General features: G+C 41.5%; 1 protein-coding gene and 1 long non-coding RNA gene across 4 annotated transcripts; one reads left to right on the top strand and one right to left on the bottom strand.

The window, feature by feature from the left end:
- Positions 1-73,957: 73,957 nt before the first annotated feature.
- Positions 73,958-137,971, bottom strand: HECTD2 (HECT domain E3 ubiquitin protein ligase 2). 3 transcript variants are annotated; one of them, XM_031460743.2, is made up of 21 exons: positions 137,783-137,971; positions 123,675-123,804; positions 107,294-107,432; positions 106,484-106,586; positions 105,382-105,471; positions 101,976-102,040; positions 99,586-99,631; positions 97,754-97,863; positions 96,178-96,326; positions 95,505-95,628; positions 93,023-93,119; positions 89,599-89,706; positions 88,585-88,717; positions 87,597-87,685; positions 84,035-84,193; positions 80,736-80,810; positions 79,952-80,039; positions 79,757-79,863; positions 78,336-78,451; positions 77,687-77,830; positions 73,958-76,399 (listed from the first exon to the last, which is right to left on the bottom strand). In XM_031460743.2, exons 1-21 carry the CDS (start codon positions 137,930-137,932, stop codon positions 76,279-76,281), a joined length of 2,343 nt encoding a protein of 780 aa, XP_031316603.2. In that variant the 5' UTR covers positions 137,933-137,971; the 3' UTR covers positions 73,958-76,278. The 3 variants fall into 3 exon arrangements, 2 of the variants coding, with proteins under 2 accessions (XP_031316603.2, XP_064344286.1); XM_064488216.1 differs by lacking the exons at positions 73,958-76,399; positions 77,687-77,830; positions 78,336-78,451; ... (1 more) ...; positions 79,952-80,039; positions 80,736-80,810 and having other exon boundaries at positions 84,063-84,202; XR_010381954.1 differs by lacking the exons at positions 73,958-76,399; positions 77,687-77,830; positions 78,336-78,451; ... (4 more) ...; positions 87,597-87,685; positions 93,023-93,119 and having other exon boundaries at positions 88,593-88,717.
- A 211-nt stretch (positions 137,972-138,182) lies between these two features.
- On the top strand, positions 138,183-143,543 carry LOC135321867 (uncharacterized). The gene is made up of 3 exons (XR_010382051.1): positions 138,183-138,313; positions 139,672-139,734; positions 142,999-143,543. It is a non-coding gene; the product is annotated as an uncharacterized LOC135321867 (long non-coding RNA).
- The last annotated feature ends 636 nt before the right edge of the window (positions 143,544-144,179 follow it).

Here is a 144,179-nt window from a genome sequence, read left to right as displayed (position 1 = left end):
GTTTTCCATAAGCACAAGCAGCCCTGAATCTATGACCTTGAACTAAGCAACACAAGCAAAGCACGTCTCTGCTTTTTAGGGCAAGGAGACGTTTTGTAGCAGATTCCTGCTAGCAAAGCAGCTTCAAGGCAATTAAACTGAGTTCTGTAGATAAGGTGGTGACTGGTATTGAGAGTTTAGTCTTTGGTGCTTTTGGACATTTTGCATTGAAGTAGCAGTGTAATGACAAATATAGAAAGCATTGGTTTTGATTATACATTTCTTATGTGTTTACATAAAGGTGAGAATATGATTTGGTAAAAGCAATTACTACAGTATCAAAGTTTGTTAACCCAAGTTTGTGCTCCCACAGTGCTCCATGTCCAAGTGCATGAAATCACCCTCAGCCCCTCTGCTCTCAGCCCGTCTGCTCTCAACCCCCTGCACCTTAGAGGGCCCTTCTGTGATCCTCTTCTAGCTGCACCCCTTCCCACAGAGTGAGAAGTCCATAAGGCCAAGGGGGTGTGCCCACCTGGAGCCTCTGCACATCCTCCCTTCTAGATGATGCCCCTGGTACCCCGGGTTCTGAAATTGCTTCTCCAACTGAGCCCACGTCCAGGGCCCGTGCCGGCATCTGCTCTGTGTGTCTTCCTGAGTGTGGACTACACCACCAGTGGCTGCACCCTTGGTCGTGAGAGGTTGCTGTACACTTGGTCCTGAGAGGTGGCTGTTTGGAGGATGAAGTGGAGGATTTCATGTGGACAAGGCTTGAACACATGGCCCAGAGTGTCCACTGCATAGAAGGTGAGATTCCCCATTGGTTCAGGATGAAGTCAGAGTGGGAAGAGAAAGGGACTGGTGAGGCTGGGGCCTCCAATCACATTCTTGCCCTGGGCCCTGTGAATCTTGGAAGCTTTTACTCTTTGACATCTCGGCCCTTTAGTTCCTTGAGGATCATCAGCATCCTTCTTGAGGATTTTCAGCATCCTTCGTTTGAGTTTATCACTGCTCTTTTCCTGCATGCCAGCTGTGGAGAAGAGCTCTCAGCTGGTGTACCCTGGTGTTAGAGCAGCAGATAGCTAGACATGAGCAGAGAAAGGGGGACACAGACCAAATGACAGGAATTGGGCAAAAAGGAGGGGCACAAGCCAAATGCAGGAAACATACATATGCACCAGGTGTTGCTGGCCAGAGAAAGAAAAGTAGGAATCTTTGGGCTGATAAGGGGCCACAGCTTTGGCTTGGAGACCAACAAGGAAAGGTCAGAAAAGGCAGGAATTTCCAGTATCCGAATGTAACCTTTTGCTCATTATGCCCTCATTTCAAAAAATTAGCCTTGCAGATCAGAAGTACCCATCATGCACCAACGCCATGACACTTCTGATCCAGACAAAATAAAGACAAAAATCCCTCCTCGCTTTGGGAAGGTGGAGTTGGGATGATAATCAGGAAATATGACCCCAAGCCCTTCCCTCCTCAATGAATATTCCGCTCATTCATTTTACACCCTACGTAACTACCTTGCCAAAGAAACTCAGAGCAGCTGCTCACCTGAGCCTGCCCGCTCTCCCCTTGAGATGTACTATCCATCTGTTAATAAATCCTCATTTTACTCTTTTTAACCTCTAAGTCTTGTCTCTGAATTCTTTCTGGGATGGGACAAGAACCTGGAAAACCAGTTGGATCCACCGGCAACACTGGGACAGGGCAAACCCAGCCATGTCTTTGCCACCCGTCTTTGCCTCCATGGCCTTCCTCACCCTTGCTGCCCTCCTACTCATCTCTTAGAAGGTGGGGTGGGCAGGATGCTGTCAGCTACAAGGGGGGTCACAGAAAGGAGGTCATGGGGCAGTGGATCAAGGCCAACCCCCATACTTTACAGACAGGGACTCTGTCCTTAGGTGATATTGCACAGAAAGTGGAGAGCTTTGGTCTCGAAATCTTTCGCAGACGAGCAGTGTGTCTTGGAGAAGCTGGGACTCCTCAAAGACTCCTGACTACACACAAACCGAGGAAATGGTGGCACTGCTGACAGCACTGTTAGAGCCACTGTGATGGGGACAGAGCCCCTGAACAACTTTAGTTCCTGGAAGTTAACGACAACCTTTGATCTCGAGGGAATTAACATCTTATAACTCTGTATTTACGCATTGTATTAAATGTCTAAGGCAACATGTCTATGGTCTATGATGTAATTTGACACAACTACAATCTGCCTAAATTGGACTTGGGAGACATTTTACCATCAGGAGGATAAAGTAACCAATCCCATTGTTCCTCTTGCCTTCCTTTGGCTGAGGGCTCCCTCATCCTTTGTGTCAGTACTTAGGGGTCACCTCCTCAGAGTGGTCTTCTCTGACTACCGTATCTCCCACAGGTATTCCTGGATATTCTCCCACATTCGTTATTTCATCAGCCACTGCTGAATCCGTGTGAAGTGCCCGGATCCCTCGATCCACGTCCTCATGGAACTTAATGTTAATACACATTTAGTAATGTACCAGGCATTGTGTTAAGAGTGTTACTTACATTTTATCTAATCCTATGAGGTACGTACTGTTATCATCACCACTTTACCTGTAAGGAAGTTGAGGCACAGAGCGGTTAAGTAGTGGGCCTAAGGACACATAATTAGTAAGGGGCGGAACTGGAATTCGAACCTAGTAAGTCTGATTCCAGCACAGAGACATTTCCCCTCCCAGCACCATGTTCTTTTCCTTCATCACATGTATCACAATTACAATGTATCTGCAATAGGATGTTGAGTGAGACCTTTTCTGTTGTCTTGGAATGGCTGTCACGATCCACAAGTGACACAAAAGGTCCTAAACTCTCTCTGTTTCTAAAGAGAGCTCCCAACCCGTCTTCAGCAACTGAAATGGCAGACTTGGCCCCAAACTGTCCCCTCGGCCTGGGTCCCAGGTCTAGGAGGAGAAGGCTGAGCCGGAGGGGGTGGGGATCCTCAGAGTCAGCCTGGAGGAGGAGCAGAGCCCCTGGTGAGAATGTTTCCCGCTGGGGCAGGGAAAGGGGCTCCTCCTCCCTCCTCCAAGCCAAGGTCTCGGGTGCACTTTGGGAATCACAAGTGTCCTATTTCCTGGCTGGACATCTGCTTGGGCAGCAGAACTGCTTTCTGCACTGTGTCTGTTTGTGTGCCAGGGGAGGAAAACCTTGAAGAGAGAAGGTGCAGCTGAAAGAAAGGATGGCAGTGGGGCAGGGTCTCTCCCAAGCCGGGGAGATCTGGCAGGCTGCTTGAATTTCCCATGGGTCAGAAAGGCACAAGGAAGGTACTGGCCCCCAGCCATGATGGCCACTCTTCGGGTGAGGGCACCTCCAGCAACAAGCGTCTGTGAGGTGGGCTGTAGGTGGCAAGGGCCAGGGGTGGAGAGAAAGAGCTCAGGGTCTCCTGCACCTCCACGCCAAGCCCTCTGCCCCCATCGCCCCCAGCAGCAAGTTCTGGCCACTGTGGGTGGAGGGCAGAGGGCTTTAGATCAGATATGAGATGGGAGTTTCAATTGGCTCAGACTAAATTTCAATAACTGAAAGTGACAGGAAGTAATGGGGTCTGTCTGAGATGCTTTAACGGGGGCACAGAGGGAGGGAGATCATTTGACCTAGCAGAGTTGAGAACAGCGTTTGGAAAAAATTAAAACTATGTCCTGGTTATTCTCTGTTGATTTGGAACTTTTTGGTGAACTGGTGTATGTATTTAATTGTATGTTCCTTTGTGGATCGTCTGCCCTAACCTGATTGTAAGCTCTGTGAGGACAGGACCTGTCTGTCTTAATTACTGCTCTATTCACAATACCTGGTCCAGAGTCTGGCAAAGTAAATGTGCATTGAAGTGAAGAGTAAAGGATGTCATGGCTGGTCTGGAGAAGTTTAACTGGTTATGAATCCTGGCATTCCTGATGACTGACTAGACCCCCCCAAATAGATGCTCTGGAATCTTAGATGCTCAAGGACTCTTAGAAGACCTCAGGGTGGGGGTTGAGAGCGTGTGCGTTATAGTCACAAAGATCTGAGTTCAGAACTCAGCACCTACACTCTTCACTTAGGATCTCAGTCAAGTAACATAGCATCAGAGCTTCCCTTCCCTCAGCCACTAAATGCCTCTGTCATAGAGACAACTCTGGATTCTTAAGGAATTTTAATGAGATCATGCACATCAAGCACTTAGCAGTGCCTGCAACAGAGCAAAGGTTTAATAGATCATGGCTCTGTTTATCAGGGGTGTGCAAAAAAGTGTTTTAAGGTATACGTGGCCTGACCTGTAGGTGATTCTTTTGAGTAGCATGACCTGAACTTGTAGTATTAAGGCTCAGACCTTGGAGAGTGTGAGTGTGGGGGACACCGTGATTCTGTGCATGGGACTTGCGGGACCCTTCAACGTGTATGGTGCAGGAATCAGGGGAAGATCACCTGTGGGACCGGGCTTTGCAAACCACGAAGTGAGGAAGAGTGTGAGGATTTCTATGTATGCAGGTATGTATGCATGTATGAATGGAAGTGTAGTTGATATGCAGTGTTAGTTTCAGGTGTACAGCAAAACGATTCAGTTATACGTATACATACATATATGTCTATTTTCTTTTCAGATTCTTTTCCATTACAGCTTATTACAAGAAATTGAATTTGTGCTATCCAGTAGGTCTTCGGCATGAGGATTTATACACTTACAGCCTGAACACTGCAAGAGTTAATAATGGGCCACAGGCAGGCTCAGGGTTTTATTGTTTATTTATAGAAATGCCTTGGAGAGTTAGAGAAGGGGAGGGAAAGCAAAGAATGTGTTTCTGTGTAGGAGTGAGTGTGTGTGTGTGTGTGTGTGAGAGAGAGGGAGGGAGGGAGAGAGGAGGGCAAGCTTTCGGGCTTCCATTAACATGCACACCCTGCCTTCGCCCTTGTCCCCTTCTGCAAGCCCTTATCTCCCAGCTGTCTTAATGCCACCTCCTCTGGCCAGTCCTCTCTGGACACCTCATCTGACCTTGGGCTGTCACTCAATCCTTCCGAGTGTTGCCTCAGCCAGCCAGGGAGAGCCTGGTGCTGGCAGAGGCCGCACTGAAAACAATTCACTCTGAAAGCTGGGCTTGTTGGCTTCCAAGGGTGAAGCCGGCTAAAGAGAAGGGATGAGGGAGTCCCCCCACCCCCTCCACTCCCTCCTGCACAAGCCTTCTCTTGGAAACTACCCTGCCCCTCCCCGGGATGACCTCCGTCCTTAATGAAATGGGAGAAACAGAATGTCACAACTTGTTTCCTCTCCAGTTGAAAAGATGAACACCCTGGAGTGCATTTTAAATGCTGCCTGGCCAGTGTGGAGTGGTTGGGGGAGGGGTGGAGGCTGACTTGCCCTTTCTTTGCCAGACATCTGGGAGCCTAGCCCATGCGCACTTTGCCAGTGAAACTTGAAGGGCAACGAGTCATTGTGGGAGAGAGACTGCAGTTCCTCCAGATAGAAACCCACCCCTTCTTAGGGTCTTCATTTACAAGGTCAGTGTGTTCATTGACCATGTTAGTGTTTAGAGAGATGGAAATTGATCAGGAGCCACCAAACAAGTTTTAGGTTAAGAATTTGGCTCTGCTTCAGGGCCTATGCCCCTGACAGCCGGTAAAGAAAAGGAAGGCTTAAAACATTGGGAACTGTAAGGAGTCGAGTGAGAGTTGACTGAATCCCTGACGGAGTTGAGAGTTTGTGATACAACTCGCGCGAGAGAAATGGGGCAAGAGAAGATGGCTGTGCTCCAGGCGTCGGGCGGGTCCCTGGTTGGTGCCTCATCAAATGAGGGTCCTTGGCTTCGTGCAGGAAAGAATTCAAGAGTGAGCCATAGTAGAGTGAAGGCAGATTTATTCGAAAAATACATATTCCATAGACAGAGTACCGACCATCTTAAAGGCAAGAGAGTGATGGAGGCCTAGGAGATACACATTCCATAGGCCATCTGGACAGGCGAGAGGTGCCCCCTGAGCAAAGGGTCATTTAGGAAAGTGAGATCTGCCACGGGGTGTGGTGGTTCTAGTTTTTATGGGTTTAGTAACTTCATATGCTAACTTCATATGCTAACAAGTGGGAGGATTATTCCAATTACTTTGGGGAAGGGGCTAGGATTTCCAGGAACTGGGCCACAGCCCACTTTTTGACCTTTTATGGCCCACCTTGGAACTGTTCTGACCCCTGTGGGAGTGTCATTTAGCATGCTAGTGTATTACAAAGAGCCTATAATGAAGCTCAAAACCTACCAGGAGTTGAATCTTCCCATCTTGGTGCTAATTGCTGTGTCATTCTTTCAGTGGCTGTGCCCTGCCCCCTTCCCTCCTGTCTCAGTTGGGAATGGCTTCTTGAGTAGAGAGAGCTGTAATTAACATGAATTGCAGCCCTCTTCTGTGCTTCATGCACACAGTTGGCCAGGCCTTTCCAACAGAGATTCACAACAGTGGGGCGGAGGCCCCAGCACCAGCATTTTTTAAGCTCTCCAAATGATTCTCAAGGGCAGCCAGGGTTGGGAACCACTGGTCTACAGGGCTGCAAAGGTTGTTAAGGTGCCCTACGGGTGGGTGACTAAAGAGTAAGAGAGAAAGACCAGAGCGTCAAGGGAACCCTGGTTTGCTCTCCTAGGAAGGCAGGGCCCAGCAGAGAGGCACTTCCAATTGTCCCAGTCTCCGTTTTCCTCGGGGAGGGAGAGGACTCCCAGGCATGCTGGATACAGCCACCACGAGCAGCTGCAAAGTGCAAGAGTGGAGAACCGAGACGGTGGAGGCCAGAACTGATTTATAACCTGCAGTTAGCCAGGAGCACAGAGGATCTGGACTCCGAAGTGCTGGGCTGAACCTTGAAATGCCTCATTTGGCCTCTGAAGAGCTCACCTATGATGTCAGCTGCTTCTAATCTGGTGTCATAATAATGATGTACTATTAATTTTATCTTTCACTCGAAGTCACCTCTCAAACTTCTTGTAATGAGTTGGATTTGAGTAAGCTCAGTTTAGAAAACCTGCATACGGTTTGTATTTGAGGATTTCCTCATGGTGGAGGAGACAGGGTGTCCAAGGGAATTGAAGTTTAGAGAGGGGGGAGTATTTTCCCAAAGTCACACAGCGTGTCACAAGTCCACTGCTGTCTTCACTGAGCCACAGTGTTTCTCGGCGATATCATTCCAAAGGGGTTTCCAGGCTGGGGAGTTGTATTTATCATGCATGTAACTGCTCATTGGGGTTTTTCATACTTTACTCTAGAACCCACAAAGGTCAATTTGTTCATCTATTTCTTTAGTAGAGAGTGGGCCTTATTAATATATAACAGTCACAGGTCAACTTTTCTTTGGCCTCTCAGATAGATAGAACTCAGCTGGTCGATTTGGTTTTCCTGTGCCCTCGTCCTAAGTAAAGGATAAAGAAAACCAAAATGCAATAAAAATGAATAATGAGTAAGAAGTTGTTAATAACTGTAGTTTTGAGAGAATCCTCATGGCTTTTTTCTTTTCCAATTCAAGTTTCTTTCCTTTTTCTGGGACTTCATACAACATAGCAGGGGTGGGGAAGGGGTTTGCTGTGGGGTTGAGGCAGAACCCAACCCCCACCATGACTCCCACCTGCACTGTCTCTCTTCTCCTCTCTCCCCTCTCTTCTTTCCTTGGTCTGTCTTCCTGCACCGGTGGAACTGGTCTGTCTTGGGGTGGGGGGGCAGGAAAAGAGACTGTGGGTTCGGCTGAGTATTTTTGTCTGTCATCTGGATGATGGAATCAAAAGGGCTTCAACATGAGGGTTTTTCCTAGGTGAGATGAATGACCCTTTAGAAGAGGGGAATCGAAACCCCAGTAATCATTCGTCATGTGCCCCCAGTTTTCGGGAGCCTTGACGTGCCGTGTAGGCTCTGGAGATAAACAGGGAACAAGGGATGCAGGGCTTGTAATCTGCTCCGGGGGTCAGCCACGGCCAGCCCTGAGAGGGTGGAGACTAGGGGACAAGCCTGGATGAAGGAAGAGGAGTGGGGGGGTTGTGGGGAAGGAAAAGTACCCTGGGGGCAGACCCAAGGCACTCACCCGAGGCCAGCGGGAAGCAACGCAGAGTTGGCGAGGCAAACCAGCTGAGGGCAGAAGTCAGATAGATTAGTATCTAAGTGTGAGCCTGTCTTTACAAGCTGTGTGAACTGGGTAAGCCATTTTCCCTTTTGAGCCCCATTTTCCCTTTTGAGCCCCATTTTCCTCATCTATAAAATGAAGACGATATGTGTACTTGCCTTCTTAGGCCGTTGTGAAAATGAATGGTGTATCGCTTATCTCAGCTCCTGACCCTCAGTAATCAATATTCGGCCAGACAATGTCTAGCAGAGAAAAGTCAACCTTTCTGTCTTCCTTAATGCATTAGGCTAGAAAACAGAAGATTGAGCCGTGGCAGAAGTGAATCATGTCTCTTTAGATGTCTTAGCAGGGAAACTGACAATCAGCATTGAAGAAATTCCTCCCCTCATTTCTTAAAACTGATGTCTTCTTGTGAACAAAGAAGCAAGCAAAACTCAGCTGTCTCAAAGGGCAGCTGTAAACATGATCATTCCTTTGTCCAGAGAAATCTTTCCTTTTGAAATCAATTATTTCAACCCACATGACTGCGCTGGGCTATTGGATATCTCTGCTTCAAATTATATTTGCTTTGGGCAATTCGGAATTATAGGAGAATCAAATGTCTCTTAGCAGATTCTTTGCTGTATTTGGAGAGTAAGAGAAACCTCTGCCAGTAGACCTCACAGCTACATTTATGATTTGTTTTCACTGTCACTGGTCCCAAAAGTTTGGCTTCTTGATGGTTTTCAAGTGAGTTTATTTTCACAAAATCAGTATGTGTGTGATGAGATCCGATAAGGCCTTTCTACAAAAAAGAACAACATTCTGCAGTCTGACTTGCTCTTAAAAAATCCGTGGCCCTAAACCCTAAATCAAAGTTGGAGACATATTTATGTTGGGGTTTAAAGGACTAACTGAGACTTGGTAAACAAGCAAATGAACATGGAACTGGACTGTAAGGAGAAGAATTGGATCTTTGATAAATGGCAACCTGATTTGGAAAAGAGATGCCTTTATTTAAATACCATCGAAGCCAAGTAGTCTGGGATGAAGGTTTTGCGATAGGTTCCCGAGTGGACCACACGAAGGGCTCTGAACTGCAGTGGAGTTCAAAACTGTGCCAGCTTCTGAAAGAAGGTTTTCATACTGAAAAGAGAATTTAATCGCAAGAACTTGTTGAATCTCTTATATAATTCTGCAGAACTTGCCGCTGTAGGTCAACCTGACTGGTGTTTGAACTAACCTCGCAGCACCTTAAATATAGAACAGTTCAACTTTGTCTTATTCCTTTTTGATCTGGAATTTTGGGGAAGCCAGAGTGTTGCTGGACCGTGTTCCCCATTTTCAATTTAAACACATGATTTATCTTCTATGCTTTGGAGGTAACAGTGCAACCTTGTACGAGTAGCAGCCATTAGAATTATAAGCAGTTATTTGTCTTTGCTCATTGTGGCTCCAAAGAAGGAATGAGTTGAAATGGATAAACCCAGAGTATGCAGGCTTGGCAGCCTTCTTGCTTGTCATGTATTAATGGAGGGGAGGGCGGTTTCCTGCTTTGGATTGCAGCCCATTCTCCACCTTCTGTGCAGGGGGAGGAGAAGGCTGGTGGTGATTGAAAGCCGCAGAGGATTCTCTGCTGTGCATCTGTTACTGAGTGCTGTGTGTCAGGCACTGGGCTAGATCCTAGAGATTCACCAGTAAAAAGAAACAGGTACAGTACTATAGAGAGCCCAGAAGTAAGTCCACACATATAAGGTCAACTAATATTTTTTGTTGAGATAAAACTGACATATAACATTAGATTAGTCTCCAGTGTGCAACATAATAATTTGATATTTGTGTATACTGTGAAGTTTAGTCACCATCCATATGGTCAACTAATCTTTTGACAAGTGCGCCAAGGGTGCACAATGTGAAAAAGATAGTCTCTTCAATAAACGGTGTTGGGAAAATTGGATATTTACATGCAAAAGAATGAAATTGGACCCTGTCTTATACCATACTTAAAAATTAACTCAAAATGGATTAAAGACTTAAATTAAAGACCTGAAACCATAAAACTCCTAGACGAAAGCAGAGGAAAAACATCTCCTTGACATTGGTCTTGGAAATGATTTAGATATGACACCAAAGAGACAGGCAACAAAAGCAAGAATATACAAATGGGACTACATCAAGGTAAAAAGCTTCTGAATAGCAAAAGAAACAACAAAATGAAAAGGCAACCTCTAGAATGGGAGAAAATATTTGCAAAGCATATATCTGATTAAGAGTTTAATATCCAAAATATATAAGGAGTTCATACAACTCAATAGCAAACAAAAACAAAAACAAAAAACGAACAAACAAAAAACCCCAAACCACAAATAACCCAACTGAAAAATGGGCAAAGGACCTGAATAGACAATTTCCCAAAGAAGACATACAAATGGCCAATAAGTACATGATAGGTGTTCAACATCATTAATCATCAGGGCAATGCAATCAAAATCACAATGTGATATCACTTCACACCTGTCACAATGGCTACTGTCATAAAGACAAGAGGCAAGTGTTGGTGAGGGTGTGAGGAAGAAGAAACTTTTGTGCACTGTTAGAATGTAAATTGGTGCAGGCACTATGGAAAACAATATGGAGACTCCTCAAAACATTAAAAATAGAGCTACTCTACAATCCACTAATCTCACTACTGGGTATCTTATCTCAAACAAAAGTATGGTAACTATGTGAGGTGATGGATGTGCTAAGTAGCTTTGTGTGGTAGTCATCTCACAGTGTATACATATATCAAATCATCATGTGGTACACCCTGAAAAAGAAAAAGGACTAGATACAGAAGCTCACAGTCCAGCTGGAGAATCCCACATTAATCAGACACTCTCTCACATTAACTCTTTTATTTTTAATTGAAATATAATCAGTTTACAATGTGTCAATTTCTGGCACAGACATAGTAAACTCTTATTTATAAGCTGGTGTGTTATGAAGGAAAAGCAATTGGTATTAGAAGAGTTTTAATAGGAAGCCTGACCTATTTTGGGGGTTTTGAGGGGCTGAGAGCTGAAGGCTGAAACTCAACAGGTAAAACCAGGTTATCAGGTAAAAGGGGGTAAGGTGATGATGGGATGTTCTACGCAGAGGGAATAGCATGGAAACAGTTCCTGGCTGCATGGAAACTCCATCTGGGTTACAGGAACAGCCTTCTTACCCATGGAAGTCACCCAGTATGTAACTCCTACTGAACTCCTACCTGTCACTCAAAGACCATTACAAAAGTTGCCTCATTTTAAAATTTATTTTTCTTTACTTAATTCTTACTGAAGTATAGTTGATTTACAATGTTGTGTTAACTTTAGTTATACATATATATTCTTTTTCATTATAGGTTATTACAAGCTATTGAATATCATTCCCTGTGCTATACCATAGGACCTTGCTGTTTATCTGTTTTATATATAGTAGTGTGTACCTGCTATGATGCTAACCTCAAACCCTGAAGTCAGCAAAAATTAGTCCCAGACTGGAACTTCTCTTATCCACCTGATAGAACACCATGAAGACCCTTTGCTTTGAATCTGAGAGGCAGTATATGGCTATGGAGCCAGGCTTTCTGAGTTTAAACCTGACTCAACTATTAACTTTCTGTGTGACCTTGGACAAGCTGCTTAGCATCCCTGTATTTCAGTTTTGCCATCTGTAAAATGGACATAGTGATAGTACCTTTCTCGTAGGCTTGACAGGAGGGTTGGGAGAGCTCACACACGCAAGGTGCCTAGTTCAGTGCCTGGCACGTAGTGAAACCCCACCAACTGTAACCTATTCTAATTAGTTCTGAGCATGTCTGAATCCTTCTGAGTTTTGCCTAAGTGCTCAGAGCAGGCTAGAGTCCAATCAGGAAGTCTACTCATATCTCTTAACACCTGGTCCAGTGTTCATCCTGGAATTTCAAACTGCGACCATCACAGTGCCCCTTGAACTTTACTCATATTTGAATGACCAAGGAATCTTATTAAAATGAAGGGTTGATTCAGTTAGTCTGAGGTGGGACCTAAGGGTTTGTATTTCTAATAAGCTCCCAGGTGATACCCCTAGAGCTGATCTGTGGGGCACACTGTGAATAGTGAGGGTCTATGACAACCTCAGTGAATTCTCTGAGGCTACCTGAATCTTTAGGAGAGAGACAGGAGCCTATGCAAGGAGGAGGGATTCGCTCTAAAACACGTGCCCCTGGGTACCATATGGCACAGTCTGCTGCCCTCTCTTCGTCTGGCCCAGGGCCCCACCTGGGGTAGTTGGTCAGTGTGAGGGAAATGTCATCAGGCCACCATTAGTGGTCCAGTTGGTAAGGACTGTTATCTGTCAGGGGAAGGGGCAGAGAGAGGGAGAGACAGAATTTCGGCTAGCAAGCTGGAAGCTTATAGGAGCTGATATTGAACTGAACTCTTGAGCCTGAAATCTGTAGAGCAGGCCAGCAGGCTGGAAACTCTGGTAGGATTTCTTGCATCAGAATCCCTCCTTCTCCCTGGAAAACTGTAGTTTTTGCTTTTAAGGCCTTCAGTTGATTGGATGAATCTCTCCTGCATTAATGAGGATAGTCTGCTTTACTTAAAGTCAACTGATTGTAAATGTTCATCAAACCTGGAAAGTAGCATCCCTGCAAAACCTAGACTAGCATTTGACAGACAGCTGGGCACCAGCAGAGCCGCCACCAGATTCCAACGAGGGCGGCCTGTTGCATGTCTTCAGACCCTCCCCACCATCTCACAGTGTGAAACCCACTTCTATTCTGGGGTAAAACCTCTGTGGTTTGAGGGGCGGCATCACAGTTGAGAGTTGCCTGTGACTATGGTTTGTGCTCTGTTATACCCGACTGGGACTTGGTCGACCAACTTTTTGGCACTGGAGCCCGAGTTTCTTAGTGAAAAACAGGAAAGTCACTCCAATTCAAATAGCACTTGTCTCACATTGCCAAGCTCTGGGTTGAGAATTCAGATCCTGTTTACGTGGAGCCATACCACCAGGTTGTAAGCAGTGGGCAGTTCCTTCCAGGGGGTCCTGGAGAGCTGCTGAGACCCCTGCTGTGGCCGTGACCAATTGTGGCCACAGAGCAGAGATGAACAAATGCCCTGCAGTCCTCAGGCACATTCCCGGCGAGTAAACACCATGCTGGGGGAAGGCTGTAGCAGGCTTAGAACACAGGAAACTTATTGTTCCACAGTTCTGGAGGCTGGAAGTCTGCAGTCAAAGTGTTGGCAAGGTCGCGCTCCCTCTAAAACCTGTAGGAGAAGGATCTTTCCCTGCCTCTTCAGAGCTTTTTGGAGCCTCGATGTTCCTTGACTTGTGCCAAAGCCCCCTGGCCTGTGGCACTTCGTTATGGCAGCCCTAGGAAATTAATACAGAGGCTTTTAATTTTTTAGTTTTTAAATATCAACTAGTCATCACTTCATTCCTCTGCGTTGCTCTGTCTGCTCTCCTGGGTGTGCAATAAAGATCCCGTAAGCCAGGGCGTAGCCTCTGGGAGCACCCTTGTGACTGGGGTGGGGCAGGGCGTTTAGAGAGTAAATCCTCCTTCCTTTCAGGAATGTGACAGTGCCCCATGAAGTCACAGAGAAGCTAAAATCTTAATGTAGAAAAGGCAGGTTGCTTGTCCCCTTTCCTAACCCTTATGAATCTGACCAGGCATTTTCAGTGGCCAACCATATATTAACAAATGCTGATTCTCTAAATTTGGAGTTTGTGATTGTAGGTAGGGGAGGCGCTCTTCATATTCACGTCCAGGTAAATTCATAGCATGGAGGTGAGCAGCAGGGCTCTGGGGCCAAACTGCTGGAATTTGGATCCTGCAGGCTGCGTGGTTTGGGGTAGGTCGCCTGGTCCAGGGGGCCTCCACCTGTTGGTGTGCATGGGAATCACCCACAGGCCTTGTTGCAATTCCTTGCTGGCCCTGCCCCGAGGGCTTCTGACTCAGTAGGTCTGGGATGGGGCCTGAGAATGTTCTCTTCTTACAAGTTCCCAGGTGATGTTAACGCTGCTGGGCCAGCAACCACACTCTGAGAACTACGAGCCTAGTTTCTCTAAGCCTCTGTTTTCCCATCACTAAAATGGGGTCCATGATGTTCCTAAATTATAGAGTTCTTGTGAGGATTGAGGTGATGGATGATAAGCACTTAGCACACGCAAGGCACAGAGCTCGGTAAATTTCAGTGCTCACTTGCTGTAATTAACACAAATTGAAGCCCTCTTCTGTGCTTGGCTGACTAAGTCACCCTGAGATGAAGGGAAAACGTACACGAGAAGGAAGAATATGAGGATGTTTCAGAGTCAGGGAACACGCAAAGATAATTCCAGATGGGTTACCTCCTCTTGGGGCTTTCAGAGGGGTTCATTATCCTCCTGAAACTAAGGCATACCTGTTGCTATGCCGAGGATGCTTCTCCTAAACTTTGGGCCCTCGATGAGGCCTTTGGTAGAGTTGGGAATAGAAAAGAGGTTGGGTCTCACCTCCAGGCTCATGGAGCAGAGACCCCAGACTGTCGTGCTTGGGAGCTGGGGAGCACGGCGCTGCCCAGGCCTGCAGCTGGCAGCCTCTGCTTCTCCACACGCGGCCTTGCCCATCCGTTCAGAAAGCATGCCATGTTCTGCGCCCTTTCCCACACTCCCAGCCGAAGACAGTGATTGTCTTGGTGTTCAAGCGTCAAATGCTGTAGCCTTTCAGAAGCCTCTGCGTGTTTGCCCTGTGTCTCCTCCAGTCTGGGCTGAGCACAGAGAAATGGACTGTTCATGGGTTGGCCTTCCTAACTCAATATGACATCCTGGCACTGAGTCTTCTCATTAGCTTGGTTCTGGGGATTCCAGCTTCAGAAGCAAGACAGTTTATGCCGATAAATAAGGCTTTGTCTCTGGTATTCTGGCCCCGTCAGAAGGCTGGGAGCTCTGGTTGGGAGGTGCTGGCTAAGGTGCTTGGAGCGTATCCAAATTCACATTTTCCAGGATGGTGGAGAATAGTTAATGATTACAGAGCTCTGAAAATGTATATGCTGGTTTCTTTCCAACACCACTTAAAAACACTAAATTACCGAGAGGAGGTAATTTCTGGTTTTGTTTGGCTTTTGTGGTAGTTGAACTTTGAGGGTAGAACTGGAGTCCTCTTTCTGCGTGTGTATTGGTGAAAGCTCCCTCTGTCAACACAGTGAGCTCTTCTCGAGCAATTACTCGTGCAAAGTAAAAATGGGAGGGGCAGGAAGAAAAGGTAAGACTCTTCCAGTTTCTTTGGAGAGCGATGTACCCGACTGAAGAGGTTGTGACATAAAGGTACTGAGAAAGGCAGCTGACATTGGAGGGAGAACGTGTCAAGACATCTTGGTTTCTGTTTCTGTGATTTAAAGTTTTTCTTTGCTCCGAACATGAATCTTTCCCCTTAACTACTACCTGCCATAGGTCTGCCTGAATATCTTGGAAAATATTTCAAGAAAGCTCCTAGTGGTATCTTTTTGAAGCAAATTGTCTCTGAGTTACCCACTCTCCCTACCCGCCTACTCCCCTAGATCCTCGTTTCGCTGCACAAACAGATTCACCATGTAAGTTAATGGGGAGACATTCGTTTTCTTGCCTGCTTATTTGTGGATTTTTCCTCTCTGGTACTTCCACCCGAATGGGTTTTAGCTGAATAGTTACTTGTTGTCTCTCCCACTAGAATGTGCAACTCTTGTGGGTCAGGATTTTTTCAGATAGTCGGGCTTGGCAGCCAAATTGAAAAAGGCCAAAATGAAATCATGGGGGCCATTGTATGGCATATCAATCACTAAGTCCTAATAGACTAGAACTTGGGTTTGCATTCTGAAGCGAAACGTTTTGTTTAGTGCAAATAAAAAGCAGGCCTGTTTTTTAGCTGTACGCTGTGGGAAGTCATCTCATAACTTTTCTTCTCTGCTGTTTTATGAGATAATGCTGGCTAGAAATATCTTTCTAAATACCAGGCTTACCAAATCGAAACACAGTATTTGCCATACAACCCAGCAATCGTGTTCTTAGGTATTTACCAAAATGGGTTGAAAACTTGTTGAAGACACACATGCAAACATTTACAGCAGCCCTATTTATTACTGCCTCAAATTGGAAGCAACCAAGATGCCCTTCAATAGATGAATGGATAAACAGTCAAACAGATCTCCCTACGCCTCAGTTAGAGGAGAAATCCAGCATCAGTCACTAGCGGGGCTCCCCCTCATCCTGTCCATTGGATTGTACAAGATTCCTAGTTCTGGGACAATGTGGGAGGCACTGGGCTGTAACCCATGGCGGTTCCATTGCTGCACTGTTTGCTTCCCAGTGCTGCTGCTGTCTGGTCCCATGATCTTCATTTGCCCAAGCTGACTTCTTGGAATGGACTGCCAACTGTTCTGGTCTTACTCCAACTTGCAAATCTTAAGCCTTCCACTGACCACAGGGGCCCTATCCACAGCTTAAGGCCAAGGTGCTTAGTGTTCAGCCTCCAGAGCCATCTGGCTGTCACCTCCCATCCAAGGTCAGGCCTCTTTGGGACCCTACATGGGAACAGTGTATACAACCCTGCCTTTCAGATACTGCCCACTCCTCTTTCTACCATTCTCTTTCTCCAGGAAATTTCCTTGCCTTTCCCTCAAGAGTCTGCCACCATCTTGTTTCAGCCTGGTCTGTATCTCAATAGAGCTGGGCTTTAGAAAACAAAAACCCCTAAGCTCTCCCTTGGAGAACCTCAGATCTCCCGGAGTAAAGGGAGACTGGAGACTGCAATAAGGGAAAAATGCTTTTCTTTCTTTCCTGGAGAACCTCTGTGAGACATTTCCCAGGGCGGCTGTCCTGCCGCACCATAAGTGGTACCACTAAGGAATTTAGCTCTTTTTATTTTGAAAACAAAGCCACTTCTCATGAACTAAATATCAGTTCCTTTCAGACCGCAGGCCCTGGGTAAGGTGACATGCCTCACCATACCACGCCTCCATTGACAGCGGGGTCTCATCCACCGGGGGGTAATTCCAAAGACAGTACAAAAGATTAAAAGCTTACATGGCTAAAATTCCCCAAGACTCTGCATTAGGAAAGTAGCCCTTTGCAGAATTTCACTTAGGCTGCCTTAGAGGTCTTATTTTCTGGTTTGGGTACATCACTCTTTCTCTGGATGAGCACCAGATGAGTTGGTTGGTCTGCTTTTGGAGCTCATCATGCAGGAAAACACCTACCTTTAAACACAGCAACCACTCAGTGTCATCTGAGGCTCCCTCTAAGAGAGAGGGGACCTAGTCTCCGGAGGGACAGACGACCTGCCACCTCTATTGATAAGTAGGGGCATGTGCTCCAGGAGTTCAATGACTGATGGAGCCAATGGCACCACTGAAGGGTTCTCTCTCTTCTTCTTTCGTCCTCCTTTTCTCTGTCTCCATCTCCACTCTCCCAAGTGCGTTTAGCTGGCTTGGGATGTGAAAGGACTCCACTGTGCTATAAACTCTCGCCTGCTCTGCGCCGGGCCCTGGGCGGGTCAGACAAGCCTCGCTTATCAGTCTCCCTCCCTCTCTCTGACCTTCCTGTTGGCTGCTATCTTGGATTGTCCTTTGGTGGCTCTTGCTGGGCTTTTTTGAATCCAGAACTTGACTGTCTACTTTTCACTCAGCCTACAATGGGCTTGGTGATCAGTTCTGACTTTGGGTAACCTGACTTTGGCCCAGGCCCTGTTTGGGGCCATGACAACAGCCGGAAAGACTGCACTCTGCAGTTATGTAACAGATCTGTCTGTCCCAGTCTCCTGGCCCATTCTCACCAGCCTTTTTAATCTTTTTTTAATTTAAATTTTAATTTTTTCTGAGGTACTATTTGACTTATTAAAGGAAAATCAGCTGCTATTTTCATATTAAATGATTTTATTTTATCCCATTCTCAAGGCCTTGGACGGCCAAGAACTGTCAGATAACTTTCATTGCTGGGTTTGTATAGGCAGTGCGGGATAAACTGTGAACTATTTGTACAAATCCTAGCAATTTTCTGTCTATAACTAGATGTTTAGAAATTGTTTTGCAAGTGGGGTGATTGACCATAAAGCCAGAAAGGCCTGACTCAGTTATTAACATATGATGTGGTCTAAGGGTTTAAGCTAAACTCACTTTTTACAAAGGTATTAGGACTTAAGTCCCTTGCCTCTTGCTTCCTTCTCCTTTCTCCCTCACTTGGGAATCCACAACCACGGTCACATCTGGTTACATCCACCTGTCTGCCTGGGGCGGGTTCCTATTCCTGTGAGTGGAGGAGAGCCCAGGAGCCTGCTCACACACAGGTCATTCTCCTCCGCAGGTGGGTCCTCGTGCTGCCTGGGATCGTATTTCCCTCCTTCGTTCTCTCTCCCATCCGCCTACAGCTAGTGCAGACTTTATGTTCCTCCACCGACAACCTTCCTCCTTCATCCTTGTTCAGCCTAGAACTTGGCTTCTGACTTCACTGCAGGAAATGAAGTGATCTCTGCATCTCTGTCTGTGCACCCTGCCTTCTCTCTCGTTGCTGTGAATAAAGAGCTCACGCACCCGGCAGAGGCCAGCAGCCATCCCCTCACACCTGCTGGAAGGGACTGCTCTGGTGACTCTCCCCGCCTCACCCTGTCATCATTAATCATTTACTGTAGGCTAGCTACCCCCACCGCTGCTCCATGTCTTTCCTTTATGGGCCAGACTCCTTGAAAGGGCTGCCTGGACTTGCTGTCTGCCCTCCCTCCCCTCCCATTCCCCTTAAGCTCACTCCAATCACCCTCCCCACTCCACAAAATAGCTTTCCCTTTTCAGAGATAGAACCACCTTCCATATATTTCCTACAAGATCCTGCCTCAGGATGAGCCCTTCTCAGCTGAGCACAATTTCTGAGGTCCTTTCTCAGTGATCTTCCCAGAGTTGTAAGCAGTACACTGACTGGTGAGATGCTCATCGCTTCTAAGGTGATGACAGTGGGGAAAAAAAGACTGCATCAAGACAGAGAAATATTGGCTCTGCCTCTAACTGTGTGACCCAGCACAAATTCTTTAGCTTCTCTGAACATCTCTTAAGACCCCACTATAAAATGGAATTGTATTGCCTTCCTTGGAGGTTACTGTGAGGAACAGAGTTATACAAAAGCTGGTGGTACACATGGATGGAGCAACTGTTAGCTCTTCCAAAACCTTAGGATGACTTCATTCAGTTGGGCTAAGGGCTCTGTGGGACCGCTCCTCCTACCTGGTACTCTTGAAGCAATTTCTTCTCTTCCTTTGTTAGAGCTGAACCTGCTCTGCTCTAGACTGAGGTCAAGCATACACCTGGGCTCAGCCCCTACTCTGCCACCCACTTGATGTGAGACTTGGGGGAGCCTTTGGTCTCTCTCAGCTGCAGTTTTCTCATTTGTGCAATGAGAGAAACAATACCTACCCGTCATCATCATTGGGAGAGTAAGAAGTGAAGTATGTAAAGTGAGGCTTGGGTCAAATCTTTTCACCTGCTATCCAGGGCACACCTCTCTCCTCTCAGATCATAAGTTCTTTGTGGGCAGAGACATGGCTGAGTCACTCCTGGCCCAGCAGCCAGTGATGAGAAAACAAACAATTCTTCTCTCTCTGGTTCTCAGGAGACTTGGCTTGAAGTTTAGCAATTTAAAAGAAAAACAATTTAAAAGAGAAACAATCTCAGAATAGGCTCCTACAGCATTAAATACAGCAACTTTCAAATGGGTCACGATGGAAAAAATAAAAATCTCAACTACGTTATATAAAGGAAGGCTCATAGGACTTGGTTCGCATAAGGAAAATCCTCTGGCAAGTTGTACCAGGAATTTCAAACTGAAGACAAATACATTCACAGTGAAACTATTACATATGATTTGCCAAAGGAATTTTTTAAACAAAAACCCCAGAGTTTTAAAGAAAACCACCATGATCATAGCATCCCTGTAAATGTCATGCTGGGACTCAGTTTCCCTTTTTCCAAAGTCTGAGGGCTGGGTTAGTCCATGGGGCCTCATAAGCTTTGGTAACATATTTGAATTTTCCTCTAACCATAGGGAGAAACCACCAGTGTTTTAAGCAGGGGTAGGCCATGATCTGATTTATGTTTTTCAAAGCGCAGACTTTTCCTCGCTTTTCCCCTGCTGCCCTCCACCCCTTCTCTGTGCTGCCTTTTGTGCTTTAGCTCACATCACCTTTTCCTTCCGCAGGGTCCCTTCCCCCTCCAGCCTTCGGCAATTGCTCTTTTCTCCGCGCCCACAGCACTTGCTGGGAGGCTACTCACACTCTGCCCCGTGACCCGCATGCTATTATTACCTTCCACATATGTTAGTCAATTAATTCATTCAGCAAGCATGTTCTGAACAGCTGCTGCATGTTAGGCACTGTGCTAAGTGCCAGGGGCGGGGAGGTGATTAGGACAGGTCTCTGCTCCCCAGTAGCCCAGAGTCTAGGGGACGTGGGGACAGCTATATAAACAAATCACTGGAGGCTTAGGTGGTAAGCCCAGTGATATGCGTGGCAGGGTTTTACTCGATCCAAGATAAGGGGCTTCTAACCAGTGGGGTGGGGGACTCGGGTAGGCTGGGGAGGGCTAGGGTGAGACTTCCTGCATGAGAAGAGGTTAGACTGGCACTGAGGGTGAAGGGATAGGGTGCAGGGGCTGGGGTAAGCCAAGGACGGGGAAGAAACAGAATGGTGAGAAACTGCAGCATCTAGTTAATGGAAGGCTGAGAAGAGTTGGGGACGAGGCCAGAAAAACATGACATGAAGCCAACAACACAATGCCCAGGACGCCTGTCTTCTGCTGGGGAGTTCCTGCAGCAGAACTGGCAAATGCCTATGTGGGCTTCACTTACTTCTTCACTGAAATGCCCGGCTAGGGGGTAGCACAGGGAGCCAAACTGACAAGGTCTTTGCCCTCAGAGGCTGTAGAAGACCAGCTGGTGACCAAGCCAGTAATACAGGGGGATAAGTACTACATACTGTAGGAAAGAGCCCTGGCCCAACCTCAGGGCCCAGGGAAGGCTTCCTGGAGGTGGTGTCTTGGTCAGTACCTCTGGAAGTTGGGCTTTACAGGGTTGAAGGTGTAGGGAGTGAGGAAGGAGTGTGCAGAGGGAGGCCATGATGGCCCGCTTTCCCCTGCGCCCCTCAGGCTTCTAGGCCCAGGAAACCAAGCTGCGGGCCCAGGCTGGGGCAAGGGGATGGAAAGGAGGCTGGAAATGGCCTGCGGAGAATTGCTGGCTGTTCTGTGGTCTTCCTGGCTGTCTCCTGGCACATAGGCCTGTTTTGCAAATGCAGCAAGTTAGGTCAAATATGTGGGATTTGGCCCTGGCTCAGCCAACCCAACTCACTGAGCAAATAGCAAAATATTTTTTTGTCTTTTCTTCCTAAACGAGATCTTTTCTGGGTGCATAATTTATAGAACTCCAGCGAACTGCAGTTTGGCTTGCTTCCCAAGACAGGAAGACATCTCCTCAGATTTTCCACGCACCCTCCCCATACTGCTGGCCGCAGACCAAGACTTCCCAGCCAGGCGGGGGCAGGGATGCTGCTGTTCTGGAGAAACAGATGTCCCACCGCCCAGAGGCAGCGTGGGCCGTGATTTTAAAGGTAGCTACAGCAGTGGTGCAGGGGGGTCTTCCATTCAGGAGTGGGAGGGTGGAAATCGGTGTGTGGTGGGGGCAGGGCAGGAAACCGTGCGGACAGCGGGGTTGCTGGGTATACGCTGGGACCAGCAGACCCAGGAATAGTACATCAGTGTTTACAAACCACCTTCTCATCCAGTTTGAGTCTCCCAACAACTACATGAGGGCAGACACATATAATTCCTATTCCCGTATCGCTGATGAATTGCTCAGAGAGTGAACAGGGAACTTGTAATTAGCCTGACCAAGTTAGAATCCCACCTCTGCCACTGAGTGACCTTGGGAAAGTGGCAAAACCTCTTGCAGCCTCATCTGTCTGGTAGGGACAACGGTAGCCCTTCCTCTGAGGGGTTGTGCTGAGGGTTAAATGAGATACTGCAGGTGAGGAGCCCATGCCATGCCTGGCCCCAGCAGATGCTCTCTTGTTTTAATTCTAATGGCTGGAGAGGTTACCTGACTCCTGTGAGCACTTCTGGGACTGTGGTCCAGGTGTTCTGATCCCCAGCATGGCCCTTTATGTTGCCTGTCACCCGTGTGCCCTCCAGGCCAGCCCATCCCAGAGCAGACGCTGCAGGCTTTCCCTGAGCGGTCCCCGCTCAGAGATCTTGGCTGAGAGCTGAGTGGTCCTTAAGCCCAGTAGATCAGTTCTGAAGTCCAAATGCCTGCTGTGCTCTGTGGGAGCAAATAGCTCTAGAAACTGCATAGCTCATGAAACTTAAGCCTCGGAACATGAGCCCTAGCTCACAATCAGCCTGTTTCCTCTTATAGTCAAGGGAGAGCATCCAAACCCACGGCTTCATTTATCATTGTCATTGCTGCTCGGAAAGGTCAGCAAGCATTCCTCTCAGTCGCTTGCGGCCCCTTGGCTCTGAGCCGTGATTCCGACTTACAGGCGTTGAGCCTTGCACGCAGTAGGCATTCATGAACGTTTGCAGGTCAGGTCGTGCCCCTTACTAGGGGCTGGAGGTCTGTGTCATCACAGCATAGGTGAAAACAGCATTTTGTCGTCCAGGCCAGCTCGATGGCTCCTGAAATACAGACCTGGGTTGTTTCCCCAAGGAAAATTTTACTATGTTTTGTAACTGTACTCTCTGCCTGGCACCCTCTTCCCCCAAGGCTGGCTCCTTGTTCAATTCTCAGACTAAACGTGGCTTTCAAAAGGGCCTTGTCTGACCATCCCAACAAAGGCTACCCTCTCTGCCCCACCCAAGGCCCTGTCAATCTCTTCATCTCTCTTAATTTCTTTCATGGTATTCCTCACTGCCCAGACTGATTTGTTTATTGTCTCTGTGACTAGAATGGCTCCATTGAGAGCAGGACCAAGTCTGTCTTGTTCATTGTGGTGTCTCCAGCGCTTGGCTCTCCAGGAGCTCGATAGTTACTTCTGTAACGGGTAAATGAAACAAGCTGCAGCTTGTGGGGTCCAATGTCTTCATCTTGCAGAAAAGAAAAGTGAGGCCAAGCAGGGTAAAGATGCCTGATGTCAGTTCGCTTGCTTCAGACATCCCTGCCGTGAGCTTTCCCCCAGTAATTTCTTCCTTATTTCTCAAAGATCTCTAGAACCAACCTATGATAATGGTCTGCCTTTCTATCTAGGAAGGAGGACCATTTCCTGTTTCTGAAAAAATATCTGATGTGCACTCCAATAAACTAAAGGACAGGACACATAAATGCCTCATATTTATGGATGTCAGAGGAGACATTTCCCCCTAGAGGGGATTGTGAAGGAAGAATAGGAGGCTCATGAATGGTCCACGTGGACGGCTGGCAGCTTCCTCACTGAGTAATTCTAGGATTAATTCTGAAGAGGCAGGTAAAAAGTCCAGCTCAACACTGCTCAGTCAGGGGTAGTTCTGTTATCATCCCTGAAAATGGATCATTCTAGCTGAGAACTCACTTGCTTCTGCATTTCACTGACTCCCGCTGGTTTTCTCATATTTATCCCAGGGGAGATGAGGAGATGACTCACACTAAGCAGCAAAATGAGCCAGTGTGCTAGCTCAGGTAAAAGGTTATGCACAGCGGTAAGGAACTAATAATAATGATTATTATAACAGCCACTACTTCATTTATGTTATGCTTTCTGTGTCCCAGGCAATGTGCTAAGAGCTTAGTTGTATTATCTCATTCAATCATATAAGGTTGGAGCCATTTTTGTCCTGCTTAACACATAGGAAACAACCACTCAATCCTAGGAGGAAGAACTATTTTTATTCCTATTTTGGAAATGGAAAAAAAAAAAAAAGACACTTGGAGAGGTCGAGTGGCTTGCCCAAGTTTCAGGTGGTAAGGGACACAGCAAGAATTCCAACTGTGGCATATGGTCTGAGAGCAAAAGTGATATAAAGTGCAAAAAGTGATATGGTTGGGGAGAGGCAAGATAGGGGGAGGGGATTAAGAGGTACAAACTATGTATAAAGTAAATAAGCTACAAGGATATATTGTACAACACAGGGAAAATAGCCAATATTTTACAATAACTATAAATGGACTATAATCTTTACAAATTGTGAATCACTATGTTGTCCACCTGAAACATATATTGTACATCAACTATACCTCAGTTAAAAAAAATGATCTAGCGATATAGGAGGCTGGAAGTGATGGCTAAGGTAAATTAGAGGTGGTAGGGTTTTGGTAACTGGCAGTTGCTCATGGTGTCTCTGTCCTCTTGCTTTTAGTGATTGACTATAACACATATCTACCAAGAATTCCCAGGGTGCATTGTTATAAATTAAGGAAAGTGGGTTTTAAAAGAAAACACTGGAAGTGGAGTAAATGACTCTCATAGTCATGACAATCCAATGAAGTAAATTTCCAAGCACTGAGCATCCTGTGCCCTCAGCACACCACCTTGCCCCTAAAACACTCAGATTGCATTTTATTTGTCTTTAAGTGAGAAATTATATGTTAAAGCACCAGGCTGAGACCTTGCCCAGTGCCTGGTACAAAGTAGGCACTTGATTGATGGATATTCTCTTCTTATCTTTATTTCCCTACTGCTTCTCACAGTACTTGGCACATAGTAGGTGCTTAAAACACATTTTGTTTTGACTAGCAAGCACATATTACTTAATAAAAACTAATATTTATTGAGGCTCCATACTAAGCATTTTCAGGCACTATCACTTCTGGCCCTTACACTCATTCAAAGAGGTCAGAGAGGTTAACCCCTCCATTTAAAAATAAGGTTCTTTTAAGAGATGAGAAAACAGACTTCCAGAGTTTAAATACTTTCTGAAGGACACTGAGCTATTAAGCAGGTAAGTGGCAGAGCCAGGGGTTTGAATGAATGGGGACTCAGACTCTCCTCTCCTGGTTCCCACAGTGACCAAGGAGGATGAATATCTGTCACTCTCTAAGTGTGAGCCATAGCTCAAAGCTTGACATTCTTAGAAATCTTATCTCTTTCAAAAAATCCATACCATCCTCCCTTTCTAATATACCCATTGTTAATTCAACCTCAGTTAATGTTTTAAACTATTGACCACTTTCATTACTTAACTCGCCTTCTTCCCCAACCTTCATATTATCTGATGCTTCAGAAAGAGGCATCATGTTTGCTTTGTGACTTCATTCTCCTGGCAGGTAAGAATGTGTCTCCAAGGGTACAACATGCTCCGGGTTGAGAAGAATTCTGGAGGAATCTGTTAAGTTTCCTGGGAGAAGTGATTTGTGAATTAGAATTTAATGGGCTGGCAGAGGGAGTCTGGTACCTGGATTTTAAAGCCCTTCTTCCACCCATTCCCCCCACCCAAATCCTTCTTCAATTTATCCCTAAATCCTTCTTCACTTTATCCTCCAGTAGAGTGGAGGCTCGATATAAGAGTTCAGAATATATAGTAGGTCCAAAGTGGGAAATGAATGAATGACTGGGTGGATGGGTGAGGTCTGGTTAGTGATGGGCATCAGCATTCGCTTAGAAAGGCCAATGACTTGAGAGAGGCGAAGGGGGACATTTATGTTATAAAGGGCTCCCTGGAGAAGGAGGCTACAGTCACAAAAGACACCACAGCCTTATCACCTTCATGAATCCTTTCTAGCCCTTCTTAGGCTATTTTGATGCTGCTGTGACTCTAAATGCCAGTCAGTTTGGGAGCATCTTCTGCCACTACCACTAGACACTCATAATCAGTTGGGATGTTAACTTGGAGTGCTTCATAGATCTTCTGGTGCATTCTTCCCATTTTACAGAGAAGGAAAGTAAGGCCCAGAGAGGGAAACTTAATAACCAAGATTACATGGTTTGGTAGAACTTTTCATTGCCTATCCAACAGCGATTTCCTGCTTTGTTCCTTCCTAGCAGAACCCCAGTTTTGTTTGATATTGGGTAGCCATGGTTCCAGGGATGACCTTACCTATCCTTCTGTCCCCAGAGAATGAATCTTGATTAGTTTGAGCCAATCATAAGAATTCTACCCTCTTTGTCAGTGACTGGTTTGAGGATGAGTGTGTGGTGCAGTTCTAACCAACATGAGGGAAGCCTGTTGAGGGGGATTTTGGGAAAGTTTTCCTCCATCTTAAAGAGCAATGATAGTAAAGGCTATAGTCTTAGTCTCTATGGCTTTGGAGTTTGTTGGATGAGGACAGGATGCTTGGACTAATTGCAACCAAGAAGGCTCATATTATGGGAGAAAATATTTGCAAATGATGAGACTGACAAGAGCTTAATTTCCAGAATATATAAATAGCTCATACAACTTAATAACAAAGAAATTAACAGCCCAATCCAAAAATGGGAAGACCTAAACAATCAATTCTCCAATGAAGATATACAAATACCCAATAAGCACATGAAAAAAAATGCTCAATATCACTAATTATCAGAGAAATGCAAATCAAAACTGCAATGAGGTATCACCTCATACCAGTCAGAATAGCCATCATCCACAAACGATAAATGCTGGGGAGGCTGTGGAGAAAAGGGAACCCTCCTACAATGTTGGTGGGAATGTAGTTTGGTGCAGCCATTGTGGGAAATAGCATGGAGATTCCTCAAAAAACTAAAAACAGACTATGTGATCCAGCAATCCCACTGCTGGGCATATAACCGAAGGGAAATCTAATTCAAAAAGATACATGCACCCCAGTGTTCAGAGCAGCACTCTATGGAAGTTTGAGATTTGCAGATACTAACAACTATATATAAAATACAAAAACAACAAAGTCCTATTGTATAGCACAGGGAACTATACTCAATATCTTGTAGTAACTTAAAATGGAAAAGAATATGAAAAGGAATATATGTATGTATATGTATGACTGAAACATTATGCTGCACACCAGAAACTGACACAACATTGTAAACTGACTACACTTCAATAAAAAAAACAAGAAGGGTCATACTGAGGACGAACACTGATGTAATGTGGGCGGCAACGTGGAATGCTGTAAAAAGTCTGAGCCCATAATGGTGTTGCTGAGCCACTGGATTAACCAGCCCTGAAACTGCTCTCTACCTCTGAACTTCTGGTCAGGTGAGACAACAAATGTTCTTATTGGTTAAGATAGTTGACTTGGACTTTTTGTTATCCATTGCCCAAAGCATCCTCATTGACACATATAGACAGGTAGGATCCAATCCCCAGTTCCATGTTTCAGTGGCCCCTTGGAGTGGCTGGGGCGATCCCTGACTCCCAGGAGGTAAAGGCTGGGGGTAAGGAAGTACTTGGGATTGTCAACTGAGTAGCAGCTGGACTGGAGTCTTGTAGAAAACTGGGGGTCCCAGGAAGATCTCACAGGCAGACCTGGGATTTGGACTTGAACCTTGTAGTCAGTAGGATTAAGGTTGACTTTATGAGACAGGAAACACAAAACAATGGTTTCCACCCCAAAGTTTCATTCTCTCACATAATACTGGTTGTGACAGTTGCAGGAAGTCATCGGGTACTCATACTCCTTCCACACTTCTGACTCATCATTCCTAAGATGCAGCCCTCACCCTGAAGCTCAAGATGGATGCTAGAGGTCCACCATCACATCTGTGTCCCACACGGCCAAATAGATAAAAGCAGGAAGAAGTGTTTCCTCCCCACTTTAAAGGATGAAATTGGATTTTGTTGTTCTTTGTACGGCTCCTCATCTCTTCTTCCCTCTTTTCTTTCTCTCTCTTCCCAAATACCAACACAGAGGCTCAAAGAAGATCTGAGAGCCTACTGTATCTCAAATTTAGTCTTCTGATACATATGTGCTCAACCAATGTTTATTTCTGATGATGGTGGGGACCTATGATCCCCTTTGCATTCCATCTTCTAGGACAGAGGTCACATCCACAATGCCCTACAGGGCCAGGTGGGAGATGATGGAATGGATGAAGTAGTTTGGTGCAAAGAGAATGAGTGGTGACAATTGTCACAAGCTGGAGGACACAGCCCCCTTGCAAGGAGGCACTGTTACTCAGCTCCAACAAATTATTGTCAGGTGGGAATACAAGTTCTGTGTTGCCAACTCTTCCATAATTCAATAGAAGCTGAAAAATCTGTATTTTAATGTTAAATATGGTTTTTAGACATTAGGTCAATATTGTGTGTTTGCTGAGTTGGGAGCATCTAGAGGTCAAATTTTGGATCTGATTTAATTCAGCAGAATCTGGAATGTAATGGATACTCAAGGTTTGTTGAATGAAAAAGTTTTTCCAAATTTTTTCTTCTTCCCAGAAGACTGAATGAAACATCCAGAAGAACTGGTGAAAGACAAAAGCATGTATATCCTTGTCATTTTTAGGCTAATTATTTCTCTCTCTCAAACTGGCAACTTGAAGGCAGAGATTGTGTTACCCATCACATCAGCCTTTCCTTTATAAGGAGAGTTTCCCAAAGTCCCACATGACACGGCCCCTTATATCTTACTGGATAGAACGCAGTTATGTTGCTGGGAACCTGGGAAATTGAGTCTTTTTGCTGAGCGGCAATTGCACAGCTTAAATCTGGGATTCGGTTACTAAGGAAGAAGAGGGAAAGGATATTGGGAAGTCACCAGCAATCTCTTCCACATGACCCTAAAGAGAAAACTAAGGGGCACTGTGGCTGGCAGTCACTGAATTCTGTGCTATAGTAAACAGCATGACTTCTAGGATGTCAGAGCTAGATGTGGTCATAAAGTTTCTGGTCCAACTCACTCATTTTACAGGTAGGACGTTTGAGGACGGGAGTAGCGAAGGGATTTACCCAGGGTCACATGATAAAAGAAGCTGTCATTCCAGTTCTCTCTTTTACCCAGTGTCTTCACTGGCTCTTACTAATGTTCAAATCGCAGCATTCAGCCCTCGTGATTCATCCCTGCCACTGTGATGCACCCACACGCCCTCGCCTCATCGCACCATCTCACCCTCTTAATCAAATCTCCACCATTGTCTTTCTCATTCCCTCCCACCCAAGGACGGCTCCTGGTTTTCACCATAGGGAGGGATTGGTGTTCATTGGTAGAGGCTTCCAGGGATGGTCTCCCATGGGAATTTTGAGGGCTCCATGGAAAAGATCACTGGGATTGATCGACGACGTCTGCTGTAGTTGTTGCTCAAGAAATGGAGACTTTGGGGGCAAGGATTTATTATCTAATCCCTGATCTCCTTTCCTTCTGGAATGAGGAAAAAGCCTTCTTCGTGGGCTTATTGGTCAGGTGCCCAGCACTCACACGTGAGAGCCCCGTTCCTGCAAGCTGGGTGAAACTCCAAGCACGCCGCAGCCATCGGGGAGGAGAGCAGGTGGTGGTGTGACTTCTCACGTATCAGAAGCTCAAGGCCATTTATCAGCTGGTGCCCAGACTGCAAAAGGCCACTGGGCAGGTCCATCTGACTGTGTCTTGCATCAGAAAGATAACGTTTATCACTGCTCTACAAACTGAGCTTACAAAAATAGACAGGATTAGGTTGTGACCAGTGCCCCGGAGTAACCAAGGCAGTGAGGTTCTACTGACAGCTCTGGCACAGGCCAGATGCTAAATATATCTTGCCCACGGTGACAAGGACAGTGTCAGGGTGCACACCGGCCACATGATCCTTCCCAGTCACAAGGGGAGAAGCCCCAAGCACTCCGCTCTCAGAGTCTATTCCTGAACCAGGCTCAGGCCCAGATTGAGAATCCTGGCTCCTGGCCAGCTGTCCTACTTGTGGTCCCCAGATAAGGTGTCCCATGTCACACCCTGACAAGCATGTGTGCAGCCATGGAGGAAGTGGCCGGACTCCTGGGCATGGCTGGAGAGAATCCTTTGGATCAGGGAGGGCACACCTTCTACCTGCCTCATAGGCTGTGGGGGAAGGGAAGCCCGGGGCTGGAGGGACTAGAGCCGGAAGGGAGCTGGGAGTCCTCCCCCACCTGCGATTCCACAGAAGGTGCCAATCTGAGTCACTCCTAAGCAGATCCATCGTTGCTGACTTGTGTGTGGTCAGATGTGCCCATTCTTTCCCTAACATTTCATTTCTTTGAAAGGAATACATCTGTTACCAGCTCAGTTAAAATTTTAATTACACAAATATTACATTAATATACTTTGTTGTAAAAAACTTTAATACACAGAAGTTAGTTGAGAAAAAATGAGAATGTTCCTTTTCCCTTCTTTCTCTCCAGTTCTGCCTTTGTCCCCAGGAGTAACTGTGGTCAACACTTTGATATGTATCTTCCATACTGTTTCTATGCCCACACCACACAACACCCCAGAACACCTGCAACACACACACAGTACAGTATATGAGATTACAAGTAGTCACTCTAAGATTGCCTGGGTTCAATTTGCCATACATCCCTGCGCAGATTACTCTGCTTCTCTGCCTTGGTTTCTTCCTTTGTAAAATAAGGGTAACGTTGGGCTCTATAGGGTTGTTGGGGGAATTAAATGTCAGTACTTTAAAAATGGTGATTAACACAGAATAAGGGCTTAAGTCTTATTATTTATGCAAATAAGGAGGTCATATTAGTTATCCATCACTGCACCAAAATTGCACCAAAACTTAGTGTCTGATAACAGCAAATATTTGTTATCTCCCAGTTCCTGTGGGTCAGTTATTTAAGAGTAGTTTAGCCGGGTGGTTCTAAGTCAGGTCCTCACATGGTTGGATGTCGGCAGGGGCTGCAATCATCTGAAGGCTAGACTGGACGTGTAGAACCTTCTTTCAAGATGGCTCACTCATGGCTGTTGGCAAGAGGCTTCAGTTTCTTGTCACTTGAATGTCTCCATAGGCTGCTTGGGTGTCCTTGTGACTGGCAACTAACTTCCCCCAAAGTGAGCACTGTAAGAGCATGAGTGAGGTCGAAGCCACAGCACTTTTTATGATTTTGTCTCTGAAGTCACATACCAGATTTTACTTAGTTCTATTCATTAGAAGTGGATCTTTGAACCCAGCCCACATTCACGGGGAGAAGGGTTGAAGGGAGTTGTATCACAGCATTTATGGACATGTTTACAATCTCCACAGACATTCTCTTAGATGTACGTGGTGTCATGCTCTATGTGTTGTCTCACAATTTGACTTTTTTCATCTAACAAAACACCTTGGAGATTTTTCCATGTCAGCACATATAGAATTGCATCATTCTCTCTAATTGCCATACGGTATTTCATTGTAAAGATATACTACAGTTTCTTTAACTATCCCCCATTTGGTGGGAATTTAGGCTGGTATTTCTTTCTTTGCAGAGAGCGAGTACCTAAGTAAAGAAAGGGGGCACTTAGAGATCTACGGTCCAGGGAGAAGCTTGGTAGGTGCCTAATTCCAAGGAATTAGCTGTAATAGCAGAGAAGACACTTCTAGTGTCTCCAAGTAATCAGACAGGTTATAAGCCCAGGACACATGTAGACAATTGAACATTAACACACAACATTGTCACCACTGATGCCACAGCAGTGGTTGCTGCTTCTGGCCCTGGTTCCACATTCCCCACTGAGCGAAGCATGCCTGGGGACCCAAGGTATGTCCTCAGCCAGATGTGCAGCTGGGATGGCCAGGTGTTTACAGCCTTAGACAGTAAACTCCAGTGGGGTCTCCCCATGTTGGTTTGAATCTCACTCACTGTGACAGACAGTTTTAGTCAGCTACCTGCCATCCCTCCCTGCTCCCTGCATGCCAGGACTTTGTTTAGCTCTTCTGATTACCCTGGTTTTGTTTGGGATGACAATGGCCTAGTCTCAGAGGCTGAGTTATGCCTAGTCATTCACTGTAATTCCATTCACCAGCTACTTATATTTCCAGCCTCCCTTGCACAGCTAGGGCTGATTCCTGTGACCACTTTGGCCAATGGAATCGAAGCAAAGATTAGCTGAGGGACTTCTTGGGAAGTCTTTGCATTTTGAATAAAATAATCAGATCTGGTTGACTCTACCATCTCTTTTTGCCTTAAACATAGATATAATATCTAGAGCTGTGGCTGCCATCTTGGGACATGGCAATAAACAAAACTGAAGAGCTACCATGCTGGAGATTTGGGGTGAACAGAAGGAAACACACAGGGACTTTGGTGATACTGTTGAGCTGCTAAAGCAGCCATGGACTCTCTACCCGCAGACTTATTGTGATGGAGAAAAATTTTTCTACTTTTTAGAAAGATACTGCTTGCTGGATTTTCTGTTACTTGTAGCTGAGAACATTCCTGATGCATTCCTGTTTCTCTCTAAGCTCTGTAAGTGTAGAGACTCTGGCTAATATGCTTCCCATTGAATTATCAGTGCCAAGAACCATGCCTGGACTACAGAAGGCACTTGATGGATGAGTAAGCATCTTCTTAGATACTTAGATAAGAATTTTAAACTTTGGGAGACACTATTCTCCTGATCCCCAGACAATTCCTACATTTCTGGCCCAGCAGAGATGAGGGTTCCCTGGACATGCAGTTTTGTTCATGTTACCTATGCCACTGCAGACATGTTTCTGCTATATAATGTCTTAATTCACTTAGTCACAGCTTCATCACTGGGAAAAATAAGCCATCAAATCACACTACAAAAGCTGAGAAATTAAGTTTCTTTGCATCCTTTTCTAACCAAATACTCTGGGATAGAGTAGAAGTAGACCAGTCATGTATCAAATTCTGCTCATCAGCAAATAGCGTCCTAGCAGGGGAGAGACCAGGGAAAACCTCCCACTTGGTGAAGCCGAATCCAGGAATGCTGGCTGGTACATTATGCAGGCGGAAGAGTGATCTCTCCTGAAAAGTGAAGTGGAGAGAAAATATTTTGGGAGTCTCATTAACTACTGACGTCAGAAGAGATTGAATTTTTTAAAAAAGCATCCTGAGTTTGTTGAATGTAATTGGACTATTGTGGACAATTTTAGGACCAACTTAAATATAACTGGGGCTGGTAGCATTTTCATTTTTAGGTGTGTTACAGTAGAAAGGATATCTGGGGTTTGCAAACCTAGACGGAATCCAGCTTCCAGCCCCTACTCACTAGGTGACTCTGGGCCAGTGACTTTCTCTGAGACTTGGTTTCCTCCTTCATAACCTCCAAACTCACAGGGTTGCTATGAAGATTTAAATAAAACCATAGAGGCGAAATCCCTGGCATACGTTAGCGCTCCAACCTCTACTACCACTACCGCGACGGCTACTATCACCACCACTGCTATTCTTTATAACGGAAAAGACAAAGCAGGCTTCCCACCATTGTGAGTTCTCTTCTGTTCCAGATGGAGTGATTTTAAATGAGGAAGACAAACCTATCTTTTGTGAATGACAAATATTGCCGGCCATATCAGCAAACAAAGGGTGTTGCCGTCATCAAGCTGTCACATTGCAGCCACCCCCAGCAGTGCCCCACAGGGAGACTCAGGATGGGAAAGAACCCGATCCTGGCCCCAAATAGCTAAGGTACATATCAAAGGAATGATTTCAGTGAGCCCAGAAGTTTACATCTTCCCCTACATAGAAAAGTGCTAAATTCCTTAACTTGGGCTATCTGGTAATCTTTTGATGTTCCCACTACCTGGTCTTTGCAAAAACTTCTTTTAAGAGCAGTCCCTTAGACTGATCTGAGAGGCTGCCTTCTGGGCTTGATGCCCTCAGAAAGTCTGCCGAGTGAAACATAACTCTCAGCTATTAGGATGTGAAATTTTTTTTCCAGTTGACACTTTCAATGAACTAGAGGGAAAGAATCATAGGATCAAATTCATCTTCCCTCTTGAAAACAAACCACCTTCCTTGGGGTTTTGGAAGGAGCATCTTGCAAGTGAATTGTCCTCATTGCTTTCAACTGAAGGAGACAGGACAGATGCTATCTGCTCGCCCCGGCCCGGCTTTGGACTAGAGCTCTGGATTGATGGCCTTGCAGGAGGCACACATCCACCTCAGTTACCTTCTCTCTGCGGGGCTGTGAGTTTCCATTTTGGTCCTTCAGGGAGAATTTATGATTTCCTCCCTCGTTCCCCGTCTCTTCTGAGTCCCTGAATGCAAGAGATGGCTCCCCTCACCCACTGTAGATGCTTTGGGGGGTCATTTAAAGTCTGCTCACGTGGCGGGTGTGAGGACAGCCACGTGGCCAACATGGAATCCCATCCTTTGGGCCCCACTCCCCCAGCCACAGGGGGCTTTCTCCACGGGTGAGTACAATAATGATGAAAGCAGTTCTTCTGGTGTGTAAGGAATGCTGTGTCTTTCTTTCTAAAGAAATGCTTTTTCCTTTTGAGAATTGTAATGTGCCTTCACTATGGAAAATACAAATAAGCAAAACGAGGACCATAAACCCACCCTTAGTCAGAGTTACCAGAATTCACAGTGTGTGTGCTTTCAGCCTTTTTCCTATGCATATTCGTATACTTCTATTTTCAAACTGAAATGTAATCGCACTCTGTACTGCAGTCTTCGACGTGTCTTCATTCATCAGTGAGAGATCACCAACAGCTCCCCACATCTTTCCTACATACTTTCTTTACATACATACTTTCCCACATCCTTGTCTTCAGTAGTGTTTTTCACATCTCATGGAATTCTGTTCTGGGCGTACCGCCATTTACTAGTTTAACTAGTCCCCTGCCATTGGGCATTTGGGTCCCTTACAATTTTCCACTATTACTCACATGCTATGGTGACTAACAGCCCTTGCACTCATACAGGATTCTCTCCCCAGGGTCTATGCCTAGCAGATGATTTGCTGGGAGGGGTGAGTGTATATTAAAGGGTTAAAAACTTGCAGTGTATGTGGCAGCCCCTCATGCTTTCAAAGCGCTGTTTCAGCAGATCCTCACTCCAGCCCTATGTGATAGGATTATTCATATTTTGGAAGCGGAGAGAACTTCCAATCGAATGCAAAGGGGTTACAGAAAGTACCCCCAGGTAACCAAGTGAATTGCCACAGAGAGACATTGCATATAATACAACAATGAAATGCTGAGCGACAGTTAATAAAACAGAAGGACTCGGGTAGCTGCTCGGAAGCTCTTCTTTTTGGCAGTAATTAGATCTTGGGCACAATTTTCTGGTAAGGATTTGGCAATGAAACCTTGTCATCAGCCTACAGGAGAGAGCTTATCTTTCTGTTTTCTGTCCTCAGAGCAGCTCTTGGACAGTCAGGAGTCCAGCTCGCCCCAAATTCCAGAGTGGGTAAGTGACTTGGCCAGGGACTCCTGGAGAGATAGTGACCAAGTCAGAACCGGAAGCCAGGTGTCCCAGGTCTGGGACCAGTCTCTGTGACACACAGTGTGCCTCTTCAAGACAGCTGGGAGCTCACCATTGACCAAGCTGCTCATATGTTGACAGTTGCCTAGACTAGATTAGTGACCTGGGGATCTTGTTAGAATGTGAGTTTTGATCCAGTAGGTCTGAGGTAGGGCCTGAGGTTCTAAATTGCTAGCAAGTTCCCAGGTGATGCCTATGGGTCCTGACCACTCTTTGAGAGGCAAGCGCCTAGAGGATGGCTCAGCTGAACACAAAGCAAATGACCTGGCTAAAGACGGGGCTGGTTGGCCAGTAATACAGCATTTTACACACTGACTGTAAAGGGTGTTCTCGTTGTTATGAGTCTTAAAGGTCTTGTGCTTCGTCCACCAGAAACACCCTCATGTGAGATCAACCAGCAGGTCAAGGGAAGGCCTGGGGCCATGGTGGCCAAGGGATGCTCAGACACACTCACAGCCAGACCTTCAGGGTGCAGCAGATCAGCCAGAATAAAAGCCACTTTGTTTAACATTCCAAAGGCGTTCTTGGTGTCTCCCAAGTCCTCATTAACGACCTGGAGAACTACCAAGGGTGCCATGACAGCCTCCTTCCACTACGATTTGCCAACCCTTGTGACACAGGGATGATGAAAAAGCCACCCTTGATGAGGAGAGAAGAGGAGACAGAGCCCGGGTGCAGAAACGGAGGGGTTGGGCTGGTGAGATTTCTCAGTCACAGGCGTGGCTTGCCCTCTTACGAGCAGAGGCAAAAGATGTCAGCATTGTCGGCCGTTCTGGGCATAAAGCTTTGGGTTGCAATCATGATAGTTTTCACGGCCTGGAGAGGAGGCGAGGGAGGGCCGCTTGGTGCAGGGAGGAGTGAGGGGTGGGTGCCAGGCTGGCCCAAGCCCGGGGCCGGGGAAGGAGGTTGTGAGTGACGGTTGTTTCTTTAGATTTGGGACCAGGAAGTGCTGGCATTAAAGCTGGAACAGAATCCCAGGAAAGGATCTTAGAGGTTACATAACTGTGACATTTTAATGTCATGTCCCCTGAAGCTCTAAAGGTTCTATGTGTAGAAGTTTGGGGGACCGCTGTTTGCTGTGAGGCATAAGGGGATGTGGGGCTAGTCCTTCACCCCTACTTTTGTACCACACTTTGTATCCATTTTATACTTTGGGGTTCTGACTATGATTTATTTCTGCAAAGGGTTTTGTACTAAAAAATGATTGCTGTCCAACCTCTTCATTTGCCAGCTCAGAAAAGGAAGGTAACTCTGAGCCTTAGAGCCAGTTCATGACCTGACCCAGTGGTGTTCACCTCCCCTAGGTGTGGTGGTACTTACGGTGGCTGTGGGTCAAACAGGACCCAAAACAGCAGGCTGGATTCTTTCCCCTCAGAGAGGCCCATTTATTTTGCCCCATTTCCCCAGTACTAACCTCACCAAAGCCCAAACTAGTGGCCAGATTTACAATATTCCATTTACACATGGTCTGGAAGTAAGACTGGCCTGAGGTTTGGTGGGCACGGTTGCCTGTGTGGTGGGATATGTTGGGCCTCAGTCAGCATCCAATAACTTCCCACCTAACCAGAATTCCCACAGTGGGTTAGGCCAGCAGTTTTTAAGTAAACCCAGGCACCAGTGCACCTGTGGACACTGAATGATTGACTTAATTCCTTCATACAAATGAGTAGCAACTTTACCAGCAGAACATCTAGCTGTATTATGAGCACACAGGATAAGGTACAGGGAACAAACTAGTGGGGACCAGTGGTGGAGGGAGGAGCAATATAGGGGTGAGGGAGTGGGAGGGACCAACTATGGGGTGTAAGGCTCAAGGATGACTGCAACACGGAGAATATAGGCAATATTTTGTAATAGCTGTAAACAGAAGTAACCTTTAAAAGTTGCATAAAAATTAAAAAAATTTTTAAGAGTAAATTTTAAGAGTCCTCATTACAAGGAAAAATTTTTTTCTTCCTTCATTTTGTGTCTATATGGGATGAAGAACGTTCACTAAACTTAGTGCGATGATCATTTCATGATGTAAGTCAAATCATTACGCTGTGCACCCTCCCTAAACTTATACAGTGCTGTATGTCAATTATCTCTCAACAAAACTGGAATGAAAAAAATAAGCACACAGCATAACAAGGTAATCATACACACTGTGTCAGTTGGTAAGCCTAGTTATACATATTCTGGTTCTCTTCCCGGGCACATGGTGAGATTTTACTTCTCCATTTCTTTCCTTTAGGCAGGGCCACATACCATGTTTTGGCCAAAGAAATGTTAATGGAAGCTTTTAAAAGTCAGCGTATGATTCTCTTCACCCTCTTCCCAGTGGTGTAGACTTTGCGGAAGCCCACGTTGGGGTGGAGGCTCTGTTCACCAGAGTCTGGGGGCTGCTGTGATGAGAAGTGCTCCTCTGCCAACCTGCAGCCAAGGTGGTGTGAACAACAGATGCATCTTTGTTTAAGCCACTAATACATTGGAGTTTGGTTACCATAGCAAAACCTAGCCCATCCCAACTGATACAGACATATCGAAAAATAAACCAGTCATCTGTTAAGTGGAACATTGCTGATTTCCTCATAACTTTGCTGTTAATTCAATAGTTTATGTCCAACTTTGGAGGTATAGTACCAAATAGCCATGTGATTGGAGAACTCATATTTGGGAGATGTAGAACTGTACAGGGAAATTATTCTAAATGGGCAGTGATGGTAGATGAACAGATGAAAGCTTATGAATCACCTGATGTTTTTTAAAATGGATCACAAAGACAGCATAACAATGACAAAATCATGCTACTTGATATTTAATGATATCAAATACCCATACAATGATATTTAATGCATGTGAAATTACTATCAGTGGGGTCTGAGCCATTAATTTTCATTTATCATCCCTTATTCAAGAGGACTTCTTCAGGGTCACTCTTCTTAACATGCTAAGGGATTTTTCTTCTGGTCCTCTGTTTCAGGCTCCATGCCTTTCTGATTTAATGACAAAAAGTGGTTGACCTCCACCTCCCTTAGTCCTGCCCTAGTACCAGAGAACTGAAATAATTTGGCTTTTGGAGATTGGAATTATTTTGTGCTCTCCATGTTTAATTTTCCTCTCCAGCTCTCTTGCTGGTACATACCCCTAAGCCCTGCTCACGCGAGTGTCTCACCAGCTTTTACGTGGCTTTCAAATAACTTGGTGCCAATTTTAGTTTCAATTTCACATGACTATATGGCTCCAAATAATGACTCATCCTATAAGTCTTCATTCCTAATTCCTGAAAGAGAGTCGGATTGGCCCGACCTGAGTCAGGGGTGTACTCTTGATGTTGGGGAAGGATCACGTGGTATGTGGGGTTGCCTTCTCCTAGCTGGGAGGAAGATGGAATCCCAAAGAGGAGGAGGAAAAGCATCAAGGACTCTTTAGTGCAGAGAAACTTGTATACTTAGCAGGAAATACTTGTGGTTACCAAAAAAAATTCAAATTACATATTATAGAGTTCCATGTGAGGGATTGGAAGAGGCTATTGTTTAGTTTCGTATTTGTTTTGTTGACTGCTAGCATTCACCAGTGGGACGCAGCAGTGAGTGCCAAAAGTAGAAGAAAAAAATCACTGAAAAACTTAAGTTTATCCACCAATTTATATTTTGTACAAATTAGGGAAATCTTTTTTTTTTAATTTTAGAGGCCTAACATTTTGGGTTGGCTTGTAGAATTTCACAGAAGCAATAAATTAGATAGTGAAAGCCCCAAGGGGTCATGGGACTGGGCAAGAAGTAGAGGTTCTGATCCTCTTCTGTCTGTTAGAATCACTTACAACAATGTGATCCCCTCACACACCCACCGGGATGACCACATAATAAAACTGATGATACCAAGTGCAGGTGAAGATGTGGGACAACTCATACAATTAGGTGGGGGGTATATATTGGTAAATCGCTTTAGACAATTGTCTCACAATAACTGAGCTGAACATAGGCATATCCAATGACCAAGCAACTCCATTCCTAAGTATATACTCAAAAGAAATGCACATATGTTCACCAAAAGAAATGTGCTAGAATGTACACTATTTATAATAGCCCCAAACTGAGAACAACCCAAATGTCCACCAACAGTAGAATGGATCACAAATTGAAGTACATTCACACAACAAAATACTCTACTGCATGCAAATGAACAAACCACAACTGTAGCAACAACATGGATGTTGTTGTTCTTACAAGCATACTTCTGAGCAAAAGAAATCAGACATCAAAAAGAACATTCTGTACATTTCATTTACATGAATACAAAAGCAGGCAAAAGTCATCTATGTGCTGGAAATCAGGACAGCATTTATCTTTGGTGAGAGTTTTAGGTGCTAGAGATCTGCTTCTTGGCTTGGGTTTATGGGTGTTTGAAATCCATTAACACATAAATGTATAATTTATTCACTTTTCTCCATATATGTTACACTTTGATAAAAACTTTTTAAAAATTAGTGTTGCCTGGACCCTACTCCAGACAAGTTAAATCTGACTTTCTGGGGGTGAAGCCTGAGTACAGTCCTTAACAAAGCCCTCCAGGTGATTGTCATGTACAGTCAGTGGTGAGAACTACTGATTAATGGGAGGAGCCCTGGCTGGGAGCTGGGAAAGCTGGATTTAGAATCTCATCTTGGGCAAATCATTCTCACGCCCCGGGCCTTGGTTACCAAGGAGCTTAGCAGGTGACTGCATAGTCCCTTCTAGCCCTTTGAGCCTAAGGTAATAGCATAGGTGTTAATCCAACAGATTAGTTGACATAATAGGTTCTGAAGTGGATACAGTGAAAAATCAGATATCCTGGGAGGCGTGTGCCAGGATTGTGCTCCAGCTGTTTACTGGCTTAGCACAATAGTGTGTCCAAGGGTGGTGACGTCAGAGTGAGGGGTGTGCTCAGGGCATGGGGACCTGCCTTAGTCTCTTCCGCAGTTTCTCCTGGAGGGGGACTAAGAGGACACTGAGTTCACTTTTTTCAGTTTGACGTCATCATCCCTTTGGAACAGGCTATGGAGTGACAATCCAGGGAATTAAGTTTCAAAAAATATCAATGCTTGATGGAATCCTTACAGACCGTCTGCTTGGTAGTTTGCAACCATTTAAAAATAAGATCTATCCCACTTGTTTTTTTTTTTTTCAAATAAACTTACACAGAATCCAAATTCATACCCAAATAACAAAAGTGAATGGATTCCTAAGGAGCTAAGACATTCATTTTTCAGTGAACAACATTTTATTTCTCAAGAAGGTCTCAGTACATAGAACAACTTATATGGTCCAACTTCCTAATTGTATAATTGGGCAACTGAGGTCCAACGAGGGGAAGTGACTTGCCCTAAGTCACCCATTCACTAGTGACAGAGCCACAGCAAAGCCTAGCCTCCTGACGTGGATTTTTTTTCTCATTCAGCGAGCATCTGCTGACCATCTGTGTGCTCCAAGCATCGTGCCAGGCCCACGAGAGCTGATGATGAATGAGCCACAGTGAGCGTGGGCTTACCGGTCTTTCATCGGAGTCTTGTCACTTGGGGTCTAAGCTGGTGTGTGTCACCTTCATCTCTGACTATTCCACGGGCAGGGTCTGACTCTCCATGTCCAGCCTTGGGATGACATCTATGGCCCCTGGCACAGTGGGACTCCGAAGAGGCTCTCCTCTCTGAGCATGCTTTGCGGTGGTTCAAGATAAGCTTGGCTGCAGGAGGTGTTAATGGTGGGAGCGGTGCCACTATAGTTTGCCCATCACTGACAGGTGGTACACAGTCTGGGAAACAACGCCAAGAGATGGCAGAGCCTTGGAACAGTAGGCATCAACTAACCCTCACGGGAGTACTCATATGGACATACGGGAGTGGCCTGAGAGGAAGACTTGTGACCCATTACTGTAGTTGGACCAGTGATCTCAGCCAAGGACGAGGACTCTTTCTTTTGTTCTAGGATTGGCTATGGGTTAGGAATCTTGGCTTTTAACGCAGGTTCCTAAGAAAGAAGGGACTTAGGGTCTATTTTGCCAGACTACATCTCCTACCCTTGCAGTTTTTAAACTGTTTGTTACCAAGTCCTAGGAGACCCTTCAGGGCCACCATTGGGGGGGTGTGAGTGTACAACGGAAGGTCTCAGTATTCAGGGTTCAGTGGATCTTACTGCTCCTAGATCCAAACTGCTCATCTTTCTCTAGATTAAATATTGGGCTTTTGCATAAGAATTTACTCTAATAAAGGTTTGTATGACTGACAGTGTTTGACAACCATGGCCCTACCCAATACCTTTCCTGATGACCAGTGAGAATCAGTGATTATTCTTATTATATCTTCACAGAATGCAATCTCACAGCCTTTCTAGATAATCTGTGTTATGAGAGTCCGCCTTACATAAAAATTAGATTTCTTGTGTGGTAGTTTAAGTCTGTTCTAAATACCTCTGTAAACCTTGCAGGGGAGATGGGGACAAGCTGATGCCAAGGTGGTCCCTGGGCGTAGACCATGTGTGTCTTGTGTGGCCCCAGCCCGCCTTCAAGCTCCTTCCTGCTGTCCTGACACAGCCCTTTGTCTTGGGGTCCCACCTGATGTGCCCTTTGTGGGGTGACCACTTTCAGGCTCCTCCCTCTTCTATTACATTGCATCTCACTGGCCACCTGCCTTCTTGCTGCTAGATGTGGCTGGGAGATGTCTTTGCCTGTTTCTGGAAGATGGTGATCGCAGCACCAGGTTGAAGTACCATAGGGTCACATCACAATCTCCTTTTTTCCAGTTAGTTGTTCTAGCTTCTCTGCTTTTAGTAGGAGAGACTCTGATAGCCTCCTTTGAAGTGTATCTCTTTCAAAATTAGCTCTGAATCACAAGTGGCTGTCAATACTGTTTCCAAATCTGGGTGGAGAGAGGGCTGGAATGCCTGATCGTGCCGTTAGAGCCCCTGCTTTGGTGGTGGATTCCATCCTCACGGGGCCGTGCTGCAGAGGGCTGCTCTGGACCCAAGGTCACGGTTCCCAGTTCTCTCATGTGCTCAGTGGATGCTCCAAAGAATAATACTAGTCAAGACGGCTGGGGCCTGAGGGACACTGTGTCCTGTGTCCTCATCTGGGCCACACCAACTGCCTTAACTTTGTGTTAAACTCAGGACCCCAGCCCAGGCCCCCTTTACCTTGTGTCAAGTTCCTCCTGGGGCCACTGGGCCCCTGTCCTGCTGGCTGGGCTGGAGTCAGGGCTACTTACTCGTGCCCTCCTGCTCTGGGAAGCAGGGTGTGGCTGTGGTCCTTTCCCTTCCTGTAGGGCTTCTTTGGGAACTGCCTCTCATCCCTTCCTGGCCCCAGTGCCCCAGGGCTCTACAGGCAGAGGGGCGAGGGATGGGGAGCAGCCTTGGCTAGACCATGGGAAAAACTCCCTGTTCCTCACTTCCCCGGCCAAGGGGTCACTTGAGTGCTTTTTCCCAGAAACCCAGAAGTCTGCTCCAAGGTGACTTGCCGTCTCCATGTCTGGACACAGAAGAGGCTGGCATCGTACAACCCTCCCTCCCCAGCTGTCCCCTTACAAGTCCATGCTCACTGCAGCCGGGACTGGGCCAGTGGTGACTCACGGGTCACACCCTGCAGCGTTCATGTCCCAGGCGGACAATTTGCTGTCTCTTAAACATGCTCAGAATAGTCCCGTTTCCTGGCCTGTGCACTACCCTCCTTCATCCCTTCTCTTCCAGAAATGCTCTTTTCAATCTCCTCCCATACGTGCTGCTCATCCCCCAGAGGCCTTCTCAGAACCCCCCTTCTCCCCCTTAATTGCAGGTCGCAGAACCACTACTTCTCCTCTTTGAGGTCCCCACCCCCCTTCACGTGTCCATCTCTCTCACTGCACTGGGCTCTCTGGGCTGAACCCTGGTTCTCTCTTTTCGGCCTGTGTGGCCCCTGGAAATGTACTTAACAATTGTGACTCTGCCCTGGAAAATGAGGGTGGTGACGGTTCTTGCCTCATGAGGTTATTGTGAAGCTTAAGTGGGAACAGTCACGCTTGGCACGTAGGAAGTTAGCTACTCATTCCATAGACATTTACTGTGTGCCTACTACGAGCCAGGCCCCAAGGATGCCATGGTGAATGGACCAAGTGCCTGCCTTCCTGGAGCTCACATTTTAGTGGAGAAGAAACACAAGAAAAAAACGAATGAGGACAATAGCTGTCGTGTATCGAGCAGTCTCTCTGTGCCAGTCATTGCTCTAAGTATTTTCATTAATTATCCCCGTTGGTCCTTGCAAGAACCCTCTGCGCTACATACAATTATTATCTGCTGACAGACAGGAAACTGAAGGTCAGGGAGTTACTAATCAGTCCCAAGTCACACGGCGGGAAGGTGGTGAAACCAGAACCGGAGCCCAGGCAGCAAGACTTCAAATCCGCCCTTAAGTACTAGGAAGAAAAGAAAGCCAGGAAAATGAAATAAAACGAGGAACGGGATGGAGAGGGTGTGTGCGGAGGGGACAAGAGGTGCCAGGCAAGGACTCAGAAAGTGCCCCTGAGCTGGGGAAGGCCAGAAGAGGCAGAGGGAGGGGCAAACCCGGAGACTCAGAGGCAGAACTGAGCTGGACTTGTGCGTCTCTGCGAGGCTGGTCTGGTCAGACCTAGTGACCGAGGGGAGGAGGGTGTGGGGTGAGGCTGAGGAGCTGTTCCTATGGACTATTGTAGCTGCTATTAGAAAATTTCCAGCCGTAATAATGACGGGTCACGCATCCCCCTTAGCCTGTGTGGCAGGGACTGTGGGTCTTGTTCATGCTCACAGGCCGAGCTCTAATGCCTTGTTAAGGAGTAGGCACTTCAAATCGTTGTTGTTGAATTAGACTTCCTGTCTAACAGGGAAGAACATAGGCCCTGGTGGAAAACAAGAGCTGGGTTTGCATCATAACTCGGCCACTTCTGCACCTGTGGGGCAGCTCACTCTCTCTGAATCTGTTTCCTCGTTTGCCAAATGCAGAGAGGTCACATTTCCTTTACAGCATCTTTTTCGGAATTAAGAGATATTCCATATGAAACAGCATGTGCCTAGTATATATTCAATAATTTACCAATCATTCCCCAAGAACGTTTTCTTTTAATTCCTTGAATGCCTTGGGAAGCTGGACAATCCTATACCCCAGGCGATGGCCTCTTCCTATTGTCTGGGTTTCATGGAAGCTGGCGGCTTAACCCTGGACACATCCCAGCCAGTCCTCGCTCCACGTGTCCTCCGTGGGGATCACCTTGACAACAAGCTAAGATTTCAGGACTGTGCGTTGCCTTGAAGCTCACCCAGACAGCGGCTCACTCTCAGCTCACTGATGCCGGCCGGCCGGGGGTGGCGGGGGCATCCGTGGGATCCACCACTCAGAGGAGAGCTGGGCTGTGGCTGGGACCCTGCCCATGGGTACAGCGTGACTGCCTTCCCCCTGCCAACTGGCCGTTTAGGAGGCCTCGTGGTCTCTCTGGTAGACAAACAATTCTTCTTGTAGCTCGTGGTCGGTCCCTGGATGATCACATTATCCGGGGCACCATCAACTCCCCAAGGAACTGAGACCTTTTCCTTGTCTCACCTGTGGCCCAAGGCCTAAGATTGGACTCCTTGTTCCCCTTTCTCCCTTAAACTTGTTTTGTGGTGACTCATCTGAAGCACATGATCCTTCCAGAGCTAAATTTGACTCCCCTGTGCGGAATTTCAGGGCATATGTGTTATGTAGGAAGGTAATTTACAACTAAGCTCCAAGACCTCCGAGTCCAGCCGGGCCCGGCCGTGTGCATTCCACTGGCTGCCCGTCTGGCCAGCACGTTTGTTCACCCCAGGTCCTGGTGCCGCCCGGTCCCGTTCTGGCTGGCTCTCCAGCCCAGCGCGTCTGCAGCTACTGGGTGCTACTAGTTCTTTCTCCTGGATTCTATGCGTACTCGGAAACCTGTAATATTTCCTCCACCTGGGCCCCTGAGCCTCGGGAAAATTTTATCAGTATCCAAGCATCTCAGTCAACTTCAAACAGCTTTTTTTTTGGAGGCAGATACCCACTTACTCCCAGGCCTTCCTTTTTCTTTTACTTCCCCTTCACTCAAAGAGGAATTTAATTTTACAAAACAACTCCATGTATATTAGGGTTATTATTAGTCTGAACAAAAGCCGAGAAAGTCCAGAAACTGATTCTTTATCAGGCCACGTGGAAGTCACCATGTAAACATTTGTGGAATTGAATCCGTTTTTTGAGAACTACACCAGGTTTTATCCTTTTCAGAAAGCCAATCCAATCCTCAGTGGGTACTGGCCAGCTAAGATGTTTTCAGCCATACCACTGACAAATATTTCTGTAGCAATGATAGGAGGTCCTCTTTCACGGTTCTTTCAAATGGAGCAGGTGCTGATGGGCTGGGGGCAGAAAGACGTAACAGCAACGATCGCAGGCAGGCGGGAGCTGGGCTGCAACCTTCTCTATCATCCACCAGCTTAACTGGAACAGTGGGCCTCCTGCCGTTCCAGCTGTGGGCATAGGCCTTTGACCACTGTCCTACTGACCAACACAGCCCAATATAAATCCAGTGCCTTGGTAGGTTCTGGAGGTGGAGGCTGTGACCAATTTTGCATCCCCAGTGCCTGGGCCTGGTATAACATTCATTCAATAATGGAATAAATCAAGATATGGACTGTATATAAGCACTATAGGAACTCTAGAGGAGACATTATTTTAGATTTTCTCAGGGCCTTGAAGGAAGAGACATGAGGTGGCTGTGTAGTAAGCTGCTAGGTAGGAACAATCTGAAAAACAGCTTAGAGTGGGATGCTGCCAGCCTCCAAGAAGGTGGACACAGCTGGTCACCTTTGTTCACGACGAGCCCCTCAAGCGGCATCTCCCAGGGAAGCAGGTCGGCAGACCCTGCTGGCCTGGGGGAAAGGTGAAATGAGGACTCGTTCTCTTCTGTGGCTTAACAGCAGCTGCTTCCCCCCTTGGTTTGCAGGGCTCTGAAGGAGGAGTATGGGTCAATTCGCATCCGAGGCCCAGGAGTCTCCTGGGTCGGAAAGGACCACAGCACAACTTCCCTGCAGAGTTTAGAAGAGAAGGGAGGTGGCCTGGGTGGCCAGGACCTTTGGCTGACTGGCAGAAAATCACTCTGAAACCCACAGGGAGCGACTTACTGTGAGGGAAATGGATGCCTGGCTTTGTGACTTGGGCTGGATGTAGAGGGCTGTGGAAAAGCTGCTAGAATCAAGCTCTGGGGACCTGGTTCAGGTGTGATTACAGGAGCTGTAACCTGCCACCTGGGTCAGGACCGACAAATGTTCTAAGATGGTCCAGGGGCAACCCTTCAACTGCATTGGGGGATGAGAAGCAATGGCAGAAGTGAACAGATTAGATTTTCTAGTAATGTTTCATTTGTATTAAAAAGCCCCTGGGATTCTTAATGCAAATTTTAGGAGAACCTAAAGAGGGAAATACAGTTCTAATAGAAACAAAGAAGACCTGCAGGGGATTAGTTGAAAAAAAAAAAAAAAAAGGAGACTAAGCTTGCAGTCCGAGCTCATTAATGAAGCGGGTCACACCTGTTCCAGGCTGAGAAGCAAAGGAAGCTTGTCAGGTGAGGGGCACCTCTGCTGTGTGGTTTGTGGGGCGGTGAGAAGTCTTGTCCCCACGTTGGGAAGTGGGGAGTTGGCCAATGGTCAAATATGAGCCTGTGTGCGTAAATGAAGTCAGATTCTGGCTGGGTTACCATAGGGACAGGCCACGGGTGTGCATGTTATACCCAGGAGGCCATGGCTTTTGGAGCACAGAAGTCCATGAAGTCATTCTGAGGGTGGCCTCAGGGCTGGAGGGGATGGGCAGAAGCCGGGGTGCAGGAGGCCAGCAGAGGCTTTGGTCCAGGGGAAGCTATGTGATGCCATGAGGGCAGGGATTGTGTCTTCTTCACCATGGATCCCCAGCAGAGAGTCTGGCACATGGTAGGTATTCAATAAAGGTTTGTTAAAATGAACACAGGACTTGCTGTCACATGGCAGGAAGCAATTGCTAGGTGTCACACCGAGTTCCTTATCAAAGTCAAAAGACCCAGATTCTAAGTTCTAGCACTTCCTGTCAGTAGAATGTGGTCCAACTCACTTTGCCTTGTTGGAATTTCAGTCTCTCAGGTGTGACGACCCTTCTGACACTCATTCACCGAGCGTTGGCTGAGTACTCATCACGTACCACGTGTTGTGCTGAAGTCTCAAAGAGCAACAACACGGAGCCCCCGTCTCTGAAGAGCTCAGGACTTGATCGGAGAGACAGATGTGCAAGCAAGTCACTTATTCCTACATGTGGAGTGTGCTTTTGTGGCGGATAAACACTGTGATTCTAGAACAACCACTAGGGATTCCAGAAGGATCCCTAACATTCACTGAGCACTTACCCTGCATGTGCCGGACATTGTTCAAAGCACTTGCAGGTATGGGCTCATTTCATCCTCAGAACAACCCTGTGAGGTAGCTATTTATGTGAGCCCCGTTTTCTAGAAAGGGAACTGAGGCTCAGAGGTTAAGTAATTTGCCCATGTTTCCACAGAACCAATAGGAGATGTGTGTGTGTTATAAAACAGATTAGATAGATGACAGACAGATAGACAGATAATCTGAGAGGTCCCAAGATCTGCAGTCGGCAAGCTGGAGACCCAGGAGAGCCGAGAGCCAACGTTCCAGCCTGCAAGTCACCAGGCTTGAGACCCAAGAAGAGGTGATGTTTCAGTCTGAGTCCAAAGGCAGGAAAAGACCCGTGTCTCAGCTCAGGCAGCCACACAGGAGGAGCTCCCTCTTATTCAGCCTTTTCGTTCTATTCAGGGTGATCTCCATCCAGTTGATCAGATGAGCTCACCCACACTGGGGAGGGCAACCTGCTTGACTCAGTCTACTAACTCAAATGTTCACCTCGCTCAGAAATACCCTCCCAGACACACCCAGAGTCATGTTTGGCCAAGTGTCTGGGCACCCTGTAGCCCCGGGCAAATGACACAGAGAATAACCATCACAGGTATGGGGTGTGAAAGGGCGTCTGTACTTGAAGTACACGCTGTGGGCTGTCCACCCCTTCTCCTCTGCTTCCCTAACAGAGCCCCAGTTTTGTTCAGAAATGGCTTTGGCTCCACACAGCCACCTGCTTTGTGGACACTGACCCACCTCCAGCTGGAGGGGACTGATCAGAGGGAAAGGCTGTTCCCCTTATGTGGTTGATTCAGGAGTGGACACGTGACCTTATTGTTTATCCCAGTTTTGAGTTGGTATTTCTGTCCCTTGCCGCTGTGCCCTACCTGATGCAATCGTAAAATCAGACTGGGGGCCTGGCTTAAACAAAGTGAACGAGGGCTTCTTGATTCCAGGACATCTTGAGGCAACAGCACTTATACGTGGATGTGCGTCGCAACTGTCCAAGAGGAGGGTGTAATGTGCAGCATTTCCCAAACGTGTGTGACCAGGCAGAGCTTCGCAAAGAACCCTGTGATACTGATGCTCACAGAAACGCTGCTGCAGGCAGCGGGGAGACAGCATTGCGAGCTCAATAAACTCCACCCTTTCCTTCTCCTGCCAAACCAAGAATTATGTCTGTTGACCATAAAATTTAAGGAAACTCAAGTAGCTCCCCCAGAAAAAGGGAACAAGCCCTGACTTGCTCGACTAACTGATCTCATCCCTTAGTTCTCAAATTCTCTGGGGCTTGTATAATTTGGTACATTCATCTCTGAGCGTTGAACAAAGTTTCCCTTCTTTTTTTAGTCACTTGCCAACATCTGTGAATGAAGTTAAAGCTGGTGAGAGAGAGATATATATATTTATGCACATGTATTCATTCTTTTTCTGGAGTGAATTATTTAAAACTGAATGAATCCCTGCTCAGCAGGTTTCTGACTAACATTCAAGTTTCACTAAGGCTCTGATCACATTTTTCATTTCTCTGGTTTTCTTTTTTTGGTCCAAGAGCCCCAGGGAAATGGCTTGAAGCCACAAAGGACAGTGTTAAAATGTTTTCTCTGCAGTTAGTGACAGGCTGGACAAATGGCACACAGGCGAAGACTGCTCCATCTCAGATGAGAAAAATTCCTTCTGTGGCTCTTCTTGATCTGAGTTAAATGCATCATGGTCTTTCCAAGCGAAACCACTTTGGCCCCAAAAAAAGCAAAAGGAGAAAAGGAACAGAAAAATCTGCGGCAGATCCCTGCAGGAAGCAACCAGACCCCATGGGGATGTGAACTGGGCAACCGTGGGCAGGACCACTGTCCTCAGTTGTTTCCTACCCACCCTGCACACCGTGGGGTGCTGGCTATGACCCCCAGGAGTGGCATGACATTGATGTGAACTAAGGAATGGAGCATGTAGCACCTGCGATGATGAGGTGACAGGTTCCTGCCGTTTTCTGGCCTCCGGAGCTGTGATGAAGTCACTGCTGAGAACTGGGCTCCAGGGTGTGAGCGTGTCTGTGGCAGGTGGTGAGCTGGGGGCCATGGGGAGAAGTACTTTCTGTCACATCTCTCCTTTGTTAGAGGAAAGGCCCTGTCCCTACCCTGAAGCTGGGGTCTCACGTTGAGCCTGGGTCACCCAACTCAGAAGCCCCTTATTTCTCTGCTAAGGTCAGATCGATATGGGAGCTGCCTGAAAAAGCCCAGCGAGGGCCAGGAAGGCCAGACGACTGAGTGGACTTTTCTGGTTGAATAAGGATTGTGTGTTCCTTCAGATGAGGTAATTTTCGGTTATAGGACAAGGAGGAAGCCCGATTACCAATCCACACAGGGAAATTAAAAATTAACATGCTGTTTGCTGAACTGTAATCTTTGAATTAGTCAATACCCAGCAGCTGTGCCAGTTAGCCGATTTGAGCGTGACCACAGATTCTGCTCGGAGACCAGCCCAGGTAAACAGTTAAGGCTGAGACCAGTTGAGCTAGACTACGATGAATACATCTGGGGGCCGGACCCTCCCAAGTGCTCAGAGGTTTCTTGAGGGGAGCTGGCATTTGTGGTGCTGGTGTGGTAGGCTTGACAGAACCAGAGCCCCAGTCTTTCTGGATGACGTTTATCCCAGCTGTCCATTCCAAGGGAGGCTGAGGTTACAGGCCACAACTTTCCCCGCCCCTTTCTCTCGTCCCAATCCAACGTGGCAGCCAGTCAGATGGAGGGAGCTGGTCAGCGCTGCGGGGAGACTGAGGTGCAATTCTCCCAAGCTGGGGGTGACTCACTCCCACTCCCCTCTATTTTAGGTGTGAAAATAGCTGTGAAGTTGTGGGTGATGGTGGAGAATTTAGTTATAGCCTAGTGTTTATTTAAAATAAATCTCCGAGCACAGTTCCTAGATGATGGTAAGCACTCATTTTTGGTGAATGAAGGAGAGGATGAATTCATGGACTGGGACCACAGAGAGCTGGGAATCAGGAACAGGAGTTGTAACTTACATTCAACCATTTATACGCAGCTGCCTACACCTATGTCTACCCATCACGCTCTCTGCTCTGTTGCTCTTGCTTACTTGTCCTGTCCCCCACTGTCTCTGTGTGTGTGTGTGTGTGTGTGTGTGTGTGTGGAATGGTAGCTCTCAACCAGGGGTGATTTTGCCCCCCGGCCCCAGATATTTGGCATGTCAGAAGATATTTTTGGTCATTGCCACCGAGGGGATGCTACTGGCATCCTCTGGGTAGAGGCCAGATATGCTGCTAATCATCCTAGAACAAAGAATTCTTTGGCCCCAAATACCAACGGTACAAAGTTGAAAAAGCCTAGTTTAAAAGGATGTTTGTCACCAAACTGTTAATAACGGTTATTTGTGGGGGAGGAGGATGGAATATAATTTTGAAGAGCTTTCCCCTTACCAAGTGTAATCATTTATGTGATGTGGGACTTTTTAACAACGTGAATGTGTCATATTTGTATTAGTAAGACAGGAATATTTACTGACACTTAGAATATCTCAGGAATCATCTAGACCATGGGGATAGAGAGAGGAGTGTGTAGTAGGTGCTGCATTTAAGGGGCCCACAGCTCAACAGAGAAGAGCAAACAGTACTCACTTAGCAAGGTACAAGTGCTCAGTGCTTGGTGAAAACCAGCACCCCATCACCTTAGCAGCCTCCAGATGTGTCTGCCTGGCCCTGAGCTTGGTCCACGTTCCCAGGCTAAAGTTTTTACGCCTGGAAGTTCTGGTGGGGGTTAGGGAGAGCCAAGAGCAGCCTGTTCAGACTCACAGGCTGGGCCAGGTGGAACGCCTTTGACCAGCAATCAGAGTCAAGCCAGTGAGGTCTTAAAGGTGGCTGAGGGGGAACCTCATGTTTGGTAGATGATGGACAGTGCCAGCATGAATAGCCTTGGGGAAGAGTGCGTGTATCATTAAACACACATCTGAGTTCGCACACGTAAATGTGGATTAAGTGTGTGTGTGCACAGCCATTAAAGAGAGTTAGAAATTTTCATACGTTGAGATATGGGGAAGTCATTCTGGTGTATGCAGGAGTTAACTTGAGTTTTATGCTCACTAAAATAGCCTGTTTGCGGCCTATCAAACATATACTGTACACCTGCTTTAATTATTAAAGAAAAGGGCTCACTGACCAGAAGTAAAGAATGTCCATGTTAAAAATAAGGACTAAACGCCCCTCTCCCTGGGATGCAGTGCTGGCCTTCCTTGGCTAAGGCTTCCTTCCCAGGTGCCAAGGCCACGCGCTACGTGCTAGTCTTTTTTTTCTGAAAACTTGAAGAAATGTCTCCCTGACTTGTTCATTGTTCTTTGTTCTGACCCGATATAAAACTGCTGAAAACCCTGCTTCTGTGAAGCAGCTTCTCAGTGTCATCTGGGAAGCTGGCTTCCGGCTGGTCCTCAGTTGGGTGCAATTAAAGCTCTTTTTAATTCTTATTGTTTACTGGTTATTTTCGTCGACAAGAGGCAGCCCTGCCCTTGGAGGGTTGTGCTGGCTGCACCTGGCCGCAGACCTCTGCGCACACATGCTCTAGTGGAAGCCAGCAGTTCCAGTGAGCAGCTGTCCTTCTTGCCCAAAATGTCCCTGCTTCCTCCACCCCCCCCCCAGGTTGGCTGGCAGCAACTTGAGGAGCTTGAGAAAGAGGTGTTCCCTGTGTCATTGGGCAGGTTTCGGGGAGTGAGGTGGCCAGAGCCAGGCTAGTGGGAGCAGCACACAGAGGTGTCTTTGGCGTCTTCCTGATATTTCTGGGCCCTGTCAGTGGGTGGGGCTGTCCTCTAAGGACCTGGGGCAGAGGGAGGGAACTGTGGCTGCTTTTCCTGCCAGAAAGGCAGAAAAGGGCAGGAGGAGAGGGAGGAGAGGGAGGAGAGGGAGGAGAGGGAGGAGAGGGAGGAGAGGAAAAGGGATGTTCCTTCAGAGAGGCTTCCAAAAAGCCTGGAGGGACCTTGCCGAGCCCCTTACTGACCATCTCAGGGCATCAGTGTGGGGGTTAATGCTGGGGGGCAGGTAGTGGCTGTGCATGCTCACAAGGGGAAGACTCCAGTCCCCTGGGCAAAAAATCCTGGCCTCTGTGCTCAATCCTGGAGCTCTGCTACAGTGCTTTCACCGGTGCTTCTCCAACCTGCCTATCTTTAGTTCTGGCCGCATCTCCTCCCTCCAGCCTCCACAACCCGGCCTCTGTTCTGGGGGCTGGTGTGGGTTGAGGGGTGGGGGCGGGTCTCCTAGTCATTCCCCTCAATCTCCAGGTTCCCCCCACCCCCGCCACAGGCCACACCACTGCCCAAGAGCCTGCATCAGCTGCCGATGCCTAGTAGACCTCAACCGAATTCAAACTTTTTGCTCTGTTTGCCTCTTTTCTGCCCCTTCCCAGGCCAGGTTTCCTGCTTTTCTTCCCCTCAAGCCCTCAGCTGGTCTCCCTGGTGAGCCCTGAGTAACAGACTTCATCTCTGCCGCCGTCCCTCGCTTTGCTGTGGTTCTCGCCCCTCCTGTGTCAGTCTAGGGCCAACTCTTCTCTCAAGACCTGTTCAAGTTCTGGAAGCCCCTGAAAGCCTCCCTGGTCACTTTGGCCCACACTGACCACCCGTTTGCTGAATCTGACTGCATATGTGATTCAGAGCACCCACAATTTTGCTTCCCATTGCTTTTGTCCCCAGCCATATGCAGGCTCCTTTAAGGTATAAACCATGCTTTTTGCTTTCCCCTCCACACCATCCCAAGACCGGGATCATTGACTAAAACAGGAAAACTATCACAAAAGAGACTAGGGGAGGCAGAGTGCTTAGAACAGCCCAGAATCTTCCTCCCAGGCCTTCTTTAGCTGAAGGTCATCTTCCGTGGCTTTGTCCACACGCGTGGACACGCTAGGCTTCGCCAGCACTGTGGCAGACCCTTGGATGCTCAATTGCGTGGAGCCATTTGTTTTCTCCCTCTCCCGTGGGCACTGCCCAGGTGGCTATTACAGAGCCACAAAACATCAGAGTGAAAAACAGATTTGAGAGTTGTTTCTCCTGCTCATTCCTTGATGAAAGTTTGTTACTGAGCCAGGTTCTTTTTGCCCCACCACCCAAGAAGCCAAAACCCTGAGATATGGAGGTTTGCAGCAAAGAGAGGAGTTATTCACAAGGCAACCAAGTGAGAAGCCAGGAGGGTAAATCTTCACGTTCCCCCCAGGCCAGGGGCTGGGGTATTTATAGGATAAGAAGTAAAGCAGCAGGGCGGTTTGAGGCGTGGGGGGCGTGGGGCGCGTGGGGAGGGCGGGGAGAGGTGACTGGTATCGTTCTGCGCAGGCGTAACTAGGCTTCAGGATTCTGCACGTTCAAAAGGTCACGAGTGGGCACTCACGCATGCCCAGTTGGAGGGTCCGTGGTCTTAACCCAGCTCAGCTCCAACTAGGCACAGCTGACCTCAGGTGCCTGGAAAATAATTCGGGCAAGCACCTTATTGTTTAGGCCACGTGCCGCTTGGGGGCCATGCAAGTCTAAGAACAACCTTGATTGGTAAAAGCAGGTGAGATGGATTTGACCAATTATTACACGGGGTTTCAAACTGAATCACTGCAGCCAATTTCAGTGACCAGAAGCTCCCTGGCTCTTCAGACCATCCACTGAATCTCCAGTATTTCCACGTGCGGGGGCATTTACCCTTTGTCAGAGGGCAATGTGCAGTGAGGAAATGTGCTGGCCGTCCTGTCACTGGCATTTGGAATTTTCCCCTGTACTTCCTCTCTATGATGTGGTGGACTCTCTTTTCACAGAATAAGAGGTCAAGGAGGGTGAATTTGAATGAGCTTATCAGTAAGGTTCCTTACCATCTAGGTTTCTGTTCCAATTATGATACAGATCTTTATTACCTTTGTAATGAATCAGGAATCTCTGGTTCCAAGTGACAAAAGCCCTCCAGGTGTCTTCAGGTGCCCACGTTCTTCCGGTAAGTCCATCTGTCAACCAAGTATCAATATGCCTGGTGGACACTGTTGTCACCCCCTATGGCCATTCCACTGGTCTTCTCCACTGACGGAGCCCCAGTGTGACCAGCCCCAGGGGCTGAATCTAAAATTGGGGAAGCTATCTGTGTGTGGGGTTCTTAAGACCACTCCCCAGTCCCAGTGATTTGCTAGGAGGACTCATAAGACTTAGCATATAGTTGTACTCACGACTAAGGTTCATTACAGTGAAAGGATACAGAGCCAAATCACAATGGAATAAAGCCCCAGAGGAACCCAGCTTCAAGAGTTTCTCCCAGTGGTTACACAGGACATGCTTAATTCCTCCAGTGAGTTGTGACAATCCATGTGAAACGCTGTCTAGCAGTGAAGCTCATTACAGACTCAGTGCCCAGGGTTTGTAGTGGGGGCTGGTCACAGAGTCATTCTTCGCCTAGCACATACCAACATTCCGGACTCCCAGAAGGAAAGCAAGTGTGCAGCATAAACCATATGATTTGCACACATAGTTTCCACCCAGTGCGCCACTCATAAGTTCTGGGAATGGTGGGAAACCCCCAAGTCCAAGTTCTCAGATGCCTGCAAAGGGTCAACCTCATAAGCAAGACTTCCTAGAGACAGCAGTCTCAGGCCTGCTACATTCACACTTTTCTGCAGCCTATCCATTTTTCTTGTTCTGGTACTTGTTTTGCCGCCCTCCCTTGCAACGTGAGTAGTTACATGACACTCAATTCTGGCCAGTCAGTTGCAAGGGAAGAGTGTCATGGTAATATCTAAACTGTGGTAGCCATCTTTTGACGAATGTGAGGACAAAACCCCAATACATCAGAGGTAGCACATGGACAGGTGGAAAGAAACCAGGTCCTTGGTCAGTGCACCATTCTGGAACAAAATATCACCACGCTTCTTTTGTTATGTGAGATAATAAGATATCTTTATTACTTAAGTAATTGTTACTTGGATTAAGTTGAATGCAGGTTAAATGCATTCCTGTGTAATGTTTTCTTCTCTGCTACAGGATGAATTTCATCCTCTTCAAATTCATATGTTGAAGCTGTAATCTCCAGTGCATCAGAAAGCGACTGCATTTGGAGACAGGGCCTTTAAAGAGGTGATTATGTTAAAAAGAAGCTGTCAGGGGTGGGCCCTAATGCAATATGACTGGTGTCCTTGTAAGAAGAGAAGATTTGTACATAGATAGGTACAGAGGAAAATCACGTGAGGACACGGAGAGAAGGAGGCCATTACTAAACCGAGGAGAGAAGGCCTCAGAAAAAAACAAACCTATCGACACCTTGATCTTGGACTTCTAGCATCCAGAACTGTAAGAAAAAATGTTTCTGTTTTAAGATACCCAGTCTATGTTATCTTGTTATAGGAGTCGTAGCAAACTAACAGCCTCTGTATGTGGACATAGGACGAGGAAACATAGCGAATTATCACTGACAAAAGCTGAGTCTTAGAGAAAATGGTCAGATCTGGTGGTCACATACAACTCCCAGGCAGGAAAAGGATGCAACGGGCTGAGGCAAGAGGACGAATCATCCAAACACCTTTAGAGGAGAAGGGGCTGCACCCACTCAATCTCTCATCTCCCAGAGGCTACAGCTTCTGTATAACTGCGCTCACTGTAACGAGAGAGTGATGAGGCCTAACAAGGTAGATGGAGACAGGACATCCGGTGACTGTAAGCTGATGGACATAGAGGAGGTGGCAGGGCATGGGGATGTTCCCGGAGAAGGGGCAGAGAGAAGAGAAAGACCACACCCCTGGACTGTAGATAAGCCAGTTGCTCTTTACATCCCCAGGTCTTGGGCAGACCACAGCAGGTCATGGGCTTTCTCCTGAGATAAGGACCCTCAGGTGGGAATCATATGAAAGTACTTACCACCGTGTGGCCTCTGCTTGTCACAAGGGAAGATGGTCAGTTTCTGTGGGAGGCCTGGGATATGTCCTTCTGGTCATCATTCTGATTTGGGGCCTTTGGAGGACACTGTGTGTCCAAGATTATTGGCTAAGATTATTGGCTAAGGTATGAGTGAGTCAGATTACACAAACTCAACTACAAACCCAACTCAGATTAATTTAAGCAAAAAGAGGAATTTATTGGTCTATGAAACTGGAAGGTCCAGCCCTGCAAGCGGCTTCAGCTGGATCAAGGAGCTCATGGGTTGGTTTTCTTTCTCTACCTCCCTGTTCACCTTGTCTCTGTGCGGCTTCTCCTCTGACTGGCTCTCCCTACATGACTATCAGGGAAGCTGCTGGTACTCCTGCCAAATGTGAATCCAGTCATGAGGAAACAATCAGACAAACCTAAATTCACAAACATTCTACAGAACAACTGGCCTATATTAAAAAAAAAAAAAATCCAGTGTCATGAAAAACAGAGAAAGGCTAAGAACTCTTCAAATCAAATGAGGCTAACGTCTCATTTTCACTTATGAAAACTAAATGCAATGCATCAACCTGGATCCTAGACTAGATTTTGGACGGAAAAAAAGGTTATAAAGAAATATCCTGCATTGTGTCAATGTTAAATTTTCTGAATTTGATCTTTGTGTTGTGGTTATGTAAAAGAATATCCTTGTTCTTAAGAGAGAAAGGCGAGGTAGGGATAAAGGAGCAAGATGTCTGCAACTTACTCTCAAATACAGTAATAATAACAACAAGGTACTAAAATATCATAGAAAAGAAGAGAATATGCAGAGAAAGGTAATGACAAAGCAAAATAAGAACCAGCATATCCACCACAACCCTCCATCAGTCTTCTGTCTTCTCCCAGCTTTCAGGCCCCTAGATCTCTCTTGTTGGTCTCCCAATATTCACATGGCTCTGTCTTTCCAGAGCATCCCTCCCTCCAAGATGGCACCAGACAGAGGAAGAGTCCCCTCACCAAACAGCGCCACACTTGGGCTTTGGGGGATTCCTCTCTCCTCTCATCACATCCATCTGAATCTCACTCCTCCTTGGTCCTACTTTCTTAGTTCGATGATGAAGGAATCTGTTCACGTAAAATTGTCACCAAGGATTATCTGTGTGCTCTTCCTCTCAGCTTCCAGAGTCACATTTTTGACCGGGCCTCACTTACTCCAGGCCAGAGAAGCCAATGGCAGGAGTTTCAAGCACAGAAGCAGTCTAAGGAGGTAAGTAATTTTGGGCAGGTGGACCCCTGGCTTCCTTCACACCCCACTGTGTTGGTGGCCTTTTCCTTCATCTCAGGCCAGAGTTTCTGATAGGGGGCTGTGTGCTGTCCATCCCAGTTAGAGGAAGCCAGGGGAGCCAAAAGGAACCAGGCCAACATCACTTCATTTCCCAAACAGGCAATTTTGACAATCGATTTGTTCCCAAGCAGTAAAGCAGAGTGAGCAAAGAGGTCGCTGGAACTCAATCAGTGCAGTCTTGGCATGGATACCTCGGCATTCAGCCTTCTTGAGAACAAGGCAGCATTTAGGGAACCCATCGGCTGAGGGTGAAACTAGAAAGAAGAAATTAAGAGAATTCATTCACTCTTCATGTACTGATTCGCTCATTTATTCATTTATGAAAGGCTGAGTAGTATCATGGTAAAGGTAGGTCCACATGAACATTCTTAAAGGTTGTGCTGTGTTCTGCACAACTCCAGGGGGTGCTGTTCACAAAGATCGTATATGGCAGCCCTAGGCTAGAGGCACTTGTGCTAGGACTGCACCACCTGGTTTCAGATCTGCCTTCATCACCTCCAGCTGTGTGACCCTGGGTAGATTTTTTCATATCTCTGTGACTTAGTGACCTCATACGTAAAGATGCTATCTGCCTCGGAGGGATGTTGTGAGGATTAAATGAGCAAATACATCTTCAATACCCTGAGCAGTTTAGACAGCATTGTAATGATCAGTTCCTAAAGGATTGGTAGAATTTTCAGGATGTTGTCTGGGTCTGGGGCTTTTCTCTGTGTACGTTTTCCTGGACATTTTAAAAGCAAATCCCAGACAGCGTTTTATTTCACCCATAAATACTGTATGTGCCTATAACAGAAAAGGACTAAAGCAAAAAACGAACATAACGACAACCCACCCATATACAATGCCATTATCACATAAACATAGTTAATCTCTAACATCCAGTTCATGGTAGAATTTCTCTGTCTCCATTACATTTTTTCTTTCGGTATCCAAAACGTGACTATAGGGACAGTTTCCCACTCATCCCGATGCACAGGGCTTTCGGTGCTGCTTCTGTCTGAGGAGCATCCTTCTGTAAGCCTTGCTTTGCCTCCTGCAGGCTGGCAGAGACAGTGCAGTAGCCAGCACACAAAATTACCATTTGCGCTTGGCCATAGGCGGTGGCAATTTGATAGCATCTGGGTATTTCGAATCCATGAAGTAGGAACCGAGGCTCTGCACCAGGCATGCCATGTGTTTCCTCTTTTCCTCTTCCGGAAATGGATGAAGGGATGAAAGAGATCCTTTGAGATGTTCTCACAGGAAGATTGTCACTGCAAGAAACTGTACTTTCCATAGTTGGTTTTCAATTCAGAATCCAAATACAGTTCACAGATAGTATTTATGTGACATTTTACCTGACCTGTGGTATCTGACTTCAAATGCCTCAAACCCCCGTCCCACAGACTGTGGACAGCCCTGGGTCCTGTGCCTTTTTCCGGAAACTCATCTTGGTCAGCTCCCTTTTTTTAATTGAATTTAAAATGCTGTGTTAGTATCTGGTGTACAGCATGGTAATTCAGTTATACATTTATGTATATTCTTTTTCATATTCTTTTTACTTATGGGTTTTATAAGATATTGAATCTAGTTCCCTCCTGCTCACCTCTTCTTGCAATTTCCTGCTTCTGTGAAGACTCAAGATCCACTTTTCGAGGCTACTTCCTTTTTACCTCCAAGTGCCCAGGCAGACATGGATCATGGCCCAATTCCCTTCATTTTCTCAAAACACTGCTTGCCCGTAGCTCTCCGGGGACTCAAGAGAAATTATAAGCAGTCGTAGTATGGGTGGAGAATTCATTAAACAGTAGCAACCCACAGCACAAAACCAGATTGTGGTTCTTACCTGTCCCTCTGTTATCCGCATCACCCGAGGCTTCTCACTAGTCCTTGCTTCTCTTTGGAATCCTGGCTGCTCCCCATCTTGCTGCGCTACCCTCCCCCCCACCTCCATTTCTCCAAAGTCTCTCCACTCCAGTGCCTCCTTGTCCCTTCCTTTGGGATTGCCCACAGGGACCTGAGCTTCTTCCCCCATTATTAGGCCAGGCACCTGGTTCCCTTAGTCTTCAGCCTCTGGATAAGCCCCAGGACCTCTTACTACAATGAAAAGGCCCATCAGAGTGTTTTGTTAAACAAAGAGTTTTCAGCTCCCCAGCTCCCTTCCTCTCCTATAGCCTCGGGCGCTGTGCTGATTGAGGCTGGCACCATTGTTCATTTGGACTATGGCAGTAGCCTTTGGCGTGGACTCTCTGACATCATTCTTGGTTCTCTCCGACTCAAACAGTATACTTAATGTAGAGTGAGCTTTCCAAGACACTAATGTGCTCACATGGCTTAAAATACATCAGTGGTGTCCCACTGTGCTTCAGACGACATTTCACATCCTCAGCGTGCTCACAGTCTCTGCCTGAGGCCAGCCCTGCCCACTCCCCTCCCCCTTGCTCTTCCTCCTGCTTTCCCCACCCACTGGTCCCCCCTCAGTTCCTCAAATACCCGCAGTTTTCTCTAGTGGCCAGACCTTGGCCAGGCTTTTTCCTCCACCAGCTCTGCTCTCCTTTCTCCTTTCCTCTGTTACTGCCCCCTCCTCTTTTGAGTATCTGCTCAGAGAGAACGCCCCGACCTCAGCGGGCACCTGCACCTCGCTCTCCCTTTGTAGTACTCAGATACTTGTCTCATTTGCCTAACGTCTGTCGTCACTGCTGGAGTGTGACTTGTGTAAAGGCAGGGACCATGGCTGTCTTGTTCATGACTCCATCTCCAACACTTGACATGGTGTCTGGCACAAACACTCAACAAATAATTGCAAATTCAACTGAACATCTAAGAGGATACTACTGGTGCCGTGGACGCTGGGGATGATGGAAAAACCCCAGTGACTCCAAAGTGGAATCATCACTCTTAAGGAAATCAACAATGCTGCAGGTGCCAAGATTCTGTCATTTCAAAAGGGAAAAAAGGAAAAAAAAAAAAAGTGCATCCAAAGCTGTCCAGCTGGTGCTTACAGAAACATTGCTCTGCAATTTTTCTTTCTTCATCCAGGAGAGAATTTTTTTTAAGCCACATTTCCAGAATTATACAGTTGCATGCGAAATGCCTCAGCTCCCGCTGATGAAGTGATTTCTGCAGAGAACTGGCTGCCTTCCAAGAGGAAGGAAGGGCCCCTGAGATGTCTCTAAAAAAGATGAAAGAATTTCCAAAATAGCAGCTTAATGTTGTACCACATATGGGACTTTCAAATTCACAGCTGGTTGGAAAACCATTTCCGGCTTCAAGCCATTGACTTGCTGTCTCCATGGCTTAGAGCACCCAAAGATTTATGTATCTTCTGGTTACCCAGGGGGTTTCTCTGCCTTTTTTCTCCATTTCCTCCTTCCTGTTGAAGATTTCCAGTTGTGTGATACTAGTATTTGAGTAAGTGTCCACATAGAAGAGAAACTCCATGGAGGTGGTACCTCATTTGTGCTTTGTCCCTTTGATCTTGCATATAGCTGTATCGTAATATGTATTGTTGAATAAATGAGTCCTCAATCAAAAGGTTAAATGCCAATCAACAAAGCATACAGAAGAGAATCACCTATCGATAATAAAAGAGGACACTGTTACCACTCTAAACTTTCAACTTAAATATGCTCACTCATGCTTGTGTTATGCACACTCCAGTTACTATTGCTGTGTAACAAACTACCCCAAAACTTACTGGCCCAACTGCCATTTTTATTATACTCACAGATTCTTTGGGTCAGGAATTTAGACAGGGCACAAAGGAGATGGCTTGTCACTACTCTGTGACATCTGGGACCTCAGCTGGGAAGACTCAAAGGCTGGGAGTGACTCAACAGATGGGAGCTGTCAACTGAAAAAAAAAATGCACAACCTAAAAGTTGAGAATTATGTTTTATTCAGTGGACATACTGAGGACTTAAGCCTTGTTGACAGCCTCTCAAATAGCCCTGAGGGACTGTTCTGAAGAGGGAAGAGAGGAGCCAGGAAATATAGTTTTTTGGGGGAAAAAAAACCCCCAGGTTGTTGGAACATCAAAAGATTACTGTTAATAAAAGAAAAACAGACATTTCAAGTTAATGAATTTAGTGCTCTGCTATGTATGGGAAGATGCAAGAGTCTGGGCTCACTGAAATCACTTTGATTTGCACCTTAACTCTCTAGGGCCAGTGTCCTGCTTTTCTTCATCCTGAATCCCCTCAGTGTGCACAGCTGGGGCTGGCTGCAGTGGCTGATGGCTTGATAGCCACAGCATCCCTTGTTTACTGATATGGCAAGTGACATTCTCTGACCACAGGGCTGTAATCATCTGCAGGTTCTTCCACTCACATGTCTGGTACATAGGCTGATACGACTTCGAGCCCTGGACTGCTAACCTACATGTGGCCTCTCCTTGGGCCTTGGGCTTCCTCACAGCATGGCAGCCTCAGGCTAGCTGGGCTTCTTACATGGCTGTGAATTTCCAGTGAGCAAAGTAGAAGCTGCCTCACTTTTTATGACTCAGCCCCAGAAGTCACACAGTCTTACTTCCCTGCCACATCCTATTGGTCAAAGCCATCACAAGGCCATTGAGATTCAAGAGGAAGGGAAATTGATTCTGCCTCCTAATAGTATCTTAGCAAGTCTGCATTGTAGAAAAGAATGTGGGTCAGGAGATATTTTTACAGCTGTCCTTGGAAACTTCAATCTGGCATTACTCCCTCAAGCTTCACCCGCCGAGAGGTGGGTAACCAACTTCCAGTCCTCAGGTTTAGGAGGAAGGACCTGGGGCCAAGGTCATCTCATGCTCATACTGAATCTTAACTTGGGACTTATTAGGATGTTTTTTCCCCAGAAGCGGTCTCTGTTTTTATCTTCTTAATCATGACTGATTTTTGGCTTAGGAAATGATTACTTTTTAGATGCAAATAGATCAGAAAGATGAGACCAACATTTCCCATCTGTGTTATTTATTAAGGCATTGATAAGTGTTTCTTATGAGAAGAGGGCTTAAAGTTTGGAAAAAGTGTTATAAATGATTTTACTCATATATTAATGTACATTACATGAAGACTGAAAAATCCTACAATAAAGAAACACTTTAAATTTTAATTTGTGCACCTATCAGCTGTTCAACAAAATACTAATTTGGGGAGACCAGAGTCTTGTTCCCAGCTCCACACTGACCATCTCATGACCCTGGGACGTTGCTTCCCTTCTTTGGGCCTCAACTGATTTTGTTTATAAAATGAGAAAGGCAGATTAGATGATATGGAAGGTCTAGTCGTCCCAGGGGCAGCTATTGGTTCCCCAAGCCACCCCCAAGTCAGTCTACAGCAGTGTTCTTTCATGCACACCAAGTCTCAAGATGGTCCTCTTTCCAGATTGCTGACCCAAAGAAATGGCAACTTAGAAAACCTAGCACAGATGCCAAAGGTCCATCTACTCTTAACCTCCTGGGACAGCCTTGCCCCATTGGCCTCATGGGGTTGCTGGGAGGACTGAGAGCTTGTGTCCGTAAGATGCTGCTTATGCTGGACAGATGTTACGTCCCATTGTGTTATCATAACAGCTTAGAGGTGAGATCAAAGTCTGACCTGACCCGTGTTTAAATTGACTGAGTTGAGGAGTGGGTGGACTGTTGGTGATACATACCACTGATTACTTAAAGTTGAACTTGTAAATCAACTGTTAGAAAGTTTCAGAAAAAAGGTTAGAATTCACAGGATGGAGGCAGAGCCAAGAGGCAAGTGTTGAAATCAGCTGAGCAAATAGAACTTTCCACAAAGACTTGGTGACATTGGGCAGAGTGGTCTTTGATGGAGGGACCCATCAAAAGCTTGTGGTTGTGCCTGCTCTCTCTGTAGCCTCTGAGGGAGCCGTACCCTGTGTCCCCACTAGATGCCATTTGGGATTTGTGTTGGGGAGTGATGTGTACCAGTCAGCCCAGGCTGCAGGAGTCCACAAATTGTGACATTTAGCCAACATTTAATAAGTGCTTAAAAATGCCAGGCTCTGAGGTAATCATCTGACAATCTTCTTCCTTCTAGTTCTCCCAGCAACCCTCTGAGTCGGGTCCTGTTATTCCCATTTTAGAGCTGGAATCTCTAGGCACAAGTCCCATAGAACTTGTGCATAGAGAGTTCAGGAAATTCACATCCTTTCTGGCGCACCCTGAGTGAAACTGAAAATGTGATGTGCAAAGGTGCTTACTGCCCTGAGACGATCCACAGAGCTGGGGGAGCCTTATTTGCCTTACAGCATCCATCCCCTTGGCGATCTTGTGTACAGAGCCCCCAGCGGTGTGACTGTGTTCCGTCCTGGGGGGGTCTCTGAGTTCTGAGGTTTCTGGTCCTGTGGGAGCCTTCCTCCCTTACAGCCAGGCTGCCATACTGGCCACAGTAAGGAGGCAAGAAAGCAGCAGGCCTTCAATAAATCAACCCCTAGTTATACAGAAATGACTTCACCATGGTCCCCAAGCGTTTGAACATGGGAGCTCAGAAGAAACAAAATGTCTCTGACGGGACATAGAGCTTCCAGATGTTTGAGATCTGGTCTCATACCCACCATACACCCCAAACCTGCCATCCTGAGTAGGATTCTAGGTGGAAGACCTGGGGAGGGGCTCCCCACTTATCAACACTTACAAGGCTTATAAGCAGTGGGTGTGTGTTGGAGGGTGGGAGAGAACAGCTCCTTTTCCCTGAGCCTCTCTGTGCTCTTGGCTGGGACAGAAGAACCACCCCTCTGGCACAGAGAGCAGCTGGTTGGCTTCCCTGACTGGTGAGTCCATGAAAATGGGGATCAGTGAGAGCAAAACTGTAGGCAACTCTGGAGGAGCTGCTTCTGTGGTAAAGAATGCTGAGTCGGGGTGCATGGTCCATTCTTATTCATCTCACCCCCACTGAAAAACACATATGTTTCCAGCTTTCAACGGATGGAGCAGTGCAGTGGCTGGACTTCTAAGCTCTGGCCCTGGGATTCAAGTTCCTGGGAGACGAAGCTTAGTGCCTTCCTGGGGTCAGGCTTTGCTCACAGGTGGTGACATCCTGAGGTGTCACACAGAAGCATCTCTACCCAGTTCACCAATGCCTTGTGTCCCCAGCATCTGCCATGGCATAGCCTGTCCTGGTGGGGAGAGGGGATGGTGGCCACATCCATACTAGCAAAGAGTCTGGGAAGAAAAAGCCAAGCAGCGTTTCCAGGCTGGTTACCACCCGGACTACCTTTCTGCCTACACTCCTGCTCACTGGTGAGCCCCAGGGCAAATGCTGCTGTGTCCTGGGACCACCTATCCTGACCCTCTGGGTGAATCTCCCAGCTCACCTGATGCTTGGTAGAGGATATAAACACCACTCCACAATTCCTGGAAGCTGCTCCTGCTTGTCTGCATTGATAGTCTTACTGACCAGAACCATTCTGGGGTCCATGAGTTGTATCACATTTAGTTCAGTCAAGAGAGTGGCCTGGTTGTAAAACTTCACATTTAAGGAGCCAAGAGTGACCCAAGGGATTGTCAAGCCTGTGATGTTACCCCAGATGGTACTGCTTTGCAGCAGGAGCAGCCCGCCACTCGTGACAGGTGCATCTCCAGGCCGTTTGGGTGACAGATGCTCCCAGTCACTCCCCATGGTCACCAGTATCCCAGCCCAAGGTGAAGTGGGCCACGAGTGGGACCACTACTGCACATCTGGGCTGTGCCAGTCTCTGGAGCCCTCGGCTGGAATCCTAGGAAGGACCAGGGGGCAGTCAAGCGGCAAGAGCATGGCATCAGGAGTGCCCCAGACCTGGTATGACTCCCAGCACTGCTGCTTACTAGCTGGTGACCTAGCTCTGGGCCTCAGGGTACAACAAGGGCCCTGGCTTGCAGCGACCCCAGCACTCCTCCTCTCGAGAAAGCTCTAGGATTCTGCCCTCAGGAATCGGAACTGGACTATTTTGCCCGAATGTACTGAGTGTTTTCCAAAGTAAATAAACCCTGGTTACTAATTACCTGACCTACATTCCCTGTGATTGCAATGACAAGAGGGAGAGCTAAGATTTCCAAGGAGAAATTGGAAAGCAGGGACTGACTAGACAGCACTCAGAGGTGAGGCCTAAGGCTCACATTGATTGGCCAGAATCCTGAAATTCTGGTTGATGCAATTCTCCAGAAAAAGCTGTTTTAGAAGAGCCCCTTAGTCTTTAAACACAAATAAGCACTGTCCTATTTTTTCATAGTTACAAAACTAATATGAGTTTACTATATATATCATATTGTATAATTCTATTATTTATTATACATTGTTACTTATGTTTTAATACAACTATATTGTTTTATATTTATATATAATAGAATTATATTAATGTAATATAACTTACATTCTTGTGTTATATATGTATTATTAATACAATTATATTTTTATAATTACATATAAATTATATAAAACAATATAATTGTATTAATATGTTACTACTCTTTTAATTATATATGACTATATAATATATATAATGTATAGAATTATAATCAAGCATTATAGATATTATGATTTAGAGAGTGAAACCCTCCTGGAGTTCTGCCTCCTCCCTGCTGCTCCCAGTCCCCAGGAAAACATACAGTTAACAGTTCAGTTTATATTCTTGTGGGGATTTTCTATGTAAAAACAAAAATACATCTATTATTTTATGGAAATGGGATCACACTAAACATGCTGCTCTGAGGCTTGTTTCTCATACTGAACCACCTATTTTGCACGTCTGTCCAGGTTAGCACATGTCGATCTGTTTCATTCCTTTTAACAAGAAGAGGTCTTCTTAATGCATTGGGGAATCTAGAAAAGGGAGGTCACCAAGAAATATATAAAGCTTTTTTTTTTTTTTTTCATTTCCAGTATTATTTCTGCCATATTTAGGAAGTGGAGAGTATCTGAAATTAGTTTTTAGATGCTGCAGATACAGTTAGTTAAAAAACACATCACAGGAATGATGGTTGGCTTGTTGTAGGAAACCAGTGAAGGAATGGAAGACTCACTGTGCCATTTGGACCATTCCTTACTATTTTGTCCATTTTGTCTTCTACTTGACAGTGGAAATCTTTCTGTGGCAGGGAGAATAGTGGCCCCCAAAGACGTCCAGGTCTTAACCCCAGGAACCTGTGATTATGTCACCGCACACAGCAGTGGGATGTGATTAAATCAGGGATCTTGAGCTGGGTGGTTGATCCTGGATTATCTGGGTGGGCCTAATGTAATCACAGAGCTCTTGCAAGTGGCAGAGGGAGGCCAGAAAGTTCACTACCAACTTTGAAGATGAAGAAGAAAGGGGCCACGAACCAAGGAATACGGGCATCCTCTTGGAGCTTGAAAATGCAAGGAAACAGATTCTCCCCTGGAGCCTCCAGAAGGAATGCAGCCCTTGGACACCTCGGTTCTAGCCTCGGATCTAGTGAGATCCATTTCACATGTCTGAGCTCCAGAACTGTAAGATGATAAATTTGTGTTGTTTTAAGCCTCCAAGTTGGTGGTAATCCATCACAGCAGCAATAGGAAACTAGTACACCTCCAATCACTCGTCCGTCTTGTGTGCTAAGATGACATACGATCCTCCCTTGGATCCAAAGGCAAATGCTGTGTCTGAAATCATGATGCATCTGTGATTCTTGCTGACCAGGAACTAACCAGAGTCCGCTGGTGGTTATCATTTTAGGTTATCAAAATCAAAAGGAAAAATGACAGAGGAGAGCCCATGGGCCTCTGGGAGGATGTGCATGGAACCCCTGGTTTAAAAGGTCACCAGATAGGTAGATGGACTTGATATTCTCACTCCATTTAACAGCTGCATCACAGAGGCTCTGTGAGATCACTCGCCCAAGGTCACAGAGTGGGCTAGGGCCTGAGCAGGGAATGAGATGGTCTCTTCCCTGACCTCTGTGATGGTTCCTCTACTGCTTAAAAGGAATGCCAGTTTTGGGTACCACTGAGGTGGCAGGAGGAGGAGTGTGCCCAGATTTGCCCAGCCAGCCAGGCCTGAGACTCACCCACCTAGGCCGGCAGTCAGATGGGTTCCCGGCTCAATAATTATGATTCTGTGGCACATCCCTGCTTATTTAATGCAACTACTTCTCATTCCTAATCGGGTGTGTTTTCCTGATTAATGTCTGCTAGAAGTTTGTTGATTTTATCAGCTTTTTCAAGCTCAAATATCCTTTTGGATTTATGTCTCAATTATTGTGTTTTTATGTTTTCTAATTGAATTATTTCTTGATGCTTTTATCTTTTTCTCTTTATTTTTCTTTGTTCCCAGCTTGCTGTCCCCACCCCATCCCAAAATTTTAATTTATTTGTGAAATTCATTAATTTTATCTTTTGGTAATAAAAATATTTAGAGCTATAAATTTCCTCACAAATTCTCTTGGCCTATATCCCAGGTGATCAAATACACCACTCTACCGTTAAGCTATACCTTCCCCACCTCTGCTCACTGGTTTTGTTTCATTTGATGAGCAGGCTGCTCAGTAACTGGAGGTGGACTGGCAGAGGCTCTGTGTGGCTGGAAGTGGAAAGGCTGGCCTAGACTGATGGGAACCTGATGGTGGGTGGGGTTTAAGAAGGCGTTTCCCTGAGGCTGACACACTGAAGTCTTAATAGTCAGGGTGAGAGTGGGTTTGTGTGAGGCAGGGCAAGAGGCTATAACGTAAAAATGAAACTACTTACCCGTGCAGGTTTCTGGTTCACTCCACTGATTCAATGAATGTTTCACCTGCCCAGTCAAGTCAACAAGTCAGGTAAGATTTTCTGCGTTCACTGACCCGGCTCTGTGCTAGGTGGGGACACAGGAAATGCCTCTATTCTCAAGTTGCTGATCTGCACACAACGAACCCCATGCAAATTTGAAAATAGTAAGAGTCACCTGAGCAATAAAGGTAGGTGGGATGGGTGTGAAAAGAGGGAGATGTGCCTTCCAGCTAGTTTTTTTGTTTGGGGGGTGGTGGTGATTCAGGGCAAGGTTTGGTTGGGGAGAGAAAATTCTAGTCTGGGGAGGTTTGGAGGGAAGGAGACCTGAGCTGGACTGGGCTAGGGCTGAGGGAGGACTTGGTTAGTTGGAGAGGAGCAGGACGAGCACCTCAGAAGCATGAGGCTGAGCAGCGACGGACTGAGCAGGGTATGCTCAGGAGACAGTAGAGGAGCCATCCTTCCGGAAGTTGGTATTAGGGAGTATGCAAAGTAAAAGTGGATCACACACTAGGCTTTGGAGTTGGGAGGGGGTTAGATATACCTTAGGCATTGGACAGCAAGGCACATGGTAAAAACAGACTTTTATAAAGATTAGCTGTGGGAACCTTAGGATAAATGGGGAAAGAGTAAGGCTATAGTCAGGGAGGACAGTTAGCGATGAAGGATTGTGGGTCTAAACCAAGGAGGAGCCTGCAGGAATGGAGCAGAAAGAAGGGTCAGATCTGAGAAACAGCATAAAGATGAAGCTTGTGGACGCAACGCAGAAGAGAAGGAAAAGTCAAAATGAGACCAGTATTTGCAAGCCAAGCAAATCAGGAGAATAAGATTGCCGGTGACAGAAACAGACAAGTAAGGAAGGCGTACTGAAGATCTTACAAGAGCCAGCCTATATGCAGTGGGAAACACAGCACAGGATTATGTTCCTTGAGGAAACTTACTGAAATAATTCTATATTTTTTCTATCATAATTTGTGTGTGTGTGTGTGTGCGTGTGCGTGCACGCATGCATGAAAAAGTCAAGATGCGTTGCCAAAAAAACCTAGCAGCTTAACTCAGTAGTGACTAAGTCTCCCACAGTATGTATATCAGAGTCACAGTATCTAAATGGCATGGAAACACTGAGTTGTATAATTGTCATGAAAATTCTGGAGAAATTTTCTTGCTATGATGCACATTTTAATGCTTCATAAGGTAAGTATTCAGAATCACATTTGCTTCTTGTGTTTGTGGGGAATAAGCAGATGATGTATGGTGCCAAAGATCAGCCTCCAGCTGAAATGTAACAGGCACTCAATAAACAAGGGTTAAATTAACAAATAAACACTGGTAAAAATGATCTACAGAGAACAGTGTATTTAAAAGTTTTATGCATTGGATGGGGTAAAAAATAACTAAGAAGCAGGCTTATATAGGCTGAGCTGAAATGGAAGAGGCCATTTTCTGTGATAAACTTTTATACATTTTGGGCAACATATAGCTACAGAATCTTAAACTATAAACGTCCCAGACTGAAAGGAAGGGAAGCAGGGAAATCATTAGTCACAGGAAATGAGGAATAAAGGAAAAGCCAGAGTAGTAAGCAGGATTCGGTGACTCATGAAGGTCATGAACCCTCTGATGGATTTTAATGCCCACAGAATTCAACACACATGTCTGAAGCCTATTCAAAGTGAGGAACCAAAACTGATCCCACTTCCTAAAGCCTAGAATTTAAGAGCATTGCCATGTCTATGAAAAGGGGATAGAAAAACCTTACCCATAAACCCCAGCCTGTGCCACTATAGGTGAGGGGGTCCAAATTTATACAAGTGGGAAAGGAACCCTAATCCAAGGAAAAGGTAAGATAAAAATTGGTGTGGGAAACCTGTGGGGCCTTGGTTGAGAACAACATGAAACTACTCTGCTAGGGCACAAAATGAAATAAGAAAACAAAAGTACAAAATTATAAGTCACATAAGGAAACAAATCACTGTAAGAGCCAGTGGATGAACAAATACAAGCATTAGCACTTCAGGAACTGAGGAGAGTGAACAAACTAAATGTATCAAACAAGTATGCTGAACAATATTTTAAGAAAACTGTATGTAAGAGAGAACAGTATGAAAAAAGAGACTTGAAAAGGAACCAAAAGAGTTTCTAGAAATGAAAAATATAGCCCCTGAAATAAACATTGGTTAAAAACAGATTAGGCACAGAGAGAGACTTAATGGTTGAATGAGATGGCACAACACATGTTTAACAGAAGAGATGAGAAAGAACAGGGAGGAGCAATAATAAAAGGACATGGCTGAAGAATTTTCTAAACTGAAAAGGTAGAAATTCACAGCTTTTAGAACCATAATGAATCTTAAGAGGGATTAAAAAATACACAATATACACATTGTCTTTGATGTTTTGCAGTCTCATGAGAGAAAAAAAATCTTAAAAGTAGCCACAGTGAAAGAGATCATCTACCAAGGAACGACAGTTGTACTGACAGCTAACTTTGTATCAAGAATGAAACCCAAAGACAGTGGATTATACGCTAAAAGTCCTAAGAGAACAGTAGCTATCTCAATAGAAATGCATGAAGAATCTATCTTTCACAAGTAAAGGTGAAGTTAAGTCATTTTCAGACAAATGGAAAAAATTTACTACCAACAAACCCTCATAAAACAGCTTCTAGTAAATATAATTTAGGAGGAAGAAAATTGATCCCAGGGGTGGGTATGAAGAACAAGAGAAGAGAGAATGGTGAGCAAAGAAACTATAAAAGTGCAGTTAAATCTACACAAACATTAACTATATAAAACAATAATTTATGGACTATATTAAAATCTAAAAATTCATATTATTAAAGAGAAAAATCAAGCTACAACGTGAAGATTTCTGTAATCCATGAGCTATAATAGTAGTAATTACAAACACATATGCTTATAGGTCAGACATAATATAAGTAACTATTATTTATATACATATATAGGTTAATTACATTTCTAAGTATATATATATTTTATGTATAAGCATATATGTATGTATCTAATTCATATACACAATTATTACATGTATTTATATATAAGATATATACACATAAGTATATGCACACACATATACTTATATACACTTCTACATAGACTTATTTCACAACTCTGTGAGCTATGTATTATTATTTTTACTTTACAGATGGGTAAACTGAGGTCAAGAGATATTAAGTAATTTGTCCCAAGTCACACAGTCAGTGGCAGACCTGAGATTCAAACTGAAGCAACATAGCTCGTAACTGTTAGCAAAGGATGAGTATCCAGAATAAAGAAATTACTCCTAAAAACCAATGGGGAAAAGAATAAAAAAAAAATCAGGCAAAGAGTACTGAGCTGGTGATTCACAGAAAAGATCTGAATGGCCTGTAAATGTACCAAATGGTGCAAGGTCATCATCAGTTTTGGAAATATAAATTAAAACACACTGGTCAGATTAGCAAGCAAAGGTCAGCTGGAACCTGGTGTTGGGAGAACGTGGAGAATTACAACTCCTGTAATGTGGAAATTCATGCCGGACAAGTGGATGATACCTGGTAGAGCTGAGGATGTGCAGCCTGTGATCCAGCCGTTTCACATCTGGGCTGGAACCTCGAAAGGCAGCACATGCACACTCAGTCCAGCAAAGGTGCTCACCAAACCTTTGGGCCGCACTGGAGAAAACATGGCAACGTTAGTCTGTAGGATGGATCATTAAACTATGGTATATTCATTTCATAGGGTTCCATTCTGCCATTAAAATGGGTGAATTATAGCTTTCTGTATGTATAATCAGGAATAAGGCTAGAGAAGACAATATTGAGTATAAAAAGTTGCTTAAAGACATGGAGAGTACAATATTTGGGATATGAAACTGTAACAAAATGATGCAGTTGACCCTTGAGCAACATGGGTTTGAACTGCGCAGGCCCATCTATGCATGGATTTTTTCCAGTAGTAAATACTACAGTACTACGTAGATTGTGGTTGGTTGAATCTGATGACGGGGAATTGTGGATACAGAGGAATCTCAGATATAGAGGGCCAACTATAAGTTATGTGCAGATTTTGGGGTTTTGACTGCATGATGGTCATGACCCTAACCTCGAATTGTGCAAGGGTCAACTGAATAGCACTTAGAGAAAGGCACATGTATAATACAAATGTAGGACAGCGAAGGAAGGATTTGCACCAACTGCAGTTTTATGGGGAAAAGAGAGTACATTGGGATTGCAGAAGAGCACAAAAAGGGGCTCTGACTCCATCTATAATTTTTTATTTAAAAAAAAATCTGGCAAAATGTTTGTTAGATCTGAGAGTAGGACATGATATTTTATTCATCTTTGAAATTTTTCTCTACATTTGAAATGTTTCATTAAAAACAAACTGCTCATTTTTGAATTTTCAAATGACATCTTGTCACACAGCTGCAAAACAGTATTAAAAAACCCTTGCCTAGGGAGACATTTATAAGGATAAATTCTAAAGCATTGTTTCTAGAATGAGATTTATTCTCCTAACACGATTTTAATGCCCCCAAAGCACTTTGCGTTCTTTAATCTGTGGTCACACCTGGTGTCTGAGAGTCAAAAGCCTCTAGAAGGCTTCAAGCAGTGGTTGTAAGATGTCACCCCATTGGCACCATGATTCCTCCGGCAACATGTCATACTGCTCACCATGTGCCGGGGCACTGTGTACATGCTTCACACACATTAATTCATTTAACCCTCCCTGGGACCTTATCACTAAGACAGACAGGTTTATTATTTCCACTTTACAAGTTATTTTCACTTGGCAATTGAGTGAGTCATGGGCAGATTACGTAACCTGCCCGAGGAAACACAACTACTTAGCAGTAAACCCAAACCCAGGTAGTCTGGCTCCAAAGCACAGTTCTTAACAGTTGCTCACTGGACTACGGGCTGTGTGTCCTCCGGGTGAACTGATCTTGTACCCCGCCCTGTGAAAACCCACCCTAGTCTCCCATCCAGCTTCCAATCTTCCATCTATCACCCATGACATTCTCTCCTACTGTCTCATAATATCCTCTCTTCTTTCTTTAAGCATAGAAAATGTGGGCAAGGGAAAAAAGGGCCAAGCCAATGGTTTTGGGGGGGAAATATTTAAGATTTGAAGTTACCTACCTTTGGCCAATGACATGTCATACTTAATTCATTTCTGGATGGTCTCCATGGCGTTATAATGTTCATTTGGTGGAATATCTGTGTGATCATCCAGACATTGGATATATACTGCTTCATACTGAAAAATAATGCTAGAGATTGGTTATATTTGGTAACAGCATGCATCTTTTAAAGGTGTATATATTAGCAATCTTCCTAAGCACTAGTTTAAAAGACAGTGTAACAAAAAGAATAGTTTGCATCTGTAAGATATTTTAAACTTATGGTTTTAATTCATTGCTTAATACTCAAAAAATGAACCAAAGCCTGGAGGATTATATAACTTTAATACTTGAAAAATTTTATCCAGAAATTAACTTAATACACATTTGTACAAAAAAGAGGGACTGTTAAAAACTTCTCATCAAACAGACAAAAATATGATTAAGCTAAGATTAAAAAAAGGACAGGACATTTTGTAAATACTGATAAATACTGTGCAATGCTTTAATTTACTGTGGCAGATACAAAAATCAAGAATTCATTAACAGATTATATTAAAAAAAAAAGCAACTGCATGAATTTTCTAGCTGTTTAAATTAACGAAATATAACAGTAGTGTTTTTTTTTAAAAAAAAATGAGGTATTAATTACACTGTAAACCAAAACCAGAGCATAAATAAATAAAGGCAATGTGCAATTTAGTGATAAATGGTTATAAATTTCATCAAGAGACAACAGAAATTTTCCAGTTATTTATGGACTTTGTCATTTAAAAATTTAGCTTGCTTGTGTATTTATTTAAAAATGACATAGCTATCGATATACAAGCACATCATTAAACATGCAGACCAAACCCACACAATTTTTCCATCTCTACCAAATAAAAACTTTGTTTACATTTTTATTTAAAACACTTAAATCTGATTTCTTATACATGATTCTTTTGTGCTTATCAGTTAGTAGTAGCCTACATTAAACATCTTACTTTCTAGTGCTAGCAGTATAAGAGGGAAGCAGTTTTATTTGCATATGGATTAAAAACAGAGCAAACAAAACAAAACCATCATGCCTTTAACTCTCATAGGCATTCCAAAAATTTTAAGAAAAACCCTCTAAATAGTCTCTCCAAGTGGAAAAGCAGAGTCACTTCTGTCTCAAAGAGAACAGTAAACTAACTCCTTTTCCTCAGAGATTCACACGTTGGCTTCAGAACTGCAGGACAAGCTGACTAGTCCCTCCACCCTAAAAGAATCCTGCTGCTGGCTGGACACAGGAAGCAGAGCAATAACCGCATAACTCAGAAAAAAAATTGGGGGCAAGTAGTATTTGCATGTGAACCATATGCTGGTACTAAATGCTGGCTTCATTATTATTGCAAATATATCTTCAGAGTTTTCTGAAGGAAAGCTATCAACATATAATAGAGAAGTCTTGACTTGGAAATATTTGTAACATGCTAATAAAACTGCTTCATTTGCTGGAAATTAAAAAGAAAATCATTTACTGTCTGACTTAAAAATGCAGTTTCTTTTTACATGCTACTTTATTAGAAACTCCAAAAAGGGTACTTTTGAATTTGCTATATTCAGAATCCAGTGAAAAACAAACATTTTGGCCAAAATGTTGAACTTTACTTTTACACCAAGCTACATCATTTTGACACAAATGTTATTATTGTATTCACTTTTGTCAGATACCTTAGCCTACCTTTTCTAAAAACTGGTGATCAAAAAATATTAGAAATAAATCCTGTACATCAAAGTAGATATAAAAACAGCTCTTTTCTTTTGTGCTTGTAATTGACTTAATTTATCAGTGATTTGTCAGATATGATTTCCTTTCTAATATTCTGACCCTGAAGAAGAAATGACTATACAAGTATTACACAGTACTCAAAGTAACTAGTTTACTGCCCACATGCATGCAGACTAACAATACTTAAAAGAATATAACCTTGAATCCAATTAGTCTGAAAATAGTTACACTCTTGTACAATCATCTTTATTGATTTGTAAAAGCTGTATACACATCTAAAACCCTGAATTTACTTTGTAAAAATAAATCTTTAGCAATAAATGGCACTATCAAAATCCCATTATTCTCAGGCTATTATGTAGTTATTTACATGCTTTTCAGTAACAGTTGAAAAGAATCTTATAGGACCAAAGCCAGTATATCAAAAAACCCTGTAAATTGCAGCTGCAATTATACTGTTGTTTGACCGCTATATGAAAATATGGCTACATGCCTTACATTAATGATAATGTAGCTATCTGTGTTGCTACTGTGTGCTAGCAGCACACAACCTGCCACTGGGCTTCTCTCTGTCATCAATGCATTCTTGACTGCACGATGCTTTCCCAGTGGAACACCTGTGACAAACTACTTATGGAGAATGATAAAGTGCTATAAAAAAGAAGGACTGGACCCACAGCTGTCTCTGCCACCTGGTCTCTTCCTCACTCAATGTGTCTTTAGGAAACCATGCCTCCACTGAACATACTTCATACTTGATTAAAAGGAAAATTAGTACTTTAAAGTTGCTGAGCTTTGTCAAGGTGTTTTGAGACAGAAACACGAAAAGGTTAAAGGCACAATAAGAGGGAGATGAATGCTACATATAAAATATATTTCAAGTCTTTTAGGTTACTCAAGTCCAAAACCTTCTGAATTTGAAATTCCAATGATCAATTTCTGTTTCAGGTCTTTTTTGCTCTTGTAGGGGGGAAGGCAAAGTTGATTGAAGCAGGTGTGGGCCACAGGCAACCTATGGAAGAAAATTTTTTTAAAGATACTAAGTCTTAAAACACACACAGAATGACTGCTAAGCAACTTTCAGAGTTACCTGGACACACACATTCAAATCTATTTGACTATGCTAAGAACTGACTCATCCAATCCTTTACTGAATAAAAACTCCTGGAGTAACTGCTACATTGTAGACACAGGGCTGGATTTACAGACAAGTCAGTCAGTGTCCCCGCTCTCAGGAAACTTTCATTACAGAGGCATTATTTTCGGAGTCAGATAAATCTGAATTTGAATACCATCTCCCCCACTTTTCTGTTTCCTCCATCACTGTGATAAGGTAAACTATTCAAATGAGTTGTTTGAAAGATTAAAAGAGCTGTCTACATAAAACACCCAGCAGGGTAGTAGATAATATAACTCTTATTATTTACTTTAGTTTTGACTGTCAAAAAATAATAAAAGGAACATTTCTGGGATGCTTGATACCCACACTTCCAATGTTGCTGCCCTCAATGTACAGGCAACATTCATCTTCCAAACCTCTACCCGATGACACTGTTATCTTTAGTCAAGATTTCTACAGGTTTCTGAGACCCTTCCCCTCAGTCTTTATGCACTCCACAGCAACAGAATAGCTGTTGGTGGTGGCAGTGGGAACAGTGGGAAGGGAAAGGATAGATTCCAGTTCTAAAATGAAAGGAAGAACTGACAGGACTCAGGGAATATATGGGGTAGGAGAAAAAATGATTACAATTAAAGTAGTGTCAACTCAAATTAGCTTTAGAAATTACAAGATGATTAGTAAAAGAAGTAGGTCAGTATTAACCCATCAATACTATAGAAAATAATTTTAAGCCATCATCATCATCATCATCATCACTTTCATATGCAAAGAGCACTAGATAAAGAAAAAAAGACTAGCACTAGAGGTACTTCCAGTACAAAAGGACTTCTGGTACTAGTTATGATAACCAAAAGACTCTCCTTGGTATTTTAAATAAAAAATACCTTTAAGTATTTTTAAATACAATATACTATGAAAAGCAAGCAAGAGTCTAGAAACAACCATAAAATGGTTGACTTAGCAAAGTAAAAAGCTGATTGAAAGGATTATTATCTTGTTAGTATTGGTATGTCTCAAAATTAATATAGAACTTAAAGCTATAGTCTCTCTTCTCTCAGGGCCATGTTTACGCCCAATATTTTTCTAGGAAAATGATTTCAGATTAAGAGAATCTTCTAATTTCAAACATATTATTAGCAAAACCTGTAGATTAAAAAAAATTACAGTCTGGAAATTTACCAGTTAGTAGAAGTTTCATTCTTTGAGATTTTAAAGTTCAAATCAGCCATTCCTCCTACAGGTACTCTGTCACTTCCTGTAGTAAAATGTAGCAACTTCTTTTGAAGATCAAGAGGAAATCCAAGCACAACATCCCAAAAGTATCTAGAGAACACAAAAGAAATTTATGTAAAATATTGTGACAAAAACCTTGCAGATGAGAATACAGTAATATAAAGTAAGCTGTAGGGAAACAACTGCCCTTAAACATACACAGAACTCTTAATGTGAAATTAAGGAGTGACAGGCTTCTAGATATGAATTAGATTTCTTACTAATATTATTATAAAAATAGTCCAACAATGAAGAGTACAAACGCCATTTTTCTCCTCTATAATTTTTCTTATTTTTTTCAACCCGGTGCTGTTAAAGTGCTATTTGTAAGCGCGGCATCCCTGTGAGTCTAGAACCGGTCATTTTTTAAAAAAGTAAAATCTCTGTGCTTTTGTAGAATCTTATTCATACCACTTTCTCCCAAGGGGATTGCCAAGTGATTTCATATTGAACATTCTTGCATTATTTTCAAGAGATACAGGGTATACAAATAAACCAATTGCATTCTCTTCCCTTCCCGCTTCGGCTGCCTCACTCTCAGAAGCAGAGAGCTCACCGTATAGTCAGGTCAGTTTTCGCATAGCCATCATACTGAGTGCTTCTCTGCAGAGCATGCATGTCCAGTTCAGGACTTCCACAGACCAAGATTTCGACCTCTTCTGGACGAAGCAGCTGCCAATAATGATTCATCAAAAATGAGAATAAAAAGTGACGATTTTTTAAAAAGGGAAATGAGAACTATTTTCACTGAATCAAATTATAAACATCATGACTTTCTAAGGTAGATCAAACCATTTTTCCCAAAGAAAAAAATCTGGTTATATTTTTCCCACTGAGGTGAGGTATTTTTGCTTCTGGAAGTTTATAAATCTTGTCAAACTGTTGGGTTCCCCCTCTTGCAAATAGCAGTTAGCAGCTTTGGCAGAAAAACAAGCAGATGAATAAGCATGAATCCAAATCACAACTCTTCCCCAAAACCCAGCTTGAAACTCTCTCAGCTATTCCAGCATCTACTGACAAGCCTGGTTCCAACACCCCATAATGCCTCCTGGGTAGAGTCTGGGTACTAGGTCACAATCTGTCTTGTGTTGTTCTCTTGTTTTTTTCACCTACATAGGTTGTCTCCCACCTAAAGAGATTAAAACTTAAAACTAGAGACCTGCTCTGCTATTTATTACCCACTCCCCACCCCCATCACTACAGTGCATCACAGACGAAACTCAATTAGAACTCAACAAATGCTCCACTTTCTAAGGTACTTTCAACAGACATGTGACAAAGGTCACTCTAAAATAAGCCCTCTCCTATGAAAAATAATTCACATGGAAGACCTCACTCCAAACCCTCCTGATAAAACCAAAGGGAGGAACCAACGGCATGATGGAGTGTGCCTGTGCCCAGGGCAGCTGGGGAGAACAGAAACGAGGCTTTTATCTCATGGTCTTTCCGACACAGTGTTCCCAACAGCAGCTGACCCATATTTAGGTGGCTCAGAGAAAGTCAAACCAACCGGAGTCCATTATGACTCCGGAAACAAACTACTTCCGGTGGGTAAAAGGCAACTAGGAGTCGCTGGGGGACCCCTGAAGCGGCAGGAAGCAGTTATAAGTATGTTTCTTAGTCAGTGAAAAGTTGTGGCTTTTGCTTTGGAGCTTATGTTAACTCTGTTTTCTGTGCTTTGCCCCTCAGTATTAAAGACACAGAGCCCATGGGATCCCTTCCTCCACTCTACTTGGGGAAAACATCTAAAGCCCTAAAAGACATAGCATAAGACACAGCTTAAGGGCAGGGGCAGGGGAATGTCTTTTTTTCCTTTAGGCTGAAATGAGAGAACTATTTTTATTTCTAGCTCTATCTTTAAAAAGTATAAGACATTTATTTTCAAAGCTTATCTACTAAAATATGTAAGGAATTATTTGTTTATATTATACTATTACAAAACCTAACTGAAAGCATACTTTAACATTTTAAACTCACCATTAGGGCATTTGAAGCACACACACTATGAAATCCATAATAAAATGCAGCAAACTGCTTATAGATGGATTTGTTGAGAAGGAAGTCAATATAAAGCTGTACATATTCTGCAAAGCAATTTTACATCTGTTAAATGTAAAAGTAAATGCCAACAACTCTAATGCACTTTAATTAAGAAATGGTGTCTTAGCTTACCTTTCCTGTTTTGGTTGGTGACTGGAATTTTATCACCACCTGGCTTTAAATTATAGGACTTAATTATTCCAAATTCTTCTTGAAAAACCTGATGGGACATTCCAACACAGCATATTTACTGGTATGACTGACATATTAACAGGCTTTGAAGAACAGGTTTGTAAAATGAAAAAAGAACATCGCTATCCCCTCTTCTATATATACAAACTACAGAAAGGACAGGCTCTTGTGGTATCTGTATTAAGGACGAGGGGTTGTGAAAGCATTTTGGGGTAAAAAAGTAGAGTCTTAACCCTCTCTGTTGAATGATGTTAAATACAGATGTTCTCCAAACTTGCGTGGCCATCTAGGTAGCACTCAGGTCTTTGGAGCTCTGTGGATTACTAAAATTTTCACTTCCCTATTATTATTAGGGGAGTAGAAATGGGAGTTTGGGTCTGACCTGTTAGTTTCTGCTCGTAACTTCCTGTGCTGAAGCTACAAGAGAGATTTGTTTTTCAAAGCTGAAAAGTTCTAAGGCAGTAACTGGGTCAAGGGCAGAGGCCAGGCGCCTGGCAGAGTCCCCTCACCCTTGGTGACTTTGAGCGCCTTCCCTGACTGCTCACCTACACATGTCTGCTTCACGGTGTCTTGCTTTATCAGGTTAAGAGTCTTCATGAAAGGGGATGGTATGTGTTGATCAATCCCTGCTTGTCTTTTCTAACGATGGGTGTATGGTTAACAAATGGTATTTTTCATATATGAAATACATGGTTAACAGAAAGCTATTTCCCCTTGATGGTACCTGAAATGTTGAAAAGAAATCTTCCTCAACATTGCCTTCGTATGACAGGAGTTCACTTAATCCATGGGCCAACTCCTGTAAAGAGAAAGCTGTTACCTGTGTTTTTAAATCAAATAGAACTACCCAAAATAGTTAAGCAGATGAATTGTAGTTCATTTACATGTGAGATAAATGGTTTCAGATCCTGAAACAAAGATAATACTAGAGGTGTATTTTCCAGGGCTGAAAATGCTTGTTAATGATTTCTACCATGTACAAGACGTGGAAAAATTCACTGGAAAAGGTCACGTAAGAGGAAAACATCTAGTCAAAACCATGGAGCATAACTCTAGGTCTATTCTTATGCAGCCAGCTAAGAGCTCAGTCTCCATCATGAGTCACTGCTCCCTGCAGCATCACTAGTGATGAATTTATAGTATTTCTCACTTTCAATCTATATTCTTTAAAAATCTGCTAATGTTTTAGGATTCATCCTTTAAACATAAAAATACACAGTTTATACATGTTAATTGGTTTTTACATTTCACTTACAGCACCCTCCTCTCCCAAGAAAAAGTTGAGAACACTGGGAGAAAGTTTTCCTACATTATAACTCATGTTTTCCATGAACAGAGATTTAAAAACAGAAAAAACAAACCAATATTAAAAAAATTTAGGTTTTATGAAAAAAATTAGTTTTATTTTAAATATTAGAAGAAATAAAGAATAGCATCATTAGAAGGAGCTTACATACTTTTAATAATAAATTTTCTACTCCATTAAAACCAGAAATTTTAAAACAGATTTAAGCTGGCATAGATTTGATATGATTTTCATCATTTGTTTTAATTATTAATAAAATTATAGATGCTGAAAATTATAACTTTTTATAACTGGGAGATATGCAGTTTTCTTTTTTTCCCTAAAGAATTCCAGGGACTAGTAGGTGAATCCAATGGAAAGGATTTACCACCTTCTTTCAAATATTAAATTTTTAATGACAAAATACAAATTCAATTAGGTAATGAAATTATATACTCAGATCTGCTTTATTCAGGACTGTAAGCTTTTTATTTGCAACCTCTGTATTTTCAAAACCCAATTTTTGTTGATTTTTTCAAATCTATAACTGTATATAGGTAACTCTTAATTGTAATATGCTATCTCTAAAATATTATTAATTACCCATATACTTCAACATTTTAATGATTTTGTAAACCTAAAATTTAAAAAAACAGTGTGTGAAGATACAGACTTGGTTTTCACACTGTTTGAATACTCCAGTCTTATTTAATACCGCATACTTGAGAGTGACTTAAGCAGAAAGAGCTATTACAGTTGCTGGTTCAAGGTTATACCTCTCCTCCACTGTCAACTAAAACCCTCAAGTGTGATTTTCACAAGACTGCGTGGGGAAGATCTGAGGGTGTTGCTGGACAATTCTGATGCTTTGAGTCATGGACTCCAGAGAGAACCAATGGGAGTTTTCATTAACATGGTCATGGAAAAGCACTGGTCTATTAACACTACACTGAAGGCTCCATAGTTGAATATTTTGCTTACTTTCTGTATTTTTTGTCCTTATTCACAGATACTGTGTTTAGATTAAGAAATGTATCACCATATGCTTCTTTTTGCTTTCCTGTTTATTTTTCTTGAAACACATAGTGTACAAATACAAACAGTAAAGTACTGAATAAAAAAAGCACTTAAAACTTTTTTATAGCTGTTTTACCATATGTGAAATGGAAATTAGGTGCTAACAGATGTCATTAATGAATTGATAATCCATTAGAAGCTTTTTAGAAAAATTACCCACATTCCACTATCCTAACACAGCAGCAGTTTTCTTGCTTCCTTTTAAGCTTTATTCATGCATGTATTGAAACTCAAGCTTTTTCTACAGTTGATCTAATATATGCACAGTCTTGGTTCATTATTAAAGAGCCAGTATAAGAATATAAAATTAATTCAGTGTCATCTTCAGTTCCATAATATAAAACAACATATTGGCATAGTCGTTCATAAAATATCCATTATTATTAATTTAAAAACCTAGATCTAAATGAGTCAAATTCAAATAGCTTTACCCATAAAATTACATAATTTATTGGTAAAAAAAAATAAAATTAGGAAATTTATTGGTAAGAAATTTGGCAAAAACTGCATCTATGGGACAAAAAAATCACAGAACTCTAAAATGAGAAGGTAGCTTGGACATTAGTATATATTACATACTAATTAGTATATATTAGTATATATAGAACAATAACTCCCATTTTTATACCAACAAGGAGATTAAGTGACTCATCCAGAGTCATAGGTAGTGTGTTGCAAAAATACAAGACCAGAGAGGGCAGATCTTTCAGTTTCTTAAGCAGAGCCTGTTCTATTATACTTTTGCAATTTTTTCCAACTTTTGAGATCTTATGAAAATATGAATTGAGGCTTGTAATCTGAAAGAACCCAAACCATATTCCAAAAATGTGTGATATCACATGAAGAATGGTTTGCTAAATTGGTCACATGTTTGGAGAGGTTTCTCAACTTTGGTAGGAAGGTGCCACCCCTATACCAAACTCACCTGTCCATTAAAACACAGAGATATTTAGATAGGACCTTAATGAGCAAAGGAAATGTTCACCTCCAGGTACTTGGTAAGAATATTATGGGGAATTCTCTGCTGACCAACAGTTATCAAAACTCAGCTGTAAAAAGTACTGTTATTAGAGAGGATTGTCAGGATGATGTGTATACTACCGATTCTTCTACTGAATTTTAATACTGAATTAAATTTGATGATCAGAATTCTAATTTCTGGACTGAGAAATGTTATCAGACAGGCCTGTGAAATTCACTAATTTAATTCAGAGATGCTGTTGCACACATTGTTAATGATATTGCACAGTGACATGTTAACAAATCCACAGAAGCAACCAAGTACTAACTCCCTTATTATCTCATGGAATCCCTCCAATATATAAATTTTACTATCCCATTGTTCATATGAGGAAACTACAGCTCAGAAAGGTTAAACAATTGATCCAATTTCACAGAGCTAACAAGTAGCAGAGTCTGGATTCAAATCTCTGCCTCTGACTCACAGCCTATTCTACTATGCTGTAGGAGCTCAGAAGTGCTGCAAAGTGGGTTATGTGTCTCTATAAGGAAGGAAAAAGCTACATGAGAAAGGAGATGGGTTACAAAGGTAGGCGGAAACCATATGTAAACATAAGAATAGTGTTAGGAGGACAGAGACTGCAGTAGAAGAGAGATGATTTAGCATTAAAGGATAAGATGCTAAACAACTTCATACTTACAGGCATAATTTGGCATAAATCATCCGTGGTAACATTGCAGATGCCCACTGGCGTATTTTGATCACTAGGAATGATGGGAGGGCTCAATAATTTCTTGTAGCAGCAGGGGGGGAAACGAATATCCAAGGTAATGCTGTTATAAACAGCTAGTCCCATAAGCTATGCATACTAAATGTTAAGCATTAACATAAAATCCATGACAACAAATGAGTTGTGAATTATGCATCAGTCTATTTCTTGCATACTTCTACCAGATCTAACACTGACTTTCTAATTAATCCCACATACTTCCTCTTTCCTTTATTTTCCCTTTATTTTACACAGTGTAATTCCTTGATTACCAAACAGCATGTAAAAAGGACAGGTTCAAGGATAGTATTGAATGATTTCCCTAGGAAAGTTTATCTAAGATCACAAGAGATAGAAATTTCATACATTTCTATAAATTATTTAACATATAAGAAAGCATTTTCTAAATCTAAACAAAGATGTTTATGATTTTATAGGCAACAGCAGCAATTTACTCAGTAGAACTCACTGCAGAACACACCACTGATTTTGGTGATCATTTTAGCTATTTAAAAACTAAATACAAGCTATGCAGAGAGAGCTGTAGTAAATAAACATATGGACACACACAGATGTGTATACACACATGCACATACTATTGATAAGCTAATAGCACAATTAATGTCCCACAGTAATACTTGAAAGACTTTCATTACTTGGAGTTTACTCAAAGTGTTAAAGTTAAAAAGCTATAGAAGCATTTCTAAACTTGGTCCAATTGCATTTTGTTTATCAGTTCTATGGCAGAATGTAACTTATCCACTTGCTAAAAGAGAGGTTTTAGATCAAATTTCATAACATTTCAACTATCAAATAAAGATTATAATATTAAGTTCTTAAGGAAGTCATTAATTTTATAGGCTCAACAGGAAATCTAAACATATGGGCTGGATAAATTCTTGAAAACAATTAAAAAAAAATTAGAAGACAGCCAACATTTTAATTTGCTATGGCAGAATGAAGGCTAATAATAGTTTAAGAAATAGATATGCTATTTTATAGGTAGCCACATCAACAGAGACCGAGCAGTGTGTTCTAGGGGAAAGACACTAAAATAAGGTCAAATGTACGTCTATAATTGTGATAACAGCAAGAATAGTAGTAACTACAACACTACTGTAGTTACCAGCTATGATCATGTAGTAGGGTGGCAAGTTTTCATTAAAGCTTAAAAAAAAATTACAATCCTGAAGGGAGGTTTTTGACAGGTGAGGAAGTAAGTTCACAGGATTTGCTTCGGGGCGCTCTCATAGGAAGAAGCATCATGTTTCGTTTCACACAAAATCAAGCTGCTCTGGTTGAAGGAGAAATGGGGGTGGGGATTCTGCTGGAGCCACTGAGGTGTCATGTGATGCAAACAGACCAGAGTTTGCAAACCCTGCACAATATTATATCGCCCCTACCCTTAACTACAATGTCCCTTTGGTGTAGGCCATTCTAATTTAAAAAAAACGGTTAGATTATGGCTGTTAATGTAATCTTCAAAACAGTTTACAATTATTTATATAGGTTTTACTATATTTCCTGTAAACCTCAAGCCTTAATACTTAAAAATAATTGCATTAGAAACAATACTATCACAGCTACTAAAACAATAAAACTTTGGTTCTGAAATTAGAAACTGGAAATATGCATGGAACTAACTATATTTTCTTACTCATCATGCCTGTTACTTCTCAGTTTCTAATTCTCACCTTTGACAGATTTCTCAACCACTTACATGATCACAATCTACTATTATCTCACATTTTTTCTATACGTCATCATGCTTTTTAGAGTATCAACCTTACTTTCTACAATTTATTTTTTGTGAGATAAATACATATAATGAGACAGTAGTGGCTATAATTTAATTTTAGATTCAACTGTTTAACTTGTAATATGCAACATGAAAATTATACTTAATATGCTCTTTGAGGGTAATGATGAATAGAAACTAATGTCTATTGCAAAAAAAAAAACCTACCAGCAAATTCATGATATTACATATAATCCCACTCTAAAAATGTGGTGTAAGATCTAATAGTTTATTACAAATATTAGAAAGCCAAAATACACCCAAATCCAAGCCATGATAAGAATGTAAAATATGACAAACAGATTTATCAGGGAATTTAAACAGTTCACACTGTAGTGAGAAGCATCGATGACTCAAGCCTTCAATGAGGCTGAAACATTCAACAAATGATTACTGTAGATAACAGAATGACAACAGGAGACTAAGAATTGTTAAGCATTCCATACTGTGGACTTAGCACTTTGGACCTTAGATATGATAACATATACAAAATTTTAAATTTATTTTACCATCTCAATGTGTGATTTTCTCCCTACTAACTTTCCTGCCATTCAGCCTCTCAATTTTCATATTTATTCCTCAGGATTGATTCCAACAAATGCAACAAAGACAGACATTCAAAGCCCTCTGTCAGGTGGCTCTTCTTCTTTGACAGCTCCTTCCATAAATCTCAGAGTATCCCCTGCTCCCACCAAGTGGCCCTACACATTGCTCTGTAATAGGGCCAGCACCACGTGGACTTTTCCCCAGCCATTCTCCCACTCTCTGCCCTGCTCTCTCTAGTCCTGTGTTAATCAAATATATTGGTTTCACTTAAAAATCTCTACTTACTCTTGAAGGAATACACTGAATCTTTTCCTTCATAGAACTCCTCAGTATTTAATGCCAAATGGTCAGTTGACTCGGGGAACAGATTACCTCTTACGTGGGCAGTCATCTGTCCATCTAGACGGTAAGCTTCTTAAAGGTAGATTTTTTTCCCTTCTTTTAATCTATGTATCTCCAGTGCATGCTCATTTATTTATTCCTCCCTTCTTTCTTCCACAAATATATATTTTTTAGAATTTAAAAAGGTGATGTAGAAGGCACCCTGTCCCATCTCCCACCCAGTGCAGGGATGGCCTCTCCAATATACCTGACAGGGATCAGAGGATGGCATAGGAATTTATGTAATCTTAAAAACAGTGTAAAGTAATACCATATGCTTCAAATGCTCCCATTCCATTCAATTTTTAATTTTTATGACTGCCTCAGGATTTGAGGCCATATTAAGAGTTTTAGTTTAATTTAATTTCTACAATTTCAATTTAGAAAACTGAGTGAAATAAACACAAAGTGAAAGAACTAACAGAAAAATAATTATGAATAGGAAAGATACTTTGACTTTTTAAAACATTTCTTAAATTTCTGATAATCTACATTATATATGAAATAGGAAATAATTTTTATTTTGAGATAAGGTTTTCAGAAAAAAACATTTAAAATTCAGTTATTCCTCTCAGTTAACTAAATATGCTGATACTGTATAACTGTGATATTACAAACAATAAAAATTACTGAAAGTCTACTAGTAAATTTGACAAGAATATTTAATCTGAATAAAATGCTTAATGAGAACAGTTTTCCAAAATTCAGATAGAATTTTTAAAAATCCTCAGTCCACTAGCACCTCCTAGTGGAAAGTTTAAAGGATACAATTCCAACCAATCGGAATTCAGAATAGTTATCACATTTAAAGCTGCTAAACCAATGGCAGTATGAATCCTTATGATATGTAAACATGCCTGGAAAATATAAAACAATTTTATTAATATGATTGATTTAAAAAATCAGAGTGGTAAACACATACATGACATCTCATCTATTAGAGGCAAAACAGTTCAGCAATAGTTAACAAACCATCTTTCACTTTAAGATGTATCAAATACATGTCCAGAGAGTGTGTAAGAGTATTTTATTGTTCATTGCTATCCCGAACCAAGGGTGAAAATGCAGAACAAAAAGACAGTTAATTTAATCAGTTGATTTTCTTTTATAAAAACTGTAGTTTCATACTTTATAGGTTATGGTCAAAATTAATTTTGAGCATTATCTGCAGATTTCAACTTATCCATGTCATCCCTACTTCCCATTCCCAGAAAGATGATATATACATACATATATATATATTTAAGATAAATAAAGAACAAGAAAAACACTTAAAACTCTTCCTTGAAGAAAAACATTTAACAGTTACTAAAGATTACTTAGGTGTTGTCTCTAAATAAAAGAAAACCAAATAAATTTCAAAGGTTTATTTAATGATTCTTATTTATTAAAATGGCTCATTATTTAAGAGGCTTCAAATATTAGCGAAGAGCAAACTATAGTTTTGTTTTTTATTTTGAATGTTCTTTTTATTTCAATGACAAATTATTATGTATTTGGCTTATTCAGAAAAGATGTGGATGCTTCCTTGCAAATACGTACTTTCAGTCTTTATACATTTTGCGTAGGATTCCCAGTAAGATAATGAATATTTTGATTGTCAATTTGGTCAATTTTTAAAATGCAAATAAGTCTTTAAATTATTCAACATTTATGGTTGACCGAAAAATCTGGAAAATCACAGGGTAGATTAAAAATGAGTGACTACTTGAATCTAACAATTATGAAGAAACACTGTTTATAAAACTTTACTCACCATAATCTGGATGAAAAATTTGGCGAATGAGAAGAAGAAACCATTCTTTAGTCAAGCCACCCATATCCAAACCAGCTTCCCCTACAAATGTAACTTTCAACTTCTTTTTCAAGTCTGCTCTTTTCCGGGTTAACTATTTGAAGAAATTATATAACAGAGGACAACAAAGGGCAGTAAAAAGGAAATAAACTTTTTTAATTTGGGGAAATGTAGTACGTACGCATTCTTTACCTTATCTAAAATGGCACAAAACTCCATCCATCCATCCACCCATCCATTCAACAAATCTGCTGAACACTGTGTGAACTAAGTATTTTGATGTTTGTTGTATAGATCAAGAAACAGAATTAGAGAGGTCAAGTACCTTGCCCAAGGTTACTGCCTCTCAGTATCATTGCCTCCAAGATTTTAATTTAGCAAATTACAGTATAAAGTAATTCATTTCCTTTTCTTTCACTTGCCTTCAACACTAAACTTCAAAAAAAATCACATAACTAAATCAGGTATTATCTTATAATAGCCACATGAAGATCTGGGTAAAGAACTACACAGCATGAAGCTCTATAACACATGTACATACAATCAAAGTATGTTCATCCTCAGTAGACCTAATATACCGTATACATAGGATGAGACTTAATTTTACAGATGAATAGTCTGGGACCAGGAGAAGTTCAAATGACTTGTTACACAACAAACCCAGAACAAAGATGGTCTAGAATCTAGGTTACATATTCAGAAACATGAATTACTCACTTAAGTGTCCTACATAAAATCTTTTTCTGAAGATTTAACAGCAAACCATTAATAAACATATAAAAAAATGAACATAAGGTTTAATTGTGAACACAGAACTGTTTTTAACTATGGTATCAAAAGAAATATATAAGAAAGCACACTTACTGGTATGCAGAAGTAAAAGTCAGACTACTAAGGTTTTGGTAATAAACCATATTGTCAAATTTATTTAAAGCTTTAATCAATTAATATCATTTTGGAATAAATGATCTATACCTCATCAAGAGAATCGCTAACGAGATGTGTCCGCCTTACTTTCATATTTAGAAATAGCATATTCATATCAGGTCTCTGTCTTCGAGATACTTTATCCACCAGACTTTGCTGATTAAAAAAGAAAGCAAACATTTTCATTTTTACTTAAACTATAATTTCATTTAAAACATTTAAACACGTTAGTAAAAATCACATATTCTTCTCTATGCATCTCTTAAACAACTTCGTGAACTCAATTACACAAATTTTGATTTATGAAAATGCCTTATGCTTATTTCATTTTGGAACAATGGTAACCAAAGGGGGTCCAAAATGGAGGACCAAAAATAATTCACCACCGATAGTAAAGAATGTTGCATTATAGCTTCTATATGTTTCATCTCTTAAGTAGCGAGGTTTTCTGATTAATAAATACAAGCATAAAGTGGGAACGCTTGAAACAAGGTATATATTTTTGATGATAAAATTTGCTTGAGCTTTTTTTAGATATTGAATTTACTCTAAAAGTACAATTAGTCTACTTTTAGGAAGTAATTTGTCAACATTTATCAGAAACCATTAATTATGTTCAGAGACTTAGTCCCAGTAATTTCACTTCTGAGAATTCTAAATACAGAAAATACAGTGAGATGTTCATCACAGCATCATCTATAAAGGCAAGCCTCTAGAAATATCCTAAATATGTATCTACCTAATGGAAGATAATACACTTATTAAAAATAACTTAATAAAAATTACATAAAAACTATGTAAATAACACAGAAAATGTTTAAGGCAGGCACAACTGGAAAAAGGGGGGAACAAAATAGCACATACAATACTGCTTCTACTTCATTGCCTTTTAAAGATGTATAATATAGATAATATAGATAAAAATATCAAAAGAAAATTTACTAAAATGTTAAGAATAGTTATGTTTGGGTAATGGAAGTATGGATGATTTTCAAAATATAAGGCATATATCACTATCATTTATCACATAGTCTATCTGCTTGCATAGTGAATTGAATCTAAAGCTTTTTCAAACTATATGATCTTTGGTACAAAGAAAATGAATTATTGTGCAAGTTAAAGATGAACATTTCAGACATTTTAAATATCTGCAGCAATAGCTTTATAGATCAAATTTTAATACCTCAAATATATATAAGATGACTTTCATTATTTTGTAGATTACTATAATAAAACACTAATTCAAAGCCCTTCTTTCTCTCTCCAATATCCAACTCTAAAGGTTTTTAATAGTTTTTTCTTCTATGGGTCCTCCCTTTAGTGCTCAAGCAGATCTGTATTTCCAGGATAGTATCCTCTGTCATGGACCTGTTTTCCAACCCTTTCCTATCCGCTGTTCCCAGTCTAGCTCCTGGGAAGCTGTCACACTGGAAATACCCAACACACAAATTTAAACTAGGATGCTCATGGAAGACAAGGCTTAGGGCTATTCCTTCCATCAGGAATTCATACTGAATAGAAAGTGCTTCTAATGAAAGAAGTAACTCAACGATGGTAGAGTTTTAGACATAGTCTGATGAGGAAGTTATTTTTAGGTTAAGGAATCTCTTGCAACTTCAGATTATACTACATAAATTCTTGCTTACATTAACTACCTATAGGGCTGTCCTTGGGTCAAAATAGTCACCAGCCATTAATTCCAAGTGGTATGGCAGTTCACCAGTTAAAATGCTGGGAAACAGCCATAACTGGTAATCCCACTTGACTCTTTCAGTCTCCACTCATCTGTGTCTGTGCTCTGTGGAAGACTCAGCCTGTGACACAATCGACAGCTGCCACTCTCCTTTTAATTGGAAGAAAAGCTTCACAAAAGATACTTAACATCTTACGTGTCAGTGACACAGCAGAAAACTGCTCAGAGGAACTTAGATAAGCTTCTAGCTCTTTAGCGTTTTTCTTACTAATATGAAAAATCATAGCCCAAGGTAGATAAAAGTATGAAAAATGCACATGAAATTGCATCAATGCAACTAACAGAAAATGTCAAAATGACTACCTATATAGACTAATCTTTGAGCCAGTATCTACCCAAGATTAATAATTCTGGTGCTAAATATACCTGTTTAAACTTACTTTTCAGGGGGGTAGTGTGGCTATGTTACTCCTTGATACACACAGGCAGTAAAATTTCTTCTAATATTCCCATACTCAGTATAAGCTGACTCTGGGATGTCAGGAGGCACTTAAATCTTTTGTCTCGCTCTCTGATAGAAAAAAATACTCACCTTCTGGTGACTTACTGAATAATAAACACTTCTTTTGATCTTTGATTTGATTTAGTAAGTTACAACCATTTTTTTTCCCTTCCACAGATAGGTTTTAAAGTATCAGCTAATTACATTAAGTAAGGTAAACACTGTTTCTTGAACATTTCTTTCAGTTATATATCATTTATGCATGGGCATACTAAATTGTTTTGAAAATCATATTATTTACTGGGTCCAGTCCAAAAGGTATGAGAAACACTGACCAACTCTGTCATCAATAACCGTATTACTTCAAAAATCTTGATTTTAAACATCCCGTTTTCTAACTACCACCTTCTCATTTTAGAGCTAAACAACTCTTACTTTTTATGGTATTTTGAAGTCTCTTGGGTCTCTTTATTTGAAGGAGACTTCCCTCTAAGTTTTAAAGTTGTAAGTAATCATGTCACAAAAGCAGATCTTCAAAATACATGAGCATTTAAATGTACAGTTTAGAGCTCTAGCTTTTTTTTTTTTTTTTTAAAGCTGGGTCAATCTGGTCTGTATTTAGAGCAAGGCGGTAACTGTGCTGTGCTGAAAACACAAGTGGTAGCGAGTAGAAAGGACAGGCCCAGAGACCAACTTCATCCTGCTCCATAAGGTGCCTCACGCCAGCCTGCCTGCTCCCCCAGTTTCAATGGACCTCCGTGCACGTGGTCTCCTAAGAATCAGTAAAACATCTCTCATCTTCTTGGGATACATTTCTCAGTTTTCCAAGATTATATCTTTTGCTACATCTTCTAATTTTTCGTTTGTCTCTATTTGATTGTTGTAAAACCTAGAAAACGTGTCAGTGGTCTGAGTGGTTTGCTGTTAAGGACAGGCCTTCCCTTGTCCTCACTGTAGTTCTCATCCTTGCCCTGCGAGTTACCCCGGAGGATGGGATCTACAGAATAATGTCCAACAAGCTCCCAGGACTTTGGATCTGTGAGAGGCATTTCATCTTCCTGCTATGCATTTACGATATAATGAGAAGCTGATGAGGGGTATCTTTTTCCCATCTCATGAATAGGTAGGTTTAAGCACTTTTTGAGGGAGTATAATATAAATTTTACTTTTAACATTTCCTGGTTATGCTAGAACAATTCACAAGACAGTTGACTTATTTGTTCAATTATTTACTATATTGATTATAGTCAGCATAAATGTTTTCATAGCTGGCTTACCCTTGCGATGCTTATCATCTGTTGTTCTGAGTCTCTTTGAATAATGATTTTTTTTGCAGCTATAGAAATAACGAATGGGTACTGACAGAAGGAAAACCTGCTCAACAAGTGAAAACAGAAAAAGCAAAATGGTGTATTTTTAGCAAAATTATACTAAGGGAATCTAAGGTACCCCTTCTAACAATATTAAACATTACTTTTGTATTGTGTTTTACCACTTACAAAATGATTTTATGTGCATCATTTAATCCCCACAGCCCTGTGAAGTATGTTCCATTAGTAGATGTGCAGTGCCTTTATTTTCTAGAGGAAGCTACATCTAATGTTCTGAAATAAGCGCTAATCTACTTACATTGTTTATAGACAGTAATTTCAGTTTACGCAGTCACTTGTACATCATTACCTGTGAAAAATATGGACAACACCAGAACCAGAAGGCAGAAGTCCTGATGAAGGATTAGGACAGAAAATTCATGTGCAGAAATTAACATAAGAATCCACTATTATACGGGTGTTTCTGATGTGTGAGCTTCAGAAATCAGGAATTCTAGCAATAACTACAGTAGGAAAAGTGAAGTAATAAATTTAAGAGAATAAAATGAAAGTTAAGAAAAAGTGTATTGCTTTAGCATTGTATTTAATGCTATCGAAATATGAAATGATATGTATCTGTAAAAACCCAACCAAGGTTATGAAAATAACTTTTTTCTGGGGTCAGCGATCACATTCATTGCTTTGTAAAAGAGCCACAAACTTCACTGAGAGAAACGCATTTAGACAGAACTAGTATGGTGGCAACGACACTCAGGAGTTAGACTCCCAGCAGAAGTGGCTGCAGTGACTCCATCGGTTATAGCTGGAACACATCCAAGTAGTCAAGCAGCACATCTGTGACCACTGGGTGCAAGGCAGGCATTACGGGGAAAAAGGAGACAGCCCTAGTGCGAACTGAAAATAAAATGGCTTTCCCTTTGGAATGAAACCATTAAAAGGCAGTAATAAACTGCTCACAAGTACTATTGTGCAATAATTTTGAATCACTAAGTGCTCACTAAAAATTTGGAAGTGAAAAGAAATGTAATGAACTTCTTTTAGCAGGATGGATGTTGCTCTTATTATGTGCTTTAAAACAGTGCGTCTCAACCTTTCCCTAGTCATGGCACATAGGCAAATGATACCGTGTGTCTGACACACTGAGAAAACAGATGAGGCCGCCCATGGCCAGACATGTGACTTGCCCTGGGCCTCCAGGTCCCTCTCTAGGTCCAGACTGGCTTCCCAAGGGCTGAAGGGATCATAGGCTCAAACCTCTGGAACTCATTTTTGGGACACTAACAATATGGCACAGTGGTTAGAGGATTAAAAGATGTCACTGAAATATGCACAATAACTCTTGGAATTGTTTTGTGGTTTTTGTCTACATTAAAATTATATTAAAGTGGGACAAAAGGTGTGTTTGTAGAACAAATTTGGTCAAGAAAATACCCATTAGACTGACCAAGTTCCCCAGAAATGGAATTCTTATTCAGTTCTGAGTGTTCAGATGTGGACTGAGATATGTCCAGAAGGCCAGTCTCTGTTTTAGGCCAATTCTGGGAGAAAGGATCCCTGGAGGCTTGAACCAATTTATGAACTAACCTGGGGTTTTAGGTTACTTATATCCACACCATATTTCTTGGTCAGTCTCTTTTAGAATAATGCATTTGGCAGGATATCTCATGGTCTGGGAACAAATTATGTCTGTGACAGTCTTGCTGGTTTAATCCAAACTTTAAGTGTGGCTATCAGGTGTAGGATAACAAAGAATTTGGTCCAGTTTTTTGAAAATCTATTATATTGTCATAATAAATCATTTCTGGTGAAGCCCTTTTGCTACAACATCCATTCTTTTAATACTATATATAAAGGACAACCACTTTATCTACAGAAAAAGGGAGAAAAGGAGTGAGTGTATGTATGTACGTGCACACATGAGTGACTGCTGTGTTAGATCAGGCACCAGCAAACTATGGCCTATGGGACAAATGTTGCCTATGCTTGTGAATAAGCTTTTGGGACACAGACACATAGCTTCATTTACATAGTTTCTAAGGCTGTCTTGTGCTATAATGGTAGACGAGAAACTGTACAGCCCAAAGAGCCAAAAACACTTATAATCTAGTATTTGGCAGAAGAAGTTTGGTGACCGCTGTGCTGGATGACAGCACACAGAATAAGAAGATACAAGAAACTGCATACTAAGACAGAACTTTTCTTTCTTAAAAAGATGTTATTAATCAAATCCAAACCATATTAACATATATATAAATTCAAAATATCACAGAAAAAGCTTTAAGAAATATAGTATTTCAAGGCTAGATATCTACAAGTTTATATATAAAGATACGTGTATATTTAAATTTATTTACACAAACTTAAAAGCCAGTCATTACTTTATATAGTATTTTATTTTGTGAGTAATCAAATGAGCTTTTGATCATACCTGTGAGAGTTTCCAAAGCTCTGCCAGGTGTGGTATTCTTCCATGAGATCAATGTGATCCAGGGTGGAATTATAGAAATCAGTGTAAGGAATAAGGGGAGGGTGAACCAGACTGTTTGCAGAATCTGCAAAGATAAATTCTAACATAATGATCTTTTCCATGTGCATGATTCATTTTAAAGTCTACCAGATAGCCTTTATCTAGAAATTCCTATTTCAAGCGATTGTAGCTCTGAATTAAAAAGACAGTTTTAAAACTGGTCAAAAGGCAGCCAATAATTTCTTTAAAAAACTTTTGGTAGGGATTACATTAGTATAGCAAAGGGAGTGTGCAGATGGCAAGCTACCCATACTAGTCCCCCATCAGTGTTCTCTCTGAGGAGTCATCAGGAATTAATGGAAGTTTCAGTATTCCTAGAAATCACTACTTAGCAGGTCATAAGCAGGTGACAGTCATAACACAGAATACTGCCCAATAAAACGCATAAAGCATTTTCATTCTTATACATGACTTGTGAAATCCATTAGCAAAACAGAAAACAAATTACTACAACTCTTCTCTTCAAAGGAATGGTTAAAGATGTAAGAATGCAACTACAGAATTTTGAGATCCTTATGGAAATACTCCTATATTTAACAAAGAGAAGTAAAGATGATTGAATAATAAAACCTACTAAGTAAAGCCAACACTTTAGATGCTGAGGGGATCCACCAGGAACACTTTGATATAGGTGGAAATTCTTCAGGCTTTGCAGGAAACAGGCGCAAAGAGATAAACTGGAGCAATCTCTCTACCAATTGTTTGAACCTCTTCTGGGATAATCTGGTAAAGATTTTTGAAATAACTCCAATCAAAATTCACATTTGCTATTTTGGCAATATATTTATTAGATATCAAAGTTCATCCTTGATGCATAAAATTTTAGAATAGTGCCCCAAATTCTATTAAGTTGCCAAAAATTTGAAAAGATGCAAAATCTTACCTCGAATATTATTTCTTAATATGAAATTAAACACTAAAATGACCATAAAGTTAGCATTAAACATTTCACTTTTAAGGCTTTCAATATTCAGTCAATTCTCATTAGTCACAGACTCTGTATTTGCAAATTCACCCTCTTGCTACAATTTAATTCTAATCCCCACATCAATAGCTGTGGTGCTTTCCTGGTCAATTCACGGCTGTGGCAAGAGTGGCAGAAAATGTGAGTCGCCAACAGTGCTGGTGCTGAGGCTGAACAAGGCGATGCTCTGCCTTCCTGCTTCAGCTCGCATACTGCAAACAAGGTCCTTTATGCAGTCTATTCAGTGTCATGTTTTTCACACTTTTATGCTTTATGTTTGGGATTCTGCTGTTCTAAAATGGCCCCCAAATACAGTGATAAAGTTCTGTCTAGTGTTCCTAAGTACAATAAAGCTGTGATGTGCCTTATGGAGATGGTACCTATGCCATATAAAACTCACTCAGGCATGAGTTCAATGTTAATCAACAACAATTTAATATCAAATAAAGTGTCTTTAAATAGAAATATAGATAAAGCAAGGTTATGTACTGATTGGTTGATGAAAATGTCGGGACCAAAGGCTAGCAGGAACCTAACACTGTATTTCTTGTGGAAGCAATGGTTCAGGATTCACCAATTCAGTGTTCACAGTAGCTTTACAGAACACAACTATTGTGAATAATGGGAATTAGATGAATATAAAGTATTTTTGAAAATATTTTGCTTCCTAAACTTTTATCAATCATAGGGAAAATACTGTTAATGTAAGTATAGTTCTGTGAAAAAGTGTTATACTGTTTAAAGTTGATATTAATGGCTAACATTTTACAATGACACTTTTAGGGAAGATAAGGCATCATGTAAATAATGGTGAAATAAAAAGACACAAATTAGAACAGTAATGTCTATGCAAATCCAATCACCACCTTTGAGATATATGAAAAACCAATGATAGGAATATGCTGCATAAAATGCAAAAGCAATGGACAGAAATCTCAACACCAGCTGGCACAACTGGAATGGTTACTTACATTAAAAACAGATTTTTAATGTATCCTCTATGTAGTACTAAAGAGTATGCTTGTAATTGTGAATTGTAAGTATCATTTCTAAAGACCTGAAAACATCTGAATTATAAGTATCATTTCTAAAGACCTGAAAACATTTGATATATTTTATTATAAAACTACTAATAAACTTAAAACTGTAAGATTATAAAAATTCTTAATATCATAGAATAATTTACTTTTTAAACCAGTGAACTAGGAAATGATGGTCAGCTTCCACTAAGGTAGCTATCTGTCGGAGCAAGTGAGCATAGATGACATACGTAGATGTGTTATTAAATTGAGGATTCTGAAAAAGATATTAAAGATAATTGTGTTAAAATTCTGTCAACATGTAAAAGGAAAGATACTAGGCTTAATGAGCTAAGTGGCAAATGCAGAAAACTAAACTTGAGATTATAAAACAGTAGGTGCAATCCTTTAAAACACTAATCTATTTGTTTAACTCTCTAACAGAGGCTTGGATTCCCACTGCGGTACAGTGGAAAGAGCACGGGCTTTGGAATTGATATAGATCTGGATCTGAGTGCTAATTCTGTCACTTACTAGCTATACACTCTTTGGGATGTTCCTTAAACTTTGATTCTCAATTTCCTCATCTGTAAAATGGGAATAATAATATCTTAGAGGTTGTTTTGAGTATTAAAAAAAATGTAGGTCAAGCACTTAGCTTAGTGCCTGGTACAAATGGTGGCAATCACTCCTACCCAATTAAACAAAAACCTGGTTCTTCCTTGATTACAAATGGGTTAGGGTGGAGAGAATGCTAGAAAAAATGAAATAAAAGCTGGCTATGAAACCTGCCATTGTGAAATGAGTTATTTGCATATCTCACAAAGAAAAAGGGGAGAACCACATAATAGCTTCTAAGAACTCTTAAATGTTAAAGGAGAGCTTGTATAGTAAGCAAAACCTCGAGTTATAGTCCCCAAACCTAAAACTCCATCACCATGTACATTTCAGAACTCCATGGGAAAAATGAATATTATTGAAAGATAAACTGAAATTGTGAAAAATAAAAGAGCAGCGTGTATTTTTCAAAACTGACTGACTGGCAGTTAAGTTCAAAATTAGGGAGTGACCCCAGCTGAAAACCTCACCAAACGATAGCTCAAAGAACAAGATGTCATGAGCAGAGCTACTGCTGACTAACGTACTCACTTAAAAATCCAAGCTTCATGTTGTCACTTTCTAGCTTTTACCACCTCTACATATATTTCTTCTTTTTTCTAGTTTTGTCTTTCCCTTCTTACCTCTTTACTTCTCCTTGTATCTCTTCACTATCTCTTACCTATTTTCCCCTTTTTTCCTCTCTCCTCCTTCTATCCCTAGCTTGCGTATTTCTTTTTATTGACCATAATATTGAGCTAAGTGCCATATCTTAATGTAATTTTTTCTTATCTTTAAAAATGAGATAGTAATCTGCATGAACACCTTTTGTAAATTGTAAAGAATAATACAGTCATAGTATGCTAGCTATGGGAATAACACATTTCCTTTTCAAAACACTGAAATTGCTTTTCATTTCTCTGGACCTTATTTTTTCATGTCAATGACTATCATTCAAGAGGAAAAAGTTCATCATCTTTGCTTTAGCAAATAAAAACAACCACTTTGATTTTTCCATTAGAACTCTATCTTAAACATTTATTGAAAATACACAGAAAAGTTAGAAACCACTAATTGGGAAATAAAAGAAAGTTTTGGAGCCCCTTAAAAAAATAGTTATAAGAAAGGAAACTTACTGATGGAGGAAGTTCTTTGACTCTCTTCCTGAATCTCACAGGAAGAATGCAAGAACTAAATTAAAATATTAATCCGAGAGATAATTTAGCCTCCCACTGTTTATCTGTTCTAGTTTTAATTCTCTGGTTATAAGTAATTATAATTTAAAAAGTATCAAAAATGTTGTTAAAAATAATACCTAGTATTTGATATCAGTTCACTTACAATTGCATAGACTGAGATATGAATTACACAACTTAGTTCAACCAAATTCTTGCTTTCTTACCTGTAAAAGTATAAAATATGCTCTAAGATCATCTTTTGTTCGTGGTCTGAAAAAGAAATAAGTGTAACTGATTACAGATGAATGTTTAATCTTAGAATACCTAATAAAAAATGATCAATAAATGTTTCTGTGAGAACTTATATGATAAAAGCCAAAACCAGGCTTAAGTTAATATGTATTATTATTGAGACAGTAACATATCCACATTATGTTGGGAATATAGGTTCCTCTGTGCTTACTCTAGACTGGTTCTGAAGAAACCTAAAAACTAAGTTAACTAGGAGGGAGAGAAAGCAAAGGCAAATGTGGTAAAAAGGTAATAAACGGTGAATCTAGGTGAAGGGTGAATGAGTTTTCATTGTCTCCTTTAACTGATCTGTAGCTTGAAATCCTATAAAATTAAATATTGGAGAAAAATGGTTCAGCACCAACTATTTCCTTGAATTTCCCTTAAGAAAATAAAATGACCAAGTAATTATTTACTTTTCTGTTATGGTTACAAAATCTGAAAACATAAGTCATTGCCCAAAATGTACTAGATGACCTTTACAGAATGTAAAGCCATATCATCTGAAATATAAATATAAGTAACATGTATTAAAATTCGAAATTCATATGCATATATATGTATATATAATTTTCAAATTAGTAATATTTCTCTGTGGAAGAATTATCTCAACTGAGTAATGATTTAAATTATTTAGATTTAAATCAAATCTAAACTATTTCTTTCTATAATATTCTACATAATTGTCAGATTATTTTCTCAACAGGACTACTGTTTTGTTTTAGAAGCTATGTTTGAAAAGATTTTTTAAAAGCTCAAGGCCATTCCTAAATATGAAAATTCCTGATGGTAGAAGAGTCCATTTTTTTTCCCATCTTATAGCTATACCATGGAAATTTCCATTTTCCTGTCCTATGCACCAGTATTTTAGTACAGTATACAGTTCTGGGTACAGAAGTTGCGGTTAAGATCTCAGCCTCTTTCTTGCCAGACTGCCTGGGTTCTAATTCTGACTCAGGCACTTACTGTGTTAACTTGGGCAATTTACTTCTCTGTGAATTAGTTTCCTCAACTTTGAAATGAAAATAATCATATTATCTATTTCACAGGATTGTAGTGAAGACTCAATGAGAACTACATGTAAAACTTAGAAAGGTGCTTAGCCCATAGTAAATGGTCAATCGACTTTAGATCTTGTTGTTACCACCATAAACCCAAAATAAACCAAGATCTTTAGGGTCAAGACCACATGTTCCTTTGACAAGTAAGTCCCATCAGATTACCATTTCACTCTGTCTTGGGCACACAGTTGAGGAGCAGGGGTTAGGCAGCTGTGCGAGTGTGCTTAGGGGGGTACTGAGGTCCCTGCAGTGCCATCAGACCACTGGACTTCTTTCCTCCTAAGCATTCTCTTTACATTCCAACTTTTTTTCATTTTCAATGAGGCATTGTGTATTCAACCAGAAACGTAAAATTCAAAGAAAATGCAAATGTATTACTAGAATGATAAACTAGGAAAATACTGTTAAAGTTAAAAATCACATGAAAAATATAGTATGACTTCAATTGTTTTTAAAAAGCTGACTAGAAAAAACTGTAAAATGTTGACATTTTTACTTTTTTAATACTATTCTGCCTTTTCTAATTTTTTTATAGTAACTATGAATTTCTTTGAGAATTGGAACAATGTTATTAAAATATATAGAGTACACTTAACATATTTAAGAATTCTAGTTTGGTATTATTTTTAACTTGGGTTTAATACAAACATTTAAATTATAATTTAATGGTATTCCTTTGGCTTTAGTAGAAGCTATTATTTAAAATATAATGTTATTAAGTAATATAAATTTAAATAATATGTAATTTAAAAAGTATATTTTTGTGTTCTGCATATTCACAATTCAAAACATTATTAATTATATTGTCCATCATTCCTAACAATTCAATATTCAGTGCCAAGAAAAAAACATTTCAGTAGCTAAACTTACTTTTCCTCATATTGAGAAATAAGAAAATTGTGCTCTGGCTACCAGAAAACCCAAGGCTAAATGTAGTGCCCAAATTATTTCATTCTAGGTTACTGATGTAACTACCCATCCTAGTTTTGTCAAACACATGTTTATCTGTACCCAACAAATTTTATATACAATTTTAAAGAATTCACAGATCCCTGAAGCTCACCTGTGAACCCTCCTGAGAAGTCATAAAGCTTGAGGTAAAAAGCTTTGTTACATACGGTTTATAATTTCTTCTGATGTTTTTATTATAGAAACTAAAATCTTTTCTGAGAGTAAAATACATACATATATATTAAAGATGCATGAGGTGTATAAATTAACCACCTGAACTAATTAATTAGCCAAATATTAGTTCGAATTACCCTTTCCATTCTCGTAACAGGCTGTTAATGATTCCCTTTAATACTGTCTTCTGAATGTCTTGAGGCTGTAGGCAAAAGAGAATCAAGACATAGTTAGGATTAGCCACTTAGGTGACTTTTATATGTTTATTATATTTACAGATTTGTTTCAACAGTTAAAACCAGACTTGATGACTGAGGACTGCCATTTACAGTGGTCTCAATTTCATATCTGAGAGCCTGAGTGAGCACCAATGACACAGATCTCAAGAACGCTCCCTGGGATGTGCACTGTACAACCTGCACAAACATACGGTGCCCCTTTAATGACCAACATCAGTTTTATATGGCAGTGAAAAACAGAAAAGCAATCTCCCTTTCTCTGGATTCACAGGATAAAACCATGAACATAAGTCCAAGAGTAGCATGTTTAACAATATAAAATGATTGCATAAATTTTGGACATATTTCACCCTACCAATACCAAGTTATAATTAGCAGTTAAACCCACAATTCATTATTAAGTACAACCAAATTATATTCAATAAAAAATAAGGTAACAAGATAAAAATGTTACAGGATTTGAAAAAGGTACTACATAATATTCCTTTATAGTTTAATAATTCAAATACTAAAAATATCTTATTTACTACCAAACATGTCACAAAAGAATGAGTAAAAATAAGACACATCTAGATGGTGCTTTAGTTTATGAGAAATAATGACTAAAACCTTCATTAATTTAGAAGTTTCAAATACATAGTCATTACACTTTCTCTGTGTCATGTTGTTATATGAAAGATGCATATGTCAGGAAAACAAGTATCTATCATGGATTTATTTTAAAGAATCACAATCACTTTTAAGACATTCTGCACTGTCTGTTCACACTCATTCAGCCTAGTATTTTACTTTATACACATACTAAATATGTCACTCCTTTCCTCTCCTCTGCTTGGAGTGACCCTTCACACCCAGAAGGCCACCACCACCCCTGAACAGTGGACAGCTGCAGAAGAAAAATCAGACAAATGTGCTGACTGGACACAAACAATGAGTTTATGACACAAATCTCAAAAGGATGCTCAGCATGTTTTCTGGCTCCCACTACTGCTGGGAAGATGTCTGTAGACAGTTAATTACTGTTCCTTTGTGGATGATCTGTCTTTTCTCTGTGATTATTTGTAAGATCTTCTCTTTATTTAGATGTTACACAGTCTCACCTCAATGTGTCTAGGTTTACATTTCTTTTAACTTGCCTGGTATATATTGTGTTTCCTATGTTATTTGTGGATTCACATCTTGTGTCAGTTCTGCAAAACCCTCAGCCATTAAACATACCTTCATTCTTTCTATACTCTGTATCTGAGACTCCAAATGAAATGTATCCTGTCATCTTTACTTTCTTCACACTTCTTTCTTTTTCCCTGTGTCTATGCTGAGACATTTTTTTCTCCTCTAATTCACTTCACAGCTGTCTCTAATCTGCTATTTAATGCATCTACTGATTTTTCTACTTCTAAAAATTCTATCTGGTGTCAAATCTAATTATTTTAGATAGTCTGTTGATAGTCTCAGTATCTGAATTCTTAGGGGATCAAAATCTGTGTTATTTTTTCTGACTCTCATTTAGTTAATTTTTTATCTAAATGCTTATCCATCATATTTAGTTTATTACATTCTGTGGGAATCCTAGGACCCTAAAAGTGAGGATTTTAATTTTTCTTCTAGAAGCTGGTGGGCAGGGGGGCAAAATGGTGAGGACAGTGGGGAAAAGACACTCTTTGGACTTGGGACTACTTTAGCACCCACCCTTTCAGAGTCTCTGGTTTATCCTGGATCGCTTATTCAACTACCTCAACTTGCTGCTGAGACAAAGCTTAAACTCCAAGTTTCAGTGTGATGCCAGTACAGTGATTTCTTACTGCTCTCTCCAGTCTCAACTATTTTTCAAAACTTTCTTTTTGAATAAATCCAGATTTAGCGGTGTTGTCAGTAAAGTACAAAGAACTCTTTTTTTTTTTTTTTCGATCTTTCAATTGAAGATATATAAAGCACAGTGTATAAAAGTTACTTGGCTTAGGTTTTTTTCCCTCCAGTATGGTTATGGTATTCATTTGAAATGTAGTTTTTTTCTTGTTTGTATTCCATTTTTAAGAGTTTTTCCTCATGTTGTAGATTTAATTTTTTTGGTGTCTATAAAATATTAACATCATCCCAAGTTAAAAGAAGTCAGAGAAACGTCCCTCAGAGTGGAACTTGGGGTCACAGTGTATGCATATGCTTAGTGCTAGTAATAATACCAGGCAGTTTTCCTAAGTGGTTGAACTAGTTATACTTTATCAGGGTAGAAAAGTTCCAATTGCTCTACAATATTGCCAATTCTGGGCAAGGTTTTAAACTTTTTTTTAAAATTAATTTTGAAATGTGCAATGTTAACAATGATAACAAATGTTAGTTAAGTACCCTTCCATGTACTTAACAATGAAGTGCTGAGATTAGGAATAAGACAAGTATGTTTGCTATTACTTCTCTTATTTGAAATTATACAAAAAGTGTTAGCCAGTGTAATAAGGCAAATACGTACATCCATCCATATACACATACAAGATACAAGGATTGGAAAGAGACAAAACTCTTGCTTTTCACAAACGACATGAGTATAGAGAAAATCCAAATAAATATACTGATATATTAGAATTAATGAGTGAATTTAGCAAGGTAATTAGGTAACAATAAATATATGAAAGTATTTTCATATACTGGTAACAATTAGAAAGTGAAATTATAATAGCATTAAAAAAAATCAAGTTCCTAGAAATAAATAAAACAAGAAATGTGTTAGACCTTTACCCAGAAAACATGACTAAGAGAAACTAAAAATTTAAGTAATGAATCTTAAAGGGATACACCACGCTCACAGATGGAAATGGTGTCAAATCTTCATAAAGTGATCTGTAGCAGTGAGGTTCTCAAAATCTGGTCCCTGGGTCAGGAAGATCAACACATCTTGGAACCTGTTAGACTTTCATCCTAGACCTGCTGAATCTGGAACTCTGTGTATTAAGGAGACTTTCTGCAATTCTGATACATGCTAAAATTTGAGAACCACTGTTCTATAGATTCAGTGTTAATTCCAATACAATCGAGTAACCTATCTCCTTTTGCTGAGTCAGTAAAATATGATTTTTATTTTAGCAAGCCTTTCTAAACAAGGACTGGACATGAAAGTATTTTCTGCTGAATTCTCATTTAGTTAGAAATCTAACTTTCTGAGAACTCCAACTAAATTTACCATAAAATTATGTCAGAGTTTCTAATGTAATTATGTTACAAGATGACTTTTACAATATTTATGTGGCTATTTTTAAAATACAGCAGAGTCAAAGAATTACACTATTTGCATGTGTTCATAAACAATACTTACAGTATTAAGTAAGGCATCATATACAGCATTCACAAATTTAGCATTAATCCCAGAGTCTTCAATAGTATTAAATGAGGCGGAGGCATCTTTCTGCAAATTCAATTAAGAAATTATGTGTATATACCATTTTATGAAGTAGTCTAAGTAACATCTGAACCATAATGATTCCTACATAATTTCTAATAATTTTAGTATAATGATTAAAACAACAACTGTTAGGGCAAAACTGCTAAAAATAAAAATAAATATATAAGGATTATCTTAATAACTTTTTTAAAACTGAAAGAATGGAGTCAAACATTAACATCAGTACAAATAAAAACAATCCAAGATATCACTTAAGTAATATTTACTTGTGATACATGTAATTTCAGAATTAATACATATTTATGTTTGCTTAAATAGTTGCTTAAGCCCACACTTGATATAAAAAGAAGTAAACTTATGTATCTCTTTTTGGAAAATTTAAAATGACACCTGCACCCCAATGTTCATAGCAGCACTATTTACAATAGCCAAGACATGGAGACAGCCTAAAAGTCCATCAACAGATGACTGGATAAAGAAGCTGTGGTATATTTACACAATGGAATACTATTCAGCCATAAAAACGACAATATAACGCCACTTGCAGCAACATGGATATTCCTGGAGAATGTCATTCTAAGTGAAGTAAACCAGAAAGAGAAAGCAAAATACCACATGAGATTGCTCACATGAGGAATCCAAAAACAACAACAACAAAAAAGAACATAAATACAAAACAGAAACAGACTCATAGACAGAATACAAACTTGTGGTTGCCAAGGGGAAGGAGAGTGGGAAGGGACAGACTGGGATTTCCAAACTTGTAGATACTGACAGGCATATGCAGAAGAGATAAACAAGATTATACTGTACAGCACAGGGAAATATATACAAGATCTTGTGGTAGCTCACAGCGAAAAAAAATGTGACAATGAATATATGTATATTCATGTGTAACTGAAAAATTGTGCTCTACACTGGAATTTGACACAACATAGCAAAATGACTATAACTCAATAAAAAATGTTAAAAAAAAAAAACCTAAAAGTGAAAAATGTGTTTTATGTATTATTACCTTAAATGCACCATTTAGTTCTGGGAAAGAATCAAATGTTGTGAGATAAAAATCATGTACTGTTTTCCAATCTCCTGATGACTTAACTTTTTCTACATCTTCCCTAAAATAAAAACATTTATTAGCCATAATTAATAAAAATATTATTCATATAAAATAGCATTAATTCTTTACAAAGAAATGTCACCAAACTTGCAACTTGACATAACGAAGCTGAATATAGAAATATGTTCCAGTTAATGTAAATAGTTTATAAATTTATAATTCCTAATTGGAGTAAGATATTAATCCAGTTTCAACTTACCCATTTTTTGCTTTTTAAAAAGTCGATTTTCAACATCCTCCTTATAACTATCACTCTTTTCTTCACTTTACAGTCAAATTTCTTGACAGATTTTATTTACTTTATCTCTACTTTCTCATTCTCACTTAGTCCTTCAAGTTACCCATTTGGGTTTTTTTAGTAGTGACATAGTTTTTATGGTTTTTGTGACAAATAATAGAGGAAAAAATTTTTTTTAAAAAGAAAGCATTCTATTATTTTATTACCACCTTTATCTCCTTTTGCTTGCTTTGACTCATTTTCTCTTATTTAGTGTTTCTTTTGCTGCAACATTATCTACCCCTTTACCTGTCACTTATATGTTTGTTTTCATCTTCAGCTTGAGATACCTGAATCTTCTGTGCCTTGGCTAATACCTTATAACAAGCCGTAAGTTCAATTAATTTCTCACCAAAACACATTAAATTATGTAAAGTGCTGACATGCGGGTGACTGTATGTCTACACATAATAGTGAGCCAAACTTACAGAAAGTCTTTCATAGTTTTGGGCTGAACTGGAAGGACAGGTTCTGGAAGAACTGGGGCCTTTGTTTCGGATGATCCTGCATCTACAGAGATGCGCTGTTTCTGTCTAACATCAAGGCAAATTGGTGGTAGGTCTCTCACTGTGAAGCATAAAAAAGCATTCAGTGTAATTAATCATTAAATTTCCCCAAACTACAAAATGCCAGACTAACTCAACATGAACAAAACACAAATAGATTTTTTTGAATTGCATTCACCTTGGGATCATGTAACAGAGAAACCTACCTTAGAGAAGGGCACTTACCGAAGGGTCTATTGCCAGTTCCCTCCAACTTCACCCACAACAGATAAATTAGGCTGTATTTGACATTAAAAGTTATCTATAGATATCATAAAGAATTTTTCTTTCCCCTCCTCCCTTCCCCTAAGTTGCCTTTCAGGACATGTTTCAGTGACACTAGATGTTTTTAGTTGTTTGGTAGCTTTCTGACTATAGCTGACCCATGAACAATGCAGGAGTTTGGGCACTGACCCCCAGTGCAGTTGAAAATCCACACGTAACTTTATAGTTGGCCCTCTGTATCCACAGATTCAACCAACCATGGATCCTGCAGTGCTATAGTACATATTTACTGAAGTTCATTGAAAAAAATCAGCATATAAGTGTATCTGCACAGTTCAAAGCCATGTTGCTCAAGAGTCAACTATATGTGCAAATCATTTTCTTTAATCTCTTTTTTTTTTTTTTTAATGAAAATACTGGTGATCGAACCCAAGACTTGTGCATGGGGCTATACCTCCAACCCCCTGTATATGCAATTCTTTATTGGCATTTTAGCATTTTCTTACCAATTTACATGAACACATTATGTATTTTTTTCCCAAATATCCACCAGCTCATTTCTTGTCTTTTTGTTGCATTTCATTACCTTATAACAGTTAAATAAAACAAGTACAGAAAAACCTCATACAACAAATGTATGGCTTAATGAATTACTATAAGGCTTAATGAACTATCTTCGAAATCACTAACCAGTTAAGGAATAGAGTGTTACCAGCTCTTCCTTACTCTGTCTATTCCAATTTTAGTTAATTTCTCTCAATCTCTTTCTTTTTAAATTTTAAATATTTCCTCCTTCCCATCTTCTAGTTCTCTAATGGTATTACCTGTTAATGTTTACTTGTATTCCTTCTAGTTTATTTCTAAAATTAAGAAAAAAATCAAATTTCTTTCTTTATTGTCACCTTTTTCAGTTTTTGCGGTTCTTTTTGTGTGTGTATGCAGGGGGAGGTGATTAGGTTTATTCATCTATTTTATTTTTGGAGGAGGTACTGGGGATTGAATGCAGTACCTCATGCATGCTAAGCACACATTCTACCATTGAGCTATCCTCTCCCTCTCAGTTTCTGCAATTCTGATTTATGTTTTTCTCAAGTGCTATATTATTTTCTTAATGAATTTTAGCTCATCTTGAAAGAGTATTTTGTTTTTTTGTGTGTGGGCATGTGTTTCTGACGTGCTCTAACCGTTCAAGTGGCTGTTACTGTTTTTTGTTCTTTTTTTATTACAATAAATTTTGTAATTAAATATTGTAATCTACAATTTTATAGTTAAAAACTATAGAATTTGACCTTGCTGCTCTTCTGTAGCCAATTTTATTTGAAATTAATTTCCCCAAACTTTTAGAAGGGGTAGCTCTTTTTTGTTGTTTTTATGTGGAATGCAAATATATTGCAGCTTGCTTTCTGAGATTTCCAGGCTCTGTTTCCCTCCTCCATGTTTAAGTACTCTCTTTCCTTAATTTCTATTGTCCCAGTGCTGCTCAGATTTGATTCTAATCTCAGAAGGGGCCCCTGTCCTGGAAGGGAGCCATGGATTTGAGAATTCACAGGGGTCACCTGCTCCTTTCAGATCTCAGCATGGGCCCTCTGCATCCATCTATTCTTGGCAAAACCCCTCATTACATAATATCCCTCTCTGGCTCCAGCAATTTTCTTTGTTCTAAGTCTACTTTATCTGATGTTAATATAGCTGTTACTGTTTCCATCATTTTATTTTCAACCTGCCCATACTGCCACATTTGAATTGAGTTTCTTGTAGATAGCATATAGTTGGGGCATGTTTTTAATCTACTCTGCCAATCTCTGTCTTTTAATTGATATATTTAGACCATTTACATTTAATATAATTATTGATATGTCATTTAATTTTTTTGTTTTCTATTTGTTTTCTCTTATTTTTCCTACCTCACTGGGTTACTTGGACATTTTTCAGAATTCCATTTTGATTTATCTGCAGTGTTACTGAAAGGTTGCTCTGGATATTACATTGTATACACATAACTTATTTTGGTCCACTGGTGTTATCATTTTACCAGCTGAAGTATAGAAATTGTACTGCTTTGACATTTCTTTACCTTTCTCTGTTTATCATTATCTTAAATATTTCCTTACATACATTTAGAACCATACCAGTCAGTGTTATAATGTTTGCTTCCACTGTCAACCATAATTTAGAAAACACAAAAGGAAAACGAAAGTCTATTGCATTTACCTATTTTTGCTTATCATGTTCCTTCTTTTTATTGATGTTTGAAGATTGCTTCTTTTATTGTTTTCTTTCTGTTTAGAGAACCTCTGAATTCATACTTTTAGACCATCTAGTGGCAACAAAATCTTTTCATTTTCCTGAGAATGTCTTGATATTCTCTCCATTCCCGAAAAATATTTTTGCCAAGTACAGGATTCTGGGTTGGCAGTTCTTTCAGCCATTTCCTTCTGGCCTCCATGGTTACTGAGAAGAAATCTGCTGTTATTTGAAATGTTTTCCCCTATAGGTAAAGGTGTCCTGTTTCTCTGGCTGCTTTTCAGCATTTTGTTGCTGTTGTTTTTAGTTTTCAGAGGTCTAATTATGACTTGATGAGGATTCTTTGAGTTTATCATGTATGGGATTTGCTCAGCTTCCCACACCTGTAAGTTTATGTCTCTTGCCAAATGTGGGAAGCTTTTAGTCACTTCTTGAGTATTTTTTCAGCCTACCCTCATTTTCCTCTCCTTCTAAGACTCCAGTGACAAGAATGTAATATCTTTGGTTATAGTCCCACAGGTCTGAAACGATTGACTTTTTCTTTCCAGTCTATTTTTCTCTTTATTATTCAGATTGGGAAATTCCCATTGGTCTATATTTCAGCTCATTAATTCCTATCCCCTCCATTCTGCTGTTGAGCCCATCCACTAAGCATTTTACTTTGGTACTGTATTTTCTCAAGTATCAGTACTTCCAAACAATAGAATAGATTAATATTTTATAGATTCTAAATTCTCCAATAATGAAATATACACATATAGAACTTAATTCCACTCTAATGTAATCAGGGTATATATTTCAACTAAGCAAACACAACAGTATCAATCATCATAGCAGTAACATAGATATAAGGTCCTCCTTCCTTATTCACTCTCCCAATCAAGCATCTAAACTTGGATCTGTCACTGACTTCAACAGACTGAGACAAATTTTATTAGTGTTAGGGTATCTTTTAAAACAAACTTTCATATTAGAAGACAGTACTGAGATGCCAATTTCTTACACTCAACAGCAATGGTTTTCAAATTTTATTGTATATCAGAATCACTGGAAAATCTTGTTGAAATAACACACAGATTACTAAGGCCCTCTCAAAGTTTGTGATTCAGTGGGTCTGGAGTGGGGCCCAAGAATCTGCATTTATAACATGCTAGTCTGGGGATCACACTGAGAAACACTGTTCAGTGGTTTAAGGAGAGAACAATGATACTGAAAGTATAAAACAGATGATTAAATTTCTAACTCAGTTCTATAATTAATTTTTTAAATTATTTATTTATTTATTTACTGGGGGAAGGTAATTAGATTTATTATTTTTTTAATGGAGGTACTGGGGATTGAACCTAGGACCTTGTGCAAGCTAACCATGCACTCTACCACTGAGCTATACATACCCTCTCCCTTATAATTAATTTTTATTAAATATGGAAATGTCCAATTTCTAGCAATTTGTACTTTAAGCACAAATCGGACAGAAGTTCAACTTTTTAGCAAGCAAAATTAGGTATCTCTGCAAATGATTTCTTGTGGGCTTTGAAATCTTTGTTAATGGGAAAGAATGTTACAGAAAAGAACCTCTCTCCAACATCAGTCTTGTTACTATTATCTTTTGAGGCTCCTCAATAGTTTCTCTTCCTCTTCACCAGGCTTATCCTTCCCTATCCCTTCCCACACACCTTTCCCAACCTGGGTATAAACACCCACTATTAGATACAAACAGACTCATTCACATATAAATTAACTTCTTCACTCACAGAGTATATATACACATTTTTATACCCACTCATTTTTATTAATACCATGCTGAGATGGAAGAGGGAAATTTTTATTAGTAAGAGAACTGGATTTTGGCAAAGACTGAGAGTGGGGAGATACTTATATAAGAGCAATTGTAATGCCAAAGCTGAGAGGATTATAGGGTGAGGTTAGAACCAGAGGCCCAAATGGAATTTATTTTTAGTTCAGAAGGTAACTTGGACTGAAGAGTAATGAAGAATGTTAACGTACTATGTTAATGGAACTTGAGTCAGAAAGAAAGGCAGAATCCTTTGCTCACATTAGTGAATGAAAGCCAAACTACAGGATGTGACATTCATCTATTAAGAAAGGCAGAATAACAGCTCACAGCTGCTCACATGTCCCTGAATATCAAGGCATTGTTTCCAGAGACAGGCTTTCAGCCTGTTCTCACAGATGGTTATTAAAATCTAATTCAAAAGAGAAAATCAATAACTGTGGTGATGAGGAATTAATTAAATCTCAAACTGATATTATAAATAGAACGAATCTTTGTTTTATCATATGCAGCTTTTTCTGAAATACGGAATATCTTAATACACTGAAAAAAGTCAAAATAAATTTATCAGTGAAACTGTCATTTAGGTTTCATTCAGCCAATACTTGGGAGCACTCCGTGCTAAATTGATAAGCAGTAATCATTTTCCCCTTTCTTTTAATATAGTGTTGCCAATTTTAGTTGGTTGCTTAGTAACATTAAGTAAAACACTTGACACCAGTATAAGAAGAAAAAGGGTTATAGTGGGGGTTGGTAGTATATTTTCAAAAATGTGAAGATCATAATACAGCAATACATAAGGGTGTGAGATTATTAGCCAAATTTTACCAGCTCACTGTTCTCAAGAAGCTAACCAGCTGACTCTGGTTGGAGACCAATAATATGTAGCTTTCCATAACTGTAGCCACCAAGATGAAGACTGACATTGCAAACTGGCCACATGATTAGGAAACTGAAGACTGTTTCTGGTCAGACAGCCCAGGTAGCAACAGTGGCACCAAAGGTAAACAAAGTCTTGACGTAGGTTAGGTGTTCAGGAGGAGGAACCTGGGTCTCCGTCCCTTATCCTGCTATTACTGGGAGAAAACACTGATATAAAGGCTTCCTGCTGGTGACACACTGTTGCAAAATGCTATACCCTAAGCTTCATCCCAAATAATCTGTAACTAAATAATAAGTAATGGGAAAAGCACCAGCCTTGCAAGTAAGGGCTAAGGTCCTGTTGCTGGCTAGGTTACTAACTTTCATGAAACTCCTTAGGCCTCAGCCGTGACATAAAATGAAAGAGATGGCCTAAGTCTTGTCATTCCCAAGAAGAACTTCAAGGGCCACCTCAGGGGAATGGTGCTGTGTTGATGTGTACTCAAAGCAGCTCAGCTTTTCTCTGCTTCATATAATGATGCTCTAAGAAAAATTTTGTTTTTCAAAAACTGTTTTGCTATGAAAAGAAAAAAATAACAAATATAGGTTTGAAAACCACTGGTTCAATAACTTCTAATTTACATCTCTACAACTTTAAAGAACAAAATGCACAGGACTTATAAACCAGCCCAAAAAAGTAGAAAAAAATTATCTACTAGAGTGAACTACATAATGACCTATAACAGAAAAATTTAAGAAGCCTGGAAACTTGAAGAAGCCTGGAAACTTAACACTCATATGTCATCTAAAGATCTGCTTTTAGTTACAACTTCTTGCCTTACAACAGGGTAAAAGAAAAAGGTCTGAAATAAAGAGTCAAAAGACCTGGCTTCCCTTTCTAGATCTACATTTTACATTCACATGATGTGGTGATTTTAAAATATGTCCATAAATGCTTTGCTATTCCTCCCATCAAAAGATGGAGTCCAATTCTTCTCCCTTTGAATATGGGCCAGCCTTAGTGGCTCCATGCTGATGAAAAATGTGGCAGAAGTGATGCTGTATGACTAGATTACAAAACGCAATAAAATTTCTGCTTGGCTGTCTCTTTTGGGATGCTCACCCTTGGAATCCAGTCACCATGCTGCGAGGAAGCCAAGCTGCCAATGGAAAGGCCAGGAGTAGGTATTCTAGCTAGAATCAACATCACCAGCATGTGAGTGAACAAGCCTTCAGGTGATTCCAACGTGGAAGACAGACATCAAAACAAATAAGCAAAAGCAACTTGGAAGAATCAGAAATCATGCACGGAGGGAAAAAAAAGTGTAAACCTATCACTAATTCACTCAGAGGGATAAAAGTACAATCACAAAATAAGAAGGAACTGTAAAAAAAGAAATATTCAGAGAGAAGGGAAAAAAATTCTTGTCAATTAAAAGCATATAAGCAGAAATAAAATACTTAAAAGAAGGGTTTTGAGGAAATTCTAAAAAATATAGAGTAGAAGGATAAAGAAATGGAAAATAGGAGTGAAAAAGTAAGAACATGAAGCATTCAGAAGGTCTGGGTTTTGAATAATAGGGGACCCAGAAAGAAAGGCTAGAAAAAGCATATGGGAGAAAATCACCAATAAAAAATATTCTAGAAAATTTCTTGGAATTCAAGGACATGAGCTGCTTGATGGAAAGGGCCTACTAGATACACAGCACAAAGAATGAAAGCAGACCCACACCAAGGCTCAGCACTGTGCAATTCCAAAATCCCCAAGACAAAGTGACAGCTCTACAAGCTTCCAGAGAGAGATAGAAGCAGAGAGATGGAGATGCAGATGTATTATACACAGGACCAGGAATCACAACAGCCAAAGATGAGAGCTGCAGTCTGCACAGATGAGAACAGAGTGGTCTAAGAGTGAGCAATTTTGGTGCCTGTCATGACTGTCTTTGTACTCTTTCTAACTGAAGACAGAATAACACTGTTATCTGTACTTTGATTTGTCTTGCCAGCGGGGTGATAAAATTCCTGCTCTCCATTGGTCTCAATCAGCTGCGGACACTCGGTTCACCTCACTGCTCTAACCTGTGGCGCTCCTGACAGCTGGAGAGGCTGTCTGTCTCCCAGACATCTAATACACAGCGCAAATCACAGCTCTGTCAGGTGTCCTTATACTTGTCCTTTGTTCCCTGGGACTCACTTATGACCTTGCCCACTGACTACCTCAGAAGGGACATTTTTGGGGAAGTCGGAGCCAGATCTGATTCACAGACTCTGTTCTGGTTATCATCTCCTGGAAATCTTCATTTAACAGTGGCAATATTGTCCCTTACACATCCAGGTCTGTGCTTGCTATTCAGTTTTTCAAAACTAAGCAGTTTGTTGTTTATGGAAAGGTACAAAGGTAACTAAACTTTTATAAAATTGAGGGAACAGTAGCTACCTCTGGACAGAAAGGCAGGGCAATGTGATTGGGGTGGGCTCACTGCAGCTTTTAAGGGGACTGTAATGTTCTTTTTCTTAAATTTGAGTGCTAAGTTCATGAGTTTTCATTTTATTATTATTGAAACCATATACAAATGTTGATTATATTCTTCTATATGTGTGACATGTTTCAAATTTTAAAAAATCTGTGGGGTCATTTACTCATGAGGTAAGAGTGATGGGCAGTCCTGCGCCATCACAATCCCCTCCCCTACAACTTACTGCTTATATGTATTACCCTCACATTTAGTGCATTTCATAAGGCACAAAACAATGCTTTTAAATGCTTTTTTCCGTTTTCCTTACAACCTTATGAGGTAGCTTCTTTATTATCCTCTTGTACAGACAGGAAAACAAGCACAGAGAGGATAAGTAATTTTTCCAAGATTATTCAGCTGCTAAGTTACAAAGCAAATCCACCCTGGGAAATTACAAACTCCATGTTATTTCCACTACTGAACAAAGCCAAACCCTCTACCAGGTATAAAAACAAGCAGCAAAACTGAATCCTAAACTTACATGGAAGTAGGAGCTAGCAAACTATGAAATGTCAAACAAAACTTAACAAAGATCAATAAAATCAGTATGTTGGAAAACTAACCCTTTAAATCATAAAACTCAGGTGAAGATATTTTACAACTCATAAAGCCCCGTTTCCTCATTCTACGGATGAGTAGATGAAGGTTCACGAGGGCTAAGGCCCCAGTGAGAGAGACTGGGAGTAGGAAACTCAAAGATTCCGTTCTTACTTAATACCACCACTGACAAGCTGTGAGTACTGGCAGGTGACAGACGAGCCACACTTCGGAGGCTCCCTCCAGCAGTGCAGACCTTCGTACTGCTTTTGGCCACCTCAGCAGTGGGAAGCCGCTGAACAGGGAGAGACCGCAGGAGATTAGTCATAACAGGTGGTGTTTACATCACTGTCTATAGGATGACTTTCCTGAACATTTGGCAAAAAATAAAACTGCAAGTGGGAGAGAGAAAGGAAGAAAGAGGGGAAAAATATCCACTCTGACTCACAGGACTTTAGCCATCAGAGCCAAATAAAGTGATACATTCACTGGAGTGTGGAGATGTACTTTTGACTAAATTCAGTGGTGTGTGTGTTTGTAAAACTCCAATAAAAGCATGCACAAAATGTTCTTACAGGTCTAGTTATAAACATACCCAAAAGTCCTTTTTATAAATGGTTATCTTTAATGGAATACATGCCTTACACTGGAAGTATCTTAGAGAATTTATTGCAGCGTTGAGATAGGTTACAGGGCAAACTGGTCAGAAACCCAGAAAAAGCACCTCCCATATATTTCCTCATTCAGTCAACTATTTACTGAGTAAAGACTCTGTGTAGCATGGACACTGGATCCTGGAGATAACACAGAGATTATAAGTGCATTTACTCTTGGACTCAAGAGTACTTCTTAGAATCATACTTCTAAGAATCATACTTCTAAGAATATCCTACAGATAAACCTGCATGGGAACAAAATGATATCTGGACAGAGCCATTCACTGTGGCATTGGTTACAATAGCAAAAGACAAAATAAACTATTTTAATAGAATCTTAGTACACCCAATAACAATGGAGTATATTCATAAAGAAAGAGTAAGGAAGTTCTTTAAGTACTGATATAGAAAGATATCCAGGGTACTTTAAGTGAAAAAAACAAGGTGCTGGACGATGTGTAGATAGTTACTTTTTAAGTAAAGTGGAAAATTAGAATGTATATTAATATTTGCTTTTATTTGCATAAAGATGCAAAGGATACAAAAGACAGCAGGGAAGAGTGTGAAATCAGACATCTGAAACACACCTATTTTTATAGTTTTGATTTTTGAAACACATGAATGTGTTAATCATTCAAAAAATTAACTTAATGTAAAAAAGTAGACTAGCTCTTTCCCTCTCAAAAAAAAAAACAAAAAACTTAAGGAGCTTGTAGACTAGTAAAGACACATAAGTCAACAAATCAATGCAGTTATGTACTCTAAGTTCTTGATAGATGTATCTCTCCCACAGGTGTGGTTAGGAAAAGCCAGGTCCAAGGTTACTCACTCTGACCTAGAAAAGGATCTTAGAGATTTCATCCAAAATCAATTCATTCTCCCAGAAAACCTGGAGATGGGGTCATTTGAGGCCTTGGAGATACTTCTTCCAAGGTGGGAATCTTACAGCAGTTATTGCGAGTCCTTTTCTCTCCCCAGATGGCAAGTCCTGGGCTGGGTTTCTTCTAACAGTTTGTTTCCCTGTCTGCCTCTAAAGCTGCTCTTGGAGAAACTGTGAAAACTCTGTGGTACTTCACTTGTGAATAGATCACAGCAGCCCACCACACACAGATCCAATCCCATCTGAGCTGAAGCCCGCTCTGTTCTTCCCTGGCTGTTTCAGTGGCAAAGAGCATGGGACGCACGCCTCCAGAGTGTGTAAAAATGACAGTTCATTATGTCACATCAGGGCTCTTCTAGAGTAAACTCATAAAAGGGACTGAGCTGGGAGAGGAGCAGTGCCCCTGAACTAAATGACAGAGTTCATGGTTCTTTCTAAACCACCAAGAGCACAAAGATATTTCAAAAGGGATGGGGAGGACTTATTTCCTTTCTTTTAAAGATGGTCTGTGCTACTCAAAGATGTTTTAAATCATCTGAAAGGGGCATCCTCACTTTAGAAAGGAAGATAGAAAAGAGTAAGGGAGGATGTGCTGTTAACCTCCCTCCACCGTTACTTACCATTTATATTGTTTCTCTGAAGATGTATCATCCCCAGCAGCTGTTATAGTAGGTAAAACTCCTACACTTCTCTGATCTTTAAAAGGACAGCCAACTCGACAGGCACACCTAGTCATGTGATCTACAGGGAGGAAAGGCATCCCTCAGCTGTTAGGTAAACCCAGTCTGGGCTTTGCAGCTTCTCTAATGCCACTCGAAGATCAGACAAGCAGACAAGCTGTTAGCGAATACCCGGCATAGGTCCTGCTAGCGGGAGGAAAATTGTAATAACTGCCAAGAATGATGCATCTTTGAGGAAACAATCTTACTGGCAAGAGAGGTTTCCTAAAAGATCAAGGAATTATAAACATGCTTACAGTTGGAAGACTTGGTCTAACTTCCCATTCGGTAACAGACTTCTTTCTGCGGCAGCCCTGACATATGAACGCCATGTCACACCCGACTTCAAGTGGATTCCAGACAGAAGCACTATGAGAAGTCAGCACTAGGAGTTCCCATGTGGTAAAGGAAGTCTGCTAAGAGGCCTGGTTCTCCACAGTGATGTACACAAATATCCCAAGCCCAGGTTGGGGCTGAGTCCAGATTCCGCAAGAATGGAACAGATGAGAGGGGAGCAGACAAGTGGTAGGTGCTCAAGTAGGTAGACCATGTCCAGATCAATACATCCACCCGAGGAGGAGCCAGGCAGGTTGTGGGCAACAAGCTGGCAAGCAGGGTGTAAAGGTCAAGATACCAGTACACAAAGAATGGAATACACGAATCAGTGGGAATCAAAGGCTAAGGCATTTGAACAAACAGTTCAGACAAAGAAGGTTATGGCTATCCACCCTTTCTTTTCTATCATTCTCCAGAGCAGACATTCCAGTGTCCCTAAGGTTCCTAACCTGTTCTGGGCTGAACTGTGTCCGCCAAAAAGATATGTTGAAGTCCTAACCCCCCAGAACCTGTGATGTGACCTTATTTGGAAATAAGGTCTTTGCAGATGTAATCAGGTTAAGATAGGGTCATACTGCATTAGAGCGGACCCTAGTCCAATGACTGGTGTCCTTATAAAAAAAAGGGAAATTTGAGCACAGAAAGACATACTGGGGAGAAGGCCATGTGAAGACAGAGGCAGTGACTGAAGTGAGGCATCTACAAGCCACAGGACACCAGCAGTTACTGGCAACCAGCAGAGGCTGGGAGACAGACAGGGGACAGATGTTCCTTCAGAACCTTCAAAAGGAACCACCTCTGCCAACACCTGCATTTTAGACTTCCAGCCTCCAGAACCAAGAGAGAATACATTTCTCCTCTTGCTTGTGCCAAGTCTGTGGTACTTGTCACAGCAACCCTAGGAAACCAACACCCCCTGCATGGAGACCATTGAATTTATGGTGAGAAGTGAGTTTCCTACTTCCATTTCCTCCTCCTACTTCCTCTCTGCCCAGCTGTCCAGAGTCTGAGTAGGAAGTGCCCGTCTCTCCTCGCTGAAGCCCACATCTCAGCCCCTGTGCTGGCATTCCTCTTAACCTTGCACCACTTCTCTATTCTATCTTTCATTTTTATTTTATATTCCTACTGCAATTTTTATCTCTCCCTCTGGGTTAGATCCTTTTACTGACCGTACAGCTCGGCAAGAGTCCCTTCTTCTCTTCTGTCAGTTGAAGTGACTCTACTGGCTATCTACACTTGCCCCTAGATCCTCACCACTAATCTATTCCTTAACTTTTTACCACATGAAGTCTCCTCATACCATCCCACTGTATAAAGTCACCAATAAACACATTTGCCAATAAACACATTTGCCAACAAATCCTCAGCTTTGTCTCAGTGCTGCTCATCTAGTCCTCCCTCAGCAATGGCACTATGGACTGAATCCTCTTTAAATTTTCTTTTCCCTTGAATTTCCAAGTCACTGCACAGCCTGGTTCCTTGACCTCCTTCTGGGCTCATTTCCTTTTCTTTCACCAACTCTCTCTCTTTTAAACTACCTCTGGCTTTCTCTCCCGTCTCAGCTGTTCAACAGCTGTGGAAGTTCATGCAGGGCAAGTCACTTACGACTCTCTGTGGCTCAAGTTTCCTTATCCTTGAAAAGGAAAATAATTCTTACCTCAGACTGCTGTAAGGACTGCATAAGTCAGTAACCAAACAGTGCTTAGAACTGTGCCTGACATGTGGTGGGCACCGTATGAAGCTGTTGCCCTGGCAGCTGCTGTCAATGCTCTGGGGCACCCACCCTCACGACTATTTCCCCCCAACCCCTAGAGTTCTCTCTTGTTTTCATCTAGGCGATAAATACTCGTAAGGCCCTCTGATGGAGAGGGCAACTGCCCTGGGCTCCGCGGGGGATGAAACATACAGTCTAGGAGATTAAAGTACATAAATGATGCTACGCAAGACTGAAAGGCTAAAAGAGGTAACCAACAACCCAAAGCCGTAAGACGGGAAAAATTATATGTGGTTAGGAAGAATCAGCAATGGTTTAGTAAAAAGGTATCTCTGAAGAACAGATAGGATCTGATGGGTAGAGAAGAGGAGAGAGGACATTCCAGGCAGTGGGAACAAACTGCAAAAACTGAGGTAAGAACATGCTAGGCATCCAGAAGAGTTAAAATGTAAGTTACATGTAGGAGAAAAGTGGGAGATAAAGTTGAAAAGCTGTCATATTATGAATAACCTTGAGTGTCAAGGTAAAAATTTTTTATTTAATTTTGGAAGCATTAAGGAGTATAGAGATGATGTAATTAGAATTGTATGATTAATGTGATACGATTAATCAGGCAAGAGAAACAAGTCAATCAGGAGTTTCCTCTATCTGTGAGAACAAGAGTTTGGTTGTCAGAGAATGTAAGGCTGAATTTTGATTCTGTTACTTAGCAGTGTGACCTTGGCCAAGTCATTTACCCTCTCTGATCTCTAGTTTCCTTACTAAAAAAATGGGTGTGAGGGGGTGGGTATAGCTCAGTGGTAGAGTGCTCCTGGGTTCAGTCCCCAGAACCTCCATTAAAAAAATGGGTTTGATAAGCAGAATTTTAAGATGGCCCCGTGATTCTCAGCCTCCTGGTGTTCCATCTTGATTACGTTGTATTATATGACAAAAGGGATTGCGCAGATCTAATTAAGGCTACTAACTGGTTGACCTTAAAACAGGGAAATTATCCAGGTAGGCAGGACCTAATCACATGAGGCCTTTGTAAGCAGAGAGTTTTGTCCCACTGGTCGTAGAAGACAAAGTCAGAGACACTGGAAGCACGAAGGGGATGTGACACAAGGGCTCCTACTACCAGCCCTGAAACAGCTGCCATATAGCGGGAGGTTCCTGTGAGCAGCCCGCGGCAAACTGTGAGTGGTCCCCGGGAGCTGAGAGCAGCCCCGGCTGACAGCCAGCGAGGAGAAAGGACCTCAGTCTTACAACTGCAAACAAGGTGTTCTGCCAGCAACCTGAGGAGCTTGGAGAAGGGTTCTTCCCCAGAGTACAGTCCAGCCTCCACCTTGGGAGACCCCAAGAAGAAAATCCAGCCACACCCACCACGACCTCTGACTTAAAGAGCTATGAGCTAATAAATGGTGTTGTTTTTAAGCCACTGGGTTTGTGAGAATTTGTTATGCAGCAATGCTAGTATCTACTCTATTGTACATGATTGCTATGATGCTCAGATAAAATATGAAAGTTCTCTCTAAATTATAAATATTACACATATAAAAGTTACAGTTACCACCAAGTTAATGTGATTAAAATAGAAATCACCTCTCTCAACTCCTATCCCCCATCAAACAGACTCATTTTATTCCTTTATTTCTATAATGGTATCACAGTAAGTTTGTTTTGTTGTGGGTTGGGGGACCGTGACTTACTTCCTTAGGGTAAGACTGAGATAATGAAATATGTTTGTATGTGTAAATAAAAGAAGAAAGAAATTATCAAAGGCAAAGGTTGATAAATGAGATAATGTAAATACTAACTGCAAGAGTGTAGAATAGGTCACTCTTGTTGACCTTGGAGTGTCAACAGAGAATATGTGCAAGAATAATTTATGCCACACGCAGTTTATGGACACAGGCAATTTACTGGGAACTGTGTCCTTCATTTCTAGGTTTGTTTCGTTTGGGTGTGAGAGGCATTTAAAACTTTGCAAATTTGTTTTGTTTTGTTACAGGGCAAGGGGCACTTAAAATTATGCAAGTAACGTACACTTCCTGTGATTAAAACAATATAGAGTTGTATAAAGAAACAAGTCATATTAATAATATCCACCCAATCCTACTTTCCTGAGGAAACAATTAACAGATTGGTGGGCATCCTTCCATACCTCTTCACACGCGGAAAGAAGTATAAAAGGTTTCCCAACACCAAAAAGAACTGGAGTCATACTCTACCTATTATTAACTTGCATTTTTCATTTTACAGTGTATTGTGAGCATTTCTCCTAGACGATTTATATACATGTCACATTTCTCTTAATAGAGGCATGGTATTTACAATACGGATTACCATAATTTAGTCAACCAATTCATTTAGACTCCTTCAAACACCACTATTATAAACAATGTACATTCTCTCCATATGTCTTTGAACATATGCTATTTCCTTAGAATAAATTCCTAGAAATGGAATACTGGGTCAGTGAGTATATGAACATTTAAAAATTTGAATATGTGTCAATAATTTGATCTCCAGAAAAGCTGTATCAACTTCCAAGCCCTCCACTCATAAAAGTGCCAATTTTCACACTCCTTAGACAACGCCACAGATACACATCCCTCCATTCTCTGCAACTGAGTAGGGAAATGTTAGCTCCTTCTTTTAATTTGTATTTCCTTTAATACTAGTAAGATTGAGCATCCTTTCACAGGTGTATTAATTGTTCATATTTCCTTTTTTGATTGGTCTGTTCAGATCCTTTGCCCTTTTTTTCTACTGGAATGTTCATTTTCCTGATTTGTTAATGATCTCTATAATTCAAGGATTTTGTTTTTCACCCACTATGACAACTTACTTTATGACTTTTAAAAAAATCCTATAGAAGTTTTAAATTATCTTATGTCTTCAAACTTAGCAATTTTTGGTTTTATGGCTGTTGGCATTATCATTACAAGAATTTTAGTACGAAAAAATTTCCTGTTTTCTTCTAGTACTTTTGTAGTTTAAAAAAATCTAAATCTAAAGTTACTATTTTCAATAGGTTGGCTAGGCGGCCTAATCAATTTTTTGAATAGTACCATGTATATGGTATTATACACATATGTTTTACTCATCCATTTCCATCTGTTTGGCTATCTTGGTGGCGGTGTGATCATCAGTATAGCTTTGTAATACATGGTACTACAGGGAATAGTCTCCCTCATCACTTTTTCTTACATCATCTCATTTATTCTTATACATCAAACAGAGCAACATTTTCTTAAGTTTCCCCCAGAACACTGTTGAAAAATTCATTAAATGTTAGAGAGTAAACTAGGTTTATCTGACATCTCTATGATAGTTAAGTTTTTCCCCCTCAAACCATCTTTTTAAGCCTTTGATAAAGTTGTATAATTTTCTTCATACAAGTATTACTCATTTTCTCTTAGGCTTATTTCTAAACATTTCATATATTTTCCATCAAGTCTTTCAACTGATTACTGCTCAAATAAAGGAAATCTATTGAATTTTTGCATGTTTATATTGTGCAAGGCTCGCTAGCCAAACTTTCTTACTCATTAGCTTTGTATTTTATTCTCTTACTCTGGGTAACAATTACCTAAAAGTAATGATTCTGCTCCTTTCTGTAAATATTTATAGAACTTACTTCTTTTTCTTACTGTATTAACTAACGAGACCTACCAGAACAATGCTGAATTATTAAAATCTACTCTTTTAACTGTTTGATAATATACTTTCAGCCAAGATATATATATGTATACTTTTAATAACTGTAATTACATTTTTAAATTTATAAATATTTTACCATTCTTGATGTTAGGGAAAACAAGATGTGTAGGTGAACTTCTGTTTTCAGCGGCTTCTTTCTTCTGATTAACAGTTGAAACAAAACTGCTGAAAGTAGAAATTTGGCCTTTTGATCCTCTGTCCAAACCCTAAAAACAGAAAAGTTAACACTGCAGCGTAATCCCTGATAGCTGTATTTAACTTATTGTATTGCAAAAATGATAAGCACTTATAAAAGAGATTTTAATTTGATGATAGATACATGACTGATAAAATGCGTATCTAATACTGACTTACCTTTTCTAGGACCAAACTGTTTTAAATATGAAATGAAAATAGTCATACCATCTAACTGCTCACAAATCGATACAGTTTGGAAATGGGGATAAGAACAGCCCCTTCCCCACAGGGTTACTGTGAGGCTTAACTGAGATAATGCCTGTAAAACAATCAGCACAGCTCTTTGTCCACACTACACGCTCCATTCATGTTAACTGCTATTTTAACTTGGTATTAGGTAACACTATTTTTGTGACCTCCACAAATAATTTTTTCAATAGTTAACATGCATGTGATACTTCACAGGTTGATTCATTGAAGGTTTTCTTGTCTTTTGATGCAACTTTAAAAAGGTAAAAAGGTAAACCCTTTAGAGTTCATTTCTCTCTAAGCACATGATTAGACTTTGGGTGTAGTGGGATTTTAAAAAGAAGTGCTAGGCACAAAAGTGCAAATAACAGAGCAATCTTCCTATAGCATAGAATCTATCCATTAATGTACTTTCCACAAAATAACAACTATAAAATTCATAATGTATAATTAATCTGCACTTTGTAATTATAAATAAAATCACATTACCAGTGCAATATTTAGCTGTAAAACTACTTTGGGGCTTATTCTCAGCTCTTCCCTACTTACACTGTGTTCCAGCCTCCAGATGCTTAATAGAAATATAGTAGTTAACTTCTTCCCTAACATTCACTGCTTTACTCTAAAGGTACATAATTTCTTTGCTTTCACAGTAGTTTCTTTTTCATGTCCTCCTTCTTCATTCAGCAGAATGATTTCTATTTACCTTTTTAGAATCAGCTCAGATGCCATGTAGCAAAAACATTTACACTCACCCAGTCTTCACTCTCCCACATTCCCCACTCTCTTACAGGTAAGTGGAGCCACTTGATTTATTCTGATAGGCCACAAGTAGATGTGATGTCTGTCATTTGTGGACCAGAAAGTACTAATGCGTTTCAGGCTGGTGGGAAAATCTCCAGCTCCTCTCTCTTTTCCTCCACTATGACAACTGTCAAGGCTACAAACTGAAATGTTAGTGCGTCCACCAGCTTGGGTCCCTGAGTGACTATGTGGAGCAGAGTCACAGCTGACTGACATCAGATTACACTGTAGCAATAAATAAACCTTTACAATTTTCAAACACTGAAACTTGGGGCTACTTTGTAAATGCAGAATAACCCATTCCATAATAACTCCCCAGCAAAGCTTTTTCTGGTGGTCACCTTTTCGACAAAAATCACTCTTATTCATGCTTGTGATTTACTTAAATTATCCCACAGAAATTATCATTGTTCTCACACTAGACCTTCATGCTGGACTAGAAATTTCTTATTCATCACAGAGCTTGACATCCAGTGAATCTTATGCATAGATCCTACACTTTTGGGTAAATTGATTATGTTTTTCTTTTTAAGAGAAAATAACCCACAAAAAATTTTTTCAGATACTGTACATATAGAATTTAAAAGCTTCTGGACTTAAGAGAGTTTGAGAAGCTAGTTATTTAACTCCTTTATTTCACAGATAGAAAAAGTGGAATTGAGACCTACAGTCATTCAGCTAACAAGTGACAAAGAGGTGACAGGCACTGAATGAGAACTTGAGGAAGACTTCCATAAGGAAAGTCCATGTGTGCAATTGTGTGTGTGACATCTTTGGCCACTCATAGAATCTGTTGTCGTTTTTGTTTGCTTTATTTGTTTTTGCTTGCTTCTTGGCTAGATTTAGGTTCAGTGAAGTCTGAGTCAGTATTTGTGTGTTAGGATTAGCCTACATGATCCAGTCTATGCAAGTTAAACATACGGCCTAACTGAAATAAAGCAGTCGTCTAGTGGATGCAGAATATGAATCTGAAGTGTTGGAATCACAGATAATACCCTCTAGGGTCTTGTACAGAGCCCATGGCACAATGCGTACTCTACAAATGATTATTTCTGTGGTAACAACACACTAAAATATGTATTAAGTATTTGATATATGCCTACTACTTTATTAGGTGCTTTAACACAACATTCCTATGACTTGTGTATTTATACCCCATTTTACAAATGAGGTTACTAAAGTACCATGCCCAAGTTCACAGAGCTGGTAGGTGAGAATTCAAACGCTAGTATGAACGACTTTCATGTCTGCAATCTCAACCCACTACAGCTCAGAGTCTCTGCTACAGTAACTATCACTTATTAAGGGTTTATCATGTGATAGGAAATGTGTTACACGGATCAGCCTGTTTTCAAAACAGCCCTTGTGGCTGATATTATCTTCTGTACTTGTATAAATATACGCTGAATGACATTTCCTAGCTTTAGGAGCAATTCACCTAACCAGAGAAAATTAATGTAAGCAGAAAAACTAAGTGTACTTTTGAGAAACTTTTGATGTCCCAGCAATCTGGGAAAGACTCAATCTTTTATTTTCCTGCCCCTTTCCCTAACCCTTCTCAATTAAAGGAGATCCTGAAGAACATTCTTAGTTCACTTGTGGAATCTTCAAATAACAAAACAAAACAAAACAACAACAAAAACCAAGCCACTGATTCAATCAACAATGCCATTTAACCCACCAGTTCTAAATCCCAGTGTTGCTCAGTAACAGAACTTTGTTAACATGGCTGTAAATATCTACAATAACTTAATGTATCAAGGGCTTTTTCCATTGGTAACTGTCATTGATGGTATCTAAGCCTGAGCAACAATAGGACTTAGCAATCAGTGTAGCTGGAATATAGAATCAGAGAGGGAGAATGGCCCCATAAGATGAGACTGGACAAGTAGGCAACGATGGTGTCATGAAGCCTTCAGGTGAGGGGGTATAGACTCCATCCTGGAAGGGCACAGGGACAAGTCAAGGAGGACTGTAATCAGGAAGTGACATGATCATATCTGTATCTTAGAAAAATCACTCTGTCAGCAGTATGGGGACAAATGGGAAGGGAGTAATACTAGAAGCTACACCAGGCCTTTGGGGAGAAATGAAGTCTGAACTGAGTCATTAAAGGAAATGAAGACAACTGGCAGCCTGGGCCAAAGGAAGACAGAAGGGTAACAGCTCTTTCAGGTCCAAACATGAGGCATAATGAGAACTAGAGCCCCCTCCCGTAAGTGGCAAAATAAATGAAATGAAAAGGTCAAATGGTTTCTTTCAAATTTCAGGAGAAGAGACACACTTTGACACCTCATCACGAAGGAGAGGACATATGATTAAAGAATACATAAAAACTTGAAGAAAATTGTCAGCTGGGTTATATAAACATATGATTTGTGAGTGACTAGAAGAGGAACCAATGGTCACTAGGCAAAAGCATGGTTCTCATGCCAAGATAACGTAATTTTTCCAACTGACAGGGATACCGTTATGCTGCTGTTATGTGGCAACTGTTACACAAAACTAATGTAAGGCTAGAACCACAGGAAACATTGGCATATGTGATATGAGCTGACAAAGAAGATTTAGAATGAATGACCAAAAAAGCTGAGAAACCCGAGAAGGTAATTTATTAAAAATTAAGGAAGCAAAAGTTTCAAGGAAAAAAGTAGTCAACAATCTTGAATGATGAAGAGTGATTAGGTCTAAAACGTGCTACTAGAATGAGCAGCTATGAAATCTTGGGGACAAAGGAGATGACAGATTCAGGGAGTACTGGTGGCAGAAACTATGAAATGAGTTGGTAAATGAATAGGAAGTCAGGAAATGAAAACAATGAACACCAACTGCTCTGACTGCTCCCTCCAGAAGCTTACAGAAGGGGAGAAAGGCCAGTGGCTGGAAGGGTACAAAGATTTGAAGGAACATACAGTGAGCAGTGATCATGGTAGCCAAATTCAACGTTCACTTCTGTGGTCCCCAGAGCATTACTGCCTCTCTCTGTGTAGGAATAGCCATGGACTGGAGCAGAGATAGGCACTCAACCAAAAGGCAGCCATCTGTAGGCTGGGTGGCCACACATTAGCTGGCCTGGCATAAAGGGCACTGATGCTTCCTAGAATGTCAATCAGAGGAGAGCTTTCCAGATTTTAGATGGAGGGATATGGAAATGAGTGACCAGCCAAGAGTGAGAGAGCAGCAGAGGCACAGACAGCAGCCAGTCTCTGTTCCTGTTTGCCTTCTGGTTCCATCTATGTATATCATTTCAATAATTCCCCCTTTTCCAAAAGGAGGCACGGATGGCCTGATTTTCTGCTCCTTGTAGTTAAAAAAGCTTAAACAACATGAAAAAAAAAATCCTCGTCTAGTACAGACATCTTGCTTGTAAGATTAACTACACCCTTGATACTTTATACTTGAGACGACGTGAAATTAATCATGGACAATTTCACAGGTTGACAGTGCACTACAGATCAATAAAAGCAAACCTTCAAAAGAGCAGTTGCCCCGCATAAGAGCAATCTTATCTGTAACCTAACAATTTCATGAAAACGCAGGCACGTTGTGTGAGGGTAAACTGATTAACTAAAAACCAGAGAATCAAGAAGCTGAGTATTAATAGGACCTCAAACGTCAGCCTAAATTAAAGGTTAGGGAACATTGCAAGTCTTCTAAGGATTGGATCTACCACAGTTATTACATCTGGTTCCCTGAGGAGCTTCAGAAATGTTATCTATGAGACCTACCAAACGAGAACACTAGAGACGACACCCTGGAACACGGCCAGCCTACAGACAGTGGGCTGCATGTGTGAAAGAATAGATAGTAGCAGGAAACCCAACCAGCTGTTGCAGAAGAACAGCACAAATAGGGAACACGGGAAAAACACTAAGATACACTGAGGAAAAAACTCAAAATACTTACACCTGGCATAATAAATAATAGACTTGACTCTCTCTCTAGGCAGAGGCTGACCATGAATGAGTTTAACAAACAGGCGAAAAATTTTATGTCATAGTTACAAAGCTAATCAAAGATCGTATTTCACAAGTACCTAACATGGATCTCAGTGGTCTGACTATATAATCACACAGATTATATGTAAGATTATAATATAATTTCAAAAATTAATAGACAAATACATAGAATACCTGTTTTGCTCTGTTAACATATAATTCAATATTGTCAACCTTATTAATACATGAGTTCTTACTTTCAAGATTTACTGAATAACAGACTACATTTGAACTAAATTTCTGATTTACCTTATTTTTCTATCAGAAGCCAATAAGAAGGATATTCATGGCTTTTGGTGATAGTTTTTGTATTGAATATCAAGTTTTATTACATTCAAAATTCTGATAAAATTTACTATGCTCATCCTCTATCTCCCAAAAGCTGCCTTAGAAGATAAAACATTTTTGTTCACATTCCAAACCAATCTTTGATAAAAGAATAATTGCTGGCTCTGTTCCATCATGAAACGCTTTTTAAAGCCATAATATCTCACTATATTAGAGTCTCTGAAGTAAAACATTTTAAATTAAATTTCTATGTTTACAAAATTCATTATTCATAACATATTTTAAACTAATAGCTTTGCAAACAAGCTGGAAATGCTAACATTTTAAACCATATCAAGGGAAAATTAATGTTGGATTCTAGCTATCTATTTAGATAGGTCAGACTGGCAGAAGTTTTGTTTACTGTAGAGACAACACACTACAAATGCATAGGTAGACAGATTCTACATGGAGCTCTTTGGTTTGGTCAGCAATGCAAAGTTATCACAAGGGATCCAGTCACCAGGATATGTTAAATTGTGTTCAGAATCTTCTATTTGAGAAGAGATGGACATAACGTATTTCAGAAAATGCTCCTTACAATAAATGACCGAGTAGTCAAAAATAACACTTGGCTAGTTGGAAAATTCACTTACGTAGAATGCTTGTGGTCAATAATGCCCAATGAAAAGCATTAATGGTAACAGAACAAAGAAAATTCTAGACGCATTAGCGTAGTAGTTCTCAAACTTTCTGATTTCAGGATCTCTTTACACTCTTAAAAATTATTGTATATATATACTAATTCCTTTCAAAATAACAATAAATCCATTTATGGACATTAGCTATATTTTCCCAAACAAACAAAAATCAGTGAGAAGAGTGCCATGGTTTACATTCTGCAAATCTATTTTTAACACCTGGTTTTATAGAAGACAGCTGGATTCTTATATCTGTTTCTGCGTTCAATTTGTTGAAACATCATGTATCGCATAGCCTCTAGAAAACTACACTGTACAACTCAGGAGAGAATGATCGAGAACAAAACAAGTAACATCCTAGTGTCATTACAAAAGTAGTTTTGATCTCACAGACCTCTAAAAGGGTGTTGAGGACTACACTTTGAGGACTGCTGCAATAGGAATAAACAGTAATTAGAACTAGGAATGAATCTAAGAAATCTTGGGAGAATAAGGAGATAACATGCAAAGCTGCACTAACACAGCCATTTACACCTGCGGCTATCGAGCACTTGAAATGTACCACTAAGTGTAAAATGCACCGTTTTCAAATACTTAGCATAAAAAAGAGGTAAAATATCTCTTTACATGGCTATATTGATTAAATGTTGAAATGTTAAGTTTCTGGTTCTATTGGATTAATTAAAATACATTAGTAAAATTTATTTCACTTCTTTATGTTTATTCTTTTTAATGTGGCTATAAGAAAATTTTAAATTACATAAGTGATTCATATTCTTTCTACTGGACAGAGCTGATCAAGATAGAAGAAAACATACTTTTCTAAACAAGACCCAATCCAACATACAATCTTAGGAAGCAGGACAGAATTATTATTCTGATTCATCATTCTGGAAGGGAAAGAGCTGATGGCAAGGTAACAAATTTAAATATGGTATAAAACATAGACAAAGAATGAAAGATGTCAGAAGGAATAAAAACTGAGTTTCTTGCTTTGGTAATTTCGGATATTTATACAGGAACAATGGCAAACTGCATACTTTTGGCCTCAGTGAAATTTATTTTTCAGCCCAAAGATGGATACTTCAGTAATACATCAGGTGCTCCTAATAAAAAGCATGTATTCTTCAGACTTGATGAGTCCAAGGACTGACTACCTATGATGCATAGAAAAACTGCTTTACAAACGAGTGGGTGGTTTCCTGAGATTTGAGTAAAGGTTGTTGTGTCAAAAGACTGGTGAACAAATGTACATTTACATATTTTAAGTTAAAATAAAAAGCATTTAAGATACTTTGCTTTCCCCAACTTTTAAAATAAATTGACCTATCGGTTAGGGCCACACCAGATGAGATGCCTCAACTGTATTTAGAGTCTATAAAGGAGACTATTTTAGGCCCTGCTACTGGGTAAAGATACTTTGTTTTTCTTTTTTGTATGTTTTTTCACAGTTCCCTATTTGGGTGCTGGGTTATAAAATCAGTGCTCTACATCCTTCAAGATGTGGAAAGTTGGCTACTTTCAAAGTGTGAACCTCCCTCTCAAACTAAATAGCACCCGCCCAAGTGGAACTGCTTTCTTTACGTGAGATAAAGCCCATCTTTCAAAGGAGACTAGGAAGAGTGGATCCTGAAAGAAAATTTTAACACTGGAAAAGTCACAAATGTAATCAATCTCATAGAAAGCTGAAAACGAACCCTACTTAATATAAAGGAAATGTTAGTACTGAAACTCAGAAACTTCAGTGTTCACTTAGCAGGAAGGCAAGGTGGCTTGGGAGATTTTATTCACTTATTTTACAACATGGGAAAAAAAGAAATTGCAGCAACAGATACCCTTATACAATAATATATTATTTTTAAAGTGTGTGATTTGATGTAGTCACAATTCTCAATCAATTTATTGTTCTTTACTAAAATATCTGGATCAAAACCAAGCTGATTTGAAATATAGCTTTCTTTGATGTCTAGGTTCAAACTTCAGAGTGACTTTTCAATTAAGCTGAATTAGTAAAATTCCAGTAATTTCTACTTTTAAAAGGCACATTCATTTATTATAATTATCTACCCCCCCAAATGTGTTTTGACTACTTACTAAATTGTCACCAAGTTACAAATACCAACTTAGGAACAACTAGTTATTCACATAAAGCTTGGCAGTCATTTTTGCAGTGCAAGGAGGGATCCTTACAATATGAGAAAAAGTGGAAAAATCCAATCTTTCCAGAGCTTTCTCAACTCCACCCACTTCCTCATTCATCTTCTGTTGATCATCTTTTACTCTTGCTTCCTCAATTCTAACTAAATACAAGCAAGTTAATTTCCAAACACTATGTCAAAATAAGCTGCTATATTGGAACACTAGCAGTACCCCTTTCTGAAGCGCTTTCTTTTCCTCTTCAAAAAGAAATGCATATGAACCCAGGCATATCCCAGGCCTGAAGAGTTCAGAAAGCACATGACATCCCTTAATTCATAGGGCATGTGTGTGTGTGTGTGTGTGTACGTGGTGAGGGAAGAGGAGCGAGATGGGTTGATAAAGGTGTATCTATAGAGATTGAGGCTTGATATAGAAGGTTGTAAAGGAAAGTACCAAAGCCACAGGACAGGAGTGGAAAGAGCTGGCTGGCTTGAGTGCTTACTTTGTCAAGGCTCTTTCTTAAATACTTTGTGTGTGTTAATTAATTTAGTCTTCTGATCTACCCTATGAGGTAGGTTCTATTACTATTTTCCCCATTTTATAGAAACAGAGCCACAAATAGCAAGGCAGTATCACACTGGACACTCTGGGAGGGTCTCTGGTTCACAACCTACAATGACCATTTTTCTTCAATTGTTAAATACAGTAAAATTATTTGTGTCCTAACATTCTGAATTAATTATGAATGGGAAAATAAGCATGCAACTACAATATGGCTTTGCAGTTAAAAAAAAAAAGTTGACAGACAACTTTACAACTCACTCAAAGTCAGACACCCCGGTTATGTATTTATATAGCTACAGCCCTCACGTTTTGTGTCTTAAGACTCTGATCATTTTTCTTTTGTGAGACTGTTTTATCTTATATAGAATTTCATGATAATTCATACCATAATTAAAACTGATATCATCAGATATCCTAGAACACATCTTTCTCTCCCATAATAGTTCTATCTCTGGTAACAAAGTTTTGAACAAACTATCACTGGACCACATCCTCTTTTCTAAAAGAAGAAATCTTGCCATAGGTGCAGGTTCTTTGAACCACCTGACTCCTGGCCACAGATACAGGGTATAGGGGATAAGGGAAAGAACACAGGTTTTTGAGACAGAAAAGTCTCAATCTGAAACCAAGCTCTGCCCCTGAACAGCCATTTCAGCCTTTGGCAAGGTACACCACACGTAACCTCACACTCAGACTCCTGTCTGTGAATTGGGGACAGTATCTTCCTCACAGTCACAACCATTAGGTGACTCTGGTTACACTAACTGACTAGATGAGAGATACACGGAAGATGCTTAGCACAGAGTAGGTACTCAAAGAGTAGCAGTTACTTGTATTATTTATATATATTACACATATGCATATGTGATGTATTTTTGTAATATCTATGGTTTATTAAATTGCTTAGAACCCTTCACCACCATAGCCTTCAGTCTTTCCCATTTCATCTCTTTTTTAGAACATCATGGACAAAGGGCACAAGATTTTCCAAAAATAAGGTTGTTCCAAACACCGAGACAGGCAGGCTTTATCTAAGGTCACACACACATATGTTTATTTGGAATGCTGTTGGCTGGACGGCCTTTTTATGTAAATGTTCTTCTCTGAGAGAACTTGTCTGGAAACATTAGAATCCTTTTTCTTCAATTTCTTTCTCTCTCATCCCTGTTCTCTAGGTAGGCTCCACTCCATGTGAGTTCTTCCATCCCTTACACCCTTCACGTGGCCACCACCCTAGTGGCTGCACCATCATCTCAGACATGAACTACAAAGCCCCTTCCGTGACCCCTTTCTCCTCCCTCCTCCAGTCTAACTACCTCTAACCACGACCACTGATTTCATGATGCCACCACTGATTTCATTATGCCATTCCTCTATTTAAGAACTCCAAAGGTTTCCCTGCTAAGCACAGAAAAAAATGTCCCAACTTCCCTGCTTAGTGATCTGGTCCAGCGCCCATGCAATCTTACTCACCTCCCACAAACTGCCAGCAGGCTTCCACTGGGCTTGCAGTGTTACCCCCTAATTCTCCCCTTTAAGTCTTGCTCATGTTGTTTTCCCCATTGGATTATTTTTCCCACTTGCTTCTGCCCATCCAAATCCCATCACCCTTCAATGGCCAGCCAGCTTAAATAATTGCCTTTACTTTCAGGCTTTTCTTCCCAGTTCTGCACACACTGATTTCCCTTCTCTGATCTCCCGTAGTGCAAATTGTTTCTACGGCACATGGTGGCTCTTACACATTGTTTTGCTTTGTTGAGTTTTTATGTGTTAGCCCTGCCTACCCTGAGGTAGGAATCTTTTTTTTTTTTTGAAACTTGTCTTTGTGTTTTCTGTAGCATCTAGTCCCAAGGTAAACATAATAGATGTTCAATAACGGGCAGTTACATTTTGGCCCAGCGGTTCCAGTGAGTCCACTTCTACATCCTTTAGGCACACAACGTATACAAACATCTCATTCTTGTAACCGACTTCCTATCAAATTCTCTCCACACGTCAAACCCTTTACCCTCACAGTCCACCTACCTGACAAGTCTCTTGGCCTTCACTGTGGGCAAAACTGACTTCCTCTGTTTCCCTTCACCTCCCTGCCCTGAGCAAAGTCTCTTTCTGGAATCCACTCGCTTCCTTGCTACCCTGTCCCACGGAGAACCACCCTTTCTCTTCTCACCCGATTTAAATGTTGAAGAAGACAAACTCACCTTCACTTATCACTATTATTTCTGCTCCCCCTTTGACCGTTTCTCCTTCCCCATTCACCAATTTTTTCTAACTTCTAACTTCTCTATTACATCAGCAACTACTGTATAATATTCTCCTCCAGTCCACTCTGTCAATGTCAGTAAATGTTCACATTAGCCCTTACCCACCTCAGCTCTGGTTTAACTGGCCTTCATTTGGGCCTCGGCAATGATGGCTTTAAAAGTTCCCCAGGTGATTCCATGGTGCATCGGAGGCTGAGAACTGATGTGCTCAGGTGAGATCTGGGAATCAGGGCTTTAACATGCTACCAAGGTAACTCGGTGCTCAGTCAGGTTTGAGACCATTGTGTTAGGCACTTCTCAGCTAGCATGGACTTCCTGCACACTTAGATGGTCTCAGGATCAATCACTTTAGGGCACCCTGCACCCTCAATCCCACCTCTGCACCTTTCTTTAAACTTCCAGGATACAGTCCCAACTCTTTAGGCTTAATAAAGGTCATCATAACCTGCCTTCTACTTATTTCAGGGAGTTGTCACTCTAAATTATTTCCAACTTTCATAAAAATGTGATACAATGATTTTTGGGAAAAGCTAGTACTGTAGGGCTACATTAATTGAGTCATAAACTCAATCTACATAGACAGAGGTGTTAACCTGGGGCAAAAAGGAAAGATCACTAAAATGGCTCAAAGAAAGAAGTTACTGATGGCAGTCAGGTTCCTCAGCAAACCTCCAGAAGCTCTGTTTAATCCACATGGAGGCTGGAAAACCACCAACAGGCCACAAGCTATCTCTCCCTGCCCCCACACCAGGGCCTTCCACACCTACTGGGGAACTCAGAAGTCATCCCAGTCCCTGGCTTCCTCGCCCTCTGGAGGACCAAGCACAGATTTTCTTGACTAAGGCTTTTCACTGCTATACCTCAGCATCCCAGCTCTAGAAATCTCTCTTTGACAGATACATACACATACACACACACACCATCATCATCATCAGTAAATTCCTCATTTTCCCCTTGCTCTTCTGACTCCTGCTACAAAATCTGAGAAAAAATCCTTTTGTCTCCTGTCATGACTCAAAATATCGGTCCTAATTACAAACCTCTGTCAATTCAAAGAAGACCCTTAAACTGTGAATGTCAGTAAAAAAAACAAAAACAAAAACAAAACAACAAAAAAACTCTGTCATTAAAAAAAAAAAAAAGAAGCTACCCACCCTGCCTGTAAGGTACCAGAAATTGCCTTCAGAATCTCAAGTTTTTCTATTCATCCTTATCCTCTTCTAATTAAACCTGTATCTTTGCAAGGTTTTATTCAAGATTTTTTGAAACTTCCTGAACTCTATTCTTCTATTTGACTAGCAGTACAAGTCCATAATCCTTTGATCACACTTCCAAAATCCTAGAAGCTCTTAAAACTGTAAAGTTTTCATACTTCATTTGGTGACAAAACATGTACCTGACCTGAACTCTTACAATCCAACCTGAGCTGAACTGATATGAAGCTACTGATAAGACTTTACCTCATTCAGCTTGAACACACACACATTCCATTGCAGACACATTTCTAAAAACCCGGAAAACTCTGAATTTCAAAGCCCCAAAGGTTTCAGATGACAGTCTGTAGACCTGTGCCCACACTGCATCAATTTCTCCAAGTTTTTATCTCAAGTCTTCAATTTTTCAGTTACACGAAGATAAAGAAGTTTTTTTGGGTGGGGGCATGCTTACTTGAGGACTTGATCCATTCACATAACTGTTCCTGTAAGTGTATACGCATTCATTGTTTTAAACAACTAACTTAGAAATGAACTGCTGAGAAACACTGCCTATTTGCCAGTTAAGAACTTCCCAGATAAGCTCTGAAAGCCTAGGATACCAAAAGCAGAAACTGGGTCTACAAGCAGTTGGCTGACAAATTCCTTCAAAGCATTTCCCAAAGTAATTCCTACCTGCAACTCCAATTTACCAATCAACTGTAGTCATTTTCTAAAGTGTCATTTTATCACTGTCCACGCTCTGCTGTGTGAATTCTAACAATTTCCAGTTATCACGGTCATCAGACATTAAAAAAAAAAAAAAACCTACCGAATCAAAACACCATTCCTATAACGCTTTAGTGAGCTATTTTAGTAAGTTCTTAGTCATTTAAGAGGGAGGTTTTAAGAAATGAACTGCAAGCAGGAAGAAAGAAAATATATCATGTTCTCTAAACTTTTACTATTTTGTCACGCAAGGCTGCATGACAGGTCCGGGTCTTTAAATGTACTAAAGTTTCAAGAAGTACTTAAATATGATGTCAAATAAAAATCTCAAAAATCAGAGGTTAATTTTGTGTGTGTGTTCCAAAGTAAACAGTCATAACCACCAGTAAAAATAGGGAAGGGGGGCTGGCCCATTACATCATCTGGCAATATGTAGTTTGAAGCCTGAGAGTGCTCTCCAAATAATCCTTAAGAAAATCCAGCTGGGAAATCATCTCCGTGAAGCTCAGATCACTTGAGTTTCAATAAAAGGTTAAAAAAGCTTCCCCACCTTACGTCACACATCTGTATCATATGAAATATAAAACCATCACCCAGGCATCTACCTCCCACTACCCTGACAGCAACGAAAAGGTCACAATTAGGTGGAAACTCGCCGTGGAGCCCGTTCAATCTGAAGGGGGAAGGGAAAGAAAAGCGAAGAAAGGGGGGAAATTTTCGCTCCCCCGAGCCAGACAGGCAGCTCAGTGGAAAACCCACTCCCGCCTGCCTGACACCTTATCCTCAACCGACAGATGATGCCCACTCCAAGATGCTGGTGATTTCCCTAGAGAAAGTGAGGGACCCTCAACCAGAAAATAACCGAAAAGAGCTAGCGGACCCAGCCACCCCGACATTTCCCGAGGGTGGAAGGTGCAGCTCGCGAAGTAACCGCGGCTGCCCACGAGGCTCAACTCTTTGATTTCAGCCCGAAGAAGGGCCCGGGCGCTCTCCCCGGGCGGGTCCCGGCGTCCCGGGAGGAGACGCGCGTCCCCGGGCGCCCCTCGGCCCCCTCCCGACCCGCCGTCGGGGCGCCCCGCGGCCCCCGCCCGGCACCTACCGCAGTCGCACCGGCGCCCGCCGACACGATGGGCGGCAGCTTCTCGCGCTCCGGCTCCTTCCCTTTCTTCTCCTCGGGCGCGGCGGCAGCCGCGGCCGCCGCCACCGCCGGCGGCGCGGCAGGCGAGGGCACCCGTTCCGCCTCACTCATGTCGGGCCGGGCGGCGGGAACGCGAGGCGGCGGCAGCGGCGGCGGCGGCGGCGGCGGCGGCGGCCGGGCTGAAGCTGAAGCTCGCGCTGCTGCCGCCGCGGCCGCGAGAGGGCTCTGGGCCGCCGCGTCCAACTGCTGCCGCCGCCGCTCCGCCCCCGCCCGGGCCGGGCGCGCGCCCGGATGCCCCGCCCCCGCCCCCGCGCGCGCCCGGCGGGCTCTTCGCCTCGGCCGCCCCCGCCCAGCTCCCGGCTCGGCTCGCGGGTGGCGGGTCCGGGACGCCGGCCGCGGCCGCCCTCGCCCACCCCGGGGACCCGGAGAGTAGGCACTGCCGCCGCCGGGCCGCCATGTTGTTTGCGGACCTTCGCCCGAGATGGCCAGGAGGTCCGGGCTAGGGGGTCGGGACTCGTGGGTGGCAGGCGAGGCCTGCAAAGGGTCGCGCGGGGATAGAGCGTGCCGGAGTGGCGCCTGCGGGGTGGGCCGAGCGCGGCAGCCTCCTCTGTCCCGGCGGCCGTGACGTGGGGCGTCTAGACCCGCGGGGTCTGGGCTGGTGGCCTTTCCCTCCCCGGCGCCTGCAAAGCCGTCGCCTAGGGGCCTCTGCTTGTCCCTGCCACCCCTGCCCGCCCGCCTGCTCCAGGAGAGAGGGCTCGAGCCTGCGCATCCTCAGGAGGCAACCTTCCCTTTTTTGGTTGACGGACCCTTTCTGGATGCCGCGAGCCCCCATCTACCAAGGAAAACCCTGGGAGTGGGGAGGGGGGAGAGACCTCGTGGGCTCCACCTTCCCCACCGCAAGGCCGGACGGCCAGGCCACACTTTCCATTCCTGTTCCTCTCGTCCCCACTTGGACTGCCAAATCCGCCTCTCCCTTACCGTCCCCACGCGCCTACATCTCTCCCTGCATCCCTTTGCTGCCTCCTATCCCTTCCTTATACGTTTCTTTTTATAAGTTACAGATGGACAGACCCAAACTCTGCTGCATAATCCTTAATGTCAGAGCATTAATATGGGTACGAACTTTAAAACTGAGGAGGAAAGCTTTTAATCATGATACTAAACCACCCCCCACCCCCACGACCAAGCCACATAGACAATTTCCTTTCCTTTCCTTTCCGCCCCCTCCTTTTCCTTTTCTCAGTCTACTGGAGCTGCGGAGACACCTGCTGATCTAAGAGAAGGGAGGGAGTAAGAATGCAGTGCGCTGCGTCGGCAGTTAAGAATAGGGAATTTCTCGACATTCAGATCGTCTGATTTGTCGGTTGTGGCTTTGTTATTTTACTTGAAGTTGAGTGAATTTTCAGAACAGGGATATCCAGATCCAAATAAAAGAATCAAAAATATCTCTGAAACACGCTTGGGACGATGTTTGGGTTATCTGTTGTTTTACATAATTCAGTTATTAGCATAACTCAGTACTAGTTAGTTAACAGTGCATGGTGAAATGGGGTTGCATGGTTTTTCAAACCCAGAATTTGTAACAGGCAGATCTGAAGCAAACCACGTAATGAATATGATAATTAGTATTAAAGTTCCAGATGACAAATTCTGATTTTCATTTGTAGAAAGCCTTTCTAGTTTTAATATAGTTGCTATCGTCACCTATTTAAATGTTTATTAGCAAAAGGTATGGCGTAAGTGCCATATAGTCAGCAAAATTCAGTGCTAATTAGCCTTGCCGGGAAATGATGTGTCCATCCGTTACTTTGAAGTCTTCTCATTTCTATTTTTCTTGAATTCTTTTTCAGGATTTTCTTTCCTTCTGAAATACTCATAGGAAGGAACATGCAATTATCTCCTACTTTTAGCAGGTCAGTGTGCTGATCTTTCGATACAGCAACAACTCAAATGTTTTATAGACAGAAAACTTTATTTTAACTACAGTTCAAGATAATCTGTGCTGCCAAGCTAGGTTGATAGAACAAATACTAGGGGAAAACAGTACAATTGGCCCTCCCCATCCATGGGCTCTGCATCCACAGATTGAAACTATTTAAAAAAATTTCCAGGAAGCTCCGTAAGGCAAGACTTGAATTTGCCATGTGCCAACAACTATTTATATAGCATTTGCATTGTATTAGGTATTATAAGTAGTTTAGAGATTATTTAAAGTATATGGGACCATGTGTGTAGGTTATATGCAAATATTACACCATTTTACAAGGGACTTGAGCATTCTCAAATTTTGGTATCCATGGGAGCCCTGGAAACAATCCTCCTTGGATAGGAGGGACAACTGTGTCCCTATTGTTTTCAAATATATTTAGTAATTTGCGATTAAAATGCTTGGCTGAGAAGCCTCTTGAATTGCATGCCTTATGCTTTCTCTTTTCATGTGCGAGACTAAATAAAAGTGGGTCTGTACATGTAGTCACATTCAATAGAACAAAATGTTGAAATACTGGGAAAACAAGGCAAGTCAGAACTTTTAATTTCTGCTACTCTACCAGAATAGATAACCCATTTCTAAACAAATCCGCTGCTGAATTCACCTGGGAATTTCATACAAAAAAATAATTTATCGATGTTTTTTTTCTTCCTGTTAAATATGTTGCTCTTAATGCACCACCCCTTCCCTGCTTGATGCACATGCACTCCAGGATGGGGGTTGGCGGGTGGGAAAGGGGTCACTGGGTAGTTGCAGAGTGACAGCTCCAGGGAAACTCTTGGTCTTGAGAAACAGTCCTAACTGCCACCAACATGCTTCTGAGTGCCCAGGGAGGAGTGAGAGGGTTGTAGAGAAGGACATACAGAGAATGCTGATCATTCTGTACATAGGTGTGGAGAAGATGCTTTTCATCTCTGCCAAGTGTCAGCGAGAAGTGGAAGAGTGATGGCTTACAAGTAAAAACTCTTTAGCCCGAGAACAACTGGGAGTGAGGCAGGAGAAATATTTCACCTTGCTAAGTCCAGATGGCCAACGGGAGCTCATTTTATACCTATGGGGGATAGGAGTTTGGCGGTGGGGTAGGGAAGTTAGAGAACTGGTTATTTCTGTGGAAGAAAAGGAAAGACCAAATTACAAGGTAATGGAAGGTCTAAATTATAGATAACATTGTACTGTGATTATATACAGTGATACTAATCTAGTGAACAATAGCAAAGTAAGTTCTGACAGGTTGGGTGAAAATGGTTTGTAACTAATACCTTAATTATAGAAGGTATGGCTATGAAATTGTGAACTTTTTTTTTTAAAGAAAACATCTTTTTCAGATTTCAACTGAATGTTTTTCTAAAATAGTAAACTTGGGGAAATAAACTTCTTTTAGCCATGTTGACATCGTTAAAAAACGTTCTTAGAACTCTCCTTTAGATTTAATGGCTGTGGCTTTTAAAAATTACTATTTTAAAAAATAGCTTTTCTTTATTGCATAAACAATACATTGTCATTACAGAAAAAGTTAGAAAATTCAGAATAGCAAAATGAAGAAAATAAACTCTGGATCCTACCCAAACTTCAGATAATCACTAAGACCTTGGTCTGTATCTTTACATAATCTCCCATCTATGTATATTTATATATTGATCTATCTGTCTGTACGCGTGCATGCACACACACACAGTGTTTCTTGCTTTGTTTTTGTAAAAATAAAACACCCTGAAATACTGTTTTGAATCTGTGCAGCTCATTCTTGAGAATACCCCCAGTGGTGAGGGAACTCTATCTTTAAAGGATGAATTTGTTAATTGCTCAATGTTATATAGAGCCAAGACTGAGAAATAGTCTGGATGCTCATCAACTTTTGTATTTTGAATCAGACCTCTCTTGAATCTGTTCTTTCTCTGTGGATTCCTGTGGCCATTGACCTAGTCAATCCCTCAACATCTCTAACCCAACTGGTTACTGCTAGCCAACTGGTCTTACCTTCAGTGTTTTACCTGCTCTAATTGCTATCAGAATGACCATTTCAAAATACATAAGTTTTTGTCTGTCCTTTGTTTAACAATACTTCAATAATCTTTCAAAGCAAAACTCTGAAACCCCCAGTGTAACATTCACTTGAATTCTTTATAAAGAAGACTTGTTCTTAACGTCCCAAATAGAATCAATTGTTTCTTTCTTTCTGCTCCCCAAGCATGCTGTACGTAGTGATATTTATACACCTGTCACATCATATCTTAGTTATTTGTTCCCTCAATAGGTCATGGCACAGAGGGGAAGGGCCATGTCGCCTCACTCCTTGGATCCCCATGTGCAGCACACTATCTGGAGTGTGCTGTTGAGAAGGCACTCAGTAAACTCAGAATCAATGAAAATAGGATGTTTTCTTAATGTGGCTTGTGAGGGGCTCTGAAGACCATTCTTAAAGAGGAATGATGAAAATACTTCAGATGATGGGCTGCATTCATTTAGAGGACTTGGTCTGGTTTTGCGTCTTAGAAGTCCTGATCTTCTAGAGCAGTGCTGTCCAATGAGCTTCCTGCAGTGGTGAAAATGTTCTATGTCTGTGCTGTCCTAGGCGTAGCTACTAGCCACAGATGGCTACTGAGTTCTTGAAATGTGACTACTGTGACTGAAGAACTGAATTTTTCATTTTAGTTAACTTTTATTTGAGTAGCCAGATGTGACTGGTGGCTACCATATTGGATGGCACAGCTCCGGAGTCACATCTGAACTTTAAAAGAATACCCCCAAATGAGTGGCATCCTTATCAATGAACTTTAATGTATCTTAACTTCATTCTTTAGAATATATGTAAGCAAACATTTCTGCAGTTATCAGGGCAGGTTTAAATGAGCTCTAAAAGACTAAGCTTAAAAGACTAAATAGCGTTTTTCTTTTGGGGGTGGGGTTCTTTTCTTATACTGTTTTCACAGAAGTTCTCGTTTATAGATGAGACAAACTACATTTGGCTACATCTTCTCTTAGCCCATTGCTATGTTGAAATGACCTCAGTCCAGCACTCTGTAGAAGAAAATGTCAATGGCAATAAAATTGAGATGTCTGTATATGTTTTCAGGTGGGTTTTAGGTGTCCTCTTTAGACGTTTCCAAAGGAGTATCACTATCTGGGTACATATATTTATACCTCTTCTAAATCTTAATCCCAATTTTAATTTATTTTCCACTCACAGGAGACAAACAACAACAACAACAAAACAGCAAATGGCACAATAAAAGCATCCCATGCACAGTAAACCTATTTCAAATTTTCACGAGTCTATGTTAAAAGAAACTGTTTTCTAAGGTTGCTGAAGACATCAAAACGAGTCCGAATGGCAGACACTGTTACTCATTTTTTCCTTTTGTCTTGCTAGCAGAACCCTGATTTAACTTGTGATGGCAATAGGCCCAGTTAAGAGTGGTTTCTTTTCTGAACTTCCTTGCAACTAGAGGCGGCCATGCCACATAATTCTGACCAATGAGGTGTAAGCTGAATGTTTTAGGGAAAGTTTTTGCTACTTCTGTCCTGTCTGAAGCAAGGATATGATGAGTGGATATGGTGCTACAATCTTGTAACAGTCAGCTGCAAGCATGAGGATGAATATCAGGACAGTGCAGTGGAAAGACAGAAGGAATCTAGAACATTCCTGAAATTGGGGAAATGATACACCAGCTTGGACTATGTCTGAATTTCTTGTTTCGTGACACAAATAAATTCCTCTCTTGTTTAAATCCATATTAATTGATTTTTCTGTCATTTGCAGCCAAACATTTCTGTAACACACAACATGCACGTGCACACACACAAATCCACATGTTTTTTCTTAGTTGATCCCAAACTAGTAAATTGGTTGACTTTCTACTAGTTTAACCCATTGTTTCAGTTATAAAGACACAACCCTAATCAAGTAAAATGCCTCATCTTAATTCTAATGTTTTCAGAAATTGCAGTAACCCTTGTAAAAGCATAAACTTTATTCTTTAGAATTAGAAAAGATACCTCTATATTCCAACACCAGGTATTGGAAAGAGTTAAGTTAGGAGTTGTGAATATTGGCTTTCAGTTCTGGTACTTCCAGTTTTTAACCAATTGTGTGGCCTTGGCAAGATCAGTCTGCCTTTGAGTTAGTTTCCTGATCCTTACATGGGTGTTGTAAAGCAAAATGAGAAAACATACTAAAGTGCCTTTTGAATTACGATGCATTTTAATAAATTTAACTTAATGAGCTCTTACAGGGCACCGCAGACTCTGCAATCTATTTTCCAAGGATTGGTTCATGTATTCTTTTTTAAAAAAAATTTTTTATTGTTAAAAAAACATTAAAACTTCATCAAATAAGAGAAGATTGTAAGATGAACCCCATATTCCTAT

The sequence above is a fragment of the Camelus dromedarius genome, chromosome 8 (assembly GCF_036321535.1).
Source record: "Camelus dromedarius isolate mCamDro1 chromosome 8, mCamDro1.pat, whole genome shotgun sequence".
Classification (NCBI taxonomy): domain Eukaryota; kingdom Metazoa; phylum Chordata; class Mammalia; order Artiodactyla; family Camelidae; genus Camelus; species Camelus dromedarius.
This window is presented reverse-complemented; position numbering and strand designations above follow the sequence as displayed.

What these genes read in the sequence shown, in the direction of transcription:
- HECTD2 (XM_031460743.2), bottom strand. Translation starts at nt 137,932, where the DNA reads ATGAGTGAGGCGGAACGGGTGCCCTCGCCTGCCGCGCCGCCGGCGGTG. An exon ending in AGATGATAAGCATCGCAAGG is followed by an intron (nt 89,707 to 93,022) that starts GTAAGCCAGCTA and finishes TTTTTTAATCAG; the next exon opens with CAAAGTCTGGTGGATAAAGT. An exon ending in AATGAAACTTCTACTAACTG is followed by an intron (nt 76,400 to 77,686) that starts GTAAATTTCCAG and finishes TTTCTTCCATAG; the next exon opens with GTTGCCTGTGGCCCACACCT.